Source organism: Hesperophylax consimilis, chromosome 17, assembly GCF_061612785.1.
Source record: "Hesperophylax consimilis isolate HC1 chromosome 17, BYU_Hcon_1.0, whole genome shotgun sequence".
Classification (NCBI taxonomy): Eukaryota; Metazoa; Arthropoda; class Insecta; order Trichoptera; family Limnephilidae; genus Hesperophylax; species Hesperophylax consimilis.
Window position 1 is genome coordinate 9,184,124 of NC_142852.1, and position 118,271 is coordinate 9,302,394.

The 118,271-nt window shown below is 34.5% G+C and overlaps 2 protein-coding genes across 2 annotated transcripts; both read left to right on the forward strand.

Moving 5' to 3' along the window:
- The first annotated feature begins 9,164 nt into the window (after positions 1-9,164).
- LOC149415938 (lysosomal alpha-mannosidase-like) lies at positions 9,165-57,870 on the forward strand. Its single transcript, XM_089641766.1, has 22 exons — positions 9,165-9,299; positions 21,926-22,034; positions 23,567-23,648; positions 25,364-25,549; positions 25,753-25,958; positions 26,951-27,087; positions 27,916-28,049; positions 29,719-29,929; positions 31,228-31,300; positions 33,270-33,390; positions 38,010-38,148; positions 38,713-38,803; positions 46,309-46,535; positions 47,381-47,617; positions 48,240-48,361; positions 49,202-49,283; positions 49,478-49,596; positions 51,391-51,545; positions 53,192-53,316; positions 54,703-54,829; positions 56,528-56,637; positions 57,406-57,870. Exons 1-22 carry the CDS (start codon positions 9,165-9,167, stop codon positions 57,868-57,870), a joined length of 3,393 nt encoding a protein of 1,130 aa, XP_089497892.1.
- Positions 57,871-63,364: 5,494 nt separating this feature from the next.
- On the forward strand, positions 63,365-109,285 carry LOC149415939 (lysosomal alpha-mannosidase-like). Its single transcript, XM_089641767.1, has 22 exons — positions 63,365-63,376; positions 67,978-68,128; positions 69,999-70,101; positions 73,073-73,154; positions 74,175-74,360; positions 81,999-82,204; positions 83,152-83,288; positions 84,688-84,821; positions 87,853-88,063; positions 88,529-88,601; positions 88,963-89,083; positions 89,352-89,490; positions 89,851-89,941; positions 97,097-97,383; positions 97,541-97,680; positions 98,681-98,762; positions 100,712-100,830; positions 101,632-101,783; positions 102,801-102,925; positions 104,560-104,686; positions 105,555-105,664; positions 108,475-109,285. The coding sequence occupies exons 2-22, from the start codon at positions 68,012-68,014 to the stop codon at positions 108,895-108,897; spliced, it is 3,165 nt and encodes a 1,054-aa protein (XP_089497893.1). The 5' UTR covers positions 63,365-63,376; positions 67,978-68,011; the 3' UTR covers positions 108,898-109,285.
- Positions 109,286-118,271: the final 8,986 nt, after the last annotated feature.

Here is a 118,271-nt window from a genome sequence, read left to right on the forward strand (position 1 = left end):
ATTATAAAGCACTATACGAATATGTATCTTTAGAAATCCATTTCATATAATAATAACAACAAATACGTACATATATTTGACAAACCCAAATAAACCTTTGGCCTATACACCTCTCTCATCTAAACCGACCATCTCTCATGTAATAGAAAGAGATGCACCATAGGTGATCCGTTGAACGTACAAGTCACGACACATGTGACGTCAGAATTCTTTCGACCAATCGTGGAGCGTCTACAGTCTATTGCTATTGAATGCTTTTTCAAGAACGTTTAACTAATTCTAAGAATAATAATATAGAAACATATTTATATTTTTAGAATCGATATTTTTTTATCTACATGAACATATTTTTTATAAGTCAAAATATTTTTCACTCAACTTCCTTATTTTATGAAGAAATATCTTTATCTGTGCAATGTTATGTAATTATTTACAATAAGTGTGACTCGCAATATTTTCACGCAGTGATTATTTACCGAAAAAGTATTATCCCCCCAAAATTGAAAAAATTTGATGAAGAAATGTCTTCATTTGTGCAATGTTATGTAAATATGTACAACAAGTGTGACTTAAGAATAAACTGTTTTGAAATATTTTTATTTGTACAATTATAAATGTGACTAAATACGTTAATATATGGATTTTAATACGATACAGAAACTTTTTGCAGTAATGAACATTCTACTGAGCAATTTCATAATAATTGACATCGCTTTGTATGTATTTTCAATTATTTCCCTGTGAATCATTCATATTTTAGCCTTTGTAGTTAGTAAAGTTGCCCAAATTTTAGCCTTTTCTCGGTAATAATAATTTTTTCAAGGTTCATATTACGTATATTTATATGTTTTATTTGATTGATGGCCAAAGTAGTAAACTGGTAGAAATATGAAAAGAAATAACTCAAAGTATAAGGTGCGACAGATATACAATAACCATACAGATATAGGAGAATATTCATGGAAGACGCCAAACCTCATTGCTTCAGAATTTTCGTGACTGAATCGAGTTTAGTTTCACGAGCTGTTCAGAATCTTTCAAAGTGAAATTTTTCAGAAAGTAAAAATTATATTTTTTCACAATTTTTTACCCATAGTTTACTTTTGTATTATTCTATAAAAAAGTTTTTAATTATTTTCAAAACAGTATTTTTTTAGTATTAGAAGCTCTCTTGCACTATTGTAACTAAGTAAATATTTTGTAAATAAGAAATAATAAGTGTAAGTTTCCCGAAAGAAATGCTAAAAATAGTACTATTTTATTTTCACTGACCAAAGCAGTTTTTAACCGAAACCGGTTTGCATGTCGTAGGTAATCATATGAAGTAACAGTCATCTAAAAACAAATCAAAAATATTTAAAGGTTTTTAATTTTTCTCCTTAATCTAGGTAAATTATCTGAGGTATGGCATCACCGCAGAAACTGGATCCCGTCAGCGTTCCAAGCCTCATTAATCAATATCAGTGAAACGGGTTCGCGCGCTCAAAAATAAAAATAAAAATGTCATTCTTGTGTAATGCCGCATGAAAAAATGTAATTTACAAATCTCTTTTACTTTTCACACTAAATTTCGGCGATTAAAACAAAATTTAAAGTATTGATTTATTTTTATATACGCTTTGTTTTCAGTAGTATTTATTTTTTAATTGATATTTTTATCATAATAATTTGTAAACTTGCGTAAGTACTTACCTACTAAAGTTCGTAGATTTTTTTCATCTACAAATTTAATTATGTAATTTTTAATGAAAAAAAATGTTTTCCGTTGGTGACCTCACTGGAGTACCCCCAGTGATTGATTTATTTATGCGTACCCCGTTCTAAGGTCAAATTGTAAATGGTTATTTGTGTTAATTATCAAGTTTTTTGTAGGCATATAAATTTTTTTTAAGTAAGGTTTTGTAAGCGTGACAAAATATAACAATAAGAAAATTATAAAGCGAAATATTAAAAGAAAACGTCGAATCTGGTTTATGAATGCATAAATTAAAATATTTGTTTCAAAACATATGTTTTATCAGATGAAATATCTTGCCTGTGCAGGCCTTACTATAGAAAAATATGCCGGAAAAAATATTGATTCAGCATATATTTGACTCTGAATATAAAAATAAAAATTGGAACATGAACACAACACTAGGTTCATAAAGAATGAAGGTGTGCTTGTTCCAAAAAAGAGCAATAAATACAGACAGCTAATCCTAGAATATAACGTGCCCAAAATTTTCATAGATATATGCTGAAAATATGGCACTAAAGTAACAATACTTCATACTAATCATCACTATCAATCAATACTTGTTATTTATTGATATTTTTTTTTTTTTTTTTTTTTTTAATTATTTTTTATTTTTAATAATAAGTTTACATGGTACATAATTCATTTTACATCTTGGGTTTTTTTACTACTCTTCCATTGAAAGCATTTGCTTGTGTATGGAAGGGGAGTGTACATAAATGTTGTTGTTAGTTAGTACTTAGATAATTCATTGTACATAAATGTATGTTTGCTGTAGTATTTTTTTTTTGATAGTAGTGAAGGATAATATATTAATATAATAAATTTTAATAAAGAAAGAAAGTTATGGAAAACTAAGGATATTTGTGAGATTAATTAAGTGACAGTAGTTTTTTTTTTCAGAATATTTTTAAAGTGTCTCTTGACAGAGAGCAGTATTTGGGTTTTATCATTAATGCTTCTGATTTCTTCTGGTAGACGATTGAAAAAAGTTCTTCCCTGGTAAGTATAATGATGTTGTGCAAAAGACGTATTTAGTTTTGGGCATAGAAAAACATGTCTAAGTCGCGTTCTGTTTTCATTTAAAAATTGATATTTATCTTTTTCTTTTATAATTTGGATTAATGAGTTTTTAATATATAGGTCTTTAAATGTAGGTACTTGAAATTCTTCAAACAGGCGTTCTGTTGGGTAGTCAAAGGATTTTTTTAATATAATTTTAATAATTGTTCTTTGTATAATTTCAATTGGAAGAAGGTTACATTTATACGCGGATCCCCAACTAATAATAGCGTATTGTAAAGTGGATTGAACTAAGGCATAGTAAATTAAATATAGATTTTTTATCGACAGAAAGTTTCTAATTCTTAAAAATATATATATTAATTTTCTAATTTTTTTTACTACTTGACATATTTGTTCCTTCCATTTCAGATTTTTATCAATAATTACTCCTAGATATTTAATTTCATTTGTTGTTTTTAGTACTGTACAGTTTGATTTGCAATAGTTTTGGCTGTGAATTTTAGTATTATTATGTATGACAATGTTAAAATTTTTAGGAGTATCATTTGTATGGATTGCAAATGGAATTACAAATGTCTTTTCATTATTAAGTGACAGTAAATTGGTGTCAAAAAAATTCTTGAGCGTGTTGATATCTTCTGTGGCCTTTAATTCTACTTTTTCCCAAGTCTTATCACTTATTATTAATACTGTATCATCGGCGTATGACGTGATTTGACCATGTAAAGGTTGAAAAAAAATATCGTTTACATATATAGTAAATAGAATTGGTCCAAGCACTGTACCTTGGGGGATTCCAAAGCTTGTAATCTCTTGATCACTTTTAACACGATTGATTTTTACCACTTGAGGACGGTTTTTTAAGTAGTCGGTGATCCATTTAATCACGTTGCCTTTTATGCCGATATTATTCAATTTTTTTAATAGCATCTCATGGGATATGCTATCGAATGCCTTTCTAAGGTCAATAAATATACCCGCACATTTTTTACCTTTATCTAATGATTCGTGAATGTATGAAGTTACGTTAGCAATAGCATCTTGTGTGCTGAGTGATTTTATAAAGCCAAACTGGTTTTTGTGTAATATTTTATTATTATCTAGAAAATTTACCAATTGTTTTTTTACTATTTTTTCAAAGATCTTTCCTATATTAGAAATTAGACATATTGGGCGATAGTTCGTTGCTTGATGTGGATCTCCAGATTTGTAAATAGGTGAGATTATTGTGGTTTTGTAGTTCATCGGAAAAATTCCATTTGTTAAACTTAAGTTTATTAAATGAGTGATAGGTTTTATTATGTGAGGTTTCATAGTTTTTAACATGTGTGTCGTAATAGAATCAAAACCGGGAGACGAACCTCCTTTCATATTTTCTATTATTTTCGAGATTTCACATTCTGTTGTTGTTTCAAACATTGAAAGTATATTATGTTTCTGTATATTTTTATTTTTATGGTTTTCTTGGTTTGAAGGCTTATGGATATTTTTCGCAAGATTTTTCCCAACATTTGCAAAGAAGGAATTAAGTATGTTTGCACATTGTTTAGGCTGTATATTGGCATCTATAATTTTTTTATCATGTTCAATGTACTTAATGTTTTGTGTTTTTTTTGTATTTTCTATGGCGAAATTAACAGTTTTCCACATTTGTTTATGGTTATTTTCTGAAGATAATATTTTATTTTTAAAATACTCTTCCTTACTTTTTTTAATATAAGATGTTAATTTATTTTTATATTTTTTATAGAAAATATATGCTTTTTCATCTTGGGGATTTTTTAAAGTTATTTTGTAAAGTTTTTCTTTATTTCTGATAGATATAATAAGCCCTTTGGTAATCCAAGGCTTTAAACATCTTAATTTTGATTTTATGTGTGTTGTTATCTCAGTTGTCGAATTTTTAATGTGTTGTGACATAATATTTTCGAAGTTAGTCGAACAAATTTCAGTATCATCACTGTTTAAAACATTATTCCAATCTTCCTTTTTTAATTTTTCAGAGAGAATAGTCATATCTATTGTTGATTTTTTGGTTATTAAATTATGTTTTTTATGTTTAATATTATTATTATACAGAAGTAAGCATGAGTGATGATCAGTTATGTTAGTTTTCCAAACAATTGATTTTATTTTGTGAAGATCTTTAATGTTTACATTTGTCCAAATGTGGTCTAAACAAGATGGAGTATGTTCTTTTATTTCCCTAGTATTTTTATTTATGCAAGATATAAAATTTTGTTCAGTCATACAATTGATGTATTCATTTTTGTTATTATTTTCTATTTTTTCATTAATATTAACGTTAAAATCTCCTACGACGAAGCAAAGTTTATTTTTTAATTTTAATAATATGTATTTGAGGTCATTAATAAATGTAATAATATTCGAGCCATGCGTTCTATAGATAGCTATTAGATGGTATATTGATTTGCCGAGTTTGAAATGTACTTCGATGCAGTTTACTAAGTGTATTGGATGTTCTATTATGTTAACAATACTAAATTTATTGCTTGCAAATATTATTATTCCCGAATTTTTATTGATGTCTAATTTGGTAGAAATATAGTTGTACTCAGGTAAGTGATAAGACGGTGACTCATCGTTTGTAAATGTTTCGGATAACACTATAAAGTCCGGTTTTTTAATTAAATTATTTATTTTTAGAATTAATTCATCTAAATTTTTTTGAGCGCTACGGATGTTTATGTGCATAATAATTATATCATTGATGTTTTTAGAAATAATTTTGTTACACGAATCGGTACATATACATTCATATTCTTGAATTTTAATATTTAACTCTAATTCGTTATTTGAGAAATCATCCATTTAATGCATTTTCGGTTGTATTTTACAAAATTATTTATAAGATTTTTATTCAATGTCGTAGTTAATTCTTTCTTTGGCTAATTTAAGCATGTAAGATCGGAACTTACATGTTTCGCTGTTTGTTCGGTGGTCTACTTCATTCATTTTACTGTTCAAGGAGTTTATTTCTTTCTTCTTGTTAGCTGAGTTGCAGTTAGCGCATTTGGGTGGCAGTTCCAGGGATTTACACTCGGAGATGGGATGATCTTCTGAACAGTGCTTGCATGTTGGTTTATTCATTCTATTGTAGCATTTTTGTGCTGTGTGTCCAAATCTTTGACAGTGGAAACATTGGGTAAGAGGACTGCAGTCTTCTACATAGATTCTCATGAATCCTAGATGAATTTTTTTATTATTAATAAGATGTAGTCTCATTTCGGGATTTGTTTGTAGTATTAAGTTTTTGCTGTTAGTTTTTTTGTTTGTAATGATGGCCTTAACTTGTAATATTTCTTTGTCTTGGTATTTTTCACATATCATTTTGATGTCGTTGTTTTGTTCAATGATGTCTTCTAAGAATTCTTTTTCAGTATAGTCTTTGTCAAGACCTTTGAATATTACGCATGGATCCGTTTTCAGAAGTACCTCCGCTATTATGGTTTTGTCGACTTCATTTATCTTATCTTTTAATTTTTTTGCGTCTTCTTTTTCTGGGCATGTTATTATAAGGTTTTTTTTTGTTTTTTTAATTTCGCATACTCGAATTCCCAACTGTGAAATTTTAATCTTTTGTATTTTCTCTTTTATTTTTTCAGTGTCTTCTTCTTTTAAGCTTTTAATTATTATAGGAAATCGTTTTTCTTGCGTTTGTGATATTAAGTTTTTTACTGCAGAAGAGTATGAAAATGGGTATTTTTGTGCTTGGTTTTTTTCTTGAATATCACACTTTTCTTGTAATTTAGCTAATTCTATTGCCACGTGCGATATCATTTCCATGATGTTATTTATTTCTTTCATCATTTTTGATTTGGTTTCTTTGGTAAGTTTATTTTCTTCTATGATTGTATGTAGGTCACTTATGTTTTGTTTCGCCTTTGTTATGAAGGCATGCGGATCAACCGCTTCCTCCATTTTTCCAGGTTAAAAATATATTTTCCGTAAATTTATGTATTTATATAATTTGTCTTGGATTGAAGGTGTTATTTTATTTATTTACCGCTTACGGCGCTCACTCGCGTCCAACACCGTTGGAGGTTTGGGCGACACTGAAAATATTGTCAAATAATATCAATTATACTACAAGAAGACTCAGCAAATTATGCTACATTTTCAGATCTCTCAGATCTATCCTTAACCTAAAAAAAATGAAAATGTGTCTACTTTGCACTCTTTCAAGCAATTGCTACAGATGAGATTGTGGGATGGGGAAGTTGTGCATCTTCAATTCTCCGTCCCTTGATCTTAAGGCGAAGCTTAATGCTAAATCACTATTTTGATTAATCTTTATAACGAATCGGTGCAGATTATGAATATCAAAAAATATGCTTAAGATAAATTGAAGGTTTTCCTATCATTTCGCTTGAGTAGAATACAAATAAAAATATAAATTACTCAATAAAAAATATAAATATAAACTACTAAAAAATATTTTTTTTCAATAGAAATGTATGAACGCGTAAAGGAAACAACTTTTAAAAAATACAGTATTATAGCTAAGATTATCTGTGACAGTTTCACTAGATTAACTTTTTTGCTTTCTTATGGAATTATTTACTAAATAAATAAAAACCCGTTTTGTGCTTGAAATCGAACGTTTCTAGACTCCGTTTGTCAAGCGATTTTAATGCCTATTACCTACAATATAAGGTATACCAAGAATATACACATTTTTGGCTTGTAGCTTTCTCTTAACTCAAAAACTAATGCTAATGATAATATTCAAATGTCACCCGTCACACCCATCAGAGCCACTTTTCAAAAAATTTATAACCCTAGATATTCGTCAATTTTACATTAATACTAATCTTATACATATACATATGGAAAAAAATATCATCAAAAAAAAAATATTCATACGCGTTACTCGTCACACCTAAAATGTGTAATTCCTCCAACAAAAACAGCATTCGCCCAGCGACAATTTTCCTATATTGCTCCCAACATATTCAATTCACTCAATATAGATTACTAGAAAATCGGAAACTGAACATCTTTATATAAAAAAATATTCAGAATTGGCTATTGGTAAAGGGAAGGAACTATTGCAAAGAATGTCTCATGTCATTAAATTAAATTAACTGAACTTTTATTCCATTCTATTCATATGTTTTCTTCTTATTTTTATTTTTATATCTTTTTTCTCTCTCTTATTTCTGTATATCCTAACATCTTAAGGCGATGCCATACGTAGTAATGCAAAACCATGTGTTTTTGGTTTGAAAATTTGGTCGCCTAGAAATGTTTCAGATGCTTTTATTAAATACTGCGAGTAGAATATATCTTGGCCTTTGAAATAATCGAGGATTTTTTAGATAAGTTGTTTTATAAGCCCAGAAGAAAATAATGTAAAGGCCTGTGAAAACTGATTTAAAGTTCAAAATCTCCTACGTACGAACCCATTTTCGGTTATGATTTTATTTTATAATGTGGCAAAAAATTAAGTTATTTATAAAATAATCGGAAAAAAAAATATTTATGCCTGAACATCATAATAAATCAAATATTACACGACGTAGTGCATCGCCTTAACATTGTAATCTTAAGAAATATGGCTACCATAATACGGGCATGTGCCTAGTATGGTGGCTTTAGAAAACAAAAAACTGTAATCATTTAAATTTTTATGAATAAAGAAACACAAACAAAAAATTAAAGTATTTAGATTTAGTATAATATCTTATAGTTAGAAATAATATATTATGTGTGCATATATACATTGTAATTGAACCTGTACATCCTGTTGACAAACTCCTTAGTTTAAATATCAATAAAAAACTTTAAATATTAATGAAAGATATAAATAAAATAATAATTGTTTCAGAGACATTAAAGTCAAAGAATTAAAAACATAGTCTGTAGGGGTTTTAATGAGGACCCATCCGATAAGACAATACTGTAAATTTATAGCTATTAAGTTTCATGTAAGTAAATTATGATTTATTATTCTATATAAATTATCAGTTTTTACCTATTTTTTAACTGCACAAATTTTTAATAGATAGTTCCTCATTTCCATAAATAATCAACTACATAATACTCCACTGGGTGGCTAAATGCGTTAGTATAGCATATTGACGTTGATGCTCCTTTCAATGGCGGCAAATTGTATTTATTTAGTACTTCCTTATTTATATTTTGATCAATATGGATAAAAAAATGTGTAAAATTGTCCCGAAAAGCAGGTTTTGTGTATAATAATAATAATAATAAATTTTATTAATTTTTTACACAATTACAAATTAGGATATAATGCATATAAGAAAATAGGTTTTATAATTTTTTTTCAAAAGATTGTTTTAAGTATTTATACATAAAAAAAGAAATTTGGAATTTCCAAAAAAAATTCAGGCAGCGGTGAAAGATCTCGTCAATGTGGAGAGACTCTTTCGAGAATCAGAAGAATTTCCCTTCTGAATCTCTCCTCACTGACGCCAAATATATCAATCTCGGAGGAGATTTGGTTCAGGAGCAATATACTCCTCCCTACCGGGAGAACAATTGGCAGGTTAGTTCTGCAGGCAGGAAGATAGAATAATCTATGATGACGTTGTCTAGTCATCATCAGATAGTCATCTGGAACATAGAGACTCACGCGCTCCAAAATGGTTGAGTTCTCAATATAGCCTCGCAGCAGTCTGAATAAGTGGGTAGCGGCATACCCCTCCCTTCTGAGCTGCAGGGAGTGAAGTCCCAGCATGCCCAGAAGAAAGTTTGTCGGGTAGAGCCATGGAAAGTGGCCGTACTCCCTCATGTAGAGAAAACTTAGAAACTTTTTTTGAACCCTCTCCAACATGAGGGAGCACCCCACCTCATGAGGATTCCAGATAAGCGAACCACTCTCCAGCCTACTGCGGACCAGGGAGAAGTATACAGTTCACGTATGTAATATTTACAAACAAAAAACACTCCGTCGTTGTCAAACTATCAAAGACAGAATTAATAGTAATTTTTTTTATGTCTCTGCAAAAACAACCGTAAGTCGAATGTTTATATTAGTGAAAAAGGCAAGGAGTGTGTGTCAAGACTAAGTTGTTTGATGGTCCGTCCTCTCTGCCTACCCCTGCAAAAACGGCGTGACGGTTAGTTAGTTCAGTTGTCAAATAAACAGTAAAAAACTATTGGACCTAAATGCGACCCTTGTGGTACACCACTTGTGGACATGATTTTTTTTGTTTTTAAATGTACCTAATTAAGATTTTATAAGTCCCAAATCCTCAATAACATCGGAACCTGTGGAACTATGGAATTTCCAACTGGAGTAAGTAAATCTTACAAAGACACAAGCGCTGAAGGCTAAATTTTTTCCATGGTATCCCCAATTGAGGTAGATAAAGGGAGTGGAAGATGTGAGAGGGGAGGCTGTTGTGAGGCTGGAAGGAGATGAGGGAAGAGGAAGATGGGTCACCAAACACGGCTAAAGCAATTTTAAACAACGTTTCAATTCTGAATGGAGGTCTTACACCAAGGCGATATTGAGAGTATCTTCCCAGAAAATATACTATAAATTATTTTAAATGAGTAACTTGTGAAATGAAGTTTATTTGTAACCCGTGACCTCCAGCTTGCTAGTTGAGAGCCTTACCCATCGACCACTGAAGACGTACACTTCTTGCGCAAAATATTGATCTGCCATTGCGTTCTAGATGTCTACTAATTCAGTGCAATTTGAAATTATAGTACCTACAATGTTCGAACTTTCGAAGTTACAAATTTGAATTCAGTCAGTTTAGTATGAAATTTGTATCCAGCGCAATAAGTTGTGCTACAAAATTATAAAACTATATTACAGTAAGTCGATTTGTATTTAATTTCCTTGTGCGTACTTGTGTGAAGTTTTCAAAAATGGAATTGATGTATGTGCTAGGAAAATGATCAAATTACAAAAATGATCTTTTGAAATTTAGACAAGCGATACACAACTCGAACTATTTTATTATTTTATTATGGTTCTTCAAAACTACGCAACGGATTTGGATAGGGTTTTCACTATCATTTAGATAATTTCTTCCGGAAGGTTTAAATATATAATTCATTGATATTAAATTTAAATAAAGTAGAGAAAAGTCAATGTTTTTTAGTCAAGTCGTACAAATATATTTTCGGGCACTACATTGTTAACGCTGTCTAAACCTTAAGAGATATATCAAAACAATGTACTACGGAATTGTACATCTTAAAAATACCTACAGAGTATATGTCTATATCCTAAAGATAACTCCCAGTAACGCCAGGTACACATCAGCTATTTGTATTTTTTTGATTTTGTAGAAACATATTTTTCAGTTTACAATCTTTGGGGAAGGGAAGGAGATGAGGAAGAGAAATTTGAGAAAGTATAAAGCACCAGAATATTCAGATCTGGTCACCAAATACAGCTAAAGCTATTTCAAGCAATGTTTAATTTATTTTTCGCTTTATTTTTTTAAATGTATCATTTGTGAAATATCTTAAACTAATTAGCAATATATCAAATATACTTGCGCACACCGAAAATTGTCAAACCGGCAACTACAAACGCCGTCAAATTATTTCAAAAATCAACCCTTAACAACAATTTTTTTTTAGTATGACGTAATTACTTCCAAGAGACCTAAGTCAATTGTTCTACCGACCTTGCCAGATGCCGATCGGGTAGGACCGACATTTATTTCGTTTATTAACTGCTGTAATGTCTACTAATTTCAGATAAATTAGTATATGATTGTGATTTCCACCAAGTTGATAGCAGAAAAAACACCAAAGCTAAACGAAGCAACTTCACATTTAATATATTGTTTTCTTTCAGTCCTACAAGTGACAGTTGACAAACTGACAGACTGACAGCTGACAGACTGACAACAGAACTGACTGATCATGCAGCTGCTACTAATATTCTGGCTAGTAACGCTGGCAATTACGCAAATAGCTGCAGCCAAACCAACGAAGGAAAACTCGCAAAAAGCAGGTTTCAAAGCCACCTGTGGATATGATGTAAGTTCTTCATCATTCTCATGTTTATTTTTTTATATTGAATGTTGAATTTGGCAGCCAGCTCTGGTCTGAAGCTCCAAAATACCTAAAAACCCCTTGAAATGGGCGGTCAGTTTGATAGATCCCTCTATCTTGACAAACGGATCGCAATCTTTAGTGCACAGGCATCAGGTTGGTATGATGTCCTTGTTCTGCCGGGATCACAATGGACGATGTTCCGAGGAACAAGCCTCATTGATCCTTTCGGCTCTGGTGCATAGTCGGGAAAAATGACAAACACGGTTTTTATTATTTTTTATTTCTAGCTAAAGCAATCTTTATGAGTTACAAAACTCATTGTAGGACGAGAGGAACTTACAACACATAGGTGCGAGTTAATAGGTACAATTTTACATTGCTATTTTCATATCAAAATTATAAGTTTCACATACGAAACAGTACAAAATTAGAAAAAGGCAGGTTAAGTAGAACAAAGAAGAAGAAACAAAAAGAAAAAAGACAGGGATATACACATAAGCACAAAGCCAAGGTAGGAATTTACAAGAAGGTACTTACCCACTAATACATTGCTAAAATAGATTATGCTCGATTACAAAAACAGAGGATAAAAAAGGAGAGAGAAAGAATCAAAAACAAAGTACAACACGACAAGAATTACGTATTTATATGTTTAAAAAAAATATTCTTTTAAAGCCTTACTTTGAATTTTTGGATTATGCTGGCTGTTTTTATACATATCTGGAACAGAGTTATAGAGTGTGTAGGCAATATAGTGAAGAGATTTTATTCCTTATTTCGTAGTGCGGATTTTATTGTTATTCCGAGTATTGTGGTTGTGGATATCTTGATTGTAAAGTAGCTTGATGTTAGTGGGGGTTGATTGTTAGGTAATTTGTAGGGTGGTAGTCGTGATTACATATTTGGGAAGGACTGTGATTGGAAGGATACTGGACATTGAATAGATGCTGGTTGACATTTGTCATGAGAGAAATCAGAGAAACAGTTCAACAGATCGGCTGTGATTGAAAGATTCGCCGGCGTCTGTGTTTCATCCCTCCAACAACGTAGGTCTTTTCAAGTTTAACCCACGTTCACCCCTTCCTCTCATCAAAAGACCCTCCACGTAGCATCCTCAATGATAACATAGGCTCTGAGTTAATGTTAAATATATTTATAAATATTTTTTTCTATGTATAGTCCACAATGAAGTGCTGTTACCATTGTTTCTCAACCTTTTTAGGTATAGACTAAAAAACTTACAAAATCACTATGTACAGTCAACATGGCACAAAAGGCAATTTTCGAAAATTATACTTCATCCCAGACGTAATTACCAATACATTTAAGGACATTCTACATTAACAATGTATACTTTCATTTTTAGTATCTCATGACTTGTAGAAAAATGTACGTGAATGTCCAAATAAATTAAATAAATTACATCAAAAAAGAAGATAACACTAATAAATCTATACGAAACGTGAAAGAGAAAAACTTTTTTAATATATTTCAAGGTCTTTTAAATACATAATTGGATTGCAACAATAACATTTGGCTGTCATCAGTTGTTTTGTTTTGCTGTATCTAAAATTAATTTTTTACCATTCTTTTTTGTTTTCTGGCAAAAAAAAGTGTAGTGTGTTGTGCCTTGAGGTTTCTTCTCCCTCCTGATCATCCAGGAGTCACTTTTCGCTGCTGATTTCCAGATATTTATAACCTTTTTTTACTTCTGTCATTTTCCATACTATTATTGTAGTTGTTTACTGTTGTGAATAATGGAGGAAGATTTCCCTCCTGGACCCCCTACAAAGCCCCCAGATCCTTCTCCAGACCCCCCAGACGGGGAAAATGGAGAAATTTCTGACAGTGATTCTGTCATTTTGACTTCTACCAAAAAAAGGAAATTTACTCCTTCTTCCCCAATAAAACTTGACTCTCCTTCGACTTCACAATCCCCACCAGCACTTTCTCAACTTCCTCCAACAAACTTTTATTCTCCTCATTCCCGTGGCCCATTCATAGTATACGCCCAAAAAACTGAGCAAGGAAAAACCATCCACCCTCTTGAATTTGGAAAATTCCTATCAAATAGCAAGAACCTTTCAATCAAGCCTGGAGGTGTAAAAGCCGAGGGTCGCTTCCGAATCTCCGTCGAATTCCTCTCAGGGTCAGCTGCCAACAGTTTCATCAAAAATATCTTCATTTCATCTAATTCAAAGTTCAAGGCATATATCCCTACTTTCAATGTCACTCGCATGGGCCTGGTCAGAGGTATCTCGACCGATCTGTCAATCGAAGAAATTCTGTCTTCACTTTCAACCCCCCAACACATTGGCAATCCCATAAAAGCCAGGAGGCTAAATTACAAGGACTCCTCTGAGGGTATAATTTCCTGGAAGCCCTCCCAATCTGTAGTTATCACCTTTGAAGGTCAATCTCTTCCCTCCCATATATATTTATTCTTCAACTCATTACCAGTTGAAATGTATACATATCCCACCACTCAATGTTTCAATTGCTGCCGTTTTGGTCATACCAAAGCTGCATGCAGATCTCAACCCAGATGTTTTAAATGTGGAGAAAACCACGCAGCTGACCAATGTCCTTCTTCCTCCTCACCCAAATGTTTTAACTGCTCAGGCTCACATACAGCTATCAACACTTCTTGCCCAGAACAATCTCGCCAAAAAAATATAAAAATTTCTATGGCCTCTCAGAACTTGTCTTTTCTGCAGGCTTCTAAACTATTCCCGCCTGTCAAAAAATCATTTGCTGAGGCTTTATCCAGCAACTCCTCATCCAACCCTCTTCCCTCTTCTACAACAACTTCTTCTCGTTCAACTAAATTCACATACAAAAACGATATCTCTAAACCGGCTCCTGGATACGATCAGCAACAACACAACTCACTGCTCTTAAATCCCAATGGTTCACCTCTTTCAAATGCCACAAATGGGTGTGCAAATAATTATAATCCGTCCTCAATGAACTCTCTAAAACTTTCTGAAAAACTCTCCCAAGACAATTCTTCATTTATCCAAACTCTCATTATGCTTCTAATTGACCTTATTTCTTCTCAAACTAATCTACCGTCCAACGCTGCTACTATTATTTCCACATTAAAATCATTTATTCAAAATGACTCTTCAGGATGTCAGAATACTTCAGTGGAATAGCCGAAGTGCTATTTCTAACAAATCTGATCTCCTTAACCTATTAAATTCCAACTTTATTTCTTTGGCTGCTATCTCGGAGACTTGGTTTACTCCATCCACCCACTTTAATGTGGGAGGGTATTCCTGTCTCCGCGACGACCGCCCGGAAGGTTCGGGCGGCGGTGCTGCCCTTTTTATTAAGAAATCCATATCATTTTCCCCAATAAATAATATCAAACCCCCCAATACTGACTTCCAAATGGTTGCAGCTAAAATAAAGGACACATCCTTTATTTCAGTCTATCTTCCCCCAACAGCCCACTTCAATAAACAAATTTGGTTGCAAATTGTAAGTCAACTAAGCCCTCCTTTCTTTATATTAGGCGATTTTAATGCCCATTCCCCCGTCTGGGGTTCTGCATTCTCCGACCGAGATGGTCGAAGTGTGATGGATTTCCTAGATCAATCCAACCTTTTCCTTTTGAATGACGGATCTCCTACTAGGATCTCTCGCCCCAGCACAAACCCCAGTGCAGTGGATCTCTCGATATGTTCTACTAGTCTGGCTTCTCTCTCCTCGTGGGTGGTGTCCCCCGACCCTTGCTCCAGTGATCATTTCCCGATCACCATTACTTATCAAACTTCTTTCCAATCGGACAAGTCTCATATTTCGACAAAGATTAAAACGAAACACACCAAATGGGATGAATTTAACTCTCATATGGACAAGTTCCTACTAAATTTACCCGACACCAATATATTTTCCGTCAAAGATGACTATAATAACTTCAAATCAATGCTCATAACTGCAATAAATAAATCAAATCCTCCCCCTAAAACTAAATCTCTTTTAAAAAAACTCCCTCCAACTCCCTGGTGGGATGAGGAATGTTCCAAAGTAGTAAGAATTCGGAAAGCTAAATCTCTTTCCTATCGTTACAATATGACTATGGAGAACTATCTTATATACAAAAACGCTGAATCCAATGCCAAAAGGGTATTGAGGTCAAAAAAAAGATCTGGGTGGTACAACTTCTGCAGTTCAGTATCTCCGAACACTCCAATTTCGGAAGTTTGGTCTATGATCCGAAGATTTCGATCCTCCTTCAGTTCACCATCTCCTCGAGCGTCTCATTTTAAATGGATAGATGAATTCTTGGACAAAATTGCCCCCCCTTCTGTACCTAACTTAGATGAAATAACGCCTATCTATAATACTCCTATGTCTAATCATTGGCTAGACTCTCCATTCACCTTAATTGAGCTAAAAAATTGTTTATCAATAGTCAAGGACTCATCTCCAGGCAGAGATGGTATACCTTACAGCATAATCAAAAATAGTAATGATAATGTTCTAAACCACTTCTTAAGCATCTTAAACAAAATCTTCCAGACTGGTATAATGCCTGATGACTGGAGTTGTCAAATAATCATCCCTATTTTAAAAACAAACAAATCACCAAATTCTGGATCCAACTACAGGCCGATCGCTCTTTCATCCACCCTCAGTAAACTTTATGAAAAATTAATTAAAAACCGATTAGAATTTTTTGTCGAGAGTAAACAGCTTCTCTCTCCATCTCAATTTGGATTTAGGAAAAAAAAATCCACTCAAGATAACCTTGCCATCATCAGCACTGATATTAATTTATCAATTTATAAACAGGAAGTTTGTCTTGCCGTCTTTATAGATATAGAAGGCGCCTTTGACAATGTTTCCATCCCAATCCTGAAAAAAAAACTTCTAGGCCTTGGCCTTCCCCCCATGTTTGTCCAATCTATTATTAATCTATTTCTAGATAGAAAAATTTTCATTGAACTTCCAGATATTTCTCCTCAAAGTAGGTCTGTTTGGAAGGGTTTACCACAAGGCGATGTATTGTCCCCCTTACTGTATAATATATACACATATGATATGCATGTCACTATTCCCCCACAAGTAAAAGTTATTGAGTTCGCAGATGACATAGCTTTCTTCTTATCATCCAAAATCATCCCTCTCGCCGTCAAATATCTTAACGAAGCCATGAATGCCCTTTGCACATGGCTCACCTTAAATGGTTTTGAACTTTCAATCCAAAAGACTCAGTGTGTCACCTTCTCAAACCGCCATAAAAACCCCCCCGTTCAAATTTTATTTAAAAATTCTCCAATCCCCAACGCTTCTGAAGTAAAATTTTTGGGAGTAACATTTGATAGGAAACTTAAATGGTCTTCCCATATTAATAATTTAGTTACTAAATGCGAAAAAAATTTAAATATCATCAGATCCTTATCTGGCGTTTGGTGGGGAGCTCACCCTACTTGCATTAAGTTGCTTTACAACGCACTTATTCGAAGCCATCTCAATTATGCCTGCCCACTTTTTAGTACTGCCTCAAAAAATGTACTTGATAAATTAGACAAAATTCAATCTAAATCTTTGCGAATTATAACTGGAGCGATGCAATCGTCACCCATCAATTCCCTTCAAGTAGAATGTTCTGATCCTCCTCTTTATTTAAGGCGTCAACTATTTGCTGACAAATTTGTTCTTAAATGTTTAAATTCTAAATGTCATCAGGTTATCCCCAGCGTCTCTTTGTTCATTGACTCAACCCATTCATCTACAATCAGAGCTTCAACTAAACCTCTTCCTGACATCTGTAAAAATTTTAAGTCTCTCTCAGAGCTTCACATCATCCAAAATGATCTACTTCCCTTATACAAATTAAAATATAGTCACGTCACCCTATCCCCAACAATAATAGAAGGGATCGGAATCCTTAAAAGTCATTCCAATCTCCCGGCCCGAACTGTCAATAATATGTTAAATGACATTATTTTATCTAAATGGCCCAACTTTTCTCTTTTATTTACTGATGGATCCAAATCTCCCGACTCTCCTAACTGTGGTATAGGTATTAACGTTTACCACAATAATTGTAATGACAGAATATTTCATTCAATTTCAAATCAATTTTCAATATTTTCAGCCGAGTGCATTGCAATAATAGAATCTCTCAAATATATAATCAAAAATAATTTCGAACATTCCCTCGTTCTCTCTGACTCTCTCAGTTCCCTCCAAAAACTTAAATCCAGTCCTCTTCTTCATCCTGATGATCACTTTGTATGCCTTATTCGAGAGATGATAGCCTCCATTCAAAGCTCTGGTAAAACTGTAACTCTGATTTGGATTCCTGGACATGTTGGTATCATGGGTAATGATATTGCGGATGCCTTGGCCAAACAAGGAGCGTCCAACCCTGTTGTTACCCTCGTAAACCACATTCCCCTATCTGACATTTTTTCCATCATCAAAGATAGATCCCGCAATGTTTGGGCAGAGTATTGGCACATTGCTAGTCAATCCAAGGGAGCCTGCTATGCCTCAATACAAAGAACTATTCCATCAAAACCGTGGTTTCAGCAATTCCCTCATTTTTCCAAAAAAGAAATTTCTTCACTCATTCGAATGAGGATCGGACATTGTTCCGTTCCTTCCCATCTTTTTAAAATTCACGTTGTTGACTCCCCAGATTGTACATTCTGTGGTCTAGAAGTGGGAACTTTAGATCACATATTTTTTGGTTGTCCCTCTCTAAACAAATATCCTCTCTTCTATCAAGCCTTATCTAAAATTGCCTCCCCTCCATTCAACATCTCATCTCTTCTAAGTCTGAACTCGACTCCAATTTTCATTATAATTTTGAAATTTGCCCATTTAAATAAAATTAATATTTAAATTCACCTTTCATTTCTCAATAATTTTAAATGATGGCCAAGAACACCCTTAAAGGGTGAAAGCCAGAAATAATGTTAAAAAAAAAGGTCTTTTAAGATTTCACTCGCGAAGCCTACAAATAAATGTATATCATCCTTTCTGCTTACTTACTTTACCAATGGAGATCAGAGGGATCAACTGGCAGAGGGATCAAGTATCCGGGGGCAAACTATCGATGGATCAACTGTCGGGTCACCAACAATATTATACAGGGTTTTCCAATAAGAGGTGTTATTTTGATATTCAATCGTAAAAGATCAATGGTGTCGTTGCTTGTGTGGCACGTAGCGCCGTCTCGTTGAAAGTAAACGTTGTCCAGATCAATACCATCCAATTCCGGCCATAAAAAATCATTAATCATCTCTCGATAGCGCAATCCATTCACCGTAACTGTTGCTCCAGCCTCATTTTCTAAAAAGTAAGGTCCAATGACTCCGCCGGACCATAAAGCGCACCAAACAGTCACACGTTGAGGATAAATAGGCTTTTCAACAATAATTCTTGGGTTTTTCGAGCCCCAGATGCGACAATTTTGCTTGTTGAAATGGGCCTCATTACTCAAGATGATTTGCATTTGATTCACTCAAGTGAATTTTAATAATTTCAATGCGTTGTTGAAGCGTGTATCGTTCCATTTTTATTAATGGCGTAGTTTCTACTTGTCAAATGACAACTTCAAAAGTAACATCTACCGAAATAGCGGGCTATTCAAAATAACAAATCTTATTGGAAAATCCTGTACATACCATTTTAAAGATTGGAAATTAATTCTACATTGAAATATTGTAGACGAAGATTAGATAAAACAATTTTTATTTATGTTCCGTGCAAAGCAATGTCAATCGTAAAACATTAATAAATTAAAGAAAGTTTAATGTCCTTTGCAAGGAGATGTCAATTATAAAAAGCAATTAATTAAATGAAGTTATAAAAATTGCACGGTTTTTTACATCTAGTAACTTTTTTAATTAGTTATTTACACGATTTATTTTTCATCTAATCATGGAGGATTTTTTTTACAATCGTTCAATATTGTTTTAACTTTTCAAAATAGCAGTTTTTTTTTTTTTTTTTTTTTTTTAACTTTAGCTCCACACTGGAGGCGTTGAAGGAAAAAAACCTCAGAGCCTTTGTCATCTGTGGGGATACTGTGTGGAAAGTCTTTTAGGTAAAGTAAGGAGAGGAATCTAGGGATCACTATGTTTAGTAGGGACGGACGAATGAATTCATTCCTCCCACTGCGGTGCAAGGCGATGTGTCGAGAGAGTCCGGCCCGCCACGCAATAGAAGGGAAAATGCATCCGCCGCCAAGAACTAGACAAACCTTACCCCTTGAATTCGGTCACCCCTGCTAAGTCACTTGGGGTGACCTATGGCACGGGTGTTGGTTTTAAAATAAATGGTTCCCGGGGCGGCGGTACCCATACCCGCATTCCAAATTGCAAACACTTCTTAAAAATATATATATGTTAAAATAATAACTATACATTTATACAAATATTATATTATTACTATTCCAAGTACTCAGATAGAGGTGTATATATTGTTTATATGCGTGAGGATGCGTCATATGGGTGTATGTATACATGTGCTGTTATATGTATATAGGTATGTCTGCTGCTATATACACATGTGTGCTTGCATGCACACATATTAAAAATTATATATATAATTATGTACATTTTTACAATCTAATGCTAATTTACTTCTTTCTCTTTTCTAATTTCTATCTTCTACTTTTTATTACAATTTTTCCAAAATTTTAGCTTCATCTATAGTTACTAATTTCATATGTTTACACTAGATTTCCTATTTCATACAAATTAATTACACTCAATTGGTCACCATGAAACAGGCAGCCGCCTAGTATGGTGATTCATTATATCTACTTTATGTAAATTTCATAATAATGTAACATGTATTAAATAAATAAATAAAAAAAATACAAGTTTTTGGGGTATTATGCCGTGTTACGCTACGTGTCCATCATCAGGACGCACATATGTACACATCTGATTTGATGATGGACACTGCAATGCTGTCCGAAACGTTGGCTAAAGAAGGAGGTAGCGCAACACGGCATAAAACCCCAAAAACAAATCACTATAATACTTTTGGCAGTGAAAATCTCAAATCATGCCTGAAATGGTAATTATATGAAATTCCCTCGATAGAAAAAAATCACAAAGTAAACTCCGAAAATTATTAAAAACACGTTTTGTTTAGTTATACAGGGTGTATCGGCACTAACCCGACAAACTTTAACCAGCTATTCCTTAGCACATTTGGAGTAAAAAATGTTATGGGCACTTTGAGGTCCGGTAGCATTTTATTTCAATTAAAAACAAAAAAAAATCCACACTACATCACTGTCATTGGCATTGCTTTTCGTGTTCAACAGCTGTTATGAGCAAGTATGTCGAAAAGCGTCTTCGCTCTTTCGCACACACTAAATAATAATAGTTAAAAATGAGACGAATGGTGCCGTGCCATTTCGTTGTGATTGTAAAAGTGGGCCAATATAAGTACGCACGTGCATTATTCAACGGAATTCGAATAAAATATTGCCAGATAGGTTTTCAAACTTTGACAAAAGATAAAACAGTGGCGACATGTGGTGAAAATATGAATAATACATTTTTTATTAAAAAAAACGTTACCGGACAGCAAAGTGCACATAAGATTTTTTACTCCAAATGTGCTAAGGAATAGCTGGTTAAAGTTTATCGGGTACGTGCCGATACAACCTGTATAGGTATATTTAAAAAAAATCATTGTGTTTCTTTAAATGCTACTTTAGACGTTCGTCGAAAGATTGTTGGTATATTTTAAACTAGTCGTGTTTTCTAAATATTTGATTTTTTTATCGTTTTTAATATTAGCGCGCTCCCTCCAACATTCGGATTTACATATCTCGCTTTCAAAACAGCTTCTTCTTCTTTTTGAATACTTTCTACAGAGCCATACATTGTCCTTACCTCAAATAATCCCAACCATCTGGAGCCAGTAAGACTATTGCATCGCCAATTGAGGTATTTTTTGTAATTCTGAAGGTGTTTGATTCATAATAAAAGTTTTCTTTTTTATCATTACAACATTCCTCAATTATGGAAGCCATGGTTTCACTGGCTATAGACAGCGGGGAGCAGTTGGGAATAAGGTATTTTTGGCTCCAGCCTAGAGGTGACTCCTAAATCCAATTGTTGTAGGTAATAATGATGTTTTTTTTTTATGTTTCAGGCCTGTCACCCCGTCAAAAAGGGAGTGACCAACGTTCACATTGTTGCCCACACACACGATGATGTCGGTTGGCTGAAAACAGTGGAACAATACTACTATGGCAGTAAGTGTTATTTGTTACTCTAGCATGACATGATTACCTCTGCAGGCGAACAAAATCGTACAGCCTTCAACAACCATACTAGTAAACCACTGCCGATTACATATGGAGTTCCACAAGGAAGCATACTAGGGCCCGTTCTTTTTACTATTTACATAATTGAACTTTGCACCATGAAAATAGAATCACAAAAAAGACAATATTACCAAAATTTCATAGCATAAAATCAAAATAAAACCTACACGTAACACACAAAACCAATATAAACACACATCACTAACAAACACACAAGATTATATTTTAAATGTATTATTTTCTCTTTAAATGTATTATGTAGATTATATTTTCATATTATGAAATGAAGGCCTCAGCACGGGCAACCCACCCAGTGAGGCCAACATTACTGGAAAACTTTGAAATGTAAAAAATACTGTAAGTACCAAATAAAAAAAAATATAGAAGATGCGAGTTCGAAACCAGGCTTGCGCATTTAATTCATACGATCCATTCTCGCGACCTAATCGTCCAAATTACAAAATAATAACACGAATAAAGTAAAATGAAAAATTCAGGAGTAGACAAAGGTACATGAAAGCAAAGACATTTGGTAGATATAATATAAGAAAATAAAGTGACAAGTCGAATCAAGTCAAGAATATGCCGTGGGTCAGGACCACAAGACACTTATAATATTCATAATATTTATAATATTTAGTTTCCGATTGCCGGAATGTTGATCGGTAACAGGTTTGATAAAAAAATATAAATTCATGCTACGAATATATTACCTACACATTTCAAATGAAAATGAAAGTAGTCAGTGACGGGTAATCGGGTTTCGGGACGTGTATGACCTGGAATGGTGCGCTCAAAGAGCGTGTTTACACGACCCGACTCTCAGTGAGACGTTAGACTCTAGACCAAGGCTGCCCAACCTTTTTAACAGTTGGGCGAAATTTACGATTTTGAATCACTGGCGGGCCACTGAATACCTGACGGTTCCTATTTCCATGGGGGGGGGGGTTGTTAGAGAATTTCTATAAAACATAATTCCCCACAAAACAAAATTCAAAATGAGTGCTCCCCACAAAATATTTGAAATCCATGGGGGGGGGGGGGGTTGTTACGGAACTTCGCTGACAGAAAAATTCCGCGCATCCAAAGACGTCATATGTGATTCCCCACAACAATTTTTCGAATTCCATGGGGGGGGGGGTGGCTACAGGATTCCATTTCGGACGCAGCGATAAATCGCCTTCGTTGGCAACACTGGTGACCGCGCGCAAGCTGCATTGTTTGTTTTACCGCGGGTCCGCGACACTTTTTCAAATTGGCGGGTTTTTTGAAAATGGTTCACGCGGGCCACTTATAATTCGTTCGCGGGCCACAATGTGGCCCGCGGGCCTGGGGTTGGGCAGCCTTGCTCTAGACTCTAGTGGGTCGTGAGCGACGATCGATTGACCCAGCTCTTCTATTATATATTTTTTCCAAATATGTATGTTAAGTTATAATTATAAATTTAAACGTTTGTTAATTTTCAGGTGACATATTTACACAACGGGCTGGAGTCCAGTATATCTTAGACTCCGTTGTCTGCTCGTTGTTGAAGAATCCCTATAGAAAGTAAGAATTTTGTTTTTATAATAATTTAAATGGATAGAAACTGTAGGTTGTCAAAACTAAAGTGGTGCTGTGCGTATTTTTTTTAACCCCTTGCAGGAGGCTCTGAGAAAAATAATTTCACTCAGTGCCTATGTCATCTTTGGGGATTCTGTGTGGAAGGTATTGTTGGGGAAGGAAAAGCACCGTCGCACCGCGGAATACAATAGGAATGGAAACTTCGGATATGCCGACTTAGCTTTTTCTATTCTTCCGCGTTTTCACAGCTAGATGTTGACAGGACGATTTTTTCAACTGAACTGAAGTTACACTAAGTCGGCATAGGAAAGGTGGGAATTGGGTAGGTGGGCAACAATAAGATTCATCAAGGGAATCAAAGGAAAGGTGTAGGTAATACGATGCTAGGTACGAACAGGTATTTTTAAAGGGAAGGAAGGAGAGGAAGTTCTAGGAAGGTAAAGGGTATGAGGGGTGGGTAGGAATCTAGAGATCAGTGTGAGCAGGAGTAACGGATGAATGAATATAACCCTCCCGCTGCGACACAAGGCGATGGGTGGAGAGGTCAAAGGGTCTCTCCAAACTATCCTCTCCCGATCTGGCACGCCCGCGGCTGGTGGGCAAGTGCATCCTGAACACATGTCTTTAAATATCAGTTAAAACTCTTCTATCTGATAATTTTAGGAGTCTGGTTTCAGCACGTAAGTTATTATAATTTATATATTCGATGGAAATATTCATTCTAAAAATGATATACTAAAGAATAGTATTATGCTTAGCTTAGTTATTAATACTATTGAGGTATGTTACTATAGCCTTCTTGTAACTTTATTGTAAATCTACAATTTCTGTGAAATTATTGCCAATTGCATGCAATCTAGGTATCTAAATGATTCAGTGCTGACATTGTTGTTGCAATTAAAAATAATTTTTCATCGACTAGTTCAAGTTGGTATGTTGAAGGTAATTTGGATGAATAAATCATGTCTGTCTAAATTTCCATTAACAATTTTAAAAACAAAAGTCAAGTCGGAAACGAGTCTTCTGTCTGCGAGTTTTAATAATTTTAATTCTTTCATCAAGTGGTTGCAATTTGTAGTATCTATTGGTAGGCCGAGTTTAAAGTTAAATATATTTTAGAAATTTATGCTGATTTTTTCAATGGAATCGGAGTGGATTTTAAAGTGAGGGGATTAAATTCGATTTGACTTAGAACTAAAGAAGAATATATGATTTTTATTAGTTTAAATAGATTTAGATCGTCGGTGAAAAACAACACTTTAACATTATAATCATCGATATCATTTATAAACACTAAAAAAAGTATTGGACCTAAATGCGGCCCTTGAGGTACACCACTTCTGCCCATGAATTGGTATAATAGGTTAGACTTATTTCTTACTTGTAGAATTTTATTAATTAGATAGCTCTTTATCCATTACAAAAATTTCCCCTATTTTGTTCATTGAGAAGAATTATTTGGTTTTCTTTGTCAAATGCTTTAACGAAGTCGGAATAAATTACTTATGGCTAATGACCTCACGAACTAATGAACTTCCTTTTTAGTGGTAAAAGGTGCATGGACCCGGGTACCCTTGCTTAGTCAGTAGCTGTAACTTGCCACTTATGGCAGAGATGTTTTTTTACCAGCCTCCCAAATTGCTAGTGACCATGCAAATAACAGAGGTCATTAAACTATATCAAAAATTGATGTCTTTCAGATTCATTTATGTGGAATCATATTTCTTCTTTCGCTGGTGGCAAGAACAGGGTGAGCAGATGCGAGCTGATGTCCGTCTCTCGGTGGATCAGGGGCGGCTAGAGTTCACTGGAGGGGCCTGGGTTATGAACGACGAGGCTGCCACGAACTACCAGAGCATCGTGGACCAGTTCACTTGGGGACTGAGGTAAGCCACCTGTCGTCCACTATTGTCTCCTGGATTTCCCTTGCCCAATGAATGTTATTAATTAGTTTTGTCCAGATGCAATGAACACAAGAACGTGAAACCGCAAACCCGTTTATCGTTTTGCATTGCATCGCCAAAGTTAATCTAGTTTTAATTTTTACAAAAAAGTCTAATCCCAATTATTTGCAAACGATCTTTTGCAGGAAATTGAATGATACCTTTGGCACGTGCGGCAGGCCGCGAGCTGGTTGGCAGATCGACCCGTTCGGGCACTCGCGCGAAATGGCCAACCTTTACAAGGCCATGGGCTACGACGGCTTGTTGCTCGGTAGGATTGACTTCCAGGACAAGCAGGTCCGCATGAATAACAAGCAGATGGAGATGATATGGAGAGGCAGCGATGATTTAGGTATTTTTGACATATTTTATGTTTTTGTCATTTTTTGACATATTTTTTAACGATTTAACGTTCTTATTCAAAATACTTAACTCTAAATTCGACTGTTGTGAACTCCTGCAACTTATAAACATACATACACCCACAGTAACAACACGACAAAATACAATATTCTACAGCAGCACACATAAGCGTAACTACATTGCCCACTCTCCGATACAACGACTTCACACCATGGGAAATCATTACTTGGGTGATGTTGACATATTCAATACCAACTTGGCAAGTTTTGTGGATCATTTAAAACATTTATTTCAACAATACTCCTAAACACATCATGTAAACCTACAAATAGCTGTAATTTTCCGTTTTTGTTTCTTGTGTTTGTATAACTTGTTACATAGCTTTTATCAAATGTAATTTTATTCTTATTTTTTATGTTTGAAAGTATTTGTCAAATTAAAATTATACTACCCACCATGTAAAAGCCCTCTGGGCGTTAAATAAAAAAAAAAAAATAAAAAATGAATAAAAAAATTTGATGCTGTCGACTTTTAAAAAATGTTGTTGACATATTTGATGTTTTTTATAATATACTTTTAACGTTGAAGTTTTCAACGTATAATTGATGTTTTTGAAATATTTTTAACGTTGATCTTTTCAACGTAAATTTGATGTTTTCACTTTGTATTTTTTTACGATTTTGATGTTTTTTACGTAAACCATTTATATATATATTTTATGTTTTTAGTTGGATTTTTATATTTTTGACGTAAACCGTTTTAAAATATTTGATTTGTTTACTTGGATTTTGTTATTTTTGGCGTAAGTTTTTACTTAGATTTTGATATTTTTGACGTAAACCATTTCTAAATATATGATGTTACCGACCTAATTTTATGTTTTGAAAATATTTGATGATTTCTACATTCTTTTTGATATTTTTGACACAGATAATCATAATAAATTTTGCCACCTAACAATATTTTTGCCATTCTCCCCAGGAGCGAGTTCGGACCTGTTCAACGGGATCCTGTTCAACCGCTACTCACCACCCTCCGGCTTCTGCTTTGATATCCTCTGCAATGACGACCCCTTTATCGACGATGCTGACAGTCCTGACAATAACGTCGAATTCATGGTAAATTACATGTTTGACACATTGGACTAATTTTTACATATTCGACATATTTTAATATGTTTTTCAAATTTTTATATTCGATGTATTTAACATATTCGATATTATTTTTACATTTTTGATTTTTTTAACATATTTTATGTACGAGTATTCGACATATTTTTACTATAGAAAGTGGATCCATCCACACGATGTCCACTCAACGTACTGAGCGGCTATCACCTAGCAAATAAGTTGATTAATACTGGACCATTAATCGGAAGGTCTGAAAACACTTTTATAGCACAATTGATTGCATACACTTTATTTGGCCTTTCGAAGACTTAAATATTTATTTGATAGTAGGGAGCGGCTCATTGCGTTGTGCGGGAGTTGTGTGAACGTAACCATTGTCAAATTAGGCATATTTTTGTGGAAGTTTACTCAATTTTGACGTAGTCTACGTATTTTGTTATATTTCCCATTATTTCATTGTATTTTCTAATTCACATTGTTGATTTATTATTTATTATTGCATTGAAGCGTTATTGATATTGCATACACTACCATTACCTTTCAGCATGAAAACGTGTTTCGTTTGTCTCTGAGTATAATTCATACCCAGATTTCTTTTTGGGGCACCTCAAGATCTACACGATGACGTACGAAGAGCCCTTGTAACCCTTTCGGTTGCCCCCCACAACCCCAAACCCTCACCACGCACGATGACGCAAGTGCACTAACTAGCAACGGGATATAGTCTATTTTTCTGCACATGGCCACACAACCCTTGGGCCACGTTTAGTTTCCACGTTAAAATTATATAAAAATATGAATTTATTATTCATAAAGGTAGACCAAATTTGGAATTCCATCGAAGAGCAACAGAAAGTCTACGCCACCAACAACGTGATAGTTACCATGGGGAATGACTTCAACTACCAGAACGCTGACATGTGGTTCAAAAACCTGGATAAACTGATCAAGTAAGATCTCATTTATTCCACTTTTTTGTTTTGTTATTTAATATGTTATTTGCATGAAAAAATCGCAGTGTATCTTTAAATGCAACTAAAGCATTTGTAGAATGATTTTTGATCTATTTCAAACGAGTCGTGTTTTTTTAAAATATTTTCATATTTTTTTATCGTTTTTTAATATAAGCGCGCTCCCTCTAATTTTCGTTTTTACATTTCTCCCTTTCACACAATCTTTGAACGCTTACTACGGAGCCTCAATACAAGTAAAATAGGGTTGGATCAAAGATATTAGAAGAACGAGATATGCTATGTTGGCCGCCGGACCGTAGCCGGAGTACTACCTAATTAGGGTACTTTGAACGGTATCGGGACGTGTACGCACAGAAATCTGTTCTATGTATTAGTGCGGATACCTTAGCGATGCCTTAAGGTGCCTGTAAACGATCAAATTTGTTTGTCAAATTTTGCGTTTGCTCTTCACGTGTTTGATGAACAAGGCCGCAGACGTTCAAACCAAATTTTGTCAAATATCAGTTTATTTATTTACAGCTTTCGCCGGAGATTGTCTGTTGACATTTGTTGAATCCAGTCTGAAGTGAGGTAAATAGTGTAGTATTTTTTTTTTCTTGATAATGACGGATACGGATCAAACTTTCCGTCAATCAGAATTTCTGTCAAACACGTCAAACACCATCAAACACGTAGTTTGTTTGACAGACACATCAAACAAGGCCGCAGACGTTCAAATAATTTGACAAACACGTAAATTTGACAAATAAATTTGATCGTTTACAGGCACCTTTAGCGTAAGCGAAGGTGTGCAGTAGTATTGGTGAACAAAACCGGCGACACTCGGCAAAAAAATTCCACTCAGTACGAACTGCGCATAGCACATCTCGTTCTTCTAATATCTTTGGGTTGGATAAATCACAAAATTCGTTTTTTCATTAGCTCCACACAGGACGCCCTGAAGATAATAATTTCCCTCGGGGTCTGTGTCATCTTTCGGGACACTGTGTGGAGGGTCTTTTTAAGGAAATAAAGAGGGGTGGGTAGCGTGGGTAGGGTAACTCCGGGCGGTTGGAGTAATATGGACTTCTACCTTGAGGTTGACACCTTATTTACTATCCCCTCGGTCTCTACGATACTCGACAGCTAACACCATATAAGTTTAACCTAATATAATAATCTGATACCATCTATGGGTGAGCTCATACATTAATATCAAGGATATCACTGAATCGATACAAGATTTTGTTGTTTGGTTATAATAAGACAGACAAGTCAAATCAGAAAAGGCTTGCAAATTTTGGTATTTTTTCAAATCTCGACTTGCCTGTTGCTGCAAGAGCGCGTCCATTTCGTTCAACCAATCAGCGTTTGCTCCATGAGAGCAAGATGGTTGCTTGCGTAAAGGCGAGACAACTGCTCTTCGATTCGGCGTGATAAAATGTACCGCTATCCGGCAGGGCAGGTTTTTAAACATGAGTTTCCTATGTGTAGGGCAGGTATATCAACATTAGTTTTTATGGAAGGTTTTATATAGTTTTAGACAGTGGTAAAAATGATGGCATTTTGTTGTGTTTGTTATATTTGATGTGCATGTTTTAGTGATGATGATGATGATTTGTTTGGACGTTCGATACATTGATGATGCATTGAATTTTTTTTTCAGATACGCAAACGCCAAGTACCCTCAGATGAATTTGTTCTATTCCACTCCTTCCTGCTACATCAAGGCGGTTCAGGATGCTAACGTCACTCTACCCACCAAGGAAGATGACTTCTTCCCTTATGCCTCTGATGAATTATCCTACTGGACTGGCTACTTCACTTCTAGACCCACGCTCAAGTATTTTGAGAGAAGGGGAAATAATATTCTGCAGGTGCTTGGACATTATTTTCTTAGTTTAAGATTATTCGAGGAGACACAACAGGTCCGTTTGGAGATGCTGTGTGCGTAAGAGGAAGTTTTTGGGAAGGTAAAGGGTATGAGGGGTGGGTGGGAATCTAGGGATCAGTGTATCCAGGAGTGACAGATATATGAATATATCCATTCCACTGCGGACCAGTTAAAGAGGTCAAAGGTCTCCCCAAACCAGCCTCTCCCAAACTGGCAGGTTACGCAGCTGGTAGGCAGGTTCATCCTGAACACACCGAACCGAACTGAACACGGGCATTCCTGCTAAATCACCAAACGTTGCGAAGCACTTGGGGTGAACTATGGCAGAGGTGTTGGCAGCCCTGTTATAAGTAATTGCTGATTACTTCTTCGGACTTACTCACAAGGAAGAAAGTAAAATTATATGGAACGAATCTAGATCCTCGAGTGTTTCTGCACATCAGGAATCAGAACCATAATATGAAAGATGAAGTATTTATACATGTGTGAGCAATAAAGGCAAAACAAATAAATTTATGGCATAATTAATGATGATTAACTGATAACATAAATTTAGTAAGATACAGCACAAATGAATAATACAGTTTGCGGAATAAATAAAACAAAACAGGATATTTTATTAAAAGTAACCGCAGGTGGTGCAGGGTCGGGGATCTCTCCACCCCTTGGTGGGGGAGGTTAGAGTTTACAGGTCTAAAACATAGAATGAAAAGAAGCTAGATTCCATAATGCAGTGTCTCATGTGAATATGTACACATGATAAATATCAGCTAAGTAAATAGTATAGGAATTAATAGGAAAATTTGAAGCCGAGAACCTTGAACAAAACAAAACAAATAAGCCACAGTCATGGTGTCGGTAGCGTCTGCCCACCAACTGTGTGGCGGGACAGATCCCGATCCATACGTCACTCCTGACACACTGATACACAAATTCCTACCCGCCCTTCATGCACTTTTCCTTCCAATCGTCTGAAGCTAGTAAGACTATGTTAACCATTGCGTCAGGAAAAACTTATAAAACCATCTCAAGCTATGTTTTAATCCTGAAAGTTATTCTTTCACCAGGGTGATACTGAGAGTATCTTCCACTCTGGAACCTGCCGCAAATATAATATACGAATTATATATTATTAATTATTTTGAAACTAAACAAATTAACACACCGGCATTTCAACAGAAACCCCCCGGAATCATAGTCATAGCCATACCCCTCGACCACGAAGGAAGTTTTGCTAGGTTATGTTAGGTTCTACCTCTTTTGAAATATATTAAATTTTAGGTTTGCAAGCAGCTCAACGCATTGACCAACTCAACCGAAAATGCCGGCCTAGAAGCTTTGAGATCGGCACTAGGTGAGAAATCATACACTTTTGATACTTGAACTTGAACTCATTTATAATTTTCTTCTTCAGTAGAATTGCTTTGCTCATTGCTGGACTGATGCCGAAAAATTCAACAACCTTAATGTGTTCAATATTTGTTTGTACGCTTACCAAACATGTCATGATGGCAGTCTCATAATAAAAGTTAGATTCCATTTGCTAGCAGTATTGGTCCGAGGTTATTTCCAACAGAAGTTTGAGATCTGGATGTCATCTATATGTATGAATAACAACAAAGTACCAAAGTTCGACCCCTGGGGAATACCCGACAACGCTGTAAAAGGTCTATTGGGACCAGAGATGTGCAAAATGGGTAACCAAAACCATTTGAAATGCAAAATGGAAATGGGTCAAAACTTATCCATTTGAAAATGCAAAATGCAAAATGGTTTTTAGAAAAGCATTTCAAATGCAAAATACCTATTTTCAAAATGCATTGAAAATGCAAAATGGTTTCTCAGGTCAAACAATCAAAATAATTGTAGAATTTTTAAACAATTTTGTCATTTAATAATGGACATCAATGTAGAACAAACATATTACATGATGGTAAATCCAAAAACACCACTACAGATTATGAAACCACAAAAAATTTGCGCGGGACTAATGTTGCCAACGTAAAAACATAGAGACTGCTATCTAACATTTAATATTACAGCGTCATGGCCCCATATTCAGTATTTTTTGTAATGGTATAACTCAATTGCCAGGGCTCCTGCCAGTTAGCAACTTGACAAATGTAAATTATCTCTTATAGCGGGGTTGAGGACCGACTGATATTTGGGGCTTATGAAAAAAAGATGAGTGGAGATAGTAGGACGAATGTTGCAAAAAGCATTTAAAATGGAAAATGCATTGAGAAAAGCATTTAAAATGCAAAATGCAAAATGGTTTTTAGAAAAGCATTTAAAATGCAAAATGGAAAATACCCATTTTGCATTTTGCATTTCCTTTTGAAATGGATTTATTTGAAATAAAGCACATCTCTGATTGGGACGAACCGACTGCTTCCAGGCTTTCCCGTCCTGTGTCCAAGGCAGATCAAGCCTCTCATCAAACAGCCCATGCTTTCCCCGGCCCACTGGACGTCTTCCCTCCAGAACTGTTGCCAGTATTTTGTACTGATGTTGGTACTCTGGCATTAATGTCTTAGCCATTTTACCAATCTTTTTCTGGTGCTGTCGGCGTATTGGTCGTATTCCCTCTGGAAATACAGCCAGTATTTTGTGCTATTCTGACATTCTAGTACACGTCCAAGCCACTTTCCTCGGCTTTTCCACATGCTGTCCATTGAACGTATTCCTTCTAAAACTGTCGCCCGTATTTTGTGCGGAATTAACTATTCTGATATTCTGGTACATGTTTAATCCATTTTCGTCAGCTTGTCCTGGTGCTATCAATTGGTCGTATTCCCTTTGGAACAATGGCCAGTGTTTGTGCGGAAGTGACCCTTCTGACATTTTGATAAATATCTAAGCCACTCTCCACAAATTTTTATTGTGCTATCGAATGGACGTATTTCTTCTGGAACTACCGCCAGTTTTGTGTGAAAGTCACCTTTATGTCATTCTGGTACAGTCCAAGCCACTTTTCTCATCTTTTCCCGTTGCTGTCATTGGGCGGAGGCCGCTATTCTGACTGTCCTGGCCAACTAATCTGCGATCTATAACTATTTTGTTGAGAGAAAGGTTTTCATTAGATCCAGTTAATTAAATACTCACAAAATAGTATGTATCAGAAAATATATTAATGCAAATGAAACAAGAAATGTTAGCAGAATTGTGAGCCAGCATATCGATGGTTTAAGTAGGTGTCTCCGAGGAAACGGTCTGATGGTTAGTTCGCATACCCAATTTCTATCGATTTGTGACAAGTTTCTGGTTAACTTTTTAAGTTTAAAAAAACTACAACAAGGTTTTAAACTGTTTTGTTACCACAGGTGTTATGCAACATCATGATGCAGTCACAGGAACAGAGAAGCAGCATGTTGCCTACGACTATGCCAGGATACTGGACCTGGCCATCCATAATTGTACGAATAGCACTCGTGAGGCCTTAAAGTAAGAAACTGGACCATTAATAAACCTCTCACAACTTGTGATGTTTTGGACATCCACAAAAATAAACGATAAATAATAAAATAACGTGCTCTAAAAATTTTTTGTTTAAACAACGACGGAAGATTTATTGACAGACAGGCCTTGAGTAAACAGATTCCCACGGGAAAGGAGAGACCGGAGGACAGTCGAGGTTTGAACTTGGGTGGATTGACAGCCCCGAGAAAGGGATACAAATCAGAAGTGTTGTTTGAAATTGCAGTTAATTATTGAATTCAAATGGTATTAGAGAATATTGCGGAATATTGAATTAAAGTGAAAGATTATTGATCCGGTGTTTGTGTGAAGTGAAAGTGATTCGACTCAGTGGGAAAACAATTAATAATAATGACAATAATAATAATTGGATAATTTGTAGAGCGCCGTTTTGTAAAAACCCACCTCAGGGGCGCCAGGTGTTGTGCAATCGCGATTGTGTTATAAAGTTGTGTTGATTTAAATGTGTAGTTCAAACTAAATTACTTGTCTTAAAAACATGAAAATAATAATAATAATGATCGCGTTTTTAAAACAGAGTGACCGTATATAAAGGCAGCAAGTTTTAATCGGGCTAGGTTATTGATTTGGCGAGATGGCATTCTATCCACGGAGACCGAAAAACCAGAGAATCAAATAGATTATTAACTGTGGGTTCGAATCCTAACAGATTAGGGAGGTACAATTTTATTTACAGGAATATTTAATTACCCTTTTATAAGCGTAGGGAGGAGGTCGAAAATTAAAGTGATTTAGCTATATAGTGTAACCAGGTAAGCTTCACGCTGAGAATGAGAGGTGGCTAACTGGGTGAGTTTTTATATTATTTATTAAATTTCAGAGGACCTTTTAAAAGACGGATACAACTAAGTTTACGACACCTGCCGCCCACATAATGTTATCATTAAAAGGAATACCCTAGACGGATTGTCAATCAGCTGTGAGCGAGAGACGAGTCAACGACCTTTTCATATATAGGCCGAGAGGCGCGGTGTACAGTCAGTCAAAGGGGAAGTTTTGCTAGCGTATGCCGTCCCAAATTGAAAGCGATCGGATGCAACCAGACGGAACAAAATGAAAACTTTTCTTCTGTTATTTGACTTTCTAATTTAATACTTTTCATCTATTGTTTGACTTTCTAAGTTACGAATTGGGATGCACAAAAACAAATCTAAAGTCGAAAGAGGGAGATGGTAATCTCCGAAATAAAACTACCAACCGAACAACTTTTCTCAACAGGTATCTTTCGAGAGGTAGGCAGCCTCTTTAAATTAAATGCAAAAAATCAAACCAATTATCCGTTTATACCTTACCTGAGAGGATAGGTATTCAGTAGAAGTTACCCATACCTAATACACGAGGATGCTAGTAACCTCATAAAATAAATACTGGAACCAAATATTAAAATACAGACAGTCCTCATCCCAAATTTGGCATATCGAGTAGACCTTACATATATCTCACATGATAATTGGCTGAATGGGTAGGCACACAACCTATCGTTAATAAGCAGGCAGAATGTCGACAAGATCGTCGTGTGTTATATGTGTATTGACCTAGAAAGGGATGTAAATCCCCGACGGCGTGGGAGTTACAACGTTTTCTGGAGGTGGCACGTAACTTAGGACCTTGCGTGTCACATTTTCGCGACTAGATTCGTGATAAAGGGATGTTATGGTTTTCCCCTTCTACACTCAGTAAAGTAGTTTATCCTGGAGGTGTTTGAGATTGGGGCAATTCTGAAATTGGTGAAGAGACCTGGTTTTCTTTATTCTGGCGTGAAGGTTGCCGATTTGGAACAAGGGGAGACCCGGCCGGTTGTGATATCCAGACACGCAGATATCGATCGCCTTGCTCAAATTATCATCCATCAGTTTTGTTTGGTAAGCGGAGGAGCCAATCTTAACTTGAAAAAAATTCATTTCCTTTCCTCTCCTTCCCCTCCCAAAAAATATATACATGGATGGCGCCGACAACTAACACCATAAATTTATCGTATGTATATCACATATATAAAATCTAACACTTTATTATATTCACATTACCCTACGATAGGTAGAATCGAGTAGCTAGGGGGGGGTGAGCAGGCGACTTAGAAGATAAGGTTTATGAAATGGTTTTGAAAAACAGCGGTAATGGATTCAACTCACTCTATCTCAAAAGAACCAAGGGATACCACACAAAACATAAATAACTAGGTTTCTAAACCGAGAAACAAAAAACCCAACACAACGTTCGGTGAAGCCTTTTTATACTGAACCGTCACGTGAAATGAGTACGTTCAAGGTCGTACGTCACGTAGACAAACTAGGATGTACACACTTGAAGGGGTGTGTAATAAAGAAAAGACGGCAGGGAGGACCTTCCTACCCCGGATATATATATAACCAAAGCCTTATGGAAAAGTTACCTACGGGACTTAAGGAAAATGTATCGTAGAAAGAAGAGAAGGAAAAGTTTGAAGTAGAAAGGGCAGATCATTACAAACTGGACTAAAGCACAGTTGTTTCGTAGAAATTCACGTGGGACAAAGTCATCAAATGATCACTCAGCGTCATTTTGTTTTAGTTTGACAGTTGAAATGTTCCCATTGAGATTACGCATTCCGAATTGCTATCGATTTATAATATATTTAGCTTGAACAAAGTTTTTAAGTTCCTAAAAAAATATATGTTGTTTATGAAGATAATATCCATAGGTACATTAATTACATGAAATAATCTCGATAGAAAAAAATCACAAAGTAAGTTCCGAAAATTATTAAAAACACATTTTACTGTGTTATTTAACTTGTTATTGGTATAAAAAAAATCAAAGTGTTTCTTGTAATGCTACTCTAGACAGTTGTTGAAAGATTTTTGCTATATTTTAAACAAGTCGTGTTTTATTAAATATTTTCACATTTTTCGCTAAATTATTATCGTACTTTTTTTTATTTTAACGCACTCCTCTGATATTCGTTTTTAAAATTATCTCCCTTCTAACCATCTTCTTTTTTTTAATTCTTACTACTGAACCTTACATGCCAATTCTGAACAAATTGTGGTCAAACAGGACAACTATCACGTTGTTAAGCTTGTTAACTTATCACAATTTGATAGACAGCTGAAATGCACCCAGAATCGTTTAACAGGGACATTTAAAATGTCAAAAATTAACAAAATGGCGCTGATGGTGGTCCATTTGAATATTTGCGAAAAATCTGAGCTTAAATAATACGTATAGGTCGTTAAACTAAATGTTTGAATCAGAGGAGAGCGCTGAGATACAGAACAATTTTTTTTTTACTTTATGCAAGAAATATCCACTTAATCCTGGAATACACACATGTATATTAATCATATCGAATCCGTACTGCATCACTTCTTAAGGCAAATTGCTTGGAGGATATGCCCTATACAGGCATTGCGATTTTAGTTGAACGACATTTACTGAACGCCAAAAATTGAATAAGAATTCATTCAAACGTTTTAGTTTAACTCGAACCGATATTGTTAATCAAGATGGCGTCAAGTGAAGTTATTGCTGCGTGTGTCCCTATGATTTCGGACCTTTTACGGAACGAACTTAAGAATATAGGAATCAGAGCAAATATGTTAAACTGGTTAAGTAGCTACATATCTGGTAAAACTTTATTTGTTAAAATAAAATCTTTTTTTATCTAAACCATTTTCGGCCACTAGTAGCGTACCGCAAGGTAGTCATCTTGGCCCTATTTTATTTATTGTTTTTATAAACGACATATTCAACTGCTAAAAAAAATATCAATGTACTGCTATTCGCCGACGATATTAAATTACATAAAGAAATAACCTTCTTAAACGACTGTCAAGTTCTTCAATCTAATATAGGCATGCTAAATAACTGGTGTTCATAAAACAATTTATATTTAAATGTAGAAATGTGCAAAATTTTGACATTTTCCAGAAAAAAACATCACAATTTTTTGGCTATTCAATCAAATTTCAGTCAAACTTCAGAAATCCACGGTGGATTTCTTGGCACGCTAGTGGTTAATGCTATTAAAATGCCGTCATAACAAAGAAATACCATTTTAACTTTCGAATTTAATAACCAAACATAACTTCACATTTGAATTCACTGTAATTTGACAATTTTAATTTTTTTTAATGTTCTTTAAAGTTTTATCCCGTTGAACTACAAATAAGCAGTTTGTCAATAGGATATACACGTTCAATTACAATTTTTATATTTATACATAATATTATTACTAATTATAAATATAAATAATATTGAAACTACTTTTTAGATATTCAGATTATTATTAGTGGCAGACATAATCTAAAATAACACTAAATCTACATAAATAACATCTATTGATTGATAGTGATGATTAGTATAACTTATTTCTACTTATTAGCCATGTTTTCATGAATCTATTTGGGAATTTACAATATTGTATGTAACTTGAAACATGTTGAACATTTCGGGCTCGTTATATTCTAGGGTGTGCTGTCCGTATTTATTTCATTTCTTAATTATTATTTATTCCGTATTTAAGAAACTCTTTAAAGACATATCATTATTGAAGTTCACTCATGCGATCACTACCGCACTTCTTCCAGCAAGCTGATGTCTTCAGGCACGTTCGAGAAACAACACGACAAGCCTAAGATGTCCAATGATGTGCCCAGTCTGTCTCTGACTATGTGCGAACTAAATATCTCGCAGTGTTCGGTCTCTGAGAATTCCAAAAACTTTGTGGTGAGTAACTCCTCTGTCTTTCTGTGTCCTTAAATGTCTTCTTATGCCCCTTTGTGTCCTCATTTGCTCTCTTTTTTCCTATTTTGTCTTCTTTTATCATAATGTGACCTCATTTTTCTTCTTTCTTTAATTTTGTCTTCCTGTTGCTCCCCTTTTTCTCTTTTACTCTCCTTTGTCTTCCATTGTCCTTATTTGTTTGGTGTGTTTCCCTTCATCCAATTTTCCCACTGCAGCCTCCTAATTATTCCTTTGTACTTCTGTTTTTCCCTTTGCTCCTTTACACTTCTGTTTTCCTCCATTAAGGTCTTTCATTATCATCCGTTCTTTAATGCTCTAGTGTATCCTATTCCAACCTCGTTTGGTCTCCTTAAGCTTACTTTGTCTTCCATTGCCCATTTTTATATTCCTTAATTCCTTGTGACGTAATTCCTTATTTTCCCTTCTGTGTCGTCTGCCGTTTCGAATTGTCCACCTTTACCCCTTTGTGTCCTTATTTGTCATCTTTTGCACACTCTTGCCCTTTGCATACTATAATAATAATAATATTGTATTACATATTTACAGGTGACAGTGTACAATCCACTTGGCCATGCAATCAACCATACCGTCAGAGTTCCAATTATAGGCGGAGAATATTTGGTCTGGGATACTGCCGGTAAGCAGCTTCTATTTTTCATAAAACAGTCAAAAGACAACATAATAAACAAACAATTTTATTTTTATTTGGTTTTAAGCCCAACCGGACCATAACATCGTCTGGAGATCTGACCATAACATCGTCTGGATCGGACTGGAGCCAATAATAAAGGTCCCAACACGGGTCACACAAAACACTAAAAGCTGCATAGACCATATAATGATCAAGACAATACTAAAAACCAAAACAGTAGTACTTGAAAGCACAATCACTGATCACTACATGAATATGATAGCAATAGACACCGAAAACACTACTTCGAAACATCATAAAATATTTACAAAAAAAATAATTGACTACTCAAACTTAAAAGAAAAACTCCAAAAAATAAACTGGAATACATTATACCTAATAGATAATGTCGAGGAAGCCTGGAATACATTTACAAATAAGCTAACGCAAGAAATAAATAATTACACTACAATAAAACATATAAAACTAACACACAAAGCAAAAAAAATTAAACTATGGATAACACAAGGAATATTAAACTGTATTCGAAAACGAGACAAAATTCACAAACAAATTAAACAAACACCGTATGACATGGAACAACTTAATTACTATAAAATATATAGAAACATATGCACGAAAATTATTAGAGTAGCTAAGGAGATGTACTACAAAGAAAAACTTAAAAAAGCAAACAATTACCCAAAGGAAATATGGAAAATATTAAAGGAAGTTACATACACACAAAAATACAAACAAAAAAATACTATCGAACATCTAAATATTAACTCGAAAAAAATAGATGCCAAAACAAATATAGAAATGATGGCAAACCACGCAAATAACTTTTTTGCAACTATAGGGAAAGTTTTAGCGAATCGTAAAAAACACAGCACAAACACACTAACACAAACAAACAGATCAAACATCGATACCCAACCAACACAACACAGATTTATATTAAAAACAAGTTCGGAAATGGAAATTAACAAAATAATAAATACATTAAAAAACCAGTTTGCTCCTGGATTAGATGAGATAACAACGGATTGCATTAAAATAATAAAAAATGAAATATTAAAACCTATAACACACCTAATCAACCTTAGCATAACACATGCCTGCTTTCCTAATACTCTTAAAAAAGGACTGGTAATCCCTATGTATAAATCCGGAGATAAAATGGAAATAACTAACTATAGACCAATTACTTTGTTAAACTCTCTATCAAAGATTTTCGAAAGACTATTAAAAAACCAAATAATAAAATACCTGGAAGAAAACAAATTAATCTCGGACAAACAATATGGATTTAGAGAAAAAAGAAGCACAAAAGAAGCTTTAGCAAGTACAATAGATTATATACATAGCAACTTAGATCAAGGGTTTAAATGCATAGCGATATATTTAGATTTGGCTAAAGCCTTTGATTCAATATGCCACAAAACACTTTTTAAAAAATTAGAAAATATGGGTATCAAAGAAAAAGAACTACAACTATTAAAAAGCTACATGAGCGACAGAACACAACAAGTCAAAATTAATAACTATACTAGCAAACCACTGCCGATTACACACGGAGTTCCACAAGGAAGCATACTAGGGCCCGTTCTTTTCATAATTTACATAAATGAACTTTGCAGCATGGAAATAGATGGAGAAATAATTAGTTACGCAGACGACACAGTATTATTATTTAAATCTAAGGATTGGAATAAGGTTTATAACATAGCGAATCTAGGAATCACGCAAGTGAAAAAATGGTTGGACTCAAATACACTCACACTAAACATATCGAAAAAAAAAATTCACAACGTACAGCATAACTAACACAGGACAGCCAAAAAACAATACAAACACCATAAAAATACACGAATGCATAAACACCAACATCTGCGATTGCCCCCCTCTAGAAAAAACAGAACAAATAAAGTATCTAGGAATCCTAATTGACCATAATCTTAGATGGACACATCACATCAAACAAATCACAAATAGACTCCTCAGAACAATACACATTTTCCTAAACATAAGAAACATATATAAAATAAAACAATTGAAAACAATATATTATGCACTATGCCAATCAATAATAGAATATGGAATAATTGCTTAGGGAGGAGCAACAAACGCAGCTATCGCTCAAATAGAAATCGCACAGAAAACGATATTAAAGGTAATACTCAAAAAACATAAACTAACCGACACAGACCAAATATTTAAAAGCTGTGACGTACTTGATATACGCCAATTATATGTTAAAACACTACTAAACTACATTTTCGACCAAAAAAACAAACCCCAACAAACACAAAATATCACTAATAGACCGGTCAGACAAGCGTACAAAGAAAACATAAAAACTCCGACGGTAAACACTACCTTTGGACAAAGACACCATAAATACCACGCTATTAAAGCATTCAACAGTCTTCCACTTGAAACAAAAATTGAGGAAAATAAAAATAAATTCAAACACAAAATAAAAAAATGGATTAAAGAACAAAAAGACAATATTACCAAAATACTATAACATAAAAGAATAAAACATATACACGCAACACAAAAAAAATATATAAAACACGCAACACGCACAAACACATATATCATTATAAATGCCGATTTACATTCTCTTTTGATATTTTTCTTTTAGTGTTATAATTATATTTTAATTTTTAATCTTTATTTTTTATTTTAAATTTATCTTTATTTTAATGTTGTTTTTCTTTTATTTTTTTTTAAATGTATAAATTCTTAAATTATAAAATGGGGGCCTCAGCACGGGTAAACAACCCAGTGAGGCCAACATTACTAAATTGAAATATGAAATATTGTAAAAAAAATGTATCAACAATAAAAAAAAAAAAAAAAACATGGATTTAAAGAACAGAATATACCTAATGAGCTATCGAAAATTATACAAAAGAAACTAAAGCATGGTATAACAGTAAACTGCTAAACTGAATATGAAACAATGTTAGTAAAACATGTAACAGTAACATAAACTAATATAGAAACTAGAACAATACTACATATAAGACAAATCACCAAAACTAGATTACCAACGCTACTCTAATTTGTAGGATTCAATAAAGTGCTTGTATAGATTACGATTAATTCTATAAATGGAGTAAATAAATATATCAATAGTACCCCAAACTTGTTGCCCTGATCATGCATCCTATTGGTTAGTGAGTGTTTCTGATAGTTGGTTGTTTATATATTGCAGAAATTTTTTACATTTTGTCCTGTGTTCCCATTCGGCACATAGAGTTTAATAGTGGCAACAATGGCAGAACTGTCAATTAAGTTATTAATGACTCTGTGTAACACAACCAGGTCTGACACAATTCTTTTAACCGATATGGCATATGAATTTAGAAGTTGTTCGTCAAATTGTAAAAAAATTTAAGTGTTTGTTTAAGAGAGGGGCTTCTCAGAATGTCCAATTGTTGAGAATGATGCTAAATAGTTGATATTTCTGAAGATATACTTTGAAATGTAGTTAGGCAGGGTTTAAGCGCCAATTCCCTGGCTAACCTGATTACTAGGTTAATAACCAGGGTCGGCCCTTAGCAGAGATGTGCTTTATTTCAAATAAATCCATTTCAAATGGAAATGCAAAATGGGTATTTTCCATTTTGCATTTTAAATGCTTTTCTAAAAACCATTTTGAATTTTGCATTTTAAATGCTTTTCTCAATGCATTTTCCCTTTTAAATGCTTTTTTGCAACATTCTTCCTACTATCTCCACTCATCTTTTTTCATAAGCCCCAAATATCAGTCGGTCCTCAACCTCGCTATGAGAGATAATTTACATAATTTGTCAAGTTGCTCCCTGGTAGGAGCCTTGGCAATTGAGTGATACCATTACAAAAAATACTGAACATGGGGCCATGATGCTGTAATATTAAATGTTAGATAGCAGTTTCTATGTTTTTACTTTGACAACATTATTCCCGCGCAATTTTTTTGTGGTTTCATAATCTGTAGTCGTGGTGTTTTTGCATTTACCATCAAGTAATATGTTTGTTCTACATTGATGTCCATTATTAAATGACAAAATTGTTTAAAAATTCTATAATTATTTTAATTGTTTGACCTGAGATACCATTTTGCATTTTTAATGCATTTTGAAAATCGGTATTTTGCATTTTGCATTTGAAATGCTTTTCTAAAAACCATTTTAGAAAAGCATTTTCATCAAATAGTTTTGACCCATTTCCATTTTGCATTTCAAATGGTTTTGAGTACCCATTTTGCACATCAGAGCCCTTAGTCAAACGGCGCCTATTATTATTAGTTATAGGTATTATCAAAGCCTTGGCTCGTTGGCAAGCTGGCTACTGCAATTGCGCCGAAAAACGTTTTATAATCTTTTAAACTCGTTTTACATCAAATATTTTTATGATAAGGTCCTGTTTTTATTAATCTTAAATACATATAACTTACATCTGTGGAGATTCCTCTAGAAACATTTGAGATTTTATTAATACGTTCATTAGAAATAATTAAAATGTGAGCGTCGAGCAAACCCCCTCTATTAGAGTCTTTCGCTGTCTTAAAACTTTTTCATTGGTTCAAATGTGAACATGAGCCAGAGTTGCCAACGCAATTGTTTTAAAAAATTATTGGAATTATTTCATGGAATTATTGCTTGGGGAGGAGCAACAAACTCGGCTATCAATTACATAGAAACCGCACAGAAAACGATCTTAAAGATAATACTAAAAAACATAGACTGACTGATACAGACCAAATATTCAACAGCTGTGACGTACTAGATATACGCCAATTATACGTTAAAACACTACTAAACTACATTTTTGACAAAAAAAATAAATTTCAACATACACAAAATAACACTAATAGACCAGTTAGACAAGCGTACAAAGAAAACATAAAAACTCCGACAGTAAATTCATGCTTTGGACAAAGACACTACCAATACCATGCTATAAAAGCTTTCAACAGTGTAAAACTTGAAATTAAAATTGAGGAAAATAAAAATAAATTCACACACAAAATTACAAAATGGATTAAAGAACAAAAAAGACAATATTACCAAAATGTCATAGCATAAAATAAAAATAAAACCTACACGTAACATACAAAACCAATATAAACACACATAACTCACAAACACACAAGATTATTTTCATTGCATTATTTTTTAATTTTAAATGTATTATTATGTATTTCGTATTTTTAATTTTAAATGTATTATTTTCTTTTTAAATGTATTATTTTCTCTTTAAATAATATGTAGATTATATTTTCATATTATAAAATGAAGGCCTAAGCACGGGCAAGCCACCCAGTGAGGCCTACATTACTGGAAAACATAAATTGTAAAAAATAATGTAACAAATAAAAAAAATACTCAAAAGAAATGAGGAGATTTTCAATTTCCCCACAAAATCAAGTTTCTTTACCTCTAAAGTAAAACGAAATTCTATTTATTATTAATTAGAATTTTTTTACTAGCTGATGTGTACCCGGTGTTGCTAGACTTTTCCCTACTTTCAATATATATAATATCCATATAAACCTTACAGAAGAAATTTTCTAAATGATATTGAAAACCCTATCAAATTCCGTTGCATAGTTTAGAAGAAATAAGGGCACAAACAGATATGCGGATAGTGACTTTGATTTATACTATTAAGAGATACCGATATATTGTCACGATTACTAATTTACTAAAAATTTATCAGGAACGGCCTGTAATCCCGTATTTAGTTCGTTAACGTTTCCTAATATTCCAGAATGTTCCAGGATGTTCTGGAATGTTGTGGAATGCTCTCGAATACTCACGAATGTTCTGGACTATAGAATTCGAAATTTTAAGCCCGTATATCTTCAAAATCACGCCTTTCAGGTTAAAAACAGGAACCTTTCTTCGTGGATGGGGGATAAAAGTCTACCACATCATATAACTCCCTTTAACGTACCGGGACTCGTTTCTGACTTTTTGCGGCACGCTCATTGTACATTTATTTTTTATAATACGAGGCATATCCAGAAAGTAAGTGTACTGAGGCTCTCACGACCGAATGAATTTTATTTTCGATATGTTGGCTACACTTACGTGTAGCCTGACTCTTCCCCTCCGCAACGAGACCTGTTCAAGGTCAGTACGTTGAGAAGTGTCAACGCGACAACAAGTTTCGTGAAAAAAGTCAATCCAATCTCCCGCCAAATGCGAAATACGCGGCGTCATCCGTTATCTCGTTTGGAAGGAAAAACCTCCGTTTGAGGTTTATAATGAGGTTAAAACTGCATATGGTGATAAAGCTATGAATTGTACGAGTGTGTACAAGTGGTATCGCGAGTTTAAAAACGGTTCTCACCTCTTCACCCTCCACCAAAAAGTTCAAAACCACAATTTCAGCCAAGAAAATCGTGGCATCCGTGTTTTGGGACTGTCAAGCCATAATTTTGATTGAATATCTGCCTCAAGTGGAGACCATCAACTCTGCAAGATACTGTGAGACCATAAAAAAATTGCGGAAGGCGATTCATAACAAGAGGAGAGGCATGCTGACAAAGGGAGTCAGCCTGCTGCACGACAATGCCAGACCACACACGGCCAACGCCACGAAGGAACTGCTTGCTTCGTTTAAATGGGATATCTTGAACCACCCCGCGCATTCCCTTAACCTAGCACCTTCAGATTATTATCTCTTTACCTCCCTGAAGCTGTACATGGGTGGAAAAAGGTTTTTAACCGACGAGGAGGTAAAGGAGGAGGTGGAAAAGTGGACGAAGGTGTTGGCGGGAAACTACTTCGAGGAAGGCATCAAAAAGTTGATCCCCCGCTTCACTACCTGCATTGAGAGGAATGGCGACTATGTCGAAAAATAGCTTACATATGTACTACGTCAACAATGTAATTTTTTTGTTTCAACAAAAAGATTTGTAACCTACAAAAATTCAGTGCACTTACTTTCTGGATACGCCTCGTATATACATATATTAATTATCTTGTCATTTGTCGGATTTTCTCTTTCGTTGAGTCTTTAAAAATAGAATTTTTTGAAAATTTTCGTGCTTTCTCACAATTATTGTAATATTTTTTTTTTGGATAATTAAGCTCAAAATACCCGCATTTTCCCCACAAAAAGGTTCTATCCCTAAAAAAAACCCAGTTCCCAAAAATCTTATAATTCCCCGCATTCCGGGGTATTCTCCACGAAGTGGCAAACTTGTTGCGGAACATTTAGCTTATTGTTTATTACCCAAGTATACTTGGTATGATGAAACTACAGGTTCAGTCGTACCAACCAAACCATGTGTTTTAATGACATGGTGTTTCATTCATTTTTAAATGACGATTTATAAATTCTGCGTATACAATAAAACTTATATATTCACAATCAGCATTGTTGATCTATTTGAATATTTTCTTTTCAAGCCATAATATTTAACACTGCAGTTCCTTATTGACATTGATTGTCTCCGGACCTTTATACTAAATAATCTAATTACATTCATATTTGTATTACAGAAAACCAAATACAAACCCAGACTGTGAAAATATCTCCCAATGCCATTAACCAACTGATTCGACACTCTAACGCCACTGAAGAGCTGGTGTTCCTAGTTGAAGATCTGCCAGCTTTAGGGTACAGATCCTTCTATGTAAACTCCTCAGCAGGAAACCAGGGCGAGCTGGAACCTGATAATGAATTCATGGGAGACCAGGGTATGCTGGGTAATTCCATTGGAAATGATGTGAGTGTTTTCAATTTTTTAATATCAAATCTCATTCCCCTTTGGGAAACTATGATTTTTTTATAAATCTGAATGAAGACAGTGGGATGACGGCATTCCCGTTTTGGGCTGAGATAAGTGACGTCTGGAAAATTTAGATCTGATGAGTGATTCCTGTTCCACATAAAGATAAGGAATTGTCTTTAACCTTAAAATAAAAGACTTTTTCGTTGAATAGGGGCGATTCCAGTTCCACTTAAGGAAGATAAATAATTGTTCATAAATTTATAATGTATAACTTTTTTCGTTAGGTATGGGCGATTCTGGTTCTAATTAAGTTAAAGAATTGTCCTAAACCTTAAAATGAAGGACTTTTTTCATTAAAAGTGGCCAGTTCTCTCGGATGACAATGAAAAGTCGTTAATTTTATGGTTACGGACACTTCTTTATCCTTAAGCAGAACCGGAACAATTCACAATTCCTTGGACAATTCTTTTGGACAATTCCTTATTCTCAAGTGGAAACGGACTCGCCCCTTAAGTCTGTAATTTTCAGGTTAAGGACAATTCCTTATCATGAAGTAGAACTGGACACGCACATAAGTCATTAATTTTGAGGTTTGGACAATTCCTTATTCTTAAGTAGAAACTGACTCGCCTCTTGAGTCATTAATTTTCAGATAAAGGACAATTCCTTATCCTTAAGTAGAACTGGAAACACACATAAGTCATTAATTGTGAGGTTTGGACAATTCCTTATTCTTAAGTAGAAACTGACTCACCCCTAAAGTGGGTAATTTTAAGGTTATGGACACTTAATCATACTTAAATGGAACCGGAACCGCTCCTAAAGTTGGTAATTTTAAGGTTAACGGCAATTCCTTACTATTCATCGGAGGCAGGACCGAAGGGGATCGGGCTCGAGCAAACATTCCCCCACTCGTTCATTATGCCGGAGGAGGCACCTGTGGTTCGTGGGACAGCCGCACCAGATTACTGTCGCCTGAGTGGATGCAGGAGCAGGGTCTATCCGCCCCCGTGATGGGGAAATTAACAATACAGTACGAAGAAGTTCAGTACGACAACCTAATCATAAACAAATGTGTTAGTAACATAATAAAAAGGCAAATAAAAAAGTTATGATCAACAACAAATTGACCAATCATAATAGAGAAAAAGAATGGAAAAAAGATTAAAATGTAGTAGTAAAGACATAAATTAACATCATTATAATTATAAACGTTTCTGTTTCTCAAAGCAGATTAAAAACTCTTCCAGATTTTTGATATTTCAGATAGATACACGCAATTACAAATTTACAAATATTAAAATTTTTGACACAAATGTGATTGAAGCCACCGTTTTGATATATCATCTAATTAAAATAACCAAAATTTTCGGACACCGCGTTTAAAGAAGTTTTCCGGCGTGGGGTTATTGTTTTATACAAATCTACAGTTTTATTCCGAGATTGATGAAATTTTGCACACCTGACCTTAAAAACAAGAGGAAGGTCACTGTGTACACGAAATTTCGAATAAACTGCCACCAATCCACATTTCAACATCAACACATCCCAACCCGTTCAAGCAGAATTTTTGATAATTTTAAGAATAAAATGAAAATGACCGTCTAACTGAGATTTCTGAAAAAATGCCTTCCTTTAAGTGGTCGCGAACTACAGCTAGTAATTAGTCAAATAAATAACTGATTTTTCGTTTTTCAGAAACTCAGGTTGTCTGTGGATCCACACACCGGTTTCGTAAGTGAACTATACATCGTCGAGAAGAACCTTACGATTGCTCTAAAGCAGGATCTACAATACTACACTGCTGCCGTCGACCCACAGTAAAAAACTACATACTTTAGAAAAATATTTAAAAACCACGATTGTGTTTCACAGAAAATCAAATGTAACATTGTCATCAAGTAAGATTGTCGTCAAATGTAACATTATCACCAAATGCTACAATGTTATCAAACGTAACGTTGTCAACAAATGTTACATTGAAGTGAAATGTAACACTATCTTAAAAATTAACATTATCATCAAATGTAAGATATCAAATGTAACATTGCTGGAAAACGTTAAATTGTCGTCAATTGTATTATTGTAATCATATAAGCTTTGTCATCAAATGTAGCATTATCTCATTAAAAATACACTGTCATTAAATGTGACATTTTCAACACTTTATCATTAAATGTAACATTGTCATCAAATGTAGATTTATCTCATCAAAAGTTACATTGCCAATAATTGTAAAATTGTCATCAATTGTAACATTATCGTCCAATTTAACATTATCATCAAATGTAAGATTGTATTCAAATGTTACATTGCGGTATAGTGTTAAATAGCCGTCCATTAAATCCTTGTTGTCAATTCTAACACTGTCATCAAATGTAACATTGTCAACAAATGTTAGATTGTAGTTAAATTAACGTAACATTATCGTCCAATTTAACATTATCATCAAATTTCAGATTGTATTCAAATGTATCATGGCCGTAAAATGTTAAAATTAAAACCTTGTCATCAAATTTAACATTTTCCTCAAATGAAAGATTGTCCTCAAATATAACATTAATAATTTGATCAAATGACCAAGAACGAGGCATTATTATACGAGTATATTAATAAAGACAAGTTAAATGATTAATTTATTTGTTTATTTTTGATTTCAGACCATCTGGGGCATACATATTTAGGCCAAACTCAACAAATGCCATTTCCATTTCTAAAAAGTCAGAGAACACATTTTCCAAGGTATATTTAGTCACTGGAAGTTTTATAATCCCGGGGAATGATGCAATTTATTACAACTTTTTGCAATCGATGCAATTTTATTGTTTTGCTTTGACATGGAACTTTATTTATTTTTTAAATTTATATTTTAAGGACGTCATTTACAAGGTATTAATAAAAACATAATTCAGTGTGTTCTCATTCAATTTGTTTAGGGGAAATTGGTTGAGGAGCTAAACCAGAGGTTCTCAGACTGGGCTTCTCAAACTATCAGGATCTACAAGGACAGCGATCACGTGGAGTTCCAGTGGGTGGTGGGACCTATCCCCGTAGAGTGAGTCAATCAATCTAGTCATTTTGTCATCCAGTCGTCTAATCATCTAGTCATCGACTTCTCCATTCGTCACGTGGTCTAGTCATCAATTCATAAAGTAATATTCATCTCGTCGTCAAGTCTTCCAGTCGTCAAGTCGTCTAGTCATCTAGCCATCTAGTCATCCATTCTTCCAGTCATGTAATCCTAGTCATTGAGTTACCCAGTCGTACAGTCATCTAGTCATCAATCAATACAGTTATTTATTCATCAAGTCATCAAGTCTTCCAGTCGTACAGTTGTCAAGTGGTCTAGTCATCTAGCCATCTATTCATCCATTCTCCCAGTCATGTAATCATCTAGCCATTGAGTTCTCCAGTCGTATATTTGTCTAGTCGCCTAGTCATCTAGCTATATAGTCATCCATTCATCCAGTCATTCTCCAGTCATACAAATCACATAGTCGTCAAGTCATCTAGATATCTAGTCATATATTCTTGCATTTGTTAAATCTTGTAGTCATAGAGTTATCTAGTCATACACTCATCAAGTCATCTAGTCATCTAGCCGTCTAGTCATTAATCCATCCAGTTATCTATTGATCTAGTCATCAAGTCCTCCAGTCGTCAAGTTATCTAGTCATCTAGCCATCTTGTCATCCAGTCGTCTAGTCATCAAGTTCTCCAGTCGTACAGTCTTCTAGTCATCGAGCCGTCTAGTCTTCTATTCGTCCAGACGTTTAATCGCCTAGTCATCGAGTTCTCTAGCCGTACAGTCGTCAAGTCATTTTGTCGTCTAATCATCTAGTCCTCCATTCGTCCAGTCGTGTAATCACTTAATTATTGAGTTCTATAGTTGTACAGTCGTCAAGTCATCTAGCCATCTAGTCATCCAGGCGTGTAATCACTTAATAATTGAGTTCTATAATTGTACAGTCGTCAAGTCGTCTAGTCATCTAGCCATCTAGTCATCCATTCATCCAGGCGTGTAATCACTTAATCATTGAGTTCTATATTTGTACAGTCGTCAAGTCGTCTAGTCATCTAGCCATCTAGTCATCCATTCGTCCAGTCGTGTAATCACTTAATCGTTGAGTTCTATAGTTGTAGAGTCATCAAGTCATCTAGCCATCTAGTCATCCATTCGTCCAGTCGTGCGATCACCTAATTATTGAGTTCTCTATTTATTTATTTATTGACGCCCTTTTTGGTGGCTTTTACATTAGAATATTAAGAAATATACATGATTTATTGTGCATAACTGAATTGCTTCATTAACAATATTTTATATTTGTAATTGAAGATTTCTACTGACTTGCTATAATTTTTTCCCTCCATTAGTATTCTGGGCAAAGAGGAATACATATGGTAGTTAGTCCCAGAATTTCTGCATTGAAATAAATCCTGACTTATCAATTCTAACAATACCGGACCATCAACTAAATCATTTAGAATTTTATATAGAAATACCAAGTCAGTGAAAATTCTTCTGTCTGACAATTTGAGCATATTCATATAATTTAACAGAGTGTTGTAGTTCAACATAATTGCTGGAATACCCATTTTAAAATTTATAAAACGTAAGAATTTTTTTTGTATTCTATCAACAGCTTGTACATGTATATTGTAATGTGGGTTCCAGATAGGAGAATTGTACTCAGGTTGACTTTAGTTGTACAGTCCTCAAAACATCTAGTCATCTAGTTCATCTATTCATCATTTATTGGTTATCATTCCATTGTCTTTCCACAAATTTTTTACAGTGTTTAATAGATAATATATTTAATGATCTAATATGGACTGTTTGGTATTTTAGCGATGACGGTATAGGCAAGGAAGTTATCTCAAGATTCTCCACAGATATCGAAACAGCCGCGACCTTCTATACTGACTCAAACGGGCGGCAGTTATTGAAGAGAGTCAGAAATAAAAGGCCAACGTGGAATGTGACTATTTTACAACCCGCCGCTGGTAAGTCATCTGCCACCTTTATATGTCACGTCCAGACTAAGCTGCACAACGCACCGCGCCGCTCTCAACTAGCAAATAAATAAATAAAGGGCAAAATAAATAGCATGGAATCAGTTTAGGCATTCGGGTAATCCAAAAATAGTCATTAAAGAAATAGACAATAGGTCCAGGCGGCTAAAAAGTTGCGACGATAGTACTGACCTAAAAAATGACACACTGGATTTTGAGGTGTCAAATCACCAACTCAGCGCCGTGCCATAATAGAGCAACAATTTTGAAAATTGCGGCGATTCTTGTTGATACTCGATATTACTGCTGATTTGCACGTTGTTTTACTGCAAAGTAGTTAGACTAGTTTAAGGCGATGCCATACGTAGTAATCCAAAATCATGTGTTTTTGGTTTGAAAATTTGGTTGCCTAGAAATGTTTCAGATGCTTTAATTAAATACTGCGAGTAGAATACATCTTGACTTTTGAAATAATCAAGTATTTTTTAGATAAATCTTTTTATAAGCCCAGAAAAAAATAATGTATAAGTCCTATGAAAACTGCTTTAAAGTTCAAAATCTCCTACTTACGAACCCATTTTTGGTTATGATTTTATTGCATAATGTGGCAAATCAGGTTATTTATAAAATGATCGAAATAAAATTAAATATTTATGCCTGAACATCCACAAAATAAAATAAAAGGCACTTTTTGGCCATGTTTTTTTCTTGCATAAATCAAAACAGGCGGATGGTGTTAAGCGGGAATTTAAACCTTATCGCCATCTACGTAAGGGTTGTTATTGATAGCAGCTCAATTTAAAATATTGCAAGACGTAGTGCATCGCCTTAATCAGTGAAGTGTAGTTGGTGACAGCACTGATTTCGTAATTTGGATGTTACAAGCCCAGGCCTCTACTCTAGGCAGTATTATTTTTTATTATTTGTTATTTCTTTGCTTTGACTAATGTTTACCGAGCAAATAAATACCGATTAAAACACTTTCTTATCACATACGAGGGCATTTTGGAACTTTTTAAAGGAACACGACCTTACGCTTGACAGTTTAGTACTACGAAATTGAAAGTGCTTCAATTGACGTAGTTTTTGATTTCCACAGCGCGTCTATATATCATTATAAGAAACTTAGTGACACTGTTATCCACAATTGATTTGAGGCTTCTACATGTCCACACAACAGCAGAACTGAGCATTGCCTCACCACAGCCCCAACGTGCGACAAGTTGTCAACAACAGAATCACTGACCATTGGACTGGTTGGAATTATCCTATTTTGCGGTCACCTAAAACCCTGATTTAACTGTAATGGCCTTTTTAATCTTATGGACAACACATTGGAGGCCTCACTAAGAACGCCGGCTTTTGTCTACTGACAGTCGGAATCATATGGTGAAAGTGCTCGCAAATATCGCTAACTAACTTATTCAATTTGGCATTGATTTAGGGTTTTATCAATCAACCGTACTAGATATCCAGGAGGGAGGTCGACTATAGCTTATAAGTCTGCCGCAACAGGGGAACACACATCGAAATTGAAATGAAATTCTGGAATACCTTTAATGCACACTTTTTATTTAATTTTAAAATCTTTTTTGTTGACCTTCTATTGAAACTAATGATTTTTTTTTAATTTGCAGGAAACTATTACCCAGTAACATCTGTGATTGCAATTCACGACTCCAAGACAGATCTGGACCTCTCTGTGCTCACTGACAGGGCCCAGGGAGGTTCATCCCTCAAGGATGGAGAGATAGAACTTATGGTCAGCATTTCGCTTGCAATTGAAACAATTTCATTTAATCTTATTTAGTTTAATAAACGGCCAGTCTCAATCATTTGAATTTGTTTTGTTTGGGGTATATTGAAAAATGAATACATAAATCAGTGTCATTCAGTGTCAATCAGTATCATTCAGTCTTGGTCAGTCTCGTGCAGTCTCAATCAGTCTCAGTCAGTCTCAGTCTACATTATGCTATTTATTTATTTTATTTGAAAGTACCATATATACATAGACATATGAATATTAGTAGACCTGCCGCTAAAGTGATTAAAAGCGTATTATCCCCACTCCCCATACCGGTTCCATTGGAGCCGGCTGTGCTCGCGTATGGCCTCAAGTGAAATTTGAAAACGTGACGTCATCATTCTTGTCCGAACTATGGTTGAGGCATCATCGGTTCATTTTACGAAATAACACGGCAAAATGTTGACTTGTGCTATGAAAACTTGTAAAAATAGATGTGAAAAAGAGAATAAACCCAATTGTCGTATTACATTCCATATATAAGCATTATTTTACTTTATTTTAAGCATATTCACATCGTATAATATGGATCAGTTGTACAAACATAATATACTATCACATCGAGAAACGTCTGGACGCAAAACACGGTTGGTTGCTGGGAAGTAAATTATGAACATTTATAAAAGTGTCTTAACTAAATACTTAAACGAAATATTCGACTCTGAAAATAGAACCGAATTTTTTTGCCGAATTTGGACTTCGCAAATTTGTTCATACCGTGGCGAGTAATTTGCGCTCCCATGTAAAAATGTCTATTCATTCAAAAGCAGATTTTACTTTTAAGAAGTAAATGGTGATATTATAATGCGAGATGCCTATTTACTGTCAGATTGATTTATTGACAAATCAAAGTCAGCTTCACCTCCTTCGTTCTTCAACAGTTGATTTTACCCCTCGCCATTATCTTCTCGTCTATTAATTCCTATGTCTGTGCATATATACAATAAATCAGTCTCAAATCGTCTAAATCTATCTCATCCATACTCCGTCAGTCTCAGTCAATCGCAGTCAGTCTCAATCAATCTAAATTGGTATAAGCCAGTAATGATCAATCTCGATCAGTCTCAATCAGACACAATCATTCTTGATCAGTCCCATTCAGTTTCATCAGTCTCAGTCAGTATCGGTCAGTCACATTCAGTGTCAGTCAGTCCCAGACAGTCTCTGTCTATCTCATTCACTCTCGATCGGTCTTATTCTGTGTCAATAGTCTAAATCAGTCTCGATCAATTTCAATCAGTTTCCTTCCTTCAATTAGTTTCAATAGGTATCTATCAGTTTCCTTCATTCAATTAGTTTCCCATTAATTTCACGACAATAGGTCTAATGATGATATGTTTGCAGGTTCACAGGCGACTTCTTTATGACGATGGTCTCGGAGTAGGAGAAGCGTTGAACGAGATGGATGGAGGAAAGGGCCTGGTGGCACTAGGAACACATTATCTTCACGTCGGCGGTATCCAAGACAAAGGTATAACACGACCGTTTTAAAGTAATAATATTATGATGTCTATTTTTGGCCTCCAACACTAGTCTAAATAGCATGAACGTCTCAAAGTTGTCAACAACATAAAGGTTTTTGTATCAATATTATCGATAATTAGTCGACACTTGCTATCACGGCCGGAAATTGGGTATTTTTGACAGTTAACATCAACATAAAACAAGATAAAGATTTTTTATCAATATTATCGGTGATTAGCCGACAGAAAGTCTAGAAAATTGATTTACCTTAATGTTGTGTTCGTACAAAAAGGTCTCCAACTCGTCTTGGAGGGAGTTTATAAATAATTGGTTCTTTTAGATTAATCAGGGATTTATTATTACTCCGCGTATTATAATGGTGAATCGATAGTCGCCTAACTAGAAGCTGGCTAATTGGAATCTGAAACAGTAAGTTTCTCTGAGAGCCTTCCCACTGGCCCTGGCGACTACTGGCCACTGGCTCCATCTTGCTGACTTCCACGCAAGCTCTAAGCACTGCCATCTGTGCGTGCATCTATGAAGCTCTTACTTCCTAACACTTAATTAACTCTTTTTTTATTTTTTTTTATTTTTTTTTATTTAATATCAAAATAATATACAAAAATCAAAAAGTCCCAATAAACTACTTTAAAGTAGTTTGTCATTGGGTGCTTTTAACTTAAAACAGATTATATCAAATGTATACATTCATATCATGAGAGGTGTAATACAATAAAAATAAAAACAAAAAACAATTAAAGCGTATGCAGTTAGAAATAGTTTGTATTAGAGTCTAGTACAAACTATTTCTTTCAGCTAGCCAATTTTTCAACAAAAAATTTCTTTTTATATTTGTACATTTTTTGATTTCTGCAGGTAACATATTTAAACGTTGATATACGTTTTACTAAAACCTCAGATTTATTTAATTATTTTTTTCAAACAGTTTTACTAAAAATATTTAGATGTTTAGGTACTGCTTTTATTGATCTTAAATATAGATAATTTACATCCGTCGGTATCAGTCTGAAAAAATATATTATAGTCACGAATTCATTGGAATTAATCAAAATGTGAGCATGGGGCAAATCCCCGTTATTAGTCTTGTGTCAATGATAATCTTGCAAGATATTGCATTAATTTTATTATACTGTATGTACCTTAAGAGATTTAAATTTATTTTATGTTTAGACATCTGATTGGGTGCATCATTTGTCAACTAACATTCTTGTTTGAGAAATTTATGTGCATATTCTCCGGGTAGACAGTACAAATAGTGATAATGTCACCCACTACCGTTACTTGTTTCCTTTAAGACGTCTTTCGTTCGTCACTGTACATAATTTTAGTTTTTCTGCTCAGTCCACTTTATGGAGCACCTCAAGATCTACACGACGACGCACGAATAACTCATGTTACTCTTTTCGTTGCGGAGTTATTACAAATTCTTTGGTCACGCAGAGGTAATTTCGAGGCTCTTATCTGATATTTTTCTCGATGACATAAGCGCACTAACAAGCAACGGAAAATGATATAATTTTTAGAATATAATACGCTACTTGGCGCCACAACTATTGGGGCACGAGATACATTTAAATATAGACGACAAAAAAGACAAAAAAAGTGTTTCATTGATAAATTTTAGTATGGGGCCTTTTAAAATCGTTTTCACAGAAATATATTCGATGTATATTTTTGTTCGCAGGCCTTGTTCACAGGAGGCAATTGATCTTGGCTAAACAACTGGAACCTGTGACCTTGTTCTCCCCCGCTGATAACTTCACCTTTGCACAATGGCAGAGAGCTAGAAACGAGGTAAATAACCAATTCCTGGTTGTCTACGCGCTGAGATGTATAATATTAATTATTGTTGGCTACATAAATTTTATTTGTTTATCAAATAATTAGTCGATTATATATAATATATTACCCCGTTTCATGTAGAAATCGCTTCAAGGCCGCTATACAGCCAAATTTACTTAATTTATCACTTATGACTAATAACTTACAGCTAAGATTTATTACTTGTGACTTACAAGTAAGCCTAATAGCTAGCAACTAAGAACAGAGACATAATTACTAGTGACTTACACGTAAGACTTAAGCATAGCTAGTGACTTAAAGTAATACACATTGATGACCATGTTAAAGATACGCGGTATTTTTTGTACTGCTTTTACAGAAGCTAACTTTTTTGGATTGCGTCAACAATGTTAAAGGTTTCGTGAATTGTTTGTTTCTCTGAAATTAAAACAAAACCAAAAATTGTAAATAACTAACTAGCTAATTAAACATCACGCTGCTATGCCGCAGAGGTAGGCAGAGAAGATAAACTACCACACAAATCTGTCTGGACTAACACTGTTTACGACATTCATTCTTCCCCCTCGTTTTATTTCGGCTCTTGACATGGCCCGAATAAAGAATTTTTGCCAGGTCTTTCTTGAACGTTCCCGGTTTCCTCTACCATTGTCTTTTGTCTGTTTCTGACTTTTTCCACCATTATCTTCTACGTCATAATATCCTACATTTTTTCTTTCTTTATTTCTTCAGTGTATTTATCTCTTTTTGTCCTTTTTCTAGTTCTCTGGCCTTAAAGCTGAATTGCCCGCAAATGTTCACCTCATGACTGTGGAACCTTGGAAGGAAAACACAATTCTGTTACGTTTGGAACACTTCTTACAAAAGACCGACGATCCAACAGACCTATCCAAGCCCGTTAAGGTCAACATCGCTGGAATATTCAAGGACTTCGAAGTCCTAACGGTCAGAGAGACTACACTAGCGGCAAATGTCTTCCTCGAGCAGGACAACACATTGACCCAGGGATCTCAGAAGATTGAGGACAAAAAATTGACCTGGGATACTCAAGGGGTTAATAAGGTCAAAGTTACCTGGAATGAGGACAATTCTGTCCCTCAAATGGATAAACCTAATAATGAATTCATTTCTGAAACTAAAGAATATGGAAAATTGGAAGATTTTGAAGTAACTTTGAATCCTATGCAGATTAAGACTTTTGTATTAACTGTTAAGTTTAACGAATAAAAAAAACTGATTTTGCCAAATAATACAACGCTTCTGACTCCTAGGCCTCAGAGAGGATAAATAAATAGATAATTTTTACAAAAAACAATTTGAATATTTGAAAAATTTTCATCAATTTAAGCGAAAATTGAGCTTCCTTTTGTCTCATACAGGTCAACCAAATTATACACATTAGGTCAATTAAATTTTATGTGAAGACAGTTCAGTGACATTATAGATATTTTTAAACAGGTCAATGCAATTTTGCAAATAGACAGGTCAACGAAATTATACATAAAGGCGGGTCAATGAAATTATACATGTATTTAAACAGGTTAATGAACTAATAAACTTCTTATAGGTATGTCAATAAATTTATACTTAAAGACAGATCAATGAAATTAAATATCTTCTCAGGCAAGAATTTAAACAGAGCTAAGCGAAAATTGATATGCTTCGGGCACACTAACACGCCCATAATACTTCTGTCGGTTTTTCTTCAGTGTCAAGAATCAACTATACTACTAATGTTTACCTGTAATTATTGTCTTAAAATTGAATTCTTTATTTGAAAATAATAAAGTTTACCGTTTTCATTAATCAAAATTTACTTATGTTCATTTTATTTTGTATGAATACGGCACAAGAGTCTTAAATGCCCAAAGTTAGGGGGACCTTGGCATCCCCAAGGAAGGAGATGGAGAGGAGCAAGGTGGAGAGGTGCCTGACTATTCAGATCTCGTCATTGAATACGAGTAAAGCTATATCAAGAAATGTCGCAAATCTGAATAGTGGTCCTTCACCAGGGTGAAATGAAAATTATTTTTATTTATGGAATTTGAATTTTGATTTGTTTGATTCCGAGCCTAATCGGAGGCCGTCTAGTGAAATGAATGAAATGAATGAAATGAATGAAATGAATGAAATGAATGAAATGAATGAAATGAATGAAATGAATGAAATGAATGAAATGAATGAAATGAATGAAATGAATGAAATGAATGAAATGAATGAAATGAATGAAATGAATGAAAAGAATGAAATGAAAGAAATGAATGAAATGAAAGAAATGAATGAAATGAATGAAATGAATGAAATGAAAGAAATGAATGAAATGAATGAAATGAATGAAATGAATGAAATGAATGAAATGAATGAAGTGAATGAAATGAATAAAATTAATGAAATGAGATGAATGAAATTAGTAAAAATAGTGACATGAAAGGAATGAAATTAATTAATCTTATGAATGAAATTATTGAAATAAATAAACGTAGCCCAAATAAGATGCGATGTATGAGGTCAATAAGCCTAATCGGAGGTCGTCTAGTGAAATGAATGAAATGAATGAAATGAATGAAATGAATGAAATGAATGAAATGAATGAAATGAATGAAATGAATGAAATGAATGAAATGAACGAAATGAACGAAATGAACGAAATGAACGAAATGAACGAAATGAATGAAATGATGAAATGAATGAAATGAATGAAATGAATGAAATGAATGAAATGAATGAAATGAATGAAATGAATGAAATGAATGAAATGAATGAAATGAATGAAATGAATGAAATGAATGAAATGAATGAAATGAATGAAATGAATGAAGTGAATGAAGTGAATGAAATGAATAAAATTAATGAAATGAGATGAATGAAATTAGTAAAAATAGTGACATGAAAGGAATGAAATTAATTAATCTTATGAATGAAATTATTGAAATAAATAAACGTAGCCCAAATAAGATGCGATGTATGAGGTCAATAAACAAATTCATATGAATTAATAATAAATTTGAAAAAATACTCGTATATGTAAAAATATGTGGATTTTTCTTGTCGGTTGCCCACGAAATCCTGCGGTTCAATAAACCAAAATATGAATATGCACAATTTTTAGTGACTCCATTCGGGAACACATGTCAGTAGGTACTCATTATGAGTGACTTCATTCGGGAACATATTTTCTTAGGGTTATGATGTCAATATGTACTCATTATGAGTGACTTAATTTGGGACACATTTCTTCGAGTTTCGGATGTCATTATGTACTCATTATGAGTGACTTCATTTGGAACAAATTTCCTCAGGGTAAGGATGTCAGTATGTACTCATTATGAGTGACTTCATTTGGAACACATTAGGGTTAGGATGTCAATGTGTACACATTATGAGTGATTTCTTTTGGAACACATTTCCTCAGGGTTAGGATGTCAGTAGGTACTCATTATGAGTGACTTCATTCCGGAACACATTTTCTAAGGGTTATGATGTCAATATGTACTGATTATGAGTGACTTCATTTGGAACACATTTCCTCAGAATTACGATGTCAGAAGGTACTCATTATGAGTGATTTCATTTAGAACACATTTCCTCAGGGTTAGGATGTCAGTATGTACTCATTTTGAGTGACTTAATTTGGAGCACATTTCTTCGATTTTCGTATGTCATTATGTACTCATTATGAGTGACTTCATTTGGAACAAATTTCCTCAGGGTAAGGATGTCAGTATGTACTCATTATGAGTGACTTCATTTGGAACACATTTCCTCAGGGTTAGGATGTCAGTATGTACTCATTTTGAGTGACTTAATTTGGAGCACATTTCTTCGATTTTCGTTTGTCATTATGTACTCATTATGAGTGACTTCATTTGGAACAAATTTCCTCAGGGTAAGGATGTCAGTATGTACTCATTATGAGTGACTTCATTTGGAACACATTTCCTCAGGGTTAGGATGTCAATATGTACACATTATGAGTGATTTCTTTTGGAACACATTTCCTCAGGGTTAGGATGTCAGTAGGTACTCATTATGAGTGACTTCATTCCGGAATACATTTTCTTAGGGTTATGATGTCAATATGTACTGATTATGAGTGACTTCATTTGGAACACATTTCCTCAGAGTTACGATGTCAGTAGGTACTCGTTATGAGTGATTTCATTTAGAACACATTTCCTCAGGGTTAGGATGTCAGTATGTACTCATTTTGAGTGACTTAATTTGGAGCACATTTCTTCGATTTTCGTATGTCATTATTTACTCATTATGAGTGACTTCATTTGGAACAAATTTCTTCAGGGTTATGATGTCAATATGTACTGATAATGAGTAACTTCGTTTGGAACACATTTCCTCAGAGTTACGATGTCAGTAGGTACTCATTATGAGTGACTTCATTCGGGAACACATTTCTTCGAGTTTCGGATGTCAGTAGGTACTCATTATGAGTGAATTCATTCGGGAACATATTTTCTTAGGGTTATGATGTCAATATGTACTCATTGTGAGTGACTTCATTTGGAACACTATTCATCAGGGTTACGATGTCAGTATGTACCCAATATGAGTGACTTAATTTGAAAAAACATTTTCTCAGTGTAAGGATGTCAATATGTACTCATTATGAGTGACTTCATTTAGAACACATTTCCTCAGGGTTAGGATGTCAGTATGTAGGTACTCATTATGAGGGACTTAATTTGGAACACATTTTCTCGAGAATCGGATATCAGTAGGTACTTATTATGAGTGACTTTTTTCGGGAACACATTTCCTCAGGGTTAGGATGTCAGTATAAACTCATTATGAGGACTTAATTTGGAACACATTTCCTCGAGAATCGGATATCAGTAGGTACTTATTATGAGTGACTTTTTTCGGGAACACATTTTCTCGAGGTTCGGATGTCAGTAGGTACTCATTATGAGTGACTTCATTTGGAACACATTTCCTCAGGGTTACGATGTCAGTATGTACCCAATATGAGTGACTTAATTTGAAAACACATTTTCTCAGTGTAAGGATGTCAATAGAGTTACGATGTCAGTAGGTACTCATTATGAGTGACTTCATTCGGGAACACATTTCTTCGAGTTTCGGATGTCAGTAGGTACTCATTATGAGTGAATTCATCCGGGAACATATTTTCTTAGGGTTATGATGTCAATATGTACTCATTAGGAGTGACTTCATTTAGAACACATTTCCTCAGGGTTAGGATGTCAGTATGTACTCATTATGAGGGACTTAATTTAGAACACATTTCCTCGAGAATCGGATATCAGTAGGTACTTATTATGAGTGACTTTTTTCGGGAACACATTTCCTCAGGGTTAGGATGTCAGTATAAACTCATTATGAGGACTTAATTTGGAACACATTTCCTCGAGAATCGGATATCAGTAGGTACTTATTATGAGTGACTTTTTTCGGGAACACATTTTCTCGAGGTTCGGATGTCAGTAGGTACTCATTATGAGTGACTTCATTTGGAACACATTTCCTCAGGGTTACGATGTCAGTATGTACCCAATATGAGTGACTTAATTTGAAAACACATTTTCTCAGTGTAAGGATGTCAATAGAGTTACGATGTCAGTAGGTACTCATTATGAGTGACTTCATTCGGGAACACATTTCTTCGAGTTTCGGATGTCAGTAGGTACTCATTATGAGTGAATTCATCCGGGAACATATTTTCTTAGGGTTATGATGTCAATATGTACTCATTAGGAGTGACTTCATTTAGAACACATTTCCTCAGGGTTAGGATGTCAGTATGTACTCATTATGAGGGACTTAATTTAGAACACATTTCCTCGAGAATCGGATATCAGTAGGTACTTATTATGAGTGACTTTTTTCGGGAACACATTTCCTCAGGGTTAGGATGTCAGTAGGAACTCGTTTAACATTAAAAGTTTATTATTAAAAATACGAAAATTGTCCACTAAAATTTTGATAAAAAGTGTCAAGTTCTTAATTCAAAAACCAAGATAAAAATTGAAATACGCAGTGGCGGATCTACAAATTTAAGTCCCCTCTGCAAAAAAATCGACAACAGGTGAACACCAATATTTTATTTTCCATATGTATGGTTTAATATAGTTGTAACTTATTTTTATATTTATACTAGCAAGAATTATTCTACACTATCTAAATAACTTTGTGTTTCTAAAATAGTTATTAATAAAAAAAATTCTTTTTTTTCAAGAAAAATAAATGTTTATAAAACAAGGTTTTTGTGCATAGCACAAAGGATAACAAATTATTATAAGCAATAATTATTAACCTGAAAAACCAATATAAATTGAAAATATCTTAAAAATATAAATAAAGTCAACATAACTTGAGCTAACCTAACTTATACTAAGGATAACCTAATGTAACTTCAGCTAACTTAATAACTCTGCTAGCTTATTTCTCCATCACTGCATAAGCAACGTAAATAAGGCAGTAGGAGGAATGCAAATATTGTTACGTTATTCGTAATCTGACAAATATTCGTTTTTCTAAAAATAATAATATAAAATAATCCGCCCATTTTGTACAAAATGTAGATCCGCCACTGCGTTATACATAGCACAACTAATTCAGTGCAATTTGAAATTTGAATACAATGTTCGAAGTTCGAAATTTGAATTCAGTCAATTGAAATTCATTCGATCAAATTTAGTAGGAAACTTCGATCCAACGCGATAAGTTGTGCGATAAGGTTACATAAGCCACATTCGTAAGTCAATTATAATTTAATTTTGTCTTGTCAACATGTGTTAGCATTTTACAAATTGTAATTCTGTTTTGTGTTTCAAAATAATTATCGAATTACTAAAATAACTTTTATATTTTAACATAATATTATTTTTCTGTCTGTTTGTGCGCTTAGTTCTTCTAAACTACACATCAGATTTTATTATAATTTTCTTTACCATTTAGAAAATTTCTTTCGGAAGGATTAATATACATAATACATGCATATTTTATTTCTAGGAAGAGAGTAAATTTGATGTTTTGTAAACAAGTCGTAAAAAAAATCGGGCGCTAACATTGCTTCAGCTAGTTGTAAATAATTTTTTTGATTTTGTAGAAATTAAATTGTTCAGTTTACAATCTTTGTCTTATTTAAATACCCATTCAAATTGAAAATATTACCGGAGAAATAATAAATGTCGCCAACATTTCTTTCTGATTATTTTTCATTCAACTATTATTCCTTAAGGCGATGCTCTACGTCGTGTAATATTTTAAATCGAGCCGCTATCAATAACAGCCCTTACGTAGATGGCGATAAATTTTAAATTCACGCTTAAGAGGAAGGTACAAGCCAAAAATGTGTGTATTCTTGGTATACCTTATATCGTAGGTAATAGGTATTAAAATCGCTTGACAAACGGAGTCTAGAAACGTTCAATTTCAAGCAAAAAACTGGTTTTTATTTATTTTGTAAATAATTTTATAAGAAAGTAAAAAAGTTGATCAAATGAAACTGTCACAAATAATCTTAGCTATAATACTGTATTTTTTAAAAGTTGTTTCCTTTACGCGTTCATAGTAATAATATTGAAAAAATATTTTTTTTAGTCGTTTGTATTTATATTTTTTATTGAGTTATTTATTATTATATTTGTATTCTACTAAAACGAAACGATAGGAAAACCTTCAATTTATCTAAAGCATATTTTTTGGTATTCATAATGTACACCGATTCGTTATAAAGATTAATCAAAATAGTGTTTTGGCATTAAGCTTCGCAGTATTCATCATTCAAACCAATTTCTAAACACTTCTGGCATTAATAAGAACAAACTCATTTTTGAGTTTTGCGACCACAAACATATACGAAGGCTGTATTTTTATGTATTAAGATTGCTATAGGTAAGTATATTATCGCTTGACTTATTTTTTTAAACAAACAGTTACAATTTTGAAAATGACACATAAAATCAAAGTAAACAGATGAAATTAAAAAAAATTATTAGGGATTTTTATGAATGTTGTCACTTTATTTTAACTTTTATTTTACTCTAAGGAAATTGCGAATTGTTTGACACTTGGATACATAGGTAAATACACTTCACAGTTCAACAGTTTGCAACATATCTCTAAATGGTATAAAATAAAGATATCCGCGTTTGTCTTTTTGTGCGCTTAGTTCTTCTAAACTACGCAACGGATTTTGATAGGGTTTTCACTATCATTTAGAAAATTTCTTTCGGAAGGTTTATGTATATAATACATGCATATTTTACTTATAGAAAGTAAAGAAAATTCGATGTTTTGTAATCGAGTCGTAAAAAAATATTTTCGGGCACTTACATTCAAACGCTGGCTAAACCTTAAGAGATACATTAAAATAATGTTCTACGGAATTGTATATCTTAAATAGGCCTACAGAAAAGTCTTGGACGGTATATGTCTGTCTCCTAAGGATAACTCCCAGGCTAGTTTAAAATGAGTTAAAACAAACGCGAACGTGATATGAATAATTAAAATATTTGATTAGAGGTTACTGCTCCATGTATTTGTGACAGTTTCGTAATAAGTTCAACTAACCTAACCATCAGGACATTTCACCGCAAGGCAGGCAGAGAGGAGAGACTGCCAAACAATTTTGTCTTGCTTCATTCACATTCATAAATCATATGGTGTAGATGGCCTCCATAGTTGAGTCGATACCAGAGGTCGCGTGCTTAAATTCCGACGTGCGCAAGTAAATACAAGGTGGGACAAAAGTAATGTTATAATGTGAATTGGCTGTCATTTTGTTAGAAAATAAAAAAAATTGAGAAACGATGAGGAAAACGATGACGAAATTCACGCTGCGTTAAAACAACAGACCGGAAATTGGTCAAATAAGCAGTAACAATAATTATAGCCTCGTACACTCACATTTAAACTACTTGATTGAAATCTGGTTAAATGCATATGAAACATATATAAATGAACTACACGTAAAACAAAACAAAGTAATCAAAAAGCTATTTCATTTCAAACCTAGAACATGAACAAAAAAATTATATATGGAAACAAAACTATTAAAATTATATGAATATAAAACATGTCTCCTTATTTACAAAATAAATAATAAACTCATACATACAAATACAGAACTCATTGAAACGTCCCAAATACACACAAACTTTACACGGCAACACGATAAAATACATTTAAACACCATACGTACTCATTATGGCAAACAATCCATTGGTTACGAGTGGAGCAACATATTATATAATTGCCTCCCAGACGGAATTAAAAATGATAAAAGTGTAGATACATTTAAAAAGAAATTATTCAGTTTTATGCTCAATCAACAAAACAATTAAGTGAATAATACCTTTGTGTAATATATTTATGTGTAATGTATTTGTTATTTCTAGTTAAATAAGTGAAAAATGTTATTTTCTTTTATCTAGAATAAAATAAATAATAAAATAAAATAAAAATAGTTCCGCGTTCTTCAAATTTGTTTCGCTCCATTGCTTGTTGTCAACTAATTCTCTATCTATCACATTTGACGCCGTTTTCAAAAATTATGTCACCTTCACATTATGGAATTACTTTTGCCCTAACTTGTACAATAAATTAATTAAATCCCATTCCAGATTTTCATGCGTTCAATATACAGGGTGTATCGGTACGTACCCGACAAACTTTAACCAGCTATTCCTTAGCACATTTGGAGTAAAAAATGTTATGGGCACTTTGCTGTCCGGTAACATTTTTTTTTAATAAAAAATGTATTATTCATATTTTCACCACATGTCACCAATGTTTTATCCTTTGTCAAAGTTTGAAAACCCATCTGGCAATATTTTGTTCGAGTTTCGTTGAATAATGTACGTACGTACCTACGTTGGCGCGCTTTTACAATCACAACGAAATGGCACGGCACCATTCGTCTCATTATTAACTATTATTATTTAGTGTGTACGAAAGGGCGAGGACACTTTTTGACACACTTGCTAATAACAGCTCTGCTGTTGAACACGAGAAACAATGCAAATGACAGTGACGAAGTGTGGATTTTTTTATTTATTTTTTGTTTTTAATGGAAAAAAAATGTTACCGGTCAGCAAAGCGCCCATAACATTTTTTACTCCAAATTTGCTGAGGAATAGCTGGTTAAAGTTTGTCGGGTACTTGCCGATACACCCTGTATAGTAGTGAAGAACCACAGTTTAGTAATGAAACGTTACTTCAAATGGCTTTAGCCGTGTTTAGTGGCCACGTCTGAATAAACAGAAACTTTCCTGCCCCTCTCTTTTTCATTTTCTTCCTCTCAGCCTCACAACATATTCAAAATTTGGGATGCCTTAATCTCACTGGCTCCAGACGCTTGGAAACATTTGAGACTCGCATATAATAAAAAAAAAAGTGGGTGTGTCAAGCCTACGCAAGACAGAAGTGAAACTTCTAGTTTCAGCTGATGCTTGGCGTGGCGCAGTTCGCTGGTGTCTGAGAGAGAGGAAAGAAGAGAAGAGAGAGAACGTTCGTGAGCGGCTCCCCCACCTCAACAAGGTTTCACTTCAAAAATGCCACAGCCGAGAATCGAACCTCGCTTAACTGATTGAAAGCCAACCACGCTGAGCACCAACTGTAAGCAAAGCCGCATAAATTGATTATATTATGTAGGTTCTGAAAATATGAGAGCTTGTTATGTTTTATAATGTTACCTACATCACACCCAAAATATAATATATTTTTAAAAATAATGTACAATGTACAGAAATAGAATCCCACACAAGATCGCGTAGTGCGCTCTAGCGAACGGATATTTTATCAGAGGGAGATAGTTTTAATTTTTTTTCTGTAAATTATTACATATTATCAAAATAAATAAATTAATTAAATAAATGTAATACAATTATCATAATATACGGATTAGATAATAATTTTAATCCAACACAATAACGCAAAGCGCGCTCTAGCGGAGTAATGTTTTATCACAGTGAGATAAGTGTTTTTATTATTTTGCAATATTATTTTCTTTTAAAAAATGTTCTGACCTACTAAAAAATAAGATATTGAATGAAAAAGGCGTTAAAAACAAAAAAATAATGTGCGATGGCCGAGAATCGAACTCGGATCAACTGCTTGGAAGGCAACTATGCTGACCATTACACCACCAACGCCAGTTGTCGGGATGAGCTAAGAAGCATTTATATGTTACTTCAAAACTTTGACTAGATCAAATGAACTTTAATCGGTGGTGGGGGTACCCGCATTTTCGTTTCGGTCATGAGTCGGTTTTACTCCGGTCCTCGAAATTGCATGACGCGCGTAAAGAAGTTTCACTTCAAAAATATATAAAATGAATTGTTTTTCTTTCAGCTCTACAACTGAAAAACTGACAGATCGAAGCATCATGCGGTTTTTACTAGCATTCTGGCTAGTAACGCTGGCAATTCTCGAGTTGGCTGTTGCAAAACCTACAAAGGAAAACACACAGAAAGCAGATGGGGAAGCTACTTGTGGATACAATGTAAGCTTCTCAATTAATCTCCCAATTTTTTTCATAAAATAACAAAAGTATATACTATTAATCCCTCAATAATGTCTAAACAGAAATTGAACGGTTTTCGGAGGGTTGTGATTATCGCCAATTTAAATGGGATGTTTGTTGAATGATTCTGTGGTTCTTCAATCCGCAGAATCCAAGGTTGCGTGATTACTCTCGGTGTGTAATAATGAGAATTCGGATATATCCAATTAAGTTTTTATTTTAACAAAACTAACGTTACACTAATTTTATGAACAAACAGATGGCGTAAACTAGAGAAGATTTAGGGCTAATCCAATAAATATTTTCCGCGCGAGGTGATGCCAGCCTCACAAGAAAGTGGGTAAAAATAATGTTGTCATTATTTTCGGGAGATTTAAACTCCCTTTAATTTATCATACAGGTTCATAAATATGCAAGATTTTTGCAATGGCGTACCTATTACTTATTTGAATTCATTGTGATTTTTTTTAAACTAACAACCCTGAATTGTTAATGCCAAGTTGCGATGCCTATTCAGCTATTCCAAGTACAATTAATTTTGTGGGTAACAATAAACTCACTACTGACTATTATCATAGACACCTCATACTTTGACTTAAGACAGGTCTTATACAAGCCTAGTATAAAGTAGTTCAACTATTGTTACACTGGTATATATTGCTTTTGAATTATGCATTGTCTTACTGCACTTATATTAATAACTGCATCACTTGAAATAGTGTTTTTGTGTACACATTAATTGTTCTGTAATTTATTGCTATTATTATCCTGTGTACCACTGAAAGCTTTTAATTCACTGTATTGAAAAAGCCATTTTATGGCGTTTGAGTAAATAAATAAACTCCACTGATAGATTTCAGCCCTTCACCGTCCCCCTGTAACCTTTCAGCGCCCCCGTTTGCCCACGAGACCACTACCTCCCTGGGTCTAACCAACATCGACATCGCCCCCATCGGAGATCACCATACTAAAGTCCTACATAAGGAAAATTCAGTTATAAACAAGCAATAAATCAGATTGTTCAATATTGCAACTACACGAAGAAAAATGAGTATTCCTAATTTAGTAAAATCCTGTTAAAAACGATAAGTACTTTCATAATATGGCGAAATACGTGTTCATGCATCTGCGTTTATTTTGTTATTATAAAATGACAAAAAGCAAAAATATTTGAATTTTTATGAATACATGTTCCGACATCATTCATAAAAATTCAGCGTATTCGTGTTTTACTGATAGTTTATTAAGAAATCCGTCAATTCATACATTAAAGGGCTTAAGTCTCGTTTTAGCACGAATACAAATAAATTGAATTGATTTGAAAGCCCAGTTTTTTTTTACATATTTTTTCGGTTCAGAAATAATATTTTATAAATCAGTAATTTGTTTTACAAATTCTGAATAGCCAGGTACTTCATCACCTTCCTCTACTCCATCTCCTTCCCCTTCCTAATACTTTCAGCCTACACGGAGAAAACTTACTGATATGAAATATTGTTAATATTATATCAAATTATTCGTTATCCTGTTAAAACTGGGTCTGCGGGCCTATAAAGAATGATTTGAACGATTTCATAACACATCAGTCCAAATTGAATGTTTTTTGCAGCGGAAATACTGATATTGATACTGAAATACTTACATTGTAGCATATTTTATCAGTAAGTTAGCATGCTGTCACATTTTTAACAGGATCATTTTTCTCCGTGTAACAACATATCCCAATTGGGGTTTCATAGTCTCACTAGCTCCAGACGGTTGGGAAACAGGTATTTCGGGGCTCCAGCCCAGAGGTGACTCCCATATTCAATTGTTGGACTTGTAATGATGTGTTTGTTAATTGTTTCAGGCCTGTCACCCCATCACAGAGGGAGTGACCAACGTTCACATTGTTGCCCACACACACGATGATGTTGGTTGGCTGAAAACTTTGGACCAATACTATTATGGCAGTAAGTGTCACATATTTATTACTACAGCATGACATGCTTACCTCTGCAGGAGGACAAAATACGATCTCCGTGGAGTATTATATAATATGCAACACGTTCCAACGTGATACATTCTCTTTGTATAGTCTAAGTCAGGTACATGGTATCCGGAAACTCGTAGTACAAGCGGGAAATCAATATTTCAATCTGATTAATTTTTTTAATTTTATTTCGGCGATTAAAGGGTTAAAAAAAATTGGCGCGAGAACGACGCACTTTAAAAATGTCCTAAAATTTCTTGATTTTATCGAAAACAAAAGCTCAAATCAAATTAAATTTATCACAAAATCGACTTCAAATGTAATGTGAAATCTCAAGATTTCAGTTTTTATACTGAGAAAAAATACTGATAAAGTCATTGTACCAATTGATAAAATACCTGATAAGCGTTTAGTAAAATTTCTTCATTTCATTACTTATGTTTATTTATTTTATATATTTAATTTATTTAATTTGTTAATTTTATTAATTTTAATTGCTTTATTTATTTTATTATGTTTATCTTTATTTTGTTATGTTTATTTTTATTTTATTATGTTTATTTTTTATTTAATTGTGTTTTTTTAAATTTTATTGTACTCATTTTAATTATTTTATTATGTTTATTTTATTTTAATTTATTTTAATTATTCGCGACACATGTTCATAAAAATCCCAAAATTTTGGCATTTTTTCTTTATATATTATCAAAACAAATGCAGATGCAGGAACTGTTCAGAAAAAAATATCAGGAAATGGCGTGCAATCCCGTTTTTAACCGGATTACTAATAATTTGAAGGGACTCTTAATATTCAGAAACAACTTTTTCTTTCAACTTATTATGAAGGTTATTAAACCCAGCAATGTAATATATCATTGAAGAAGAAGATAATACTAATAAATCTAAAAGAAAAATGAAACAGAACAATACACAGAAAATTAAAAAATATAACGGTCAGAATCAAACGCAGGATCTCTTGTCTTCTATAAGTGACCAGCTCAGGTACGGGGGCTCCATCGAAGCTAGAGTAAAGTTGGCCTCTCAGAAGCTGGGCGTACTGTACAGGGCCCGCAGATACTTTAATAGTACACAACTGCTGACCCTGTACAAATCGCAAGTGCGCCCTACTGTCGAATTTGGCAGCCATCTCTGGTCTGGAGCCCCAAAATACCTGAAAAAAACCCTTGACTCTGTGCAAAAACGGGCGGTCCGTTTGATAGATTCCCCAATCTTAACAAACGGACTGCAATCTTTAGAGCACAGGCGTCAGGTAGGTATGCTGTCCTTGTTCTATCGGTATTACAATGGAAGATGCTCTGAAGAACTAGCGTCATTGATCCCTTCGGCACCGGTGCGTAGTCGGGATACACGCCAAACGCGCGCCCAACATTTGTACACGGTTGACATTTGTCACATGAGAACGGGTCGCTTCTACGATTCGTTCTTAAGTTCAACAGCTCGGCTGTGGAACGAACTGCCGGCCTCTGTGTTTCCTCCCTCCTACAACATGGGACTCTTCAAGACCCATGTTCACTCCTTCCTCTCCACAAAAAGACCCTCCACACAGCATCCCCAAAGATGACATAGGCCCTGAGGGAAATTATTTTCTTCAGGGCCTCCTGTGTGGAGTAAATATAAAAAAAAAAAAAAAAAAGACCAGGCGTCTTAGCACTGACTAGTATTTGTCGATCTCATATTTCAAAATGAAAATTAAGAATAAAATATCTTTTCTAATATTTTTCACAGCTACCTTTTCTAAATGATCATAATTTTTTAAAATTAAATTGGTGTGTAACCTAAATAGTTTCTCGGATAAAATTATTTTTTTGAAAAAGGTAGTTAAATTACCAAAAATATAGGGATTATTATTGATCCTGGGTTAGATTTCTACTTGTGACCGTTATCGTTATTTTTCTCTGTCTTGTTCTTTTTCACGTATCTTTTAGGTTTATTTAAATTAAATTCTTCTTCAATGATAATAACTCAATATTTATACATAGAATTTTAAACAATAACATCGACTGTACCAAACTTTTGTCCCTTATTAATTTTAACATACCTTTGAGACGTACACGACATACAGTGCTATTATAAAACAAATGCAGCATCTAATTCACCAATTAACCGAGCCCTTCAAACTCTAAATAATATTTGTCTAAACTCTAACATTGACATTCTTTCGGATTCACTGTCCAAATTCAAACGTGGCATCATGTCAATAATTTAAACTGTTCAATGCGCATACATACAGCACACACACACAAACACACATACATTACACACACACCTCACCTGGTAATTAGGGAATAAACATACCACTTAGCAGACATTACAAGGAAACATATCATAGGTACCCAACATGAAGTATCTTATTCCTGTTTATTGTTTCATTTCTGTAAATCATGTACTGTTTGTTTCTATAATATTGTTATATCTCTGCTTACTAGCAGATTTAGTGTGTGTTGGGAACTCTTGATTAAGTAAAAGGTTCTTTACTCTTAATTGCGTGTATTTACGTTACAATAAATATAAGTCTGGATTTAGCTATACTGTTCACTACCCGAGGGTTGGTAATTCTCTCTTTCAACAAGCTTGAAGTCTGACAAGGATACCCCACAGGCAATTGCTACACTAGCGACATCTGTCAGACTCTGGAGTAAGCTTTCTGACTGGTGCCATCTATCGCTTGAATACCCAACTTTTTACCATACATCACAAATATAAAATAAAAATATATTCTTAAAAAGTTAGCAATACTAATTTTTTTCCGTGTAGATACTACGAGTTTCCGGACACCTAGTAGTCATAGTAGAGTGATATATTATAAACAGTAATAATATAACAATTTTCTTAACGCAATATTAATTTTACAAAAAATTTTACTTCGGCAATTAAAAACTGTGGTTTAATTTTATCTTGAAATAAATAAAAATACGTTGTAATTTTTTCAGGTAATACAAATATCCAACGAGCTGGTGTCCAGTATATACTGGATTCTGTCATCAACGCCTTGTTGAAGGATCCAACCAGAAGGTAAACAAATATGTTTTTATACGACTTCAAAATTTAAATGGCTAGGCCAGCACTAAACAAAATATCTGTGACACTAGCAAACAATTTTTTTAAATGAACTTTATTTTTATTAATAGATTAAAATGAGTGAACCGCGCTACCACTTAAGACAAATCCTGATTTGATGGTACCAAAATTTATTACGTAAATTAACTGCGGAAAAATTTTATAATGTCATTCAATTTCAGAGAAATGCGTGCGAGCGCGCGTATGTGTGCATGAGTACCACCAAAAGTTTATATAATGCATTGTCATCAATAATGAGTATATCTGCCAAGTTTCAGCTCGACTGGTTATCAGTAAGTACGTTAATTTTCACTTCCAGGATTTCAACTTCATTCGTTAATTATTTACATAATTAATTAATTAAATAATTCTTTCATTGAATCTTTAATTTATTAATTCATTCTTTAATTAATTAATTCATTAATTAAACCCTGATTGGGGCAGACGCGTCCGCCATGAATACCTGGACGAACCTCACCCCCATGGCTCCGGGCACCCTTGCTTAATCACCAAACGTATCTTGCGACTCGGGGTTACTTATGGCAGAGGTGTTGGTTATCTAATCTAATTAATGGTTGCCGGATTGCGGTACCCATACCTTTTTGATTTTGAAATGGGAACATAAAAAACGCTTATTTCCGACGAGATTTCGTTTATCCAGTTCCTACCTAACCATCGCGATGGAACTCACTAGATTGTGTTGTGTGCTATTTTGCAGAGATACAGTGGTAAGTGATTGGTTTTGCTGTTTTCCTTCATTCCATACCCTGTTCATTCGCACAGATACTATCACCCGGATCCAACAAACACCATTTCATTTCGTCTCGTTTAAATTATTTAAAGTAGACATTCACGTGCATCTGAAGCTGTAATTCGTAAGCCGTGTTCGATGGAACAATACCCGCCTCCCAAAATGCCAGTGACAATTCGAATAACAAAGAACATTACACTTTATAAAAATTTGATGTGTTTCAGATTCATATATGTGGAATCAGCGTTCTTCTTCCGCTGGTGGCAGGAACAGAGTGACAAAATGCAAGCTGATGTCCATCTCCTGGTGGAAGAAGGACGACTAGAGTTCACTGGAGGAGCCTGGTCTATGAATGACGAGGCTACCACGCACTACCAGAGCATCGTGGACCAGTTCACTTGGGGACTGAGGTAAGTCACCGTCATAGATCAATACGCATTTGCATATTGCCTACGCCTATACTAACCGTTTATTCCTGGGTCTCTTTAACCAAAATCTTCTAAAATTTTACAAATTCTATGATTCAATTGACAATAGACTTAAAGGTTTTCATTTTTAATTTACGTTTAGTTGACATAAGTTTTAAACAGCCCGCTATGAGTCTCCCCCCTCGGGTTTGCTCGACGTTCACATTTTAATTATTTATGTTACTTTTATATTTATTTATATTACTATAATTTCAAATGTTTCTAAAAGGATTCCTAGGGATATAAGTTATTTATATTTAAGATTAATAAAAACAAGACTTTACCATTAAAATGTTGAATGTAAAACGGATTAAAAATTTTATAAAACGTTTTTCATGTATAAAATTAGTGGTAAGCACAAGATTTAATTTTTCTAGTCGATGCATTAGTTACATCCCTCTAGAAACAATTGATATTTTAGTAATACGTTCATCATAAATAATTAAAATAAACCCCACGGAAATATAGACTTTCTAGTCCTGCTAGGGCAGAGTTGGCGGTAGGTCCATCCATTACCTCGGGCCGTGCGCCAAATATTGTTGGTGCACGAATTTATCATTTATGTCGTTAAGATTCCCACTTTATTTTAGAGATTTGCTAGGGAAAATTGAACTGCAGATCTGTCCAATAAACCAGGGCTGGGCGTCGCATATTGTTGTGCACGATTGCTTCATTATGTCGTTAAGATTCTGGCTTCATTTTGCTTGTGCCACATTTATAGAACCTAAAAAATTGGTGAAATCTAGGTGGATTCATTGGTTTTTAGCCGCAGTTTTTTTTAACAGTTTAATATGTTTTCATACAAGGATTTTCCATTTTAATGGATGGTATTAATGAAATAATTTTTAATATATATATAAATACCCCAGTGGATAAGATATTGTCTCGTCTTAAATGAACAACACTCCATCGACTCTCCAAGACAGCCAAGAACGGTCGAAACTGTAACCCTAACTTTACGCCTGTATTACACAGATGTGGAGTACTACAGGGATCACATCTAGGACCTACATTGTTCTTTATATTAATAATGTTAATTGAAGACATTCAAGAATGCATCAAGCATATTACATAATCGTACAGCAACTATTAATATAATTGACGTAAACAATTAATTCCTGATAATTCGAATATTCAAACAAATCCGTTTCATTGCCTTGTACAGCAAATTTAGTATGTTATGTTATCAATCCATGTACTTAATCAATAAATATATTATTTAATTAGAATAAATGATAAACGATAGATTAATTCGTTTAAAGTATAATGTAAACAATGACAGATAAGTGCCATTATCATTAAGAAAACAACGTATCATCGCAAAGACAAAGGTATTATTTAAATGGCTTAATCCTAAGATAAATAACAATATTTTTTATTTTTGTTAATTGGTGTTTGTTGTTGAAACGAGTTCATATGTTTTAATTATTTTTTTTAAATTCAGGTTTAACGATTTAATAACATACAAAGCTTAAATCGAATTTCAGATTAAATAAGATTAAATTATGAATACTTGCATGACATTGGTATTTATTTATTAATATCTAACATGTACACGCCTACTATCAATAAATATAATATCCATGTATTGTATATATAAAACATCCGGAAAAAATCTCTAAATGCTAGTGAAAACCCTATTAAACTCCATTGCGTAGTTTAGAAGAACTAAGCGAACAAACAGACAGACGCGGATAGTGAATTTGTTTTATACTATTTATAGATACCAGTGTATTGTCACGATTACGAATTCAATAAAAGTTTATCAGGAAACGGCCTGTAATCCAGTTTTAGTTCATTCCAGACTGTTCCCGAACATTCTAGAATGTTCTTGGATGTTCTGGAATGTCGTGGAATGCTCTCGAATACTCTCTAATGTACTGGACTGTTATAGAAATTTCTAGAAGGTGAAACTTCCAGCCCTTATATCTTCAAAAGCACGCCCTTCAGGTAAAAACGGTAACCTTCTTCATGGATGGGGATAGAAGGCTTTCACACCATGCAACTTCTTTGATCGTACAGCGCATTAACACTTACTTTTATTATATAAATATTGATTATTGTTATTCATTTATTAACGTCCTTTTTTAGGGGCTTTTGCAAATGAATGGTTAAAAATATACAGTAGGTATTTATTTTACACTAGCTCACGTGTTCCCGGCATTGCTAGGGGAATTATAAATGGTTCGGGGTAAAGTTTTGAGGTTCGTCGCAAAGTAAGATCCGAAAATTATTAAAAAAATCGTTTTATTCAGTTATTTAATATTATTTTATAGGCATGAAAATTTCACAGTGTACCTTTAAATGCAACTAAAGAACTTGTCGAGAGATTTTTGCTCTATTTCAAACGAATCGTGTTTAAATTTTCGACTTTATGTCCGGGTTAAATCTTCCCCATAGGAAAAACTGAACCCTTCCACACACTTTTCCACTAATGATCATCTAGTCAATTCACATTATGAAAGTGCATTATATAAGCAAAATAAATACAAAACAATACAGAAACTACACGTCAACTCACCAGAGATCAAATGGGAAAATAATTCACCGACTCCAGATATTTTCATATCAGAGGGTTCGACTCGGTAGAACTTCTAACAGGGCCTATAAATCCTACTGATCCCTCAACATAAATATTTAAAAAATCTTTCGTAATCCTAAATGATTTTTGCATTTTTATATATCATTTTTTTGATAGATCTAGTAGAGAGCTAGGTATAATGCCAGTAGCCGAAATAACAAATGGTTATATTTTTATAGTCTGAGAATGCCAAATTCTTTTTATCTCATTTCCTAAATCTGTGTGTTTTCTTATTTTTTCATTAAGAGATTTTTGAATATTACAGGAATTAGGAATAGCGACATCAATGATATTATAAGTTATTTTTTTAAATTTTTTCATGTAAAACTATATCGGGTATATTATGACTAATCGTTCGGTCTGTTAGTATAGTTTTATCATCATATATTTTATAAAATTCATTATCTAAAAATGAATTTAGTTCGTATTCATAATATGGTATTATATTACGGCAGTCAATCAAGTTATGTTTAATTACCAAACTTTGGTGAATTATTTTTAAACTTGATTGTGCTAATACAGAACATCCCGATATAATATGTTGTATAGTTTCCGGACAAGCCAAACATTTTCTACATAAATCATCAATTTTATTTGTATCTTTGATTATATGCTTCCTATAATTTTTAGTATTAATGACTCTATCCTGAATGGCAATCATAAATCCTTCTATTTCTGCGCTCAACTCTCCAATACTCAACCATTTGTTTGACGAAAATTTGTCAACATACGTTTGGTTGGGATAATTGAAATGTTTTGCTTGAATAATTTTATTTGACCAGGAATCTAATAATTCCTGGTTGGGATTAAATATTACATCTTTGAACTAAAATAACCAATTTTCCAAATCTCTTAATCTAAGATTAGATATATTATCAAGTTTATGTAATCCGTTTAATAATAATATGACAAAATAAATATTATATTTTGATATCATTTTTTTGTGCTTCTTTAATCAATTTCACGCACACCTTTTGTAAATGTCATAATAAATACGTTAAATATAAACCTTCTTTATCATCTGGGCTTACCAAAGATAAGCATCCTTAACTATGCAGTTGGGGGCGTTGATGTTGTAGATATTAAAACATACTCTCAGTCTTGAACTGGTGAAAAATCGCTGACATAAATCGAAACGCTGCTTTTTATGGGAATACCGTCCTAGAATCTCAACGTCGCACAGTGGGCTGAAAATCGCCTTTCATAGACATAGAGACTTGAATTTTCAAGGGTATTTTTTTGGCTAGAAATGGATTCTACTGATTATTACTATGCTATAAAATTTCGTACGAAGCGTGTACAAATGGAGGAGTTATCATTTTTTTAAGAAAAAATTGTATGGCACTGACATTAAAAATGAGGCTATCTCTGGAATCACAAGGTTGGCCATTCTATCCTTACACACAGATATACTACTATTTATTTGTATTTTTTTTGACATACTTCGTATTGTGGCGCAACTTGCGATTTTTTTTTTTAAATCCTCAAAGTTGAAAAAAACACTTTTTAATGTTGATGATTCATTTTAATGCTTAAATGCTTTTAGGCTTGCAGTGTAAATAAAATAATGTAAACTAGACAAAGCATACTCGTATGTAAAGCAATGTAAAGCAATCTTTTTAATGTTGATGATTCATTTTAATGCTTAAATGCTTTTAGGCTTGCAGTGTAAATAAAATAATGTAAACTAGACAAAGCATACTCGTATGTAAAGCAATCTTTTTAATGTTGATGATTCATTTTAATGCTTAAATGCTTTTAGGCTTGCAGTGTAAATAAAATAATGTAAACTAGACAAAGCATACTCATATGTAAAGCATTTAAGCATTAAAATGAATCATCAATATAAAAAAAGTTTTTTTTTCAACTTTGAGGATTTAAAAAAAAAATTGCAAGTTGCGCCACAATACGAAGTATGTCAAAAAAATACAAATAAATAGTAGTATATCTATGTGTAAGGATAGAATGGCCAACCTTGTGATTCCAGAGATAGCCTCATTTTTATTGTCAGTGCCATACAATTTTTTCTTAAAAAAATGATAACTCCTCCATTTGTACACGCAATTGCTTCGTAAGAAATTTTATAGCATATTAATAATCAGTAGAATCCATTTCTAGCCAAAAAATACCCTTGAAAATTCAAGTCTCTATGTCTATGAAAGGCGATTTTCAGCCCACTGTGCGACAGACCGTTTGCGAGACCATGGCATCCTTAATCGGGGAATGTTGTGAGATTGAAGGCAGTGGTGAAGGGAAGGAGTTGAGTAGACGATGGTGGGGAAGTACCTGTTTTTTTTCAGATTTGGTCACCAAACACGGCTAAAACCATTTAAAACAACGTTTTAATTCTGAATCATGGTCTTACACCAGAGCTATACTGAGACTATGGTAACTTTGCTGCATTTTTTTTTATTTAAGAGTCCCAATTGCTCCCAACCAGTGAGAACCTGGCATCCTTATTTTGCATATGTTGTGATGCTGAAGGTAGTGGGGATGGGAATGAGATGGGAAATAGTAACGTGGGAAGTACCTGGCTGTTCAACTCTGGCCACCAAACACAGCCAAAGCCATTTCAAGTAACGTTTCATTTCTGAATGTTGGTCTTACACTTGAGAGTATCTTCAACGCTGGAACGTGCCGCAAATATACTTACTTTTAATCAAATTTTGTCCACATTCGACGCATTGAATTTGTTCAACATCGGTTCTTAAGAGGGATTGCTAGGAGGCTAGGTTTAGAAAAAGGCAAATACTCAAATCATGAAATTGAACTAACTCTAAACCTCTCTCCTTTGGAAGTCCGTCGGGAAAGAAATGACCTCATTTGCTTCTTCAAAATTATAAATGGTATTGTTGATTCACCTACTCTACTGCAACTCATTCCCTTCAATATCCCCTCGCACAGACTCAGAAATAATGAACTGCTCTTCCTCAACCATCATTCTACAAATTATGGATATTATTCACCATTGTCCAGAATGTGTAGACTGGTCAACTCAAGTCAAAACCTTAACTTTTTTGGGATAAGTCTGAATGATTTTTGCCGGTCACTAAACAAGTGACGGAATATTATAAGTGTCCTGTGGTCCTGACCCACGGCGTATTCTTGACTTGATTCGACTTGTCACTTTATTTTTTTTATATTATATCTACCATATGTCTTTGCTTTCATGTACCTTTGTCTACTCCTGTATTTTTCATTTTACTTTATTCGTGTTATTATTTTGTAATTTGGACGATGTCCGTTAATAAATAAATAAATAAAATTTACTTCTAAACTCCGGTATTTGACCTCCAGCTTGCTAATCGAAAGCCTTACCCCTCGACCACGGAGAACTTTGAAATGGGTTTAGCCATATTTCGTGACCAGATTTGAATAGTCAGCTCCCTATTCATCATCTCGTTTCCCCCCTCACTAACTTCATGCCATAATCTCTGTGGCTCCAAACGGTTGGAAGTAATTGAGAATCTTCTGCTGCAGACTCATAAAAAAATATTTAAAAATGTATGTACTTCTTCCACGGAGGTCATCAATTCGTCTTGCTAGGAATGCCGACATCATGCAAAAAAAAATCATAATCAATAATTTCATAATCTCCTTACGCGAATAAGTGTTAAAAAAGATATCAGGGATTACTGTTTGTTTATATCAACGTTGTTGTTGATTTTTATAAATATACATTATTATCTTTTTAATAGCCGAGTCATACTTACAAAGTCTATTTTTCAATATTATTAATTAAGATTAATTATTAATTTATCGGTTTCAACTGGGAATTGATCCCTATCTATCTTTTCAGGACAACGTCTCAAACCACTCAGTCATTGGGATGTAATTTTTGTCGAATTATATTTCAAATTTGACATAAATATAATTCTCAATTAAGGCGATGCTATACGTAGTAATGCAAAATCATGTGTTTTTGGTTTGAAAATTTGGTCGCCTAGAAATATTTCAGATGCTTTAATTTAATACTGCGAGTAGAATACATCTTGGCCTTTGAAATAATCGAGAATTTTTTAGATAAATCTTTTTATAAGCTTAGAAAAAAATAATGTATAAGGCCTATGAAAACTGCTTTAAAGTTCAAAATCTCCTACTTACGAACTCATTTTCGGTTACGATTTTATTGTATAATGTGGCAAATTAAGTTATTTATAAAATCCTTTGAAATTGCAATTAGGTCATAATCACCGCAAAAATTTATTTTATGATTTGGATATTTGGTTTTTACTAACTCATCATCTTCACAGTGTTTTTTATAGATTTATATGTTGGCATTAGAAGAAATATAAACAGTTCCAATAATAGTTTTCTTAAAATTACCACTTAACAATACGAACATTTGTTCCACATCAGTATTTTTGATTTTAAGTACTTTCGAAGTAATATGTTTGCGAACCGCTATCAGGACACCACCTCCTCTTGTATTGTTGTATTGGAGCTGGTATTCTGACTCCGGTCTTCTGGGTGGACATGGTGACTATGTAGTCCAAGCTCCGCTGAGAAGATTGATGATGTTAGCCAGGTTTCAGTGAGTGTGATAAAATCGTTTAAGAAAGATGGAGCATTTACTCTGAACTCCTTTAGTTTTGTTCTGATGCTCCTGACGTTCTGGTAACGTTCTGGTACTCGTTGAACATTGACAATTTTAGGTGAGTTATTAAAATATTATATGGTTAATTTTCTCCCTTATTTTTCGAGTTTTCTAACTCCGTCCATATATTTAGAATTTCTTGGCGCTCCCATTTCTAATGTTCCATCGGACATTTCTTCTACCCAATAGGACATTTCCAATGTCTAATAGGTTATGCGGAATTTACCTGAAACATACGATTTGAATTAGACCAGAAGGCCGAAAACATCCAGACGATAGCATAATAATACAATCAGATGTATTAATTTCTAGGCGATCAAATTTTCGTGATTTTACATTCCTAGTTTGAATTTTTACATTATGGACCATTTCATCGCAGTTAATTAAATACTATTTATTGCAGGAAATTGAATGATACCTTCGGCTCGTGCGGCAGGCCGCGAGCTGGTTGGCAGATCGACCCGTTCGGGCACTCGCGCGAAATGGCCAACCTTTACAAGGCCATGGGCTACGATGGCATGTTACTCAACAGAATTGACTTCCAGGACAAGCAGGTCCGCATGAATAACAAGCAGATGGAGATGATATGGAGAGGCAGTGATGATCTGGGTATTTTTGACATATTTAATGTTCTTGACATATTTTTCTTAAAATATTTGAAATTTTGACATATTTGAACTTTTAGACTTATATTTGATAGTTGATATTTTGCATATTTTATGTTTTTGACATAGTTGGTGTTCTTGAAATATTTAAAGTATTATACATATTTTATATTCTTGACTTATGTGATGTTTTTGAAATACTGAATTTTTTTCACACATTTGATATTTTTGTGTTTTCGACACAATAAATGTTTTACATATTTGATGTTTTCGACACATTAGATGTTTGACATATTGGATGTTTTTGACAGAGATGTTTAATATATTTGATGTTTTCGACACATTAGAAGTTTGACATATTACATGTTTTCGACACATTAGATGTTTGACATATTTGATGATTTCGACACATTATAAGTTTGACATATTACATGTTTTCGACACATTAGATGTTTGACATATTTGTGGTTGACTCTCTCTGGAATATCTGAATAATATCTGATTCATCAAAAAAATCGTTACATTTCTCTTTTTACATCAAATATAAACTTGTACTAGTAGTTTTTTTTTTAAATTCATCTCCATTGTTTTTCTTTAAAAAATGTTACATAATTACAATGAAGATTGTGTAAACTGTATATAACGGTTAAGTTGGTCAACGAGTTCTTCAAAACATTTAATTTTTAAACTAGTACATATTAGATTATAATTCAACAGATACATAAAATATTTATTACAAAAAATGATTTAGAATCAGAAAAAATGCAATTAGAAAATAATAGAAAAAAAGGTTAGTACGGTAATAGTTTGTTTAAAATTTTCATCTTCATTAAAATATACGTTTTCTTATAATTCATCCTTAAATAGTGACATTTTTTTTACCACCAGCTGACTGTTCTGCCGCCCGATAATATTTTTGCCACCTGACAATATTTTTGCCACTCTCCCCAGGAGCGAGTTCGGACCTGTTCAACGGGGTCCTGTTTAACCACTACTCACCACCCTCCGGCTTCTGCTTTGATATCCTCTGCAATGACGATCCCTTTATCGATGATGTCGATAGTCCTGACAATAACGTACAATCCAAGGTACATTATATATTTGACATGTTTGCTATATTGGAGATATATGTGATAAATGACGTTATTGACATACATTTGACAAGTTATAAAACTGATATTTGAAAGCATAACTCACAAAAAGGGTATTTTAATGAAATAATTTAATTAACGCTATCTATGACAGAGCAGATTATAACGTTCGTTACGTTAAGTCATTAGTTTCGAATCTATTGCTTATGATATTTATTTATTTGTAAGAAACAAACAGCTTTTACATAATATACAAGTTAACTGAAGTCAAGCCACAGAAGTTTCTTATGTTAAAGTTCATTGGAAATGAAGTTTTAATATCTTAAAATTAATTTGGTGTTAAAGGAAGGGGAGAGGAAGAGGAAAATAGGAAGAGGATAGGAGATGCTCCCGATACATTCCATACTCTCATATTAATAATCGATCGTACGCATTACTTCATATCGATATTTCTTTAGGTTATTACCAAAAATGTCAATGCTGTAAAATTTTGTATTATATTGTGCACATATACGAGGAATTGGGGAATTTTTTCGAATGTTTGTTCTACACGAGGGTAGATAAAATAAATCAGATTGTCGGGTTGATCCAGACAGAATATGAAGATTTATTAAATTGGTAAGTTCTGGTGAGTCCAGACCATTATTTAGGATTTTAAACAATAAGATTTGATCAAAAATTAGACGTCGTGTTTGGAGGGAGTTAAAATTATGAAATTTAATGGATTCGGTATAATTTGAGAAGTGTAAGTTTAGTTTATAAGCGGTTAATTTTATTTATATAATTTTCTTTATAAATCTGTATTATTGGTGAAATCTGTATTAGTAGTATACTCGTAAAATAAAGTCGCTATCCGCGTCTGTCTGTTTGTGCGCTTAGTTCTTCTAAACTACGCAACTGATTTTGATAATGTTTTCACTATCATTTAGAGAACTTCTTCCGTAAGATTTATATATGCAAAACATGCAGATTATATTTATAGAAAGTAGAGAAAATTCGATGTTTTGTAATCGAGCCGTAAAATCATTTTTTCTGGCGCTTACATTGCTAACGCTAGCTAAACCTTATGAGATACATCAAAATAATGTACTACGGAATTGTATATCTTAAAAAGGCCTACAGAAAAGTCTTTTATGGTATATGTCTATCTCTTAAGGATAACCCGCAGCAACGCCGGGCAAACGTAAGCTAGTTTTATATAAGACTTTTCTTTGATACAATTATGTGATGGATGGTACATTCAATTCACGAAATATCTCTAAACTTGGGAAGTCGTATGGTTAACAATTTTTGAGGTTGTTTGAATTAAATAGTTTGGACAACTAATACACAATGAAGCGTAATTGAAAAAATATCTTATGTAAAAAAAATAAATTAATCTTTATTATTTATGAAGGTAGAGGACTTTGTGCGGTTTATCGAAGGGCAACAGAATGCCTACGCCACCAACAATGTGATAGTTACCATGGGGAATGACTTCAACTACCAGGATGCGCACGTGTGGTACAAAAACCTGGACAAACTGATCAAGTAAGTTCTCATTTATCCATTTATTCTATTATCACTATCCCAGGGTATCTAGCACGTTCTATCGACAAAACCTACATTGACTGAATCCTTTAACCATGGTCAGTTAGCGATATTTGCGAGCACTGTCAACAATTTTAAGAAATTTTCGACGGCCGATAGACAAATTTTAACGCGACCTCCAAAGTATCAGATAAGCATCGGTTAGCTGTCAATCTACATACCTTTTTTTAAATAATCCAAAATTACTGGCTTTGAACGGAGTTGAACTGATGAAGCTCTTAGAATTGAAAGAATATAGTGCATATGCTAAATATTTAAATTATCAATATTTTTAGCAAATATTTTAATAAGTGATTTATTTTTGGGGTAGTATGCCGTGTTGCGCTACCTGCTTCTTTAGCCAACGATTCGGACAGCATTACAGTGTTCATTATCAGGGCAGATGTGTAAATATTGTGGTGAAGTGAATGCTAATCGATGTATCACGGTATCATTTCTATAGTAGTAATAATATTTTGATGATTTGTATAGCACCGTTTTTGTGCAAAATCACCTCAAGGGCGCTGTACAAATATATAATACATTTCTACAATGATCTATGTTATTACTTACTGTATATGGAGATAATATACAGTACCATACTTACCTGGTAGGTCACTTGAGATTAACACTTAATTAACATTAACAATTGATACAGAATTTAGGACACAATTGAAAAATTGGATATAACTGGACTTTCTCTCAGGAATGGTATATTTAATTTAAGGGTATGACAGCTTAAAAATGTAAGTTTTTAGTTTAGAACGGAATTCTGTTGGACTTGTCATGGATGGAGTTTGTTCCAAACCTTCGGCCCAGATACTATGTATTAGTTCTTCTCGTCATATGATATTCGATTCTTCAATTTTCAATTTCCATAGTCAAAATGTCCTCAAACATGGTTTTGAAGTCTGCGTGAAGTACATTTATATGTTGAACGTAGACCAAAATGTTACCCTGGACGTTTTTCAAAAACAAGTTGAGGAACTAGGACAATTCGCGGCTTTTTTTGCTTCAATATACCAATTCTGACAAGAAAAGGAACGTAGACTCTATTTATATAACTCAGTAAACAATTGTAAGAAATTTGAAATTACAAATAAGTAATTCCTCTGTCTATTATTAGTATTACGTAAACTGTGCCATTTGTATTGGGTGTATTGTGTCATTTACGGAACTCCTGAATGTTAATGACTTGATGCAAATGATTTAAATATTTATTTTTGTTTACTGCTAAAATTATATTTTTGCAGCAAACAAAAAAACATTTTTTTAAATACACTATTTTATCAGACATTCAGGCATTTCATCATATATGTTTAGTCCTTAGTACATTAAGCAATTATTTGACTCTGTTTTTCGCATATGAGACATATCTTATTCTATTTACATTTCTGATTTTATAATTATGTATATTTTTATTAAAAACTATTATTTCACCATTAAATTATTTAAAGCAGTCTCGTTTTTATTGGAATCCAATTCAGCCCGTCTCTCAGACAATTAATTTTTATTGGAATCCAATTCAGCTCGTCTCTCAGACGATAATTTTTTTATTGGAATCCAATTCAGCTCGTCTCTCAGACGATTATTTTTTTATTGGAATCCAATTCAGCTCGTCTCTCAGACGATTATTTTTTTATTGGAATTCAATTGGGTAAACGTAATTTTTCTCTCTCTTTTTTTTTCTTTTTTTTTGTTGCATTTTTTCTCTCACACTAAAGTTTGTTCAATTTTTTTGTTTTTATAAATGTATGTAATATTTTACAGCTACATTATTTTTTGTATTTATATTAAGCCTGATTTGTCTACAAAATATATGTAATTGTACTGCTACCCGGCTCAGAACAGATATTGTCTAGTGAGTCGGGTAGCGCACATGATTTTGTTAAACTTAAATAAAAAAAATCAGCTCATTCCTCAGGGGATTAATTTTTATTGGAATCCAATTCAGCTCGTCTCTCAGACGATTAATTTTTATTGGAATACAATTCAGCTTATATCTCAGATGATTAATTTTTATTTGAATCCAATTCAACCCGTTTCTCAGACGATTCATTTTTATTGGAATATAATTCAGCCCGTCTCTCAGACGATTAATTTTTGCACATTTGGCCTTCCTTAATATACATCTCACAGGTCTGTTTTGAATAATTTCTAGTTTCCTTCGTTGGCCAAATACAATATCTAGGAGCAGTATTCTAAATGTGGAGCAACTATAGTTGGTCAACTTAATTGAGCTGGCGTTAATACATGTAAGCAACTACATTTGCGACGTTTTTTTTAGAATTAAACTAAAAAGTGGTTTCTTTACTAATCTACATTACGAACTATGAACTTGCAATGATTGTGAGGTAATAATTTACCAAAGTAAATGGATGACTAAACTAGAGATATCGTAAGGCATTCTTTTTAAATAATAGCTCAACGCAGGAGGCCGCTAGGAAAATAATTTCAATTTAATTTAAGGAAACCAAGGAGAAAAAGATCTGAGAAGGAAAAAAAGGTATGAGAGATGTATGGGAAGCTGTGAATTAGTGTGACCAGGAGTGATAGGCGTTTTGAAATCATCCCTCCCAATGCTGTGCAAAGTGGAGAGAGTCCGGGAGGTAAAAAGATCTAATTCGAACATTTCATCAGTAGATGGACGGACGCATCCGCCGACACGACCTAGACAATCTTCACCCCATGATCCCGGGAATATCTGCCAAATCACCAAACGTAGTGAACAACTTGGGATGACCTATGGCAGAGGTGTTGGTTATTCGATGAATGGTTCAAAATAAGATGTTTTGGTTAGACAAATTAACATCCATAAAGACGGTATTAGAATGTGAACGAAGCAAGGTACCGTCTACAGTGTGCCTGCTGAGATCGAGTTGTTTGGCACTCAGTCCTCTCTGCCTATCCCTGTGGAGAAACGGCGTGATGGTTACTTAGTTAGTTATTGAACATAAAAACGAGCGCACTAATAACGATTTGATTTTTGCAGATACGTTAACGCCATGGAACCTAAGATGACCTTGTTCTACTCGACTCCTTCCTGCTACATCAAGGCGGTTCAGGATGCTAACGTCACTCTACCCACCAAGGAAGATGACTTCTTTCCTTATGCCTCTGACGACCACTCTTACTGGACTGGCTACTTCACTTCAAGACCCACTCTCAAGTACTTTGAGAGAAGAGGAAATAACATTTTGCAGGTATGCCTCAAGGTCCCCTTCTTAGTCTTCTCTTACTTGGTCTTGTTAGTACAGTTAGGAATTGTTTGTCCGACCGTTTAATAATTCTTTTCAATTTGTAAGGCGAAATTGGGTACCGCCGCCCCAGGAAACATTTATTGGATACACAACACCTTTGCCATAGGTCACCCCAAATAGTTTGCTACGTTTGGTGATTAAGCAGCGGTGCCCGGGTTCTTCGGATGAGGTGTGTTCAGGCTGCGCCTGACCACCAGCCTGTAGCGTGCCAGATCGGGAGGGGCTGGTTTTGGGAGATCCTTCGATCTCACCAACTGATCTCTCTACCCATCGCTCTGCGCCGTAGTGGGAGGCATGATCCATAGATTCCTACCCACCCCTCATTCCTATAAACAAATTCTTCTCCTTCTTTTGATTGTAAGATATATCTTTCTCTTGTACCTAATAACATATTTATTTGTTTTCTAGGTGTGCAAACAGCTCAACGCATTGACCAACTCAGCCGAAAATGACGGCCTGGAAGCTTTGAGATCCGCACTAGGTGAGGAAACATACTACTCATTCATAATTTTTTTCTTCAGTAGCTTTGCTTTTATAATTGCTGGACTGATTGCTGCCAAAAATGCAATAACCTTATGGTGTTTAATACTTGTTTCGGGCCCGGGTAACCGTTAGTTCGCTTACCGAACTTGTCATGATGGCAGTGTCAGTGAGCAATCTCGGTAAGAGGTTTTTTTCAAATAGAAGTTTGAATTAATTTATCATATTTAGGGTATGAAAAATAAATATAGGGTGGCGGAGATGGAGTTGTGTATCAACCTGTCTTTTTTGTCTTGTTAGTTACTTAGTTATCAATCAGAAATAATTTTGTTTTCGTATCTAACACTGTTTCGTTACCATAGGTGTTATGCAGCATCATGACGCAGTCACAGGAACCGAGAAGCAGCATGTCGCCAGGGACTATGCCAGGATACTGGACCAGGCCATCCAGAGTTGCATGATCAGCACTAGAGAGGCCTTAAAGTAAGAAATTGAACTGAATGTATACTGATTATGGTCTGTTAAATAAATATAGAAAAAATGGAGACCGTCAATATGCTTAAGCGATTAACATTTGCAATTAAATTGCGATTAACGGAACTCAAATTCACCCATCAATATGTTCGCTTCAGATGCTTTGTGATCGTCTGCAGAATTAGTTGTACCTAAAGGGTTTGAATACGGTGATGAATCGTTGATTTTATATAATTATCGATCTTCAGTCGTGCAATTAGTATCGTACTTTTTCCAGCAAGATGAGGTCTCTGGGCCCCACCGAGAAACAGCGCGACAGGCCTGAGATGTCCAAGGATGTGCCCTATCTGTCCTTTACTCTGTGCGAACTGAACATCACGCAGTGTTCGGTCTCTGAGCAGTCCAGAAACTTTGTGGTAAGTACCTCCTTCAATTAGTCCTATTTTGGTCAATCTTTGTCCTCCTGTGTCCTACAATGTCGTCCAGTGTCCCAGATTATCCTTCTTTATCTTCCTTTGTCCTCATACAAAAAGAAGAACAATAAATTACTTAACTTTTGTTGTTCGACTCTTCAAAACTCGGAAGGACATTACTAGCCACAAACAGTGAAGGACAGATCTGACTTGATCTTCTACTTTTCCTTCTGAGTTTGTGTAATTCCTCCTTGCCTTTCTGTATTCTCTCATGTCTACTCTTGTTTGTCCTCCGTCGCCTACGTTTGTTTTAATCTGTCATTTGCATGCTAATGATAACAATATTGTATATTATCCTTCCAGGTGACTCTGTACAATCCTCTTGGCCATGCCATCGACCATCCCGTCAGAGTTCCAATAACAGGCGGAGAATATGTTGTCCTGGATACTGACGGTAAGTAGTTTATAGTTTCCATACACCCGTCAAAAGACAAATAAACTTAAAATCCTTGAACCAATGAAGCAAAAATTTTTGAAGTTGTTCATTGAATGTCCAAAAATCATGATATAGTATCCACTAGCTACAAAAAGAAGGAAGTTATATTTTAGTAAGCTTTTTTAACATTTTAGTGTTTGGAATTAAATTATTTAAAATACTAAAATCAAAGAGTCAAAAATTTCTAAAATGGTATTTGTTTTAAAGACATCTATAAAACGAAAAAATATAAAGAACATTTAATAAATGGAAAAATTCAGAAATTCGTTGAGAAATTTATATTAAATCAATTATACACCGCAGTATATATCTTTTGTATCTTTCGGTGAACTATTTTACTAAATCAAGTTTACACAGTAGTATACATCTTATGTATCTTTCCGTGAACTATTTTACTTAATCAGTTTACACAGCAGTATCTTATGTATCTTTCCGTGAACTATTTTAATTAATCAGTTTACACAGCATTTCAAATTTCGACGTTTATTTTTAAAGATTTGTTTCTAGTTTTGTTTTTATTTCAGTTCTGTCAAGCAACTAGCCTATAATTATATCATAAAATAACGTGAATAGAACTTTCACAGAAACCGAAAACGAACGTTGAAATTTGATGAATTGTTCAAATTCTCCGAAACGTTTTTAAATCAAAAATAGTATTGCGTAATTTAATTATAAATATATATATATATTTTTAACCTTGTTCTTAGATCTTTTGACCGTTAAATACTCATTCAAAAAATTTTCTGTTAAAATACAATTTTAAACCTCTTTAAATTTAATTATTTTTTTATAAGTCCATTACGTAATATAAGTAAATATTAAATTTGGTAAATATTAATTAAAATTAAAAATATCCCAAATGCAGTTAGATTCCTTTTATAGTAATTAAGGTAAATCAGAAGGTTTTATTAAAAAATATTTCATATAATCCTTGTCCAGCGATTCCGAATAATTACCTTAAATTTAAACAGCAGTTAACAGTTTCTCTGTTTTCGTATCAATATTCTGAGAAATGATTATGTGCGAGAGAATTCAAAACCAAACGTAGGAAAATCTACAGGGGTCAACGCATTGTATCGTAAATACCTGTAGCCAGTGGATTCTATAAGCTTTATGGGATAGCACAAACCTTCGGAAATTCACAAACCTGCTTACATACTTGTTTGTTTTGTTTTTGAATCTTTATTTAGATGTACGCAAATTTTTTCATACATCTAGTAGGAAAATATAAAAAATACAAAAAATAACAATTACATTTTAAGAGAAAAAGATAAATACACAAAATTATATTATATAAGATATCTAGGTGACTAAAATAATATTCGTGAGTATGTTCAACAATCAAAAATTATTTTTTACATATAAAGCACATGTCCTACGAAAAGTGCTAAGGCTTGTGGCTTCCTTTATGACATTTGGTAGGTTATTATAAAGTTTTTGCCCTTTATAAAACGCGCTGTTTTGTGTGCATGAAAGTTTAGTTTTGGGAAGCCTAAAAATCTCTGCGTCTTCTCGTAGGATAATTGTGAACATTTTCATATTACATAACATTTCTTTGCAGATAATTTGGGAGCATATTATTTTGAAGCTTATACATCATTGTTAACGTATTTATTTATTTATTTATTTATTAACGGACATCGTCCAAATTACAAAATAATAACACGAATAAAGTAAAATGAAAAATATAGGAGTAGACAAAGGTACATGAAAGCAAAGACATATGGTAGATATAATATTAGAAAATAAAGTGACAAGTCGAATCAAGTCAAGAATACGCCGTGGGTCAGGACCACAGGACACTTAATATTCCGTCACTTGTTTAGTGACTGGCAAAAATCATTTAGACTTATTCCAAAAAAGTTAAGGTTTTGACTTGAGTTGACCAGTCTACACATTCTGGACAATGGTGAATAATATCCATAATTTGTCGAATGATGGTTGAGGAAGAGCAGTTCATTATTTCTGAGTCTTTGCGAGGGGATATTGAAGGGAATGAGTTGCAGTAGCGTAGGTGAATCAATAATACCATTTATAATTTTGAAGAAGCAAATGAGGTCATTTCTTTCCCGACGGACTTCCAAAGGAGAAAGGTTTAAAGTTCGTTCAATTTCATCATATGAGTATTTGCCTTTTTCTAAACCTAGCCTCCTAGCAATCCCTCTTAAGAACCGATGTTGAACAGATTCAATGCGTCGAATGTGGACAGCATAAAAAGGAGACCAAATAACACAAGCATATTCAAGATGGGGGCGAACCAAGGAGCAGTAAAGAGTTCTAAGGGTATTTACGTTTTTGAAGTCCGAAGTGATTCTAGTGATGAAACCAAGTAGTTTGAGCGATTTATTAACGATTGCAGTTATGTGATCCCGAAAAGAAAGCTTGCTATCAAGAGAGACACCAAGGTCTTTAATAGATGTAACAGTTGTTAAGCAAATATTATTAAGTTTGTATTCGAAGACAATCGGTTTTTTTGATCTATAGAAGGACATAATTTTGAATTTATCGACATTTAGTTTCAAGCAATTAATTTTACACCAATCATTGAAAGAGTCGATATTCGATTGGAAAAGAAGGCAGTCATCGTGATTTTTTATTATCTTTAGAATCTTATTGTCGTCCGCAAAAAGCCAAAAGCGTGTATGAGAAAAAATACTAATAATGTCGTTTATAAACAAGTTAAAAAGAAGCGGTGCTAGATGTGCTCCTTGAGGTAGGCCGGACGTTACTTCAATAATAGTAGACACAAAGTTGTTTAATTTAACTCTTTGTTTTCTATTGCTTAAATAAGAATTAAAGAATGATAGCAAGGGGTTTCTGATACCGATAGCATATAGTTTGGCCATAAGGATTGAGTGGTTTACTTTGTCGAAAGCTTTAGAGAAGTCGGTATATAGAACATCTATTTGTGAGTTATCTTCTAGACCATTGACGATGGAATTGGTAAAGGATAGTAAGTTAGTAGTAGTAGATTTAGCAGATCTAAATCCATGCTGTTCCTCGATCAGTACATTTTTAAAGATAGGTGTGATTTTCTTCGTGATTATTGACTCAAATATTTTAGGAATATGGGATAAAATCGATATGGGTCTATAGTTTTCTACGTTCGACTTATTGCCAGATTTGAAAATAGGTCTGATATAAGAAACTTTCCAGGAGTCTGAAAAAGTGGCAGATGATATTGACAAGTTATATAACAAAGAAATTGGCTTAGATATAGTAAATTTACATTCCTTCAGTAATATTTCTGGAATATCATCAGGACCAGTGCTTGTTTTGCTGGGGAGATTTTTTAAGGAGTTAAAGACATCTATAAGTGTGATTTGACAATTATTTAAATCAATAGTATTAGTCTAGTTGAGTGGAGGGATAGTGCACGAGGTATCAGAATAAACGGAGGAGAAGTGTTCAGCGAAAAGGTTAGCGATGTCGAGACCGTTGGAAGCATGATTTTCATGAAAGAACATACTTGGAGGGAGATCATTATCATTAGTACTTTTTTGTTTAACAAATTTCCAGAATTGTTTAGGGTTAAGATTTAATTGTGTCTCAGTGAGTTCGATGTAGGATTTGTAGCACCTAACAGATTCGATTTTGGATAGTTCTCTTAGCTGAGAAAATTTATGGTAATGCGCCAAGTTGTTCGTACATTTGAATAATTTGTGTATTTTCTTTTTCTCGATTATCAACTTCTTTAGTTTCATGCTGAACCAAATGGGAAACTTAGGCTGGGAATAAGTTCCCTTAGGTACAAATAAGTCTATGGCATGAGTTATACATTCGTTGAATTTAAATGTAGCATCATTAATATTGATGTTCGATTCAAGAAATGTCCAGTCAGTTTGGGCGAGATATCTGTTCATGCTAGTATAGTCACCTTTGTTAAATTTGTAGTGGTATGTAACCGTTGATTTTAAGGTAAAATTTTTGAAAGGATTAGTGAAGTTGATATCGAGTGGTGGGTGATATTTATCTATTGGTAGTAATGAGTCAGAAGCTTCACTAACACAAACGCTAGGCGTGTTAGTAAAGATCAGGTCAAGACAGTAACCTTGACAGTTATGGATTGAGTTTAGTTGGAACATGTTCAAGTAGGCAAATAGATTCATTGTTATAGAAGCTTGAAGGGAAATATTACTAGGAGTTTTTACACCATGATTGTCATTGAGCCATATTACCTTCGGTAGATTGTAATCACCGCAAATAAATAATGAATCGGCATTTATAGAAATACGTTCTACTGCTTCAGTATGTGACTTGTAGATATCTGTTGAAGAGGATGGGGGAATGTAGATACAACCAATGATAAGTTTCTTGGAGCCAAGCAGAACACAAACAAATAGTTCTTCAGATACATCATTACGAGAATCAAGAATGTGGCAAGAGTATTTTTTTTTAACACATATCATAACCCCACCACCTCTAGACTTGTTTGAAGAGGAGGAGCGGTCACAGCGAAAAATATTATAATTATGCAGTCCAAGTTCGGTTGAAGGAATATTGTCTGATAACCATGTTTCAGTGAAAAATAAGAAATCATAAGGACTTATGTTTACGGAACATCTGAAGGCATTTAATTTAGTATTGAGACCGCGAATATTTTGATAATAGGAATAGAAAATTGTATTACTAGGATGACTATTCCGGTTCAGCCTAAAAAATTTACACGAGATAGTTCCCGTCTCTCAGCGGCTTGGCGGGCTGGACAGTCAGGGGAGCCAGTCTTGTGTGTGGCCGGTTTCCTGAAGAACTTGCAGGTGGCGCATGATGGTGGCTTGTCGGGCGTCGGGCAAGTATCACGATTGTGTCCAGGTTTTCCACAATGGTAACAGGTTGGCGTGTCAGCGTTACACTTTGTCGCAGTATGTCCATATAGTTGACAATTTCCACATTTAAGATTGTCGATCCAGTCCCTTACGGAATGTACCTGCCAGTCCATAGCTAGTTTGGAGACGCGAATGAGGGAGTGGCGAACAGAGGGAGGAACCCGAAAGACGTGGATACATCGTCCAGTGCGAGGTCCAGTTTTATGTGAGAACTGCAACTTATCTTTTAAATCATTTAGTTGCAGACCAGTTTCTTCATGAGTTTGTTGATGAATAGCCAAGGTGATGTTCTCGAGGGGTACAATTTGAGGTAAGCCGTGGATAGCTATCCGAGGAAGTTTATGGGAAGCAACGGCCGCTTTCAGACCGGCGTTGGATAGGGTCGGTGCATTGGCCAGTTTAATGGCCTCGGCATCAGTACTGGGATGCACGACTACACCTCCATTCCTAATTTCTCGTACTCCCGTGATTGTAATTCCCAATGATGATGGGTTAGTGGACGTCTTCAGTGTTTCAAGGGTATTATTAGAGGTAAGTTCCGTGTAGTGTTTAGGGTAGATAAGTACTGCGGGTCTTGCAGGGAGAATAGGTAAATTATTTCTGGTGTTAGGAGGATAATTTTTAGGGTGGGTTTGGTTGGAGACAATCGAGCTCCACGTGCTGTTGGTATTATCGGGCGATTGGTTTGATGACAGATGTTTGTATGTCATAATTTCTCCTTCGAGGATGCCTAGTTTGATACCCATTTGACCTATATTTCCTAACAGATTTGTGAAATTAGGGGCAAGCTTGGAAATCTGATCCTTTGTGAATTTATTAGAAGAATCCAGTATTATTATATTTAAATTATTTAATATGGAAGTTGCCTTCGCCAGGAATTGCTGCGCAGTATTTTCTTGGTCCATTGTATATTCAGAGTTGATTGTGGTTATTACGAGGTTATTATTTGGATAACTGATGTTTGGCCTTGTCGTAGTGAACTATCTGACCCAAAAACGGTATCTATGAGTTTTACTATGGAGATGTTATGACGCTGTTTGGCATTGATGTATTGAACAATCTGAACCAAAAACGGTATCTATGAATTATTTTCAATGGAAATATTTAACCTTATCCAATTGACTATGTTAAATTTCTTGGTTCAGTGACCTGTCACTTTGTTTATGAAAGATTGATTTTATCACTAGTATTAGACTTTTCATATGCTATAACACTATTCACCACTGGTTTAATCACTGTTTAACATGTGGGACAAATAATCATAGGAATTGGTGACTTTTTCAATATAATTTTGAAAATTATCGCGGAGCGAACCGTAGCCGTACGCCACACATAGCAACGACATTCTATATTATATATTATATGTTGTTTGGTTGTCATCATATTTAAATTTTGTAACATAATTTTAACTCTAGTAAAAATGTTGCATTTTAAAATCATCCTCATCCCCCTATTTTGTATAACCTGGAGTTTATTATTTTGGGCTTCGTTACATAAGAATAAAACACTAGAACAATAATTTAAATGCGGAGTAACAATAGAATTGTAAAAAAGGCGCGTTGTCTTTAGATCCAAGTTATTTCTGATCCTTTTTAGGAATCCAACTTTTTAGCAATTTTCTTTGTTATGTTTTTAAGTGTTCATCAAATTTTAATTTTTCATCTAATATTACACCCAGATATTTAATACTACTCACCCTTTCTATGTTTACGTTATCAATTTTTAGTATTGCCTGCTCGTTTCCCCCTACACTATCCACAATTAAAAACTTTGTTTTCACAACATTCAATTTTAGTTTGTTTTGGTTTAACCAAAGTGTTACACAATTTAAGTCAATTTGTATTTTTTCAATGGCGTCCTGTAAATTTTTACTGGCTATGTATAACAATGTATCATCAACAAAGAGTTTAATTGCACAATGCTTTAACACTTTGATAATATCATTCATGTATATAATGAACAACAGTGGACCTAATACAGAACCCTGCGGAACGCCTTTATTAGTGTGATGTGGTTCAGATGTTATACCACCATATTTTGTTTCTTGCGTTCTTTCTGATAGGTAATCAACGAACCATTTAGATTCTTTACCATTAATTCCAATATTACTTATTGCCTATATTGCCTGCTCGTTTCCCTCTACACTACTTGTGGTGGCGAATGGTGGAAAAAGTCAGAGACATTCGAGAATGACATTAGCGAGATGAACTAGCTTTACATTGAATTTCAAATGCAGATTTAATAATCGATGTAACCAACACTAATATTAATAATATTTGTATTACAGGAAAAGAATTATCAACTCAGACTGTGAAAATATCAGTGGATTCCTTAAACCAACTGAGTCGTGTCTCTGATGCCACTGAAGAGCTGGTCTTCCTAGTTGAGGCTTTGCCAGCTTTAGGGTACAGAGCCTTCTACATATCCTCGTCAGCAGGAAACCAGAGGCAGTTGGAACCTGAGAATGGAATGATGGCAGACCAGGGTATGCTGGTGGAGGTCTTGGAGCAAGTGGACGAAAAACACTTTTATAAGAATAAAGCGGTTGATGACGAGAACTCCATTGCTAATGATGTGAGTCGTTTTAAGTGTTTGTTTTTTTTGTTATACCTATGCCGTGTTTTGGACAGCTTTGGTGTCCATCATGTCTTCAGGGCAATTGCGACAGTGTGAATCCGGGCAACGCCAGAAACTTCGGCTAGTTATCAATAAAATAATTTTCGTTTTACAGAAACTCAGGCTGTCTGTGGATCCACAAACCGGTTTCGTCAGTGAACTATACATCGCCGAGAAGAACCTTACAATTGCTCTAAAGCAAGAACTGCTGTACTATGATGGTGCCTTGGGAAATAACGACGGTTCACAAAATAGGTAAAATATAAGCCTACTTTATAAAATTATTGAAGTTAGGGCCGGTTGTTTCACAGAATTTGAACAATTCGTCATAATTTAAATATCTGTGAAAGTTGAAAATCCAAAGAACTTGAATAGAAGTTCTATTCAAGTTCTGTTTTATTTCAGCTCTGTGAAACAACTGACCCATGATTGCAGAACTTGAATGGAACTTTTACAGAATTTGAAATATTATTTTTAAATTTGAAAAATTGTTAAATTTTTGTGAAACTATTCGTCTCGTATTATGTGTTTCAGAGGCATTCGAATATAACATTTTCATCGAATGTAACATTGTCATTGAAGGTAACATTGTCATAAATTGTATAATTCTCATCAATTATATAATTGACATCAAATTTAGCATTGTCATTAAACGTAACATTGGCACCAATATAATATTGTCATCAAATAAAACATTGTCTTCAAATGTATCATTGTCATCAAATGTAGCATTGTCATCAAATGTAGCACTGTCATCAAATGTAGCATTGTCATCAAATGTTAAATCGTTTCAGTTTTATACCAATTGTGATCAGCTGACAAGCGCATTATCGCTATCATACTAACTAACTAACTAACCATCACGCCGTTTCTCCGCAGGGGTAGGCAGAGAGGACGGACCGCCAAACAACTCGGTCACACCACACACTCCTTGCCTCATTCACATTCATACATCGTCTCATACATACTCTTCTATTGTTCTGACTCTTGACATGGCCCGACTCAAGTATCTGATTCACTTGGTCGTGCCATGTCTTCCTCGGGCGTCCCCGACTTCTGCTACCATTCACATTTGCATCGTATATTCTACTTACACTCCTTTCTTCGCTCATTCGCTCTACATGCCCAAACCATCTAAGCGTCCCTTTCTATCATTAACAGTGAAAATTTGATTAAAAGCTCAAGTGGGGCGAGAACCAGTTTTGACGAGGCATGGGTATTAGGATTAAATAATAGTTATTGTTTTTGATTTCAGGTCGTCTGGAGCATATATCTTTAGGCCAAAATTCACAACTGCCGAATCCATTTCTACCAAACCAGAGAACACATTCTCCAAGGTATTTTTCGTTGTTATTAAAGCATTCGTTATTAGGACATAATTTTATTTATTTATTTATTAATTTTCAACGCCCTGATGGGCTTTTACATGACAAGTTCATAATACAGAGACGGTTTTATAAATAAAAAAGATAACTATAAAAATATAACTAGTAAACATCATATGAAAGGTATACAGATAAATTTAAGCAAAGATAGTGCACAATAAAAGAGAAAGATTCTAAGTTGTAAATGGCATAGAAATAAACTAGTATGTATGTTAGTAATTACAAAATTTACAGGTGACTAATTAAATGTGATGAATAATACATGACAAAATGCAAGATACATAAACAGAAAACGGTAATAGGTTTTTACATTGTAGATTAATATAGAAATACACAAATATGTATATGCAATAGACCCTATGTGATGCTCCATAGATATCAAAATATTCTACGTAAAAATATTGTTCAGATATTTCTTGAATAAAGGTAAACTTGTATTAAATACATCAATGTTTGAGGTGAATTTGTTCCCTAGTGTGTGTAGTCGTGAAATTGGTGCATGTGTGTGATAGTTGGTTACAGAATTATTGTTGCAGAATAATATGTTTTGCCTTGTTTCTCGAGTAGGTACTTTAAAATCAATGAGATTCAGGAGTTCGCAACAATCTAATTCGGAGTGAATAATTTTAAACAAAAAAGTTAGATCGTTTATTTTTCTTCTGTTTTCTAGGGAGTGCAATTTAAGTGTATTTAGTAAAGATGTGTAGTTAATGTGTTGAATAGGTATGTGTAACTTGAAGTTAATAAATCTTAAAAATTTGTGCTGCACTCTTTCAATATTTCTTATATGAATTTATAATATGGAGACCAAACTATGGAATTGTATTCCAGCAAGCTGCGTACGAGTGACAAATATACGATTTTTATAACTTCCAGCGAATCGAAGTCTTTGATTGTTCTGATTATAAATCCTAGTGTTTTCATGCCTTTGTTAGTTATTTGTTGAATGTGATTTATAAAGTTTAATTGCATATCAAACACAACTCCAAGATCCCTAATTTCTTTGACTTTTTCTAAGATTTTAGTATCTATTGTGTATTTGAAAGATAGTGGGGTCTTTGTTCGACAAAATGTTAGTGTCTTACATTTATCGATATTGAGGAATAAGTTGTTTGCGACACACCAATTTTGCAATTTGACAATGTTTGACTGTAGGATTAGGCAGTCGCCTATATTGGATATTTCTTTGTATAATTTGATGTCATCGGCAAAAAGCAGAACTTCTACATCGTCGAAACAACTTATGATATCATTTATGAATATTAAGAAAAGGATGGGGCTGAGATGACTCCCTTGCGGTAGACCACTAGTTGCATATAATAACTTAGATTTAGTATGTTTAATTTTAACAAATAAGATTCTGTTAGACAAATAATTTGAGAACCAATCTAACAACTTACCTCTCAATCCTAAGGCATACAGTTTTCTAAGTAATATTTTATGTGATACTTTGTCAAAAGCTTTTGAAAAATCTATGTAGATACTGTCAACTTGTTTTTTTTTTGTAAAAGATTCTGTAATATAGTTATGGTAAAGTAACAGGTTAGTAGCAGTTGACCTACCAGAAACGAATCCGTGTTGGTTTTTATCAATTACTTTTAATACTGATGGATAAATTAAATCGAGAACAAGGGATTCAAAGATTTTCGGGAGTGCTGATTGTATGCATATAGGACGGTAGTTTTTAATGTCTGTGTCGTCACCTTTTTTGAAAATCGGGGTAATATAACTAGATTTAATTAATGAATATTGTCACAGATTTTTCTGTCTATAACTGTATTTAAGCTTGAACATGAAACTTTTTTTGTTGTAATTTAGTAATTAGTATTTTAAAGAACCCATTTATCAGGTGCTAAAAATATATATTTATTGGATTTGCAATAATGTTTTTGTATGTTTAGGGAGAATTAGTTGAGGAGCTACACCAGCGGTTCTCAGACTGGGCTTCTCAGACCATCAGGATCTACAAGGACAGTAATCACGTGGAGTTCGAATGGGTGGTGGGACCTATCCCCGTAGAGTGAGTACCTTCCTATCTGGTCATTAGTCATCCAATCATCCAGTTATCTGATAATTAAGCCTTTCAATCTTCCAGTCATCGATCTGTCTATTCATCCAGTCTTTTTTTCATATTTACCTAGTCATCTAGTCATTCAGTCATCCATTCATCCAGGCGTAAAGTGTTGTAGTTATATAATAATCCAGTCATCTATTCATTCAGAAATCTAGTCATTCAATCGTCTAGTGGTTTAGCCATCTAATCATCTAGTTAACTATTTATTTGGGCATCTAGCAATCAAGCTACTGAGTCATCCAGTCATTCAGTTATCCCACCATATGGTCGCCGCGTCATCCATTCAAATATTCATCTATTTATCTAGTAATCTAGCCATCAAACCATCTAATCATTTAGTCATCCAGCCATCAATTCATACATTCGTCTGGTCATCTAATCATCCAATCGTCTATTTGTCTAGCCATCTAACCATCTAGTAATTTAGTCATCCATTCATCCAGTTGTTTGGTCATCTAGTCATCTAATCATCCAACCATCCATTTATCTAGCCATCAAACCATTTAGACATTTAGTCATCCAATCATCTGAGATCCTTACTTCTACAAACATGTCAGTATTTTTCATACATTCTTTGCCAGTTCAATGCCTTCCTGCCGTACGTCAGAGTGAGTTTCAAAAATCCCTGTGGACTGCTAGCCCTTGCTTTTTTTTGACAGATATGTAATTATCTTATTTCATTCCTCTGTCATTTTACTTTGTTTAGTAGATAATATGTCTAACATCGACTGTTTTGTATATTTGCAGGGACGGTGTAGGCAAGGAAGTTATCTCAAGATTCTCGACAGATTTTGAAACAGCTGGCACCTTCTATACTGACTCCAACGGGCGGCAGTTATTGAAGAGAGTCAGAGATCAGAGGCCAGCGTGGGATGTGAAGTTAGAAGAACCTGTCGCTGGTAAGTCACCTGTCAAGACCTGTGCCATCTTTGTGATGATGTGTGGATGGTCTTTTTGGGAAGAACAATGAATGAACATGAGTTTCTTCAAGGCTTGTTGTAGGAGAGAGGAAATAAAAAGGTTAGCAAATCGTTCCACAGCCGAGCTGATGAACTCAAGAACGACTCTAGAACTACCGGTTCTCGTGTGACAAACTACAACGGTGTACGGTATAGACTGTGTGCATAGGTGCCGAAGGCATCAAGGACAGCATTCCCACCTGACGTTTGTGCTTTAAAGATTGCAATCCGTTTGTTAAGACAGAGGAATCTAACAAAGGGATTCCCTGCTTCTGCACAGAATCGAGATTTTTTTTTTTTGGACCAGACAAGACAATGGGGCTCACCTGCCATTTGTACAGAGTCAGCAGTTGTGTACTATCTACAGTATCTGCGGTCCCTGTACAGTACGCCCAGCTTATTATTTCCTCTCCGACGCTTTTTCCTCATGGTCTTCGGGAACTTCCCAATCCCAACTTACATCTTTCGTCAAGGCACAACCGGTTTCCTGGGTTAGGGGCGCGGAACCTGATCCTCGTGAAACCTATCCAATGCCCTGCTTTCTCTCCCTAGGACTGTCTGGGATCGGGTGACTTCATTTTTGCAGGTGGCTGTAAATTCTTATGTTTTCCTGTTATGGTTGATACTTTGTACATATGACTAACCAAATAGAATAGATCTTACTAACAAGTTAATAATACGCAGCACTTGCTACTGCGAATAACATTGTATGCATGGACATTTTGAAGGTCTTGTTTTGAAATTATAAATGTAGTCTCATTATATCAAAAGAATTAGCGTCCTTGCGAGAGCTCTGAAGGGGTACCATCTGTACCTAAAACAGGGCGGGGAAGTGATGGGCCTCCTCCACTACGCCCTACTACCGAGGCTACTTGACTCTGGCTTCGATAGAGCACCAAGCATACCAATGCAAGGCATATTGTAATATAATAAAAAGGATTTTATTTAAATTTGCAGGAAATTACTACCCAGTGACATCTGTGATTGCAATTCACGACTCCAAGAGCAATCTGGACCTGTCTGTGCTCACTGACAGGGCGCAGGGAGGATCATCCCTCAAGGATGGAGAGATCGAACTTATGGTCAGCATTTCATTAACATTTTATTTTATTTATTTATTTAAAATATTAACAATATTTGGCGCTATACAAATATAGCGCCGTTTTTGTGCAAAATCACGCTGTATTTTTTATAATATACTTTCAACTTAAAAAAATAATACTTGGGGATAACATAAAGTGGGAAATTCAGCACTAACAAAGCCTTTTATACAAAAATAAAGTTGATCGTTTACAGGTGAAAAAATATAATAAGCAATAATTCAAAAATGATTTAAGATTTTCACGGCCAAAAGTTTTTTGTTATTTGTTTTTGGGGTGTTATGCCGTGTCGCGCTAACTCCTTCTTTAGCCAACGTTTAACATAAGCTCACATTTCACCACAACCTCAAATAACACATCTGCCCTGATGATGGACACTGCAATGCTGTCCGAAACGTTGGCTAAAGAAGGAGTTAGCGCAACACGGCATAACACCCCAAAAACAAATAACAAAAATAATCAATAATTGTTTATTGAAGTACTTGTACATATTGAATTATTTGGCGTGTTTGGAATAATCCGACGTAGCTCAGTGGTCCAGAGCACCTGACCGGACATCAGAAGGTGCGGGTTCAATTCCCGTCGGTGGAATTTATTTCTAACCGGGAGATATTTTCAATTTGTATGGATATTTCCGGCGAGTAATTATTGCTTATAATAATTTGTTATCCTTTGTTCTACGCATAAAAACATTGTTTTATAAAAATTATTTTAACAATAAAAAATAACTGTCTTAATCTGTGGAAAAGCAGTAGACTTAAAATTAGTTTGAAATAAAATTTTAAAATTAAAAATTAAAAATAGTGGACAGAAGAGACATCTCTAGTCAGTTTTGTATAGATTTTGCTCTGCAGGTGAGTGATAATGAATTACAGTCATCTTTGCATTAATCAGATGGATTTATCCGAATTATATCGTTTGTCAAAAGAGGTCGATTTAAGACTAAAGGATTAAAATATTTTTTCGCAATAAAGTGACAGTACTTTAGAATTACAATGTGTTGATTCTTCATGATTATTCAAAATTCCACTCTCTTGAGAGCTGGTGGTGACAGATTATAATTTCATACTGCGAATGCAAATATTATTGTGCCGATCACCAGTCCGCTGCCGAATTTGAAGATTAAGCAGCTAAACTCAATGCGAGTGATATTTATGGTGAGTCTTCTGTTTTTATGTATTTGGTGGCTGGATTATAAGTTGTTACTTCTCCTGCAGAGTGAATTGAATAATCAACCATTTTTTTTCATACGGAATTAAATTCCCTGATGGTTTGTGTGACTACAAGCCAGATCATCACCAATCTGTTTCAATTTTATTCAAACCGTTTCAGTTTCCATCAGTTGCAATCAATTTCAAGTCAATGAATATAGTTTGGTTTCAATCAGTTTCAACAAGTTTAAATCGGTTTTAATCAATTTCAATAAGTTTCCACCAGATTAAATCAGTTTTGATCAGTTTTACTTTTAATCAATTTCAGTCTAAATCAGCTTCACTCAGTTTCAGTTCCAATCTATTTAAATCAGATCCCATCGTAAGTTTAAAATAGTTTTAATCAGTTTCCCATTTCTCATAAATCTTATCAAAAAATGACCAATGGTGATGATATGTTTGCAGGTCCACAGAAGACTCCTTCATGATGATGATTTCGGAGTAGGAGAAGCCTTGAACGAGCAGGACGGTGGCAAGGGTCTGGTGGCAAAGGGAACCCACTATCTTCACGTCGGCGGCATCCAAGATAAAGGTATAACATGAGCCTTTTACAATAATATTATTATGCACCATATTATAATACGATATCTACTATTTTGGCTTCCAGTCTAGATATCATGAACCTCTGAAATCGATCAACAAGATAGAAGGTTTTTTATCAATATTATCGTTGATTAGTCGACAATTACTGGTAGGATCGCAGATCATGGAGGAATAATGCGTATAGTCTCCACGACCAGGAGTGTTTACAGTTTACAGAGTAGTTTAAATTCCCGATGAAGTCTTAACTTATTATCTCCACACTGGAATGAGATAAGGGGTCCAGTTAACGCTGTGGCAAGGGCTTATAATTAGCTGTAATTTACAGCGCCTTCCCAATCCATAAATTGTGTTCAGGAGATGGAAGATTGAAACGAGTGTCTGCACAATTGATTTGGTTTATTCTTGAGGACGATTTTTATAATTTACGCTGAGCGCGGTGACGGTGGCAGAAAGAAGGTAGTACTGGCGGTTGAATCGAACGCTATAACGGGAATGAAGATTCCTCTTGTCATGCTCGCTTGCGTATAGCAGCGGATTAATACGCGTTAGTATTGCCACATGTGGGGGGAAATTAAGTAGTCCCACAACGTCAATATAATAAAGTCTTTTAGTAGAAAGATGTAGTATACCTACAACAATGAATGATAGAGATTTGATAAAATTAGGCGTACGTGATGAATGAAAATCGAGGCATTAGAAGAATGTATGACAAATTAACATGCAGCTAGTATTCAGGTACTTACACCACAATACATAACCTAAAAAATTTACTTCAAACCATTTATAACCCCGAGAAACGCCTCCGGGTAAACGTCAACTAGTGTTATATAATATTCAATGGATGTTTTTGATTGCAGGTCTCGTATATAGAAGGCAACTGATCCTGAAGAAACAGCTGGAACCTATGACGTTGTTCTCATCTGCTGATGACTTCACCTTTGTTCAATGGCAGGAATCCGACAACGAGGTAAATTACTAGTTCCTAATTGTACTAGCTGCACGACATGTTCTCATTCGCTCCATAGTTTTTATTTGTTTTAAGTTTTTTTAACATATGATCCAAACACAGACATATGAATATATAGACTAGAAATTAAAGGTGAGGGGTAAAATCAACTGTTGAAGAACGAAGGGGGTAAAGCTGACTGTGATTCGTCAATAAATCAATCTGACAGTATATAGGCATCTCGCATTATAATATCACCATTTAGTTCTTAAAAGTAAAATCTGCTTTTGAATGAATAGACATTTTTACATGGGAGCGCAAATTACTCGCCACCTTATGAACAAATTTGCGAAGTCCAAATTCGGCAAAAAAAAATTTCTTCTATTTTCAGAGTCGAATATTTTGTTTACGTATTTAGTTAAGACACTTTTATAAGTGTTCATAATTTAGTTCCCAGTAACCAACGATGCGTACAGATATATCTCGATGTGATAGTATAATATGTTTCTACAAACTGATCCATATTATACGATGTAATTACGCTTAAAATAATGCTTACATATGGAATGTAATACGACAATAATTGGGTTTATTCTCTTTTTCACATCTATTTTTACAAGTTTTCATAGCTAAGCCACCATTTTGCCGTGTTATTTCGTAAAATGCCTCGACCATAGCTCGACGCTAGTTCGAACAAGAATGATGACGTCACGTTTTCTAAATTCACTTGAGGCCATACGCGAGCCCAGCCGGCTCCAATGGAACCGGTATGGGGAGTGGGGAATAATACGCTTTTAATCACTTAGGGCAGGTCTACTAATATTCATATGTCTATGGATCTAAACGGTGTTAGAAAGAGAAAACATAACGCTTCATATTCTAATCTAAAAGGTAATCACAGAATAATTAAATTAATGCGCTATGAACCCAAAGATACCGACCGCAATTTGAGAAATATTTATGAAACTGATTTTTTTAGATAGGGATATATATTTTGATAGGATTTTCACTATTATTTAGAAGATTTCTTCCGTAAGATTTATATATACAAAAAATGCACAAGGTATTTATAGAAAGTAGAGAAAATTCTATGTTTTTTAATCGAGTCGTAAATAAATATTTTAGCGCGCTTACATTGTTAATGCTGGCTAAACTTTATGAGATACATCAAAATAATTTACTACAGAATTGTATATCTTGAACAGGCCTACAGAAAAGTATGCTATGGTACATGTATATCTCTTTTTTTATATTAACTCCACACAGGAGGCCCTGAAGAAAATAATTTCCCTCAGGGCCTAAGTCATCTTTGGGGATGCTGTGTGGAGGGTCTTTTTGTGGAGAGGAAGGAGTGAACATGGGTCTTGAAGAGTCCCATGTTGTAGGAGGGAGGAAACACAGAGGCCGGCAGTTCGTTCCACAGCCGAGCTGTTGAACTTAAGAACGAATCGTAGAAGCGACCCGTTCTCATGTGACAAATGTCAACCGTGTACAAATGTTGGGCGCGCGTTTGGCGTGTATCCTGACTACGCACCGGTGCCGAAGGGATCAATGACGCTAGTTCCTCAGAGTATCTTCCATTGTAATACCCATGTAATCTCTTAAAGATAACCCACAACAACGCCGTTGATTTTATTGCAATGTTGAAATACTCTGACCTTCTGAAAGAAATGCCAGAGGCCTGACGGGTTGATAGTGATCGTAATATTTAAATAGCGCTGTTTTCGTGGAAAATTGCCCAAAGTGAGCTTTACAACTCAATTTATATAGCCCATAACTTATCACTTTTTTGTTGACTACGAACTTTCAGTTAAGATTTATAACTAGTGACTTCAAACTTAAAAAACAACCAGAAGACTTGTAACTAGCAACCAAGTACAGTGACTTACATCTAAGACTTACATACATTCATTATTATGACCTTGCTAAAGATTTCCGCCACATTTTTCATTGCTTTCAAAAGTGATTTTTTGGATTGTGTTTGAAGTTTTCTGGTGCGTTTGTTTCACCTCAAGGGCGTTCCTAACCTAAGGGATAGGCAGAGAAGATAGACCGCCACATAACTCTGTCGCAGCCCACATTCATTACCACGTTCATATTATATCGTTCATAAATACCCTTCTGTTAAGGTAAACATACACTGGGCCCACACGCTCCCAATCCAAAGTCAATCTACGCTGTCCAGATTAACGTGGGACGTCTGAAAGAAAGATATTTAGATAGAAGGCCTTCGAACAAATTTATTTGAACTTTAAAGTTGTATTTTTTCTGACGTTAGGCGTTTACTAACATTTGCTGCTTGTTTTATGAGGCCCAGAGGAAAATAATTACCGTCAGGGCCTGTGTCATCTTTACGAATGCTGTGGAGGGTTTTTTTAAGGAAACGAAGGAAAGGAGTATTTCAGAAGTGAAAAGGTATGAAGGAAAAACCTAGACAATCCTTGTCATGAGCCCAGGCACCCCTGCTATGTTACCAAAGGTAGCGAACCACTTGGGTTGACCTATGGTAGAGATGTTGGTTATCCAATGAATGGTACCCATACCCGCCTCTAAAATTGTGATACTACGTTTAAAATGTTTACGTGCGTGGGACAATTTTGCACGTTGGCGTGGGAACACAGTTATGCATACGTTGCGTACGTAGACCCAGTGAGTTCTTACCTTTGTTCTGACTCTTGACATAGCCCGACTCAAGTATTTGTTTTAATTGATCATGCCAGTCCTCCTTGGGCATCCCTGACTTCTTCTACAAGCATCTTCATGTCATAATATACTCCTTTTTTCTCTCTTTATTTCCTCAATGTATTTATACCTTTTTGTCCTTTTTCTAGTTCTCCGGACTGAAAGCTGTATTGCCCGCTAACGTCCACCTCTTGACCATGGAACCTTGGAAAGAAAACTCAATTCTGATTCGTTTGGAACACTTCTTGCAAAAGACTGATGATCCAGCAGACCTATCCAAGCCCGTTAAGGTCAACATTGCCGGAATATTTACGGGTATCGATGTCCTAACGGTCAGGGAGACCACGCTCGCGGGTAACGTCTACCTCGAGCAGGACAGCAAGTTGACCTCGGAAACTCAAGGGGTTAACGAGGTCAAGGTTACCCGGAATGAGAACAATTCTGTACCTCAAATGGACGAATCAAAATACGATTTCGTTTCTGGAACCAAAGACAACGGAAAATTGGATGATTTTGAAGTAATTCTGGACCCTATGCAGATAAGAACGTTTATAATTACTGTCTTTTTTTAATGATTAGACAACTGATTTCACCAAATAAAAACATCATACTTTTTTACTCCTAGGCCTTATAAGAGCAATTAAATTCATTTAGTTTTATATTATGTTGAAGAAATTTACTTACAAATAGACAGGTTAAAGAATTTATACATGTGGACAGGTCAATGAATTTATATTTATTAACTGGTCAATGAATTTATACATGGAAGGGTCATTAATTTTATAAATATGGGTCAATGAATTTAAATATCTGTTCAATCAATTATTTAAAATGTTTTATCAATTTCAGCGAAAGAAGTAAGCGAAAATTGAGCTTACTTTTGGACGCATTAATCCAAATATGTTTGTTACCTCTTCATTGAATAGAATCAAAAACTATTTTTATTTGTTATCATTTTCTTTGGAGTTGAATAACTGTCTTTTATAATCCTGAATAATAAATGACTTCACAACCAAATATTGAACTGACTTTTAATTTTATATTAATTTTACACACTCCTAAATGTCCAAATTCTGTGGGACTATGTCTCCAACAAACGATTATTAATACAACATGTTGGCAAAAAAGCTAACTATACTATTGTTCTAAACTCTACAACAAAATCCCTCTCTTATTCAAAATTCACAACATTTTTTTAAGATTTATATCTCAAATAAAAAACTGTATACACAATATAGAGAGATCAAAAATAGATAATATACTGACACCACATACAAACTGAAACCACTCAAATGGACTAAAAAACATATTTTAATATATTTATAATTATTTCATATTATCCATATTGCAAAATTTTAGTAATATGTAAATGAAACTATTTATTTATTTATTACAAGCCCTAATGGGCTTTTACACACTACAAAGTTTAATAGTTGAGTATCACAATCATTATAAATTCTACAAAATTAAAACAATAAAAGAAACATAATACAACGAAAAAAGAAAAAAATATTAAATGTTACAACGAAAGCATATAATAAAATAAGATACATTAGTAAAAATTACGAGAAGTCTCACATAAATAGATATTCAAAATAAAAAAAATATATATATTACGGAAATTATAGATGTCTTTAATTATAGATACATAAAAGAATTGAAATAAACAATATTTATATTGATTACTTTTAAGGCGATGCCATACGTAGTAATTCAAAATCATGTGTTTTTGGTTTGAAAATTTGGTCGCCAGAAAATTTTTAGATGCTTTAATTAAATACTGCGAGTAGATTACATTTGGCCTTTGAAATAATAGAGTATTTTTTAGATAAATCTTTTTATAAGCCCAGAAAAAAATAGTGTAAAAGCCTATAAAAACTGCTTTAAAGTTCAAAATCTCCTACTTACGAACCCATTTTCTGTTATGGTTTTATTGTATAATGTGGAAAATTAAGTTATTTATAAAATGATCAAAAAAAAAAAATTATGCCTGAATATCCACAAAATAAAAAAAAGGCACTTTTTGGCCATGTTTTTTTTCCTGCATAAATCAAAACAGGCGGATGGTGTTTAAACCTTATCTCCATCTACGTAAGGGTTGTTATTGATAGCGGCTCAATTTAAAATATTACACGACGTAGTGCATCGCCTTAAGATGAAATATATCTCCCAGATCAGAGTATTTATTTCCGAGACTGTGAAGTCTTGGAATTGGGGAATTTTGATAAGACAGTGTCCTGGTGTTGTAAAAATAAAAGGGTAGTAAATTTCGGCAAAATCTTTTGGGTATGTGGATGCTGATTAATTGGAGTAACTCAGGACAGTCAATTTTGTAATGAAGTATTTTATGTAATACTATTAAATCTGTATTTATTCTACTTTCTGAAAGTTTTAATATGGAAAATTTATCTAGTAAGTATGTAGTTATAATCAATGTTTTCTACAGGAATATGCAATTTATAGTTTATATACTCCAAGAACTTATGTTGAATCCTTTCAATGTTATCGGAATGAGTATTGTAAAAGGGGGACCATAACGTAGAGTTATACTCTAGTTGGCATCTAACAAGGGTTTTGTACAACATGATAAATGTGCCTAAATTATTGAAGTCTTTTGAAATTCTCAAAACAAATCCAAGAGTCTTAAGATCCTTATTGATAATGTTATTAATATGATACACAAAAGTTAGTTATTAAGGAAGATAATTTCCTTCAGGGCCTATGTCGTCTTTGAGGATGCTGCGTGGAGTGTCTTTTTAATGAGAAGAAGGTAAGGAAGCTCTGGGAAGGAAAAATGTATGAGGGGTGAGAATCTAGGGATCAGTGTCTCCGTATAGATATATCCCTCCGATTTCCGATGGGTCGAGACTCGATAGACAAGTTGGAGAGGTCAAAGGGTCTCCCCAAACCAGCCTGAACACACCTCACCCGATGAACATGGACACCCCTGCTAAATCACTAAACGTGGCGAACCCCCTAGGGTGACCTATGGCAGAGATGATGTTTATCCAATAAATGGTTCCCGGGGCTGCGGTACCCAAACCCGCCTCCCAAGTTGAAACATTATCACAATTGAAGGATGTTGTGGGGTTGAAGGTAGTAGGTACCTCTTCCCTATCTCCTTCTCCTCCCCACCCATAACATACTCCAATAATTGGGAATACCACAAGTTCCGAATTGTATTCACTTCAAAATAAAATTCTATAATACATTGGATCTATAATACAAGGTTATATAAGAGTTACTTACTTAGGCGTCAGTTAACTGTCTGTATTAATGATCACTTATCCTACATGTTCGAAGCTACCAGTGGCGTACCCCAGGGTTCGCATCTTGGTCCTATACTTTTTAATTTATTCATTAACGACGTAACAAACATATTCACCCGTGTTTTCATTCTAATGTTCGCTGATGATATGAAGATATATAGAATTATTGACAATATAGAGGACTGTCTAACACTTCAATCTAATATTAATAGCTTTAACGATTGGTGTCTTAAAAACAAATTAACACTTAATGTAAAAAAATGTCAACTTATGAGATTCCACAGAAAACAAAACCCATTGTTGTTCACCTACTTTCTCAATAATCACACCTTATTATCTGTTGATGAAATAAGAGACCTTGGTATAACCTTTGACACTAAATTAACATTCATTAAACATATTAATAATATAACCAGTAAAGCAATGCAAATGTTAGGATTTGTCTCACGGATTTCAAAGGATTTTAAAAATTTAAAAACTGTCAAATTACTTTACACTTCACTTCTTAGAAGCCAACTAGAATTTAACACCACCATTTGGAGTCCTTACTACAGTGTACATGAGAATTCCCTTGAGCGCGTCCAACATAAATTTTTACGTTATATTAATTTTAAATTGGGAATACTCATCGAAAACATTAATTACCCCTCTCTGTTACATTTATTGGGACTCGATACATTAAAAGAAAGAAGAATTTGTTTTGACCTATTTTATTTATTTAAAATCGTTACCAACCTGTTGAACTCCCCAGAACTTCTTTCGCTAATATGTTTCCGTGTACCTAGTCGATCAGTTCGTTTCAAATTACCCTATCACTGCAACAATACAGGATCTAACGCTGAACTCAATTCTATAATGAATCGCCTACATGTACTTGGTAATAAATATGTTTTGGATGAATCTATAAACATTGCTAGTTTATCCTCATACAAACACCACTTAATTAAAACTGTATGTCAGCGCTTCTCTGATTGAATATAACCAAATACAGTTTTAAAGTATTAGTTTATCCGGGATTTATTGTAAATTAATTGTTTATATATTTATATATACACATTGTTGCATTGTATTTATAATAACCATTTCTATTGTTCTCTTTTATGCATTTTGTATTTATTTTTTTATCTATGTATATAAGTACTGTATTTATAATAAGTAAAAAAATGTTATTCTTTTGTAAAAGCCGCTATAATCGGCGTTAATAAATAAATAAATAAATAAACATTCGAGTTAACAAAATATATGTACAAATAATTGAGATGAAAAATAGAGAATCTTCCAAAATCCTCCAAATCAATGTTAATGATTATAGCAAAGTATAAAAATAGTTTGCAGAGTAGTAGAAATAGTTCGCACATACTCCGTTTAATGTTTGCCAAGTTCATATTTGACATACAGATTTAATAATAATGTGTTTATAGGCTGATAGACATTCAGTACCGTTAGTGTTCACGCAATATTTATTCCCTGCACTGTGTAGTCGGTTCATTACTGAATTTATTTCTGCTTTGGTACCTGCAATGTTACAATGGTAAGGTACCTTCTGACGAACCGTTCTACTAGGCATATGAAAGTCGATCAGCCTAAGGAGTTCAGGGGAGTCAAACATGTTATTAACAATTTTATAAAGAAAAAATAGATCAGAGCATGTAATGTTTTACCCTCCCTCAACGTTCTCGTTAACGGATTAATACTTCGTTAGGTTTGATCTTTGCAACTTCTCGCGGTTTATCAACCCTTCAATCTTAACGAATTAATATGTCACGTTGTGTCAATTTTTTGTTTCGACAGGGATTAATTCATTGAAGGATCCTTTTAATTGGTTGTGGTAACTTTGGTTCTTTTTAGATGAGGCGTGTTACATTCTGTATGGTTTGAAAATAAGACAATGACCGACTACCCTGATTTTAACTACCTTTTCCTACCTTGTTTGCTCGCCCAAACGTTTCCGGTTGCTGCAGTTGATAATGTGCTAATATAATGAGACAATTAATTACAAATTAAGTACATGAAATTCACTATAGACAATTCAATTCAAGATGCACAAGATTCTAAGTTAATGATTTGACTATGGATTGTTAGTTTTGTGGGTTATTTCTATGAGTAGGTATTTTCGGGAATAGCTAGAGACAAAACATGTGTTGCTTTCGATTGGTCTCCGTCCAAATCCCATCCATCAACGTGACCAGCTCGAGAGCAGCCAAGTTGATGGTCCAATCCCAACACCTCCAGAAATGAATTGAATATCGCTCAGCGACAGATGAGATAATGACATGTTTTGCCTTCTGCCGGAGGGTGATGAAGGTGGAATGTGGGTCCTTGGTGGTAGTTGTTGATGTTGATGTTGATGATGAATGATGAAGATTCATCTTATACCGTTAGGTACAAGGGGCTGCTCCGGTCCGGTGGCATGATTGCCTGGTGTCAGGAACCATTTGGGCCACGTGGGTAGCGCGAGGTTTAGGTCGCGTCAACCTCCCCCAAATCGATGATGAGTTGAGCTTCGCCAGCATGCCGAAAATTAGGAGTCCACTCTACTAACCTCAAACATAAACATATACTGAAGTGGTTTGCATCAGCAACGTCAGGAGTTCGGGAGTCCCGTGAACACCCCTCTGGTTTACGCTCGTAAAAATAATGATGAATTCAGCTTCAGTTTGTTCGACTTCGCCTCTGCAGTCACGCTACTCCAAATAGCTCCTGGCTCCAGTCTATACAGCTTCTCGTTCCAGTAGAGGTAATGACACATATTTATCATATGTACAATACAGAACATACTTCAAGTCTTTCGTCCACACTCAAAATAGTCATGTCAATATTTAATTTGGATGAGGGCGTCCATCCGACATAACGAATGTTTCCTAGACGGGAGATTTTACCCCACTTCAAAGTCATGGTCATTCGCTCTATCGTTTGTTACCCTCCGTTCGCTTCAAATATCAAAGAATGGTAGAAATTGATATCCTCGACTTCCGGCGCTAAGGATCAGGGATACTGGAATCATCAGGTCGTGAATCTGAAATCATCCGATCTCCGTCAGCTCAAACGGTTTCAGTCGGAGTCAATTTCCAACCTAATTCTGGATGACTTCTCCTCCTATAGTGGGGTAAGTACTTATTGAATTTAACAGGAAGGACGTCAGAAAGCGCCGAAACAACTTCATATTCGCCACGATCCCTTCGTTCTGTCAGCGAGAAAATCCTCCTCACACGCCAGCCAAGAATAGCATAGCCCTTATCCGCTTTGTTCCTTCGTCTACCAGCTAACTCAAGTAGGAAAGCCCATTAGCAATTTTCGTTCCCTTCGATCTGAACTCAGTGAAAGCGTCCTCTCACCAGCTGAAAATACTCGAAACAGGGGTCTATTCCGGGTGACTATCTAAGGCTGGTCCGCCAACACCTTCGACAGAAACCGGTGCTTTTACGGGAATAACTCAACCACACCAATAGCAGGGGAAAAAGCCGGCGCTGCTATACTAAAATAGACGTTATCTCGGTATCCAGGGTTATCGACTTTGCTAACACAAGAGTCCCTATTAGGCAAGCCAAATTACAAATTTCGTTCCCTTCGCTTTTGTCGCTTTGGTAAGATAGGACAGCCTACGGAAAATTCGTATACTTCGTCCCCGTCAAACCTATGAAAAATTAAAATCTCGCTTGATAGAATAGGAATGCCAGACAGATGCATTCTCTCGGCGGCTAGCCTCGATCCGCTGCGTTATTCCGATTCAAAAATGAATTAAAAGAGTGATGTTTGAATAAATTATATTTAATTAAATATATTTTATGAATTCCGTATAGAATAAGTTGAATTCCCAAGGAGGATACGACGACTCATTTTCAAATAACAGGCATTGAAGCATTTAATTAACCGTTCTATCCGTTACTATAAAAACACTGCATAAATACAATGGTTTGTGTTCTATAAATTTTGGCGCTAAATATAACTACTGGAGAATTATTAGATCATTTTAAATTGCATAAAATAGTCTAACTCATAAACAATGTCTATTGTTGGATGATCTAAAGCGGTTTCAGGGTAACCGTTCTTCGTCCCTTTTTTAATAGCCGAGACCCGGTCTCGTAATTTATGGCCTCCTTCGCTAACGGGTACCTATAGTGCTCAAGTTAAATACCCTTACTTCAAAATACAATTGGATTATTTGGTTTACATTAAGGAAATAAGTGTTAATAATTAGATTATAATAGACTTACCGATACATCTTAGTGTCAACAATCCAAATAATTATAAAAAACAAACACAGTCACATGCAGAAAAAACTCATGCTGTTAGAAAACCGCACCTTCTACACTAAATGATTTTAGCCGTGTTCGCGTCCCGACGATTAATTCTTGTTGACGCGCTTCCTAGTTTTTACTAACTCGACTATCTTAAAACGCTGACCGATCCTGATTATTCCTGACCGTCTCCCAGACCTTGAAACTCTGACCCCCTTGACTTTATTTCCCGCCTCCCAACGTTTTCAAAACCTGACTCTCTTGAACCGCTTTTTTCACCCTCGACTATCGACTTTCTTCTTCCGTTCTTCAACGCTGACTGTCTATCCGCCCGCGCTCCCTAATCACGACTCCCTTCTCCCGTTCTTCCACGTTAACTCTCTTGAACCGCTTTTTCTAACCACCGACTATCGACTTCCTTCTTCCGTTCTTCAACGCTAACTGCCTATCCGCCCGCGCTCCCTAATCACGACTCCCTTCTCCCGTTCTTCCACGTTAACTCTCTTGAACCGCTTTTTCTAACCACCGACTATCGACTTCCTTCTTCCGTTCTTCAACGCTAACTGTCTCGACCGTCTCCCCGCGCTTTCAAATCCAGACTCCCCATCTCCAAACCAACCCCCCAAATCACCATATGCGATTTCTAATTTATGTTCTTTTGAATTGTGAATGCTTTTTGTTTTCAAAAGACAGAAATGCACTAAAGGAACACATCAATTATGGCCCTAAAACCTGTCACATTAATTTTAAATCGTTTCAAAACCAATAAATTGTTACTCCTCCAGTAAAATGTCTAACTCTTTGTTCAAAGGATGAAACTTGACTACCCCCAGTCCAGTGGCGTGTTGGCCCACCAGCATTTTAGCTCGGCTTACTATTATCAACCACCATCACGGAGGTCTCAGCCGATACAGTGCATGTTCCTATTTTTTTTCCTCTACCCTAATAAATCTAAACACTTGTTTCTAAAGCAGCTTTAAGGCCAACATCTGGTAATTTCCTATGTCGTGAGACCAACTGAAAAATTCCTTTCCCACCATAATAAATCAACAATAAAAAAAATTTATCCCAGGGCGAGTCCATCACAGCTCCCTTCTGGAAAAATAATAGTGGGAGTAGATACGGAGATAAGCTATTGTCAGCTATTATTGTTCCATCACCCTTAGCAGCAGAACACGTTTGAACTCGCCAATAATACATTTTTTTTTTCCCAAACCTTCCTAGGTTTCACTTGCTCCCCACTGCTCTGTTCTTGTTGTTAAAATTGTTAAAAACTCCTAATCCTTTTTACCTTTTATTTATTTTTTTTTTTTTTATATATATTTTTTTTCTACGAAAGATTTCCCAATCCGCCCCTGTCTCACTTGACGTTATATCTTATCTTTCTCCCTAGGCCGAACGCTATCAGTTAAACCTCTGGTAGGTCCGTTATGGGGCCCTTTTGTTAACCTTTTGTGTGTTCCTGCCGTTGTTAATTGTTTTATGACTGAGCATACAGTAACCAAGATCTTGAGAGTTATTTCGCACTAATTATTTGCATTTTTAAGCGTTGGGTAATTTGTTTTGATGTTTTAATTCATGTGAATAGGACTCCTTCTATATGAACAATCTATTAGTGTACCTATATGTTTTGCGGTAATTCAGTTCCGTCTAATTAGAGTGGATAATCTCTTTACCAATTTAATTGATAAATTATTTCTCGTAAAACCGTGTGCCTTATTTCCTATTCCTCCTTACAGGACGCCTAATAATAATAATTATTATTATTGAATAATTTATATAGCGCCGTTTTCGTGAAAGGCTACATCAAGGTACCTAATATTGTAGTAGCTACTAATATTTTGATAAGAGTTTTGTTGAACAACTATGTCGTATTATAGGAAAAAGAAGTGTGGAGGGGGAGGGGAAGGAAAAAGGGGTAACCTATACAAATGAAATCTCTTTCAAACTACGCTGTCTTACATTAGCCAAACAATAACGGTGAATGGTGATCAGAACTCAAACATTGACCTCAGCGTGTCCTAGGCTATACTCTAATAGCTGGCGACCCACTTCTCAAAGGTACCGTGACCTACCAGAACCCACCACGCCTGAAGGAAAACGACTTGAGACTTCCTAACACTTCCAGATACTGTTCCAGCGTATTCACTTCTGTGAACCTACTTTACTGTCTCCAAATGGGGAAAGTAATTGCATCCCATATCACGATGCTGACGCGAAAATGTGTCATGTAAGTTTCGTCTGATGAAGCCCTCCTTCCACGTGCTGTCAGACCTACACTTCACCTCTTAGAATCTATAGAAATATGTTGTAATTAAGCCAAGATTGCGTTGGCTTACATCAGGTTCCAGGTCGACGCCATTGGAGTATTTGATAGAACTTTAACGGGTTTATTCCTACGGAATATCGCGCGAACTTCTCTTCCACATAACCTCGCAG

What these genes read in the sequence shown, in the direction of transcription:
- LOC149415939 (XM_089641767.1), top strand. Translation starts at nt 68,012, where the DNA reads ATGCGGTTTTTACTAGCATTCTGGCTAGTAACGCTGGCAATTCTCGAG. An exon ending in ACAATAACGTACAATCCAAG is followed by an intron (nt 83,289 to 84,687) that starts GTACATTATATA and finishes TTATTTATGAAG; the next exon opens with GTAGAGGACTTTGTGCGGTT. An exon ending in CAGAGAACACATTCTCCAAG is followed by an intron (nt 98,763 to 100,711) that starts GTATTTTTCGTT and finishes TTGTATGTTTAG; the next exon opens with GGAGAATTAGTTGAGGAGCT.
- LOC149415938 (XM_089641766.1), top strand. Translation starts at nt 9,165, where the DNA reads ATGTGGAGAGACTCTTTCGAGAATCAGAAGAATTTCCCTTCTGAATCT. An exon ending in ATACTACTATGGCAGTAAGT is followed by an intron (nt 22,035 to 23,566) that starts GTTATTTGTTAC and finishes GTTAATTTTCAG; the next exon opens with GTGACATATTTACACAACGG. An exon ending in ACTGCTGCCGTCGACCCACA is followed by an intron (nt 48,362 to 49,201) that starts GTAAAAAACTAC and finishes TTTTGATTTCAG; the next exon opens with ACCATCTGGGGCATACATAT.